Here is a 144,179-nt window from a genome sequence, read left to right on the forward strand (position 1 = left end):
CGGCAACCCTGCTCCTTTGGCAAATAGAGGACTAAAGCACAACTTCCTTTGGGGTCTGTGTTGCATTCTTTGTTGACCCTGGGGGAAAATGGTGCTGAAATTAAAACCAACCAGACTACTAACCAGAGGGTGCCCTGGAGACAGGGTACAGAGTGCAACATCCGTCTGAACTCCTAACACTCTAGTGAGACAGGGACAGGCGCTAAGGCATCTTCTTCGCTACCTTCTGTGTATGAGCCTTTCCTTGAGCCGAGAGAATGAGGAGTCTCTTGGCTATCAAGATCCTGGGAAGCACTCACCCTATTTACTTGATGTAGCCAGGGTTACACACTCAGAGCCATCTTGGGTATTCCAGACAAGTCCACACCTCATGTGTTAGGCACTGGTGCAAGCTTTGTGATTGCATGGTACACCAGCCTGCACCAGCTTGGTGATTGCATGGTACACCAGCCTGTACCCGCTTGGTGATTGCATGGTACACCAGCCTGCACCAGCTTTGTGATTGCATGGTACACCAGCCTGCACCAGCTTTGTGACTGTATGTTATACCAGCCTGCACCAGCTTGGTGACTGTATGTTATACCAGCCTGCACAGCTTTGTGATTGCATGGTACACCAGCCTGCACCATGATTCGACTTTCACTTTGACGAGTACATCTCATGTCTGTCATGTTGTTGCCATCACAAAGCCTGGCTGTGAACGCTCCTGGGATTACCAGACCCCTCCTTGAGTCCCCTGCCCTTACCTAAAGGCTTGAGGCTCATTTCATCTGCAGGTGGGGATCCCAACATGCATGGTCAAATGAGTGGTGTGTCCATTTTCCACTTGGATTTTACCTTAAACAAACCTTAGGTGATCCTAGAAAAGTTTGTCTTATGAAACTGTTGAATGAAGGGGTGGTTTCCATCACAACCATTGTTGTGTTCATATAACTTTCCAGACCTGATTCATATGTACTAGTGTACATAGTCACATTGTATGGGTGTGCAGGCATGTGTGTGTGCATGAATGTGTAGGCCAGGGGTCAACTTCAAGTGTTCCTCAGGACTCACTCATTTTTGAGACAATGCCTCTTTGGGGATCTGGAGCTCACCAATAGGCTGGATCTTCCTCTGTATGCCTCCCCATTGCCAAGATAATAAGTGCCCAGCTTTTTATGTGGGACTGGGTATTGAAACCAGGTCCCCAGGCTTGTGGAGCAACCACCTTTACCACTGAGCCATCTGCCCAGCCCCCAAGAGTGATGGTCATCATCATTTTCTTTTCTTTTTAGTTTTTTTTTTTTTTTTTTTTTTTTTGAGACAGGGTTTCTCTGTGTAGCTTTGCGCCTTTCCTGGAACTCACTCTGTATACCAGGCTGGCCTCGAACTCACAGAGAACCGCCTGGCTCTGCCTCCCGAGTGCTGGGATTAAAGGCGTGTGCCACCACCGCCCGGCTGACACCATCATTTTCATGAAGGCATTCTTTTCTTTTCTTTTCTTTTTTTTTTTTTTTTTTTTTTTTTTTTTTTTTTTTTTTTTTTGGTTTTTCGAGGCAGGGTTTCTCTGTGTAGCTTTGCGCCTTTCCTGGAACTCACTTGGTAGTCCAGGCTGGCCTCGAACTCACAAAGATCCGCCTGCCTCTGCCTCCCAGTGCTGGGATTAAAGGCGTGTGCCACCACCGCCCGGCTCTTTTTTTTTTTTTATTAAGAGATTTTTCTATTCATTCTACTTGTCAACCACAGATTCCCCCATCCTCCCTCCTCCCACCTGCCTCATGTAGGCATTCTAAAAGTAAAAAGGAGAAATGTCAATGATTGTGCTGGGACAGCACATGCAGGCTGGGTCCATCCAGGGCAAATGGGGACATACAGTCATTCTACTTATGAAAGAAGTAAAGAAGAATAAGACACACAAAGCAGAGTCCCAGCTAATATGAAACATGAACAAAAAATGACTTTTGTTGTGAAGATTTGATACCACAGCACGACCTAGAAAGGCCGGTTAATACAGTCCCTTATAGCTGTGTGACCTCTGTCACTCCCCGGAGTCACAGTACCTACTTCACTGGGTCATCACTAAGGTTAAGTGAGTGAACTAAGTACAGCACTTAGAATAGTGCCTGGCACACAGTAAGAGATGGCTAAGTACTGTGTACTATCACTAATTGTAACAGCATGGAAGAAAGCAATGCTCTACAGCAACACAGCAAGTCAAACCACAAGCAGAACACCGTTTCCAGGAACGGCACGCCATCTGACCACACAGCAAGTGCTGCCCTTCGGAGGGAGTCTTACCGCCCTCCACACGAGCTGAATTCCAGCTGCACTGCCCTCCCACCTTAGCCCACAGACCATCACTGTCACTGACTTCTGCTGACTCCTCGTCAGTCTTGACCTTCTGCCCTTGCATTTCACCTACCTTGACTCAACAGCACTTTCCATATTTGCTCCTGGGCCTGGGTTACTAGACAAAACCCTCCAGGATTTCTTGAAAACTCTTTGGTAGACTACCCCCCAACTCTCTCATTTCCCACAGAACATTTCAATCTGTATGATCTCTCTAGCTCTGTAGCCTACCCTCTTCCTTCTCATTCACAGACAGTACAGCCAAGTGTCGAGGCCCAGGCCTGGAGTCCTAGCCCTAGGGAGGCAGAAGCAGAAGAGTCACAAGTGGTAAGAACAGCAAGACCCTATCTTAACAACAACAAAAGAAAGTAGAGCTAGAGGCCACTGGACAGAGACCACATACATTAGTTCATGTCCATAACCAAGGTCAAGACCTTTGTAGCCCGGGACCCTGGCCCCTCTGAGTATCCTGTGCCCTCTGCCTTATCTCAACCTTTTAAATGCAAACATACAGCATACCTGCACAGTTTATATCCTCCAAACTCCCTCCCTCTACCTTCTCTCTCCTCTCTACTGCTCAGTAGCCTGTCCTCCAGGCTCTTTCTCACATCCGCTTATTCCTGGAGCCACTGGACTTCACTACCTGCCACTTGGCAAGTCTGCCCCGAGAGAGGTTCTCAGTGAATGTGCTGGTACTCAAACTGAAGGATGTTTCTCCATCATCAGTTATTTCATATCTCCACCACATCTGGCTTGGTTCCGGTCTCCTCAAGAGTCTCTCCTGCCATGGCTTCCCCTCCTCTCAGGCTTCTTCCCATGCTCTACAGGCTCCTCTTCTGCTCCCCCCAAACTCACTATCTCCCCCAGTTCTGTCCTTGATCTTCTTCTCTTTCCTGGACACTATGTGCTGACAACTCCAAAGCCCATGTCTCTAGCAGATATCCCCTTATTTATTCCATTGATTTTTCTATGTTCTACAAGCTCCTTAAGCCAGAGAGGACCACGGTCAAGCTCATTAGCCTGCTCCTTGGGTGTCTTATCTGAATGGCTGCTATCATTATTTACAACGTATTCAAGCCAGAAGCCCGGCTTTATGTTCGACTTTCCCAAGTCCCTCAAGCTGCCAACCAGCCTACCAGCTGTTCTCCTCACCACACTTCAAGTTGTTTCTCAGGCTATTTACAGCTCCAACTACTTTCTCTGTGATGTTCAGAATCAAATTCACATTCAAACACTGAAACCTTAACCCCAATTAGCCCATTATCTCTTAGGACACAATTCCTGTCTCCCACTCCGACCTTTTCATCTCTCATCGGGTCCCAAATATCTATAAACCAGACTTTCAATTCCCAGATTCTTGGGTTTCATGACACCTCTGGGGTTTTGATCTGATGTTCTCCTGCTGACATGCTCTGTCTCTGAAGTAAACTACTCAAAGAATGACTTCTTCAGAACTTATGAACTATTAAGTCAGTAAGTCCCGTGTTACCTGTTTTAAACTGTCCACTAGAAACACCCTCACCCCCACCAGGCTGAGTCAACTGCTTCCCATGTGCAATATTTAGTCCCTGAATGTGTGGTTGCTGATGGACTTGCAAGTCTCCCTCACTAAACTGTGTCTTTGATTAATTAGAATCCAATCCATCTTCATACTCAGCAAATGCTTTTACCCACTGAGCCACCTCCCCAGCCTAGAAAGTAATTCTCATGAGAGGACCACTGTAAAAGAGGGGAGCAAGCCTGACCCCCCTCCCAGCCTCTGCGACTGCTCCACCACGTGCTCCTGTCTGGCTAGCTGCACCTTGGCAAGGTACATGCAAGAGTGGCCCTCGCTCAGCGTACACAGTGTTGCCTGGACCTTGACATCTCTAACTGTGAGCTAAATGAACCTCTTTCTTATGGAGTCAGTCCATTTCAGGTACTCCATTCTGGTAACAACAGACTGAATACACTCAGTACTCAGGACAATATTCCCATGACAGATATTCTGAATAGGTGAGGACTCTAAAGAGCACAAAAGGAATTGCCATTTCCAGTTTTCATTCAGTCTTCCTTTCTCTGGATTCAATTATCTCACCTCCTTTAGCTGTTCCATAAATGGCAACATGCTGGATGAGCACATTTCAATTTTACACGGAGCTATTAGACTCTCAGATGAGATCTGTAATTGGCATTCAGGAGAAATCAATTGTTAGTGGTTATTCCAGTTGCTCTGCTCCTTGTCCAGCAGCGTCTATGCTGCTCTAAGAAGCAGCCAGCACCCCACTGTTGTCCACGTCCAGGCTGGGGCTGTTCTGCCCCACAAGAGCTTTCTATGCCAAATCTTAGGGTGTTATGATCAATCTTCATTTTCTGTTTAATTAATTTCAAGGTAACATTGGCCTAGTTGTGGAAAATAAGCAATAATACACTTAGCGTTAAAGTATTTTACAGTTCCTTTTAAATAATCAATTTGTCATTCTATAATTTATGTTTTAAATTGGCCATCTCTACAAAACAAAATACCTTGAAACAATTATGGCATAAGGCACTAAATATGGAAATAATAAACTAAAGTGTGAAATTAATTAGGACAAGCAATTTTCAAACTATCCTTTCAATTAGAAATTAAGTCTTTACAGTCGTCTTAAAAGAAGAACAAAGAAATTAAGTCTTTGGAGCGTTTAATTTTCATCTATCACCATCATTGTGATGTAGTCCCTGTAATTGATGGAATTTGAGTCAGGATCAATTGCAGCAGACAACATTTCTTCCATTTCCTCTTGAGAAAAAGGCTCACCTGGAGAGACAAGAAGAGAGATCATCATTTATAGTCAGGAGGTTTTTCTCTCTCCACTAGCCAGCTTCATCACCATGGAGCCCACAGGCCCCAGCTGTTGTAGTTTTTTCTCCACTGGAGCTGTACAGCCAACACAGGAGAATCCAGAGGTTCAAAAGGCATGCTGCCACACACCCTGCAAGGTTGCAGATTTACTACCCTGCTGGTACCTATAGGATACATTATTTCAGTCAAAACAGCAGGAGTACATAAAACACCATGAACAAAGTTGTTTATTCACTTAAATTAAAATTATTGAAATTGCAAAAGTATTTGCTTGAAGCTAAAGTCTTATAAGTCAATCTACTTATTGTGTTTAGTGAAACTATGGAGAGATGGTTAAATGCTAGCTATTGCTGAAGAGAGGGACCAGACACTCACCCACTACTACATCAGGTCTGTTTCAATCACACTGGGTTAACCCCACCAGAGATGCCACTCATCATTCAGCCTAAAACTCCCCCGTGTTGGGCTGGTGTTGATGTCAGATGAAATCAAAAGTTGGAGAGAAAATCTGGGCTTTAATTACACTCAGGTAACAACTGAAAGCAATCTTAGAAACTGGCTTCACCAGGGCAGGACAGAAACTCCAAAAGAATGTAGAAAAAGCTGCAGACTATTTAAGACAGAACTATGTCCCAATGTTAATTTAAATACAGGGTATCCAGGCCATCACGCTTGACCTTTAGGGGAAAAGTCTTATGCAAACCAAGGCTTGAGGAGGATTACTGTCTTAGTTAAAGTTTCTATCACTGTGAAGAGACATCATGACCACAGCAACTCTTATAAAGGAAATAACATTTAATTGGGTGGCTTACAATTCAGAGGTTCAGTCCATTATCATTATGGTGGGATATGATGTCATACAGACAGACATGGCGCTAGAGAAGGAGCTGAGAATTCTACACCTTTGATCCACAGGCAACAGGAAATGACCTGAGACACTGGGTGTGGCTTGAACATATGAGACCTCAAAGCCCACCCCCACAGTGACATACTTCCTCCAACAAGCCACACCTCCTAATAGTACCACTCCCTATGAGCTTATGAGGACCAACTACATTCAAACTACCATAATCCACTCCCTGAACTCCATAAGCTTGTAACAATATCATAATGCAAAATACATTTAGTCCAACTTCAAAAATTCTCATAGTCTATCACAGTCTCAAACAATGCTTCAAAGTTCAAAGTCTCTTTTGAGATTCATGAAATCTCTTAATTGTAATCCCCTATAAAATCAAAGTGAAAAAAACAGATCACATACTTCCAACATATAATGGCACAGGATACGTTACCATTCCAAAACATAGGGGAGGAAGCACGGTGAGGAAATACTGGACCAAAGCAAGTCTGAAAACCAGCCAGGCAAACTCCAAACTCTGCATGCCCATATCTGATGTCAAAATGCTTTTCAGCTCTCCAATTCCTTTCAGCTTTGTTGACTGCAACACACTTCTCTCTCTTGGGCTGGTTCCAGTCCCTGTTAGCAGCTTTCCTCAGCAGGTAGCCCACAACTCTGACATCTCTAACAGCTTGGGTTCTCCAAGGTAATCCAGGCTTCAGCCTCACAGCTTCAGTCAATGGCTTCTCTAGGCTTCCAATCAGTGAAGCCTGGCCTCAGTGGCTTTCCTTAGTTGCAGAGGCGAAGTCCAGAGTTCCTTTCTTCTATCCTTAACTCCAGAACCAAGTGGCCGAAGCTACCAAGTTCTGCTGCTTTCTGGGGCTGGAACATGCCCCCCGCGTTCAATTATATCTTTACCAACTTTCTGTTTTCCATGGTTTCCTTCATGGCCCAAGCCTGGCTTACCTAGAATGGATCTGTGGACCAGGCTGGTCTCAAACTCAGAGATCTGCCTTCCTCTGCCTTCCCAGTGCTGCGATTAAAGACGTACACCAACACACCCTGCTTTGAGCTTTGCTTTTATTCCTTTTCATAAATTGGAAACTTAGCTGGGTGGGATCTTGCCCTGAGGTTACGACTCCCTTTATTCCATTTCTTAATCTATTTATCTCCTTGACCACAGGATTTAGCTCCATTCTACTTTCTGGTGCTCCTTTTCTCCTCAAGTTGTACATTTTGTATTTTTCCTTTCTCAGCTCGCTCCTTTTCACTATAAATCTTTATAAGCATGAACATTAGTAACCACTCAACAGAGTCTATATTAGGCTGTTTTGAGATTTTATTTCTGCCACCAGAATTAATCCAAAACTCTTCACTTTACCCTCAGGCAGACTCTTTGAACAAGAGGAAAAAGCAGCCACATTCTTTACCAAAATATCAAAAGAACATATTAATATTTTCTCCTCTGAAGCCTCTTGATCCAGGCCCCCACAGCTCATCAAATCACACTCAGCACCACTGTCTTTGATGTTCCTATTAATATGGCCCATTAAGCAGCACTTAAAGCATTCAACTGCTTCTATAATCCACAGTTCCAAGTTCCTTCAAACAAAAGTATGGTCAGGTACTGTGGGATGTCTTTCTGTACATTATGAATATGTGTTGCTGTGATTGGTTGATAAATAAAGCTGTTTGGCCAATGGCAAGGCAGAATAAGGTTAAGCAGTACATTTGAACTGGACAGACAGGAAGAGGACAGGCAGAGGCAGGGGAAACCGCTGCAAGCCGCTGCCAGGAGAAGCAAGACGTGAAAGTACCGGTAAGCCAAGAAGCCATGTGGCAATGCATAGGTTAATAGGAATGGGTTGATTTAAGATGAAAGAGCTAGCTAGTGAGAAGCTGAAGCTATAGGCCATACAGTTTGTAATTAATATAAGCCTCTGAGTAATTATTTTATAAGCGGCTGTGGGACCATGGGTGGGAGAGATGCACCTGGACTGCTGGACAAGGCAGGGCTAGAGAAATTTCTGACTACAGTCAGGCCTATCACAACAATACCCCAGTGCCTGGTACTAACTTCTGTCTTCAATTAGGGTTTCTATTGCTGTGAAGAGACACGGTGACCACAGCAACTCTTATAAAAGAAAACATTTAATTGAGGTGGCTCACTTACAGTTCAGAGGTTCAGTTCATTATCATCATGGTGGGACATGGCAGCATGCAGACAGATATGGTGCTAGAGAAGGAGCTGAGAATTCTACACCTTTGATCCACAGGCAACAGGAAATGAACTGAGACACTGGGTGTGGCTTGAGCATATATGAGACTTCAAAGTCCACCCCCACAGTGACATTCTTCCTCCAACAAGCCACACCCCCTAATGGTGCCACTCTTCTATGAGCTTATGGGGGCCAATTACATTCAAATTACCACATTACCTACTTTATTAACCTAAGACACTTCTCATCGTCCACAGTGCTTTCTATGTTGGAATTCAACTACCAGTACAGAACTTAGGCAGATAGGTAAGGGCTTTGTGATTTTCATTTTTAATTTTTGTTTTGTTTTGCTGTTGCTTGAGACAGAGTCCTATGAAGTCCAGGGGTCTGACTTCAAACTCACGTTTTTCTTACCTTGGCCTTCTGAGTGCTAGATTCATATACATGCATCATCACACCCACTTCCTAAGAAAGAATTCCTGAAACGCTGAAGTGACAAATTCCGATTTTTGTTATCTAAATCCGCTGCCAAGTAAACTTGGATGTAAGTCTCAAAAGCACACTAATAATGGGTGGCAGGTGTAGTGGTGCATACCTACAATCCCAGCACTCAGGCTGCAGAAGTGAGCTTGAGGCTAGACTTAGCTTTGACTTAAAAAAAAAAAAAACAGACAGACAACTAGGTAGTGATGGTGTACCCCTTTAATTCTAGTGCTTGGGAGGCAGAGGGCAGGTCAAAGTTAGCCTGGTCTACAGAGTGAGTTCCAGGGCAGCCAGGGCTACACAGAGAAACCCTATCTTGAAAAACAAAAAGCAAACAAAAAACCCAAACAAAAAATAACCAAGGTCTGAGAAACAGATTAGTGACAGAATGATTATCTACCATGTGCAAGGTCTTGGGGATTCCCAGCATGGAAGAAACAGAGGGAGGGAAGAAGGAAGGAAGGAAGGAAGGAAGGAAGGAAGGAAGGAAGGAAGGAAGGAAGGAAGGAAGGGAGAGAAGCACCCAGCAGCCAGCACTCACTGACTACTGCTGTGAGAGCCTGGCACTGATTTAAGTATTTCACACATACTAACTAAGTTAATCTCCCAACACCTCCCAAGAGGGGAGAACTACCATCTCCATTTACAGCACACAAGCAATGCAGCATGCCCTGCAAGTGAGTGGGGACTGAGTCTGAGGCCGGAAGGCCAGAGTACCAACATCGGCCGAAGCACTCCACTGTACTGCTTAGACTAAGCCGTGCTCACAGCAGTCACCGCCACACTGGGCAAGGAAAGAGCTGTACAGTACTTGATTTAAGATAGCAGGAAAAGCACAAGCTTGAAGGACAAGCTTCACAGATTCAAACTCTCACCCTCTTACTAGCTTTATGACCTTGGGCAGGTTGCTTAACCTCTCTTCCCACTCTACACAATACAGATGATGGTAATACTCTCCACCCATGGGCTTGGGATAAGGATTAAATGTGTTATTATTCAAATAGTGCTTGCACGAACATCTGACACATAGCAACATGTATTTGTTTTAAAAAAGACTTCAGATCTTCCCTGATGCTAAATACCATCTGATGCAATATACATCCTGGACACATGGACTCTGTCTTGTAGGTACTTGATGCAGTATGGTTTACAGTGTTTATCTTACAATCTCCTGGGCATGTAGAATGTACATTCTTAAACTTAAAGGTGTGTTGGCTGCTCTGTGGATACCATGAAAAGATTGTGGAAGTAACTTTATAGTTCCCAAACTCGGATATACTTCAAAACAATTTGGAATTTTCAGAACCAAAATATCACTTCTTAACCAGGCCTGGTGGTGCAGGTCTTGAATCCAGGCACTCGGAAAGCAGAGGCAGGTGCATCTGTGAGTTCAAGGCCAGCCTGGTCTACAGAGTGAGCTCCAGGACAGCCAGGAGCTCTAAAAGAATCACCTCTTAAGCAACCATTGTACTGGACTAGGCAGGTGCAACTGCACTTAGAAGGAGGATATATTACATCCAATAATAATGACACATTAAGACGACATGGTGCATCTTATATGTACCTATCAAATATACTGACTCATACAACATGGAATAAATAACTAAAACCATTTATATTCTTCTCTGAAAAGAACTAAGGCAGACTCTGTCTATTAGGATATCCAACAGTTGTCCTGGAAGTACAAGAACTCTCTAAATATACCTTCCTGGAAATTCTCATAAGCACCTTTCTGTGACCCTCACGGCCATGTTGTCCCTACACACAGTGCAGCCAGCCCCTGACTTCACTGTTTCAGTCAGCAGCATTACTACCATTGACTCCGTGGTCCAGGGCAAAGTCTTGGTGTTACTTTATACTCCTCTCCCATTTTGCTCCTGCTCTCTGTTAGTCACCACGGCCCAAGGTCCTGTGATAGAGTCCTGCTGCGACAATTCCCTTTCTCTATTCCCTACGCCAGGCCAGGCCGATATAGGGAATCTGAAGGGGACTCCCAGCTCATCTCACTAGCTGATCCTTTCTTACTCACCTACAAACCGACCAGCACCAGAATCTCTTTCCCACAGCAGGGCTGAACTGGGTGACTCAGTCCAACTCTCCACCGCCCAGGGGATGACCCAAACTCAAGAGCAGGCCTCTACAATTTAGCCCCAATCCACCTCCATCCCTTTCCTGTTGTTGGCCAATAGGGCTTGCAGACTGGCTGAGCTCACCTTCCTCCATGTGCCTGGCTGCCTTTCTTCCAGATTTTGTTCCTATTGCTTTATCCATTTCCCACAAACCGACTTACCTGTCTTCACTCTGCTACTGGTTTGTTCATTCATAGCTCATTTGTTGGAATTCATACCTATGATATGTGAGGGACTATAACATAAGATCTTCTTATGCCTGCCCTCAATGGCTCACCCTATCTTCTGAAGCAAGGCATGGTGGTTCCCATCTGTAATCCCATCTAGGAGGCAGCAGCAGGAGAATTGCCTTGAGTTTAATGCCAGCCTGGGATACACAGATTCACCTGGGTTATGGAACGCAACCCTGTCTTAAAACAAAAGCAAACAAATAAATCTACCTTCTCAAGGAAGCTATTTTCTCTGTCAGCCTCCCTGGGCCAAGCTTTCCAGGCTAGTTTGAGCTTGCATTGATCTTCTGATAGTTATTTTTCTAATGTCTCCTATTGATCTATCTCACAGGTTAGCTTTGCTTCCCCAGTAAGACTATAATATGCTCAAGAAAGGAATCAGATTCCAGTATCATGACCTCCCATTGTGCTTTACCAACAAACATACAACAGGCACACAGTAGGAGTCACTGGACCTCTGTGGCTGTTTTTAGTCATTTCCTGTGGCCCAACACACTTTAGGGTTTACTTCTTTTCATCTTTGGTTAATTAATAAAGTTAACCACTCAGATGATTTTAACATGGTGGGCGGTCCTGGATGGCAGCTATGACTTTCACACTATTCCTTCTCTCACTTCCTGTTTCCTGATGTGACCTGAGTTAAAAGGCCAAACCAGGTATGCACAGAGCTTCCAATACTGGTCTCCTTGCTCAAAATGATACCCATGTCCGTGCTCTCAACTGGTGTGTGACTGCTGCATCACACAGGACTTGCTCTGTGCATCTGGGAGCTGAGCTGAGGAAGGAGAGCGCCTCCCTTAGTATATTAGTATAGGGTGTGTGTGTGTGTGTGTGTGTGTGTGTGTGTGTGTGCAGCATTAACGACTGTCCATCCAGCTGCTTACAGTCAGGGAAAACACATGTATACACGAATGTAAAAAGAGAATGTTTGAAGGGAATATATAGGTATTTGTGGGAGGAGGTCCCATTATCATAAGAAAATATAGTTTTATGTGAATTCACATTCAATTTAGGCTATTTTACCACCTAAGAAGGTCTTTTAAAGGAAATTTTTATATACTATAATTCAAGTCTTCTGTCTTAAAAGACATTGGTTTATGACAGTTTGTGTTCTTTAAGTGGCATGTCTTTTATTCAGGAAGTATTTTAAGTGAAAGAGGCAAACACAATTTATACAAGCAATCATTACACTTCTATTACACAAAGTCAAATACCAAACCAAACCAAAATTATTAACCAAATAATTGCTTTTAAAGTATCATCTCCTATAACTTTTGCATAACTGTTTAAAACATATTCACTGGGGCTGCAGAGATGGCTCAGCAGGTAAGAGCATGCACTGTTCTTGCCGAGAACCTGAGTTCAGTTCCCAGTATCCATGTCAGGTGGCAACCACCTGTAACTCCAGCTACAGGGGGACACAATGCTTCTAGCCTCTATGGGTAACACACACACACACACACACACACACACACACACACACACACTTAAAAAATAAAATAAACATCTTTAAACCTATTAATCTTTGCATAAATTACTCTTAAAAGAAATAAAGCACTCTGACCTTCCTCAGTCATGAACTTGACCAGTTCGTCTTTAGTCAGAAACCCTCGTCTAGCTGGATCCAAAACCTGGGGAAAGTAGATTTATTTTCTTTGTTGAATAAATTCTATATGATGAATTAATTTTTCACATATACATGAATAACCTGGAGCTCACCTACCTCAAAAGCTCTAAGAAGGACATCTTCAGCAATTGGTCTGTATCTGTAATTTTATAATAAAGTGAATTAATGCCAGCATATTTATCTCAGTCTCTACATGATAAATGACTGCATTAAACAAAATAAAAGCCACTAATATACGAAGCTAATGGCATTTCCCTTGATGAAATTACTTTGGATTTCTGGATCTGAAAATCAACAGTACCTACCCCTCAGGAATGTTTATTATTACCTATTAGCATCTCTCGTTGATATGAAAATAAACTTATCTAGGACCAAAACCTCTACAATCACTCAAATGCAGAATGCTAATGCTGTACTTATGCTAGGAGAGTAACTAGTGTTAATTTTTCCCTTAAAATGATAATTCACAATTAAACATAACTACAACATTGTTCTTTTTTGTAGCTCCTTCACCTTTTCATTTACCTTGCTTAGATTAATAAATACTAGCATGGTTGATATTTATAAGCACACCCCTAAACCAGCCTGAAGAACCCTGAAAGGCTAGAGGAAACTACCCTAAGACATATACTGGGTAAACAAAATATAAAAAGCCAAGTGGTTTGGTTTGGTTTTGTTTTGAGGCCAAACTATGTAGCTCAGGATGGCTTGAAACTATGTAACTAAGGTTAGCCTCAAATTTGTGACAATCCTCCTGCCTCAGCCCCCTCAAATGCTGGAATCACAGGCATAAGGCATCACACCTGGCCAAGTCAAATGTTTTGAAATTAATGTAATTCTAGCTATCCTGCCTTAAAATTGGGTTTACTTCCTTACTTTCTCTCCAGAAGTACTCTGGTCATCACTGGAAGGAATTTTTCATATCGAATGTATCCAGTGGGTTCTTCTTCCTCTACCTAAACAATTAAAAACAGCCATTTATTCATTCAACACATATATGGAGCAACTACTTTTTTCCAACCCTGAACCAAGTGTTGGAACTTGATGAGAATATGGGCATAAATGCAGCTCGTGGAGCCTGTTTTCTGCAGGAGAGACACATGTAATTCAAACCACCACACCACCAGTAGCTGAGGAGATGCCTGTCAGTAAAACGCTTGTCATGCAACCATGAGGACCTGAATTCAATTCCCAGCACTTACATCAGAAGCAAGGTGTGTAAATGCATCACAGTGGACTGGCACTCAAAGTTAACCTCTGGCATGTGCGCTCACACACACGCCCAACATAGTACCAAGTATCCAATTTGTTTTCACTATATAGGGTAACCTCAATTATGCAATGATCCCCCTGCCTCAGCCTCCCATATGGTGGCATGTCAGACATGAACCACCATGCCTGGCTCGAATGTCTAATTCTAGATCTATGCAGACACCGTGAGTAAAGGAGAGTGGGTCTAGAGATCAGAGTCAAGAAACAGCTCTGATGGGGGGGTCAGGAAGTCACTGGCAAACAGTGGTGTCCGGGCTGCTTTCTCAAGGGCAAGAAGAGGCTGTGAGGCTGGAGCACAGATCCCAGCAAGGGCAGTTCTTCAAGGTGAGGCTGGAGAGAGACCTTATCATCCACAGGCTAGCCGTTCCCTGTGCTAAGAACAGTGTGAAGCCAATGATGCTCTCACGGGTGTGTGTTTTGAAAGGTCACTCTGTTGTGGGGGAGGTGGCTTCTTCAGACAAAGGGTGATGGTGCAGACTGGAGTGGTGGCCATGAGGAGAGTGGGTGTGTGACCAGGAGACCTTTAAGATCTGACAGAGTGACTGCATGCACCTGTGACAGATAAGGAACAGGGTCTAAGATGACTCCCAGATTCTGACTTGCACAAATGCACTGTCTTTCCCTGACATGAAGAATACTAAATGAGATCAGTCAACATTTCAAATCAGTCTTGTACTTATGAAATGCCTTCCTGAGTAATAGAACTCCGTCCGCTCTGCCACCCTAAGTTAAGAGAATACTATTCTAAAAAACGAGGCTTCTGGCACCTAGCACTGCAGGAGGAGGATGAAACAGGTCTTTTTGCTTCTGGGTTCAACTATGACAGACTGACTGAACAAAGCTCTACTAACCTTAACTTCCCTGTCAGGCAATTTATATGGAGCTATAAATTTTGCACCCTCTTTCAAAAACCCTATTAAAAGGCTCATAGATCCCAATTCAACAGATGAGTTTTTAAGAGATTTATTGCTTTAACAAAAAATAAATCTATAGGTGGCTATTAAGTAGAATGCACTGTCATCCAAATGACAACTATTCTTAATGTTCATATGAGATTCATACCTAGTGTGAGTAGAGTCTTCAGACTCCATTATCAGAGAAACTCAAACCCATCTAGGGACACATGTTCCAGGGCTTCTGTACCCATCAGCATGTGAACAATTTCTTCAGCTTCCTCTAAGTTCTGAGCTGAGCATTTTGACAATTCACGTTACTATAGCTCTGTTGTACATGGGCAGCAGTCTGAAACTCCCAGACACAAGACTTAGAAGTTAAATATCTGGACGCAGGGGCAGCTCAAGGGTAGAGTGTTCATGGACTCTGGGGTTTAAAGCCCAGAGCAGACTTTTAAAGTCAATCTCTTGTGTCTCCTAGACACTTCAGAGAATCTATGCCCAGAAGTCTCACCAACATGGCTGCCTAAACATGACCTGAATAAGGACAACAGCAATAGACATGCTAATACAGAATGGGCAAGTCTCAGGAAGCCTCAATCCTAGGCCAAGACCTACAGGCATCTAATGACATTCAGCTATACTCGGAGATCAGTACCTTGCTCCGCCATCATCAGCGAAGCGCCCTCCTGTAGTAGATGGGAACGAACATGGAGAACCACAACTAGACAATGTGCAGAAAGTGAGAGACCTTGGAATATACAGTCCTAAATGGGATGTCTCCATCCAATCCCTCCCCTCAGGGCTCAGGGAACCCTGCTGAAGAGGAGACAGAAAGACTTTAAGAGCCACAAGGGATTCAGGACACCAAGAAAATAAGGCCCTCTAAATGCAGCAGGATTAACACAAATATGAACTCACCAAGACCGTGGCAGCATACACAGGGCCTGCATGGGTCTGGGCCAGATGGGGTCTTGTGCTGAGAGGGGAAGTGGACACAAGCCCCCATCCCTAACCCTGACACTATCTGCAATTGATAGCCACTCACAAATGAACAGTTAGTTGTCTCCAATAGAGTCTCACTGGAGATACAAACCATTCTCAAGGGCAGACACCAAGTCAAGCAGTAGAAGGCCAACACAAAACAAACTCAATGACATTTTTGGAGGCTCTTTTTTTTAACCTTACAGGTCTTTTGCATATATTATGGTTTCCAATTTAGTGTTTTTATTATTATTTTAGATACCAATTTGTTTTCTAAGGAGAAAAAGAAAGAGTGTGGATTCAGGTGAGAGAGGAGGTGGGGAGGATCTGGGAGGAATTGGAGAAAGGGAAACCATAGTCAAAATATATGAAAAAAATCTAGGGATATCCACTGCTCAGGTACAGGCCACACCAATCAAAAGAACAGCTAAGAGGCCCACCCGCCCTGGGAACCCTCCTACACCCTCAGCTTGGATCCCAAAGATCCAATCTGCCGCCACCCCTCCCCACCCCACCACCCACCCCTGCCGCCACCCCTCCCCACCCCACCACCCACCCCTGCCGCCACCCCTCCCCACCCCACCACCCACCCCTGCCGCCACCCCTCCCCACCCCACCATCCACCCCTGCCGCCACCCCTCCCCACCCCACCACCCACTCTTGCTGCCCCCCACCCCAGGATACCTGCTGCTCAGGTACAGGCCACACCAGTTAGAAGAACTGGTGCAGGTCATGCCAGTCAGAAAAATAGATAGGCAACTCAGGCAGACACTGCTGAACCACACCAGCCATAGGCAGCCCATCCACAGACCTCTCTTTTGGTGCACAACCCCCCAACACTATCCCCAATCCCCAATCCCCACTCCCGTCTTCATCATCATGTCCCATCCCCAACTTTTGTCCCCTGCTGGACCAAAGGCCAAGCTAGCCACCAGAAGTCCAGCCCCCAACTTGGACAGAGACTCCCTGCCGGACCAGAGGTCACACTGGCAGCCAGAAATCCAGACAACAAAAACCAAAAGACCAAAGGGGAAACAGAAATGAAGGAACAAAACACCCATCAAACAAAGACAAACTCAGAAATCAGCACCTGGACCTATAATCATGCCTAACCCAAATGCCTAAACAAGTGTAAGAACACAATCAACAACAGCCAGGGCAATACGGTTCCACCAGAACCCTGCTATCCTACTCCAGAACCCTGCTATCCTACTCCAGAACCCTGCTATCCTACTCCAGAACCCTGCTATCCTACAACAGCAGGCCCTGAACATCCCAACACAGCTGCAGCACAAGAAAACGATCTTGAAACCAACTTTATGAAGATGATAGAGGTCCTTAAAGAGGAAATGAATAAATCCCTTAAAGAAATTCAGGAAAACACAAACAACTGAAGGAAATGAATAAATCCCTTAAAACCAAGAAAAAACAGACAAACGGGTAAAGAAAACAAATAAAACTGTTCAAGATCTGAAAATGGAAAAAGAAGCAATAAAGAAAACACAAACTGAGGAAATTCTGGAAATGAAAAATTTAGGTAAACAAATGGGAACTACAGACGCAAGCATCACCAACAGAATGCAAGAGATGGAAGAGAGAATCTCAGGCATTGAAGATAAAATAGAAGAAATATATACAACAGTCAAAGAAAATGTTACATCTTTAAAAAAAAAAAAAAACTCTGGACAAAAAACATCCAGGAAATCTGGAACACTATGAAAAGACCAAACCTAAGAATAATAAGAAGAGAAGAAGGAGAAGACTCCCAGCTCAAAGGCCCAGAAAAGATTTTTAACAAAATCATAGAAGAAAATTTTTCTAACCTAAAGGACATGCCTATAAAGATACAAGAAGCTTACAGAACACTAGATTAGACCAGAAAAGAAAGTCCCCACACCACACAATAATCAAAATACTAAAATAAAGAATCAAGAAAGAATATTAAAAGCTGCAAGGGGAAAAGGCCAATAACATATAAAGGCAGACCTATTAGAATTACACCTGACTTCTCAAGGGAGACTCTAAAAGGCAGAGAGGCCTGAACTGGTGGTGTCCTGCAGACTCTAAGAGACCACAGATGATAGCAAAACTTTCAATCACCACAAGATGAAGAAAACAAGATATTCCATGACAAAATCAAATTTAAACAATATCTATCCACAAATCCAGCCCTACAAAAGGTACTAGAAAGAAAATTCCAACCCAAGAAAGTTAACTACACCCATGAAAACACAGGAAATAACCTCACATCAGAAATACCAAAAGAAGGGAAGCACAACCCATACACAAAACCATCATCAACAACAACAAAATAACAAGAATTAACAATCATTAGTCATTAATATCTCTCAATATCACTGGACTCAATTCCCCAACAAAAAGACATAGGCTAAGCCAGGTGGTGATGGCGCACACCTTTAATCCCAGCACTGGGGAGGCAGAGCCAGGCAGATCTCTGTGAGTTCGAGGCCAGCCTGGTCTACAGAGCAAAATCCAGGACAGGTACCAAAACTACACAGAGAAACCCTGTCTCAAAAAAACAAAAACTAAAAACGAAAGACATAGGCTAACAGAATGGATCAAAAACAGGATTCATCCCTCTGCTGCATACAAGAAACAAACTTCAACATCAAAGATAGACATTACCTCAGATTAAAGGGTTGGAAAAAGGTTTTCCATGCAAATGGACCTGAGAAGCAAGCTGGTGTATCTATTTTAATATCTTACAAAATAGACATCAATCTAAAATTAATCAAAAGAGATAGGGAAGGACATTTCATACTCATCAAAGGAAAAATTCACCAAGATGATGTTTTAATTCTTAACATCTATGCCCCAAATGCAAAGGCACCCACATTTGTAAAAGAAACATTACTAAAGCTTAAATCATATATCAAGCCTCACACATTAATAGTAGGAGACTTCAATACCCCACTCTCACCAATGGACAGGTCATCCAGACAAAAGCTAAACAGAAATAATGGAGTTAACATTATTATAAACCAAATATCTATAGAATAACAAATATCTATAGAACATTTCACCCAAACAGAAAAGAATATACCTTCTTCTCAGAACCTCATGGAACTTTCTCCAAACTTGATCATATACTAGGTCACACAGCAAGTCAACAGATACAATAAAACTGAGTTAACCCCCTGTATCCTATCAGACTACCCATGGATTAAAGCTGTATTTCAACAACAGAAATGCAAAAAGCCTACAAACTCATGAAAACTGGGTCAAGACAGAACTAAAGAAAAAAACTAAAGACCTCCTAGAATTCAGTGAAATGAATGAACAACATACCCAAACCTATGGGACACAATGAAAGTGAAGCTAAGAGGAAAGTTCATAGCACTAAGTGCCTTCATAAAGAAACTGTGGAGATCTCATACTAGCAACTAACAGCACACTTGAAAGCTCTAGAACAAAAAGAAGCAAACACCCAAGAGGAATAGAAGGCAGAAAATAATGAAACTGAGGGCTGAAATCAATAAAATATAAACAAAGAGATCAATACAAAGAATCAATGAAACAAAGAGTTGATCTTGAGAAAATCAAAAAGATAGAGAAACTCTTACCCAAACTAACTAAAAGGCAAAAAGAGAATATCCAAACTAACAAAATCAGAAATGAAAAGGGGACAGAACAATAGACAGTGAGGAAAGCCAAAGAATCATTAGGTCATACTTCAAAAACCTGTACTCCATACAATTGGAAAATCTAAAAGAAATGGACAATTTTCTTGATAGATACCTCTTACCAAAGTTAAATGAAGACCAGATAAACAATTTAAACAGACCTATAACCCCTAGGGAAATAGACACTGTCATTAAAGACCTCCCAACCCCCTAAAAAAAGCACAGGGTCAGACGTTTTTAGTACAGAATTCTACCGATACTCCTCAACTCATTCCACAAAATAGAAACAGAAGGAACATTACCCAGTTCATTTTGTGAGGCCACAGTCACCTGATACCCAAACCACACAAAGATTCAACAAAGAAAGAGAACTACAGACCAATTTCCCTTCTGAACATTGACGCAAAAATACTTGATAAAATACTTGCAAACTCAATCCAAGAACACATCAAAAAGATCATTCACCATGATCAAGTAGGCTTCATCCCAGAAATGCAGGGATGGTGCATCATACAAAAATCTGTCAACATAATCCATATAAACAAACTGAAAGAAAAAAACTTCATGATCATCTCATCAGACACTGAAAAAGCCTTTTACAAAATCCAACATCCCTTCATAATAAAAGTCTTAGACCAGGGATACAAAGGACATACCTAAACATAATAAAGGCAATTTATAGCAAGCCTATAGCCACCATCAAATTAAATGGAGAGAAACTCAAAGCAATTCCACTAAAATCAGGAACAAGACAAGGCTGTCCACTCTCCCCATACCTATTCAATATAGTACCCGAAGTTCTAGCTAGAGCAGTAAGACAACTAAAGGACATCAAAGGGATACAAACTGGAAAGAAGAAGTCAAAGTACCTCTATTCCCAGATGACAAGACAGTATACATAACTGATCCCAAAAATTCTACCAGGGAACTCCTACAGCCGATAAACACTTTTAGTAAAGTGGCTGGACACAAGATTAACTAAAAAAATCAGAAGCCCTCATATATACAAATGACAAACAGGCTAAGAAAGAAATCAGGGAAACAACACCCTTCACAATAACCATAAATAATAGAAAGTATCTTAAGGTAACTCTAGCCAAGTAAGTGAAGATCTGTATGACAAGAACTTCAAGTCTTTGAAGAAAGAAATTGAAGAAGATATCAGAAGATGGAAAGATCTCCCATACTCATGGATTGGTAGGATTAACATAGTAAAAATAGCCATCTTACCAAAACCTACAAACTCAACGAAATTCCCATCAAAATTCCAACACAATTATTTACAGACCTTGAAAGAACAATATTCAACTTCATATGGAAAAAAACAGGAGCTAAAACAATTCTGTACAATAAAAGAACTTCTGGAGTTATCACCATCCCTGATTTTAAGCTGTACTACAGAGCAATAGTAATTTTAAAAAATGGCATTGGCATAAAAACAGACAAGTCAATTAATGGAATTGAATTGAAAACCCAGACACAAATCCACATGCCTATGGACACCTGTTTTTTTTTTATGCCAAAATTATACAATAGAAAAAAGAAAGCATCTTCAAAAATAGTGCTGGTCTAACTGAATGTATGAATAAATGTAAAGACTGCAAATAGATCCATGTCTATCACCCTGCACAATACTCAAGTTCAACTGGATCAAAGACCTCAACATAAAATTAGATACACTGAACCTGACAGGAGAGAAAGTGGGGGATAGCCTTGAACACATTGGCACAGGAGACAACTTCATGAACAGAATAACAATGGTGCAGGCATTAAGATCGACAATTAATAAACGGGACCTCATAAAACTGAAAAGCTTCTGTAAGGCAAAGGACACTGTCAACAGGACAAAACAGCAGCCTACAGAATGGGAAAAGAGTTTCACCAACTCCAAATGTGACAGAGGGCTAATATCTAAAATAATATAATAATATCTAAAATATATAAAGAACTCAAGAAACTAGACATCAACAAACCAAAGAATCTAATCAAAAAATGGGGTACAGATCTAAACAGAGAATTCTCAACAGGGGAATCTCAAATAGCTGAGAAACACTTAAAGAACTGTTCAACATTCTTAGCCATCAGGGAAATTCAAATCAAAATGACTCTGAGATTCCATCTTACATATGTCAGAATGGCTAAGATCAAAAACACAACTGACAGTTTATGCTGGTGAGGATGTGGAGCAAGGGGAACACTCCTCCCCTGCTGATAGGAGTGCAAACTAGTATAGCCACTTTGGAAAACAATATGGTGGTTTCTCAGAAAATTGGGAATCAATCTACCTCAAGACCCAGCTATATCACTCCTGGGCATATACCCAAAGGACATTCCATCCTACCACAAGGACACATACTCAACTACTTTCATAGCAGCTTTATTCATAATAGCCTGAAACTGGAAACAATGAGTTGTCCCTAAACTGAATAATGGATAAAGAAAATGTGGTATATTTACACAATGGAGTTTTACTCAGTTGTTTAAAAAAAAAAAATGACAGCCGGGCGGTGGTGGCACACACCTTTAATCCCAGCACTCGGGAGGCAGAGGCAGGCGGATCTCTGTGAGTCTGAGGCCAGCCTGGGCTACCAAGTGAGTTCCAGGAAAGGTGAAAAGCTACACAAGGAAACCCTGTCTCCAAAAACAAAAACAAAAACAAAAAAAGACATCATGAAATTCACAGGCAAATGGATAGAACTAGAAAAAAATCACCCCAACTGAGGTAACCCAGACCAAGAAGACAAACATGGTATGTACTCATTCATAAGTGGATATTAGCTGTAAAGTAAAAGATAATCACACTACAGTCCACAGACCTTGAAAGGCTAAGTAATAAGGAGGGCTCAAGGGGGTGGGGGTGAAGGGGTATAAATCTCCCTGGGAAGGAAAAATAGAATAGATTTTGTGTGTGGACTGGGGGCAGGTAGCAATGAGAACAGGAGAGACCAGGTTGGGGAAGTCCTGGGAGAGATGACTGGAATTGGGGGAGGTAGAAACCTAATGCAATGGAAACTCCCTGGAATCCTACAAGGGTGGCCCTAGCAAAGACTCCTTGTAATGGAGGATACAGTGCCTGAACTAACCATCTTCTGTAACCAGGCAAGGCTTCCAGTGGAGGGATGGGGACATCAACCCAAACCTAGCCACAAAACCTTCAACCTACAATTTGTCCTGCCTACAAGATGTCTTGGGGTAAAGGTGGAGCAGAACTTGTGGGAGCAGCCAACCAATGATTGATCCAACTTGAGACCCACACCACAAGAGGGAGCCCACACCTGACACTGCCTGGAGGGCTAAGAACCAGAGACTGGATAGCCAAGAGACCTAGGATACAACCAAACATGACTGGCAAAAAAAGGTCAATAAAATGATTCTTAATGATATTCTGCTATACTCATAGAACAGAGCCTTAGCATAATCATCATCAGAGACTTCATTCGGCAACTGATGCAGAAACCCACAGTCAAACATTAGGCAGAGCTCAGGGAATCCAGCAGAAGAGGGGAAGGAAGGATTGCAGGAGCTGGAGGACACCAAGACATCCTAAGAACACAGCCCACAGAATCACTAACCAGGGCTCATAGGGGCTCACAGAGACTGAACCAACAATTAGGAAGCCTGCATAGGTCTGACCTAGATCCTCTGCATATATGTTATGGTTGTGTAGCTTGGTGTTCTTGTGGGACTCCTAACAGTGAGAGTGGGGGCTGTCCCTGACTCTTTTTCATGTTTTAGGGATCCTCTTCCTCCTACTAGGTTGCCTCATCCAGCCTTACTATGAGGTGCCTAGTCTTACTGTAACTTGATATGCCATGTTTGGTTGATACTCCTGGGAGGCTAGCTCTTTTCTGAAGGGAAATGAGGGAGCAATGGATCTGGGGGAGAAGGGAGGTGTGGACGGAGGTGTTGGAGCTGGGAGGAGAAGAGGGAGGAGAAACTGTGGTTGAGATGTAATATATGAGAGAATAAATAAAAAGGCTTTTGAAATCTCAAAGTCCACCCCAGTGTCACATTTCCTCCAACAAGACCAAACCTCCTAATCCTTCTAATCCTTTCAAACAGTCCCACTCCCCAGTGACTAAGCAATCACATATATGAACCTATGGGGGCCATTCTTACTCAAACCACCACATTAATGTATGTTAAAGAAGAGCTCCAACCAAACAAAGAAACAAAAAAGGTATAAAGAAAAGGTATAAAGTTTTTCTTTTTTGCTTGTTGTTGTTGTTTTTGAGACGGAGTCTTTTTTTTAAAATAAGTTTTTTTTTATTTATTATGTATACAGTGTTCTGCCTGCATGTACGCCTGCAGGCCAGAAGAGGGCACCAGATCTCATTACAGATGGTTGTGAGCCACCATGTGGTTGCTGGGAATTGAACTCAGGACCTCTGGAAGAGCAGCCAGTGCTCCTAACAGCTGAGCCATCTTTCCAGCCCCAAGAGACGGAGTCTTGCTATGTTATCTGGGTTGGCCTTAAACTCTTAACCTTCCTGCCCCAGCATCCCCAGTGTTAGCATTACAAGTGCTTGTCTTCATGCCTAACATTCATTTTCTTCAGTTTAAAAACAGAGAAAGGATAATGAACGTAAACAGGAGCCTTATGATTTAAAAGGAGGAAACAGATGGTGAGATGACTCCACAGGTGAGGGCCTTGATGCACAAACCTGGTGACCTGCCTTCAGTCCAGAACCCAAGGAAGGTAAAAGGAGAAAACAGATTCCACAAAGCTGTCCTCTGACCTGCACAAGTCCACACACATCACACATGCATGCACATGTACACACACGCACGCACGCACGCACGCACGCACACACAATTTTTTAAGTCCATTTTAAATGCTTTTTAGAGTCCATTTTGAAACTGTAAAATTCTTTCCATGACCCAACACTGCCCTCTAGAGGCCACATCTACTATGGTCTCTAAACATGTATAAGCAATGGCATTTAAAACATGACTACTCTAAACATGACATTTGTGGAATATTTAATAGGTGACAAGCACTATTTTATTATAAATGTTTTATATTCAAACAATTAGTTTCTTTTTTTTCCCCCTTCGGTTTTTTGAGACAAGATTTCTCCATGTAGTTTTGGTGCCTGTCCTGGATCTCACTCTGTTGGCCAGGTTGGCCTCGAACTCACAGAGATCCATCTGCCTCTGCCTCCCAAGTGCTGGGATTAAAGGCATGTACCACAGCTGCCCAGCAATTAGTTTCTTTTTAGGACAGATTTTAACAGAAAGTTGCAAAGATAATAAAAGAATTCTCACCTGCATTTCTATCGTTTTAAATTCTTTAGATGTTTTATTGAGGCAAGATCGACAAATTAAAATTGTATATATTTAAAGAATAGAACAAGATGCTTTGATATACATACATAGTGAACTTATTACAACTAAGGTAATTAACGCATCTATCGCCTCATTAATTTCCTGTTTGTAGATAATAGGAACATTTAACATCTACCTTAAGTTCATTGTGGGTTGTTTCTATGGGGGCAGGTGATTCAGAATTTTTGCTTTAAGTTTTCATTTTCAGAAATAATGCTAATGGTTTTTCACAGTATATATAACTGGTACTCACTATTATGGTCTGGTAAACAAAGATAAATAAGCCATGATGTCCCCACAAAAGGGGGGAAACTGCCAGGAATGGTGGTTCATATTTGCAATCCCAGCACTTGGGAGGCTGAGGCAGATGGCTCAATGGATAAAGCACTGGCCCAGCAAGCATGAGGACCAGAGTTCAGATCCCCAGAGCCCACAGAATAGCTAGACTGGCCAACAGGCAAGTTCTGTGTTCAAGTGAGAGACTGACCTCAATATATAAGGAGGAAAGCAATCAAGGAAGACACCAGGGCTAGCCTCTGGCTTCCACATGCATGCACCTGCGCACACAGGTGTCCCCACACGTGGACAACAAACACACGGGAAAACAGGAAATTTGGATGCAAACATGTTACTTGGGAGCATGACACTGAACGCAAAGATGGCTATCCAGATTTAAACAGAGACAGAACAGGGGGAGGTAGCAGAACTCACTGGTAGAGCACTTACCTGGTGTTCTCAAGGCCCACTCTGCCTTCAACCCTCACCTTGGGAAGAGATGGAAGGAGAATGGGAGAGAACATAAGCCTCAAACAGAGCTCTGCTACCAGCCCTCAGAACAATGAACTGCTAAAGTTGAAGGTCCTCAGGCTAACGGTTCAGAACCTCTAGTAGACACACGGAAGGCTTGTTTATATATGTTAAATACCTATGGCATATTTTAATCCAAAGGAGTTGAATTACTACTCAAGCACAAATGCCAATATGTACCATCTGGCAATGTACCAACTGGCAATTTGCAAAACGTATTCACAATTCAGAAGAGTTACTTTACAGAGTTAATATAGAAAAACCAGGACGGGGCTGGAGAGATGGCTCCATGGGTAACAGCACTGGCTGTTCTTGCGGAGGACTCGGTTTAGTTCCCAGCTCCCACACAGCAGCTCACGACCATTTGTAATTGTAACTTAAACCTTCTTCTGACCCCTAAGGACACTGCATGCATATAGTACATGTATATTACAGGCAAAACAGGCATACACATACATTTTTCAAATTAATTTAATAAAAAAGAAAACGCAACTTCTTTAAAAAAAAAAAAAGGGGGGGAGACAATTGAGATGTATTATACTTTCCAGGAAAAAGCTCAACTGTTACCAAGATAGAATGAAATCAGTTCAAGAGCCTCATATTGGGAATATCCCCTGGCTTCTTCCTATATTGGTTAGGGTCTTTTTAAAAACAGACACTGCCTTTTTCATTAAATCATAACCAGGGCTATAGATGTAGCTCAATGATAGAGTGTTTGTCTAGCATGAGCTCTGGGTTCAACTTTTAGCACATTCAAATAAATAAACAATATATTTATCATGTTTGACCAAGGATGAACATAGTCTTATTAAAAGAATATCCTCAAAGCAGGATGTGGTGGCATAGACCTTTAATCCAGCACTTGGGAGGCAGAGGCAGGGGGAGCTCTGATTTCAAGGCCAGCCTAGTCTACAAAGTGAGTTCCAGGCCAGCCAGGGCTAACAGAGAAACTCTGTCTCAAAAAAAAAAAAAAAATACAAAACAAACATCCATTCTCTAATCAAGGGATGTAGTCCAGTGGCAAAGTGCTTGCCTGGCATGTTGCAAGGCCATGGGTCCAGCTCCTAGCACTGCAAAAGAAAACAAGCCCTTCTAGATTCTGTGTGTCATGTATGACAAGGAGAACACTAATGTCTACCTGATGGGGTTGTGTGACAGTTTTAGGAGGTAGAATATGAGTGCTTTGGGAACCCCAAGAGTTGACAACAGTGATATCACCCATGGTGGAGACCCTCTGCTTCTACATGGTGCAGTGATACCGTTTCTTAAAAGACTCCATGCAGACACTCCAGGCATAGGCTCCCCTCACTAACGACATGGACATGTTTCTTCAGAAGTTTGGCCTTGCCTCTTATCTGTTGGCTGTTGTTTTGTTTTTATGGTGCTGGATATTGAACCTAGGGCCTCACAAATGTTAGGCAAGCACTCTCCTACTGGGTTGTATACTCAGTACCCTGCCTCCTGTCTATAAAATGCCATGTGAAATGTAGCAACTAATAATATAAGGCACTAAGATGCTAGGTATAAGCCAGGCAGCAGTAGAGCATGCCTTTAATTCCAGCACTCAGAAGGCAGAAGCAGGCAGATCTCTGTGAGTTTGAGGTCAGCCTGGTCTACAAAGCAAATTCCAGAACAGCCAGGACTGTTACACAGAGAAACCCTATCTCGAGAAAAAAAAAAGATGCTAAGTATATTGAATACTTTGTCGCTTGCCCTAGAGGACAGGGTATATGTACTGGAGTGACCTGACCGCACTGCCACACACACATATACATTAATTCCTCCTAAGTGTCTTTGGACTGCATGAAGAGACAGGCTAACACAAAGCCTAGGAGTGGGCAGCACCAGCTCAGCTGTCAGCATTTGCCTGCAATGCATGAAGCCCGGGGACAGATCTCCAGCACAGCATAGAGCAGACATAATGGTTCACGTCTGTAATCCCAGCACTGGGAGGTAGAGGTGTGAGAACAGGAGGCAAGGTCATCCTCAGTTGTATAGAAGTTTGCGGCCAATCTGGAATATATGAGACCCTGAATCCAAAGCAAAACAACAACAAAAATAAACAAATAAATAAAACACAGCTGTCCTATTATTGTAAATGTGATAGTCTAGTTGGTTTCATCTATGAGGAGGGTCCACAGGCTGTAACCCAAACAGTAAAGGTAACAAAATCTCTTATGAAAAGTCTCAAGCCCACTAGCAAGTGCCATTTATCTGAATAGTGTGTTGGCAGATATGATGGAAGTAGCCTTCTGCCACCAAAGGTTCCCTATATAGTGATATTTTATTTGTACTGAAATGTAATTTTGTTTGTATGTTAATAAATAAAGTTGCCTGGGGTCAGAGCTATTAGCAAGGCATAGCGAAGGCCGGGCATTGGTGGTGCACGCCTTTAATCCCAGCACTTGGTAGGCAGAGCTAGGTAGATCTCTGTGTGTTCAAGGATACATCCAGCATTGGAGACACAAGCCTTTAATCTCAATACCAACCATAGAAGACCTGGAGGTCTGTACAGACAGGCAGTGACAAGGCGGTCATGTGGTTGGGTTTACAACCAATGAGAAGGCAGAACAGAAAGTCTTTATAAAGACAGACACACAGGAAGTAGGTCTCTTTCAGAGAGGTAGGACCACTGCGACAGTTAAGGATAAGGTTTTTAGCTCTTAGCTATTGCTCTGATCTCTTGGCTTTCATCTCTGTATTGGCTCTGTGTTTCTTATTTAATAAGATGGCTGGTTACATCTACACCCTTCTCTAGCTGTCATGGGGTCCTCAGATGCTCCAGGGGCCCTGTAACATGGAACTGACTCAAAAGATATAGAAACACTATAGTGCTTTCTAAAATGCCAGTGCTTAAGTACAATGCGTGCAGAAAACATCACTTTTCCTTCTACTTTAGAGATGAGTCCATTTTCTTGACCTATTTTGCATCTGAGGACACATGGGCATTGGGAGGCTAAGTGCCTATCAGAGGGCCTCAACGTGTCAGGTGTTTTGATGGGAACAAGTCTAGACTTCTTTACTCACATCTGCACTGTGAAATCGTAAGGCCATATCTTCTCATTACAGCATTATTTATTTTCATTCCAAACTCAATGAACTAGAACAACAAAATACAAAGTGAAAATTCATCTCTACCTAGTGGCATAACAATGAGCCAAAAAGATGAACCATTTCATGCTTCACAAAAACGCAAGACAATATCAGTAGTTAAAATGGTTTATAAAGCACAGCTTCGGGTCAACAAACAAGAAATACATATGGATTTTTCAAACTTTTTATAGCAAAAAGTGAGATATTTCAAGTTAGACTCTAAATACCATCTAACATATACATTTTATATAAACCATTCTTTAAAACAACAGAAACATAGAAATATTTTAACCTTGGATTGAATAAAATAATAACAAAAATTGACCAATATTTACCAGAAGTGTTCCCTTTGCATTTGACTTTTAAATACTTACTTACTTACTTACTTATCAAATGCCAGATCCTGCATATAATATAAGTGCTCTGCCACTAAGCTACATCTCTACCCCATAAATAACAAAACTTTAAGCCACTGCCTTTAAAAATTATTAACTCTAAGTGGGAAAATGGCTCCATGGGTAAAGGTACTTGTCAAGCCTCAACCTGAGACAATCCCTGGGAAATGAAAGAGAGAACCAACTCCTGCAAGTTGTCCTCTGACCTCCATATATGACCCATGCACGCACGTGTGTGCACACGCATGCACACATACACACACACACACACACACACAAATAAATGTAATGAGTTTACATTTTTATTTATTCTAAAGATTCTATAGGCTGTTTGACAAAAATTAGGAATTCTAGGCTGTTAGTTCTTTTTCTATTACTGAAAGAATTTAAAAAATAGACTGAACTACCCTTTTGTTGAATAACTGTTAATTTTTGAAATCAGGTAGTAGCTAAATCACATCAGTGAGCAAGAAACCTTCCAACTCTGGATGTCTACCATTTGAAGTCATAGAGCAAAGGTTGAACAGGTGCCTAAGAAGCCACTGGTTTCCCCACAAGTCCTTCTTAGGGCAGGTTCAAGTACAGCAACTGCACTAAATGTTCATCCTCCTTGGCTCCTTCCCACCTAGGGGTAACTGCCCCTCCAGGCCCTAATGGAATTGTTTTATATTTAACTGCCAGCTAGGTGCTTTTAGCTCCTAGGCAGAAGACCAGAGGACTTCTGCAAAGAGGAAATTCTCACAGACTTTGGTGCTACGGACTCCAAAATTACCTAAGGTGAGATTTAAAGTTGACTAGCTCTGCTAGTGCACTAGTGGCACAGGTTTGTGGGGTAACCAACCACTCTCTGATTGGATGGAAGGCCACTCCATGAGATGGAGCCCATTCCAGACATGGAACCCATTCCAGACAGTGCTTGGGTGGCCAAGCACCTGAGAGTAGATAGGTCAAGGACCCAGGAGAAAACCAACTACTCCTGTTCTTAAAGTAACAAAATAACTCTTAGGATATTCTGCTGTACTTATAGATCAATGTCTTGTTTAGCCATCACCAGAGAGGCTTTCTCCTGCAGCAGATGGGAACTGACAGAGAGACCCACACTGGACAGTGTGCAGAGATTGAAGGACCTCTGAACACTCAGTCCTAAATAGGATGTCTCCATCAATCCTTCCCCTCAGGGCTCAAAGAACTCTGCTGTAAAGGAAACAAAGATTGTAAGAGCCACAGGGATGGAGGACACCAAGAAGACAAGGCCCTCTAAACACAGCAGGACCATCACACATACGAACTATGGCAGAAAGACCATGGCAGCACACACAGGGCCTGTGTGGGTCTGGGCCAGATGGGGTCCAGTGCTGACAGGGGAAGTGGACACAATCCCTAGTCCCTAACCTGGACACTATCTCCAATTGATATATAACCACTCACAAATAAAATATTAGTTTCTCCAAGGGAGTCTAGGGAAACAAACCACTCTTAAGGCCAGGCCCCATGCCCAGCAGTAAAACACAAAACGAATTCAATGGTATCTTTGGACATTCTTTGTCTCAGAATGCTTTGTTAGGACCTTCTCTTTCCTTCTTCATTCCTTTCTTCCTTCCTTCCTTCCTTCCTTCCTTCCTTCCTTCCTTTCTTTCTTCCTTCCTTCCTTTCTCTCTCTCTCTCTCTCTCTCTCTCTCTCTCTCTCTCTCTCTCTCTCTCTCTCTCTCTCCTTCCTTCCTTCCTTGTTTTGTTTGTGTTTTTAAAGACAAGGTTTGTCTATGTAGCTCTGGCTGTCCTGGAACTCACTTTGTAGACCAGGCTGGCCTCAAACTCAGAGGTTCGCCTGCTTCTGCCCCACCACCACCCCCACCTCCCAAGTGCTGGGATTAAAGGCTTGCACCACCACTGCCCGGCTTCTTTCTTTTTTTACCTTATGGATTCTTTGTGTATATATTATGGCCATCAGTTTTGTGTTTTGTGGATTCCTGTGTGTGCTACAGGTGTTTCTTGTGCTTTTTCTTTGGCTCTTTTTCTTCTTTTTGTTTGTTTTATCCTATCTTGGTTTGTTTGTTTTATCTTATCTTTATTTACCTTTTTTTAGGTGCCTGTTTTTTAGGTCTCCTGTTTTCTAAGGAAAAAGAGAAAGGGTGTGGATTTTGGGTGGGAGGGGAGTTGGGGAGGGATCTAGGAGTTGGGAGAGGGGAAACCATAATCAGAATATATTGTATGAAAAAAATCTATTTTCAATTTAAAAAAATTGACTAGCTCTGGGCATGGCTAGGGGCTCACTAGTTCATTAGCATTCAAGGAAATCTACTTAACAGATGAACAACCAGGACAGATGCAGAGATCAACATCAAACAGAACTTCAGGAGACAGGGAAGAAGAACATGAATGCTAGTTGCAAAGGAACATTCCAGAACACAACAGGCTACTGGAAACCAGTGACATCAGAAACAGGAAGCTCAGTAAAAACATTCAAAAGTAAGTTCAAGAAGTCTCCAGAGAGCAGAAGACAGAGATGGAGCAGTCTGGAAAGAGGTAATAAGACGGGAAGTGTGGAGACAGAATCAACAATGACTCCAAGGACTTTCTCTGCAGCAGAGGCTGCAAGTCACTGGTTTGAAGGTCACCAGGTCCCTACTACACATGAAAATAGATCCAGACAAACCATTATGAAATCTCAAACTCTAGAGACAAAAGAAAAGCAGTCCTCCAAAAAAGAAATTTTAAATAAGAAGTCACATACAAAGCCAGGCAGTGATGGCATACACCTTTGGTCCCAGCATTCAGGAGGTAGAGGCAGGAGGATTTCTGTGAGTTTGAGGCCAGCCTGATCTACAAAGTTAAGTTCCAGGACAGCCAAGACTACACAGAGAAACCTTGTCTTCGAAAAAACAAAACAAACAAAAAAACGAAGAAACAAAGTCACTATATAAAAAGGATGGGTCCAGACTATCTGAACAGCATCACCAGAAGGTGTAACAACAAAGAACTCTTGCTTCCAAATTGACTTTTGTCTGTTTTGCAGTACTAAGGATAAAACCTGAAGCATCAGACATTCTAGGTGAGCGATTCACACTAGACTACACCCTCAGCCCTTTTTGATTTTAGTTTTTATATTTTTGAGACTCTAAATTCACTTTGTGATCCATACAACCTTGAACTTGAAATCCTTCTGCATCAGCCTCCTGATTAGCTAGGATTACAGGCCCATACCACCAAGTCTAACTTAAAACTGTTAATGAAGCCGGGGGCGGTGGTGGCACACGCCTTTAATCTCAGCACTCGGGAGGCAGAGCCAGGCGGATCTCTGTGAGTTCGAGGCCAGCCTGGGCTACCAAGTGAGTCCCAGGAAAGGCGCAAAGCTACACAGAGAAACTTTGTCTTGAAAAACCAAAAAAATAAAAAAATAAAAATAAAAAACTGTTAATGAAAACCTAAATGTTGATTTCTATTCCAAGCCATAAAAAAAAGTCACAAAAATATTACTTCAGGAGGTTATCAAATATAGGCCAAAAGTGGTAGAAAAGAGAAGTAATATGGGGTATAAAGGGGAGAAAGAGCAATTCCTGGGAATATCCTAAGGACACTGTGCACCAGATGCAGGGGTAACCACCACACTGAAGGTGTTCCCTAAGGATCTGACTTACTGAGGACCATCAATATTACCAAGCCCTGTCATGATGCCATTGTTTTATCCACGAGCAGGATTCTGGAACAAGCCTGGCCTAGTTCATCACTGACCCATCTTCAACACATGCTGAAGAGCTTCTGCTCATTCCTCCTTGTTTCTATCGCAGCCTTCGGTGGGTCCCTAAGTAGTTGTACTTTAAACTAATCCCAAAATCTAGAGAGTGGCCATCTGAGCTTAGGAACAAAAACTGAGCATGGCTAACCCCTGATCTTGTTGTTCTGTACACTCAACACCCAGCTCCCATCATAGCTCTTCTGTGTGACAGAAACGGTGTCATAGCTACTGCGCCATTGCTGTGAGGAGACCCCTTGACCAAGGTGAACTTCAGAAGGAAGCATTTAACTGGGGATTGTTTAGAGTTTCAGAGCGTTAGTCCATGATCAGCACAGTGGCAGGCAGGTGTGCAGCTGAAGCACTAGCTGAGAGCTCACATCTGATCCCCAAGTTCCAGGCAGAGAGAGAAACGGGACCTAGTGGGGGCTTTGAAGAGTCAAAGCTCACCTCCACATTCCATAACACACCTCCTTCTCTAACAAGGCCACACCTCCTAATCCTTCCCAAACAGTCCACCAACTTCAAACCAGACATTCAAATAAATGAGCCAATGGGGGCCATTCTCACTCAAACCACAACAACTGGCTCCTATGGAAATGTCCCTCCTTTCAACCTCTACTTGTAGCTGGAGTTTTTCTGTGTCCCGCTCTCCTCACATCTGTTTCTAAGAAATAACCCAATGATATTCCCAGCCATCACGTCTGAGCCACAGCCACATTTTCCATGGCTTCTCTAGCCACTAAGAATGTAGCACAGTCATCAAAATAAGTCCCATGCCAGCAAGGGGAGCCTCCTCAAATGAGCAAATTAGGACTGAGGGCTTGTCATCGGCCAGATGGCAAAGGTCCTCTTTCATAATGTTCCTTTTTTCTATCTCTCCTCCTCACGTGTCAAACCTGCACTGTATTCTGACACTCTCCTACCTCCTCTGGCTCTGACATTCCCCAAGTCTCTTAAATGTCTACGGCTCAGTGTTAGCTTCTTAGAGTGTCCACAGGACCACATGTGTCATCAGAAGTGACATAGGAACACAGGCAGTGAGATGGACTTCTCAGTCAGGCTGGCTCATTGCTTTGTAGGCCAAAATGGTGATGGAGTGCTGTGGACACAGACTATCTGTTTCTGGAAGTCTAGTGATAAAGGTTTTATGAAAGGTAACTGAGAAGATACAAGAGAAGAGAATCATCCTTGCAGGGACCTAACCAGAGCAACCCTAGCAACAACAAGAGAAGAACAATGACTATAAAGCAGAGCAGTAGCTGTAAGCAGTACTGAGGCCTGTGGGAAAGCAAGATATGAGAGTTTTGTTAAGCCGTTGCTAGATCTCAAGGCCACATGGCTCTCTGGCAGCCTATAAAGAAGTACTTGTCTCCTACAGTGAAAGGCAGGCTCAGTTACACATCAATTAAACAGAAGTGGTACAATTCCATGAAAGAGAGACTAATAAATATTTTAGGTACTGCTGGATACATAAGATTTTTGATGCTGATTTTTCTTTATGTTTTATGATATTTAAAAATTTTTAAACCATCACTGATGTTCGATCTTCATTGTTTATTTGACTGTGTTAAGATCGCCTTTGAAGACTAAGGAGCTATCTCGGCCGATAATAGCTCAGAACCAAATATCAAGAATCATCGTGGAAATCCAGCTGTGGGCATATCTGTCAGAGTGTGTCCAGAAAAGGTTAATTGAAGAAGGAAGACCACCTTAAGTGTGGGCAGCATCCTCCCATAGGTTGGAGTCCTGGGCTGAATCAAAGGGAGAGAGGGAGCTGAGCACCAGCGTTCATCTGTTTCCTAACAGCAGATGCAGTGTGACAACTGTCTCATGTCCCTGCCACATCCAGTCCCTACCAGGACGGACTCAAACTGTGCCAAAGTGCACATCTCTGTCCCTCCTCGGGTTGTGTTTGCAGGTATTTGTCACACCAGTAAGAAAAGTAACATATATGCTATCCTTAGATCAGGCTTCAGATAACAGGCTGCTGGGAGGTGGGGACACATACACTCTAGTGTGACATCCCTGAAATAGAAATGCAACAGTTAAAGACATCAAAAGGTGTTGACATACTTAAGGCCAGAGTCCTGGTTGCAAAGGCCTGGCGTGCTGGATGGAGAAATCAAACCACAGGTTCCTCTAAGGACACTGGCTAGGCAAATCCCCTGGAGGCACTAGGCTTGCAACCACCCCTTTCTAACACGAGGTGGCAGTGTTGTGCTGCAGCAGACTCTCACCTCAGGCAACAGGCACCCCTCAGGAACTGCCTGCCACATCGCTCCTACAGGGTAGACTGGTAAATGAGGTAAATCCCGGCATAACCCAGCTGGGGAGGCCTTGGGCCTACTAGGAGAGGAAAGAAAGAGCATCCTGAAGGACTAGCGTGACTAGGAGGCGAGCCTTGTGGGATCAGAGGACTAAAACACAAGATGGGAAAGCAAGGACTGCTCGGGTACTTCCCATGACACAGGGCCCACACACCCCATCCCCTACCCCCGTCCCCCCCCCCAGGAGGTAAGGAGGACTTGCTGCCAGGGTGGCTCTTGGGGGTCTGGAATAAATAAATGATAACTAAACAGCAAGTGAAGCAGAAAGGCCAGTTTTCGCCTTCGCATGAACTGACTGGAGCAGATACAGTGTTCATGAGCCAGAAAGCCCACCAGAAGATGATGTTCCATGGAAGATGGAGGAAGGAACAATTCGTGGCTCACTGAGGGCATCGGGGACATGCTGCTGAACACAGCCTAAGCAGCACCAGGCCCAAGATGGTCAGACCTGGGTTCACTGGGTCACTGGGTCACTGGGTCCACAAACCTGGGCTGGTGGGTAATGTGCCAGTCCCTCTAGCCCGAGGAATGGCAATCATGCAAAGCTGTTTAACCACAGAAGCTATGAGGCCTCACAACACTGACTACTAAGGCTAAACACAGAACCAAGGTGTGCTAGCAATTCTGGCCATCAACTTGACTACATCTGGAATTAACTAAAACCCAAATGGCTGGGCACACCTGTGTGAAGGATTTTTTTCTTAATTAAATCATTTGAAGCGGGAAAATACACTTCTAATCCAATCTTTGCAGTAGGAAGATATAACACTTGAGTCCAGATCTTTGGAGTTGGGAAGATCCACCTTTAATCTGGACCACATGTTCTACTAGCAGCCTATATAAAGGACAAGGAAGAAGGAAGCGCTCTCTCTCTCTCTCTCTCTCTCTCTCTCTCTCTCTCTCTCTCTCTCTCTGCTTGCTTGCTCGCTCTCGACCTCAACAGCAAGTCCATTCCCTCACTGGCATTAGAACCCACTTCTTCAGGATTCTGGCACATACTGAAGACCAGCTGAGACATCCAGACTCATGGCCTGACAACTATTGGATTCTTGACCTTCCATTCATAGGCAGACGTGGTTGGATTAGCTAGACCTGTCAGTCATTCTAATAAATCCCCTTTCTATACACAGAGAGAGGGATTCATTCTACAAATTCTGTTACTCTAGAGACCCTGGCTAGTACACACGGAGATCCCAAGATATGTTCTCGGGAGCACAGTACATTAATAGCAAACAAAGGAGTCCACAGGGACACCGCTTACCATCCACAGCAGGCAAGTGTGCGGGAGCAGGGGGCTGAAATGTCCCCCAATAAAAAGGCACAATCCTAGCTTAGTTCTGAAACCTAAATCAAACCCTATCAACATGGGTCTTTTTCTTTTTTTATTTTTTGAAACATCTTTTAGCTTTCCTGTGTAATATAATTCTCTTTAATTCTAAGAATGTTTAAATTTCAAAGGACATAGACCTTTAAATAGTCTTTCTCTCCTCCCAGCTCCCACGCACTGAAGCTCCTAGATAGCTCTGACTTAGTGTCAAAGGCAGGGCTGCTGGGTAACCTGCGTGCAGGAAGATTTGCACTAGCCTTTCCTTCTCACAGCTGCTGGCTTTCATAACACCCTGTACAGACAGGATCACTCGGAGCAAGGTGCTACTTTTAGAATATTAAACAGATGAATCAATGTTGAGGAATTTAAAAACTGATCTATTTCAAGAGATTTCTGATCTTCAGGAAGCAAAGAGCTGAGAATTTAAAGTTCTGTTAGAGCTGTCTCTGTCCTAAAATTCAAGCACATGATAGCTAGAGAATTCAATTTCCAGATAAAAGTTTCCCAATTTTTACAGAATAATTGTGTGTGTGTGTGTGTGTGTGTGTGTGTGTGTGTGTGTGCATACAGTGTGTGTGTGGGGGGGGGGGATATGTAGAGGTCAGAGAACAGCTGTGGGAGTCAGTTTGCATCTTCCATCATGTGGGTTCCAGGAAGGAAACTGAGACCGTCAAGCACAGCAGTAAGGTCCCTTACCTGCTCAGCCATCTGCCAGGCCAGAAGGATTTTAAAGCACACATACATATAAATACATTTCAATTGTTTGCTCTCGGAAGTTATTATAAAACATTTAACAATATGATATTTACCCTTAGGCACTAACTGTTGTGGATTTTCAATGTCTTAAATGTATTTGATAAGTATAAATATGTGTGTTTTCTTCTCATTTATCTGATAAAATTCAAGAAGGGTAGTCAAAGCTGTTGTAACTCTATTGCTAGAACTTAGCTGGAATAAATTGTGTTAGCACACCAATAAACTTTTACAGAACTTATATAGGTTGGTGACCCAACTGAACCATAACTATTATATTTATTTTTTTTTCAATAATATTTACAATGGTTGTGGTCTGATTGAGGTCACTGGGCATGTGGTGCATGTCTCTAATGCCAGCCAGCACTAAGGAGACAGAGGCAAACTGATTTCTGTGAGTTCAGGCCATCCAGGGCTACACAGTGAAACTGTTTCCAAAAAAGAAGGAAAGCAAGCGAGCAGCTACAGATAATATATAAATAAGTGGGGTTTTGTGGTGTTTGGATGATCCAGGCAGGGTTTTTTCAGATTCCTAATATATATTAAAACACATACAAACCATTTTCCTTCCTGATCTTCAGTTCTTAATCCTGTTCTGCTTACTGAACACACACTGATTCTCTTTTGTTTTGGTTTTGTTTTTCTAGAGACAGGGTTTCTGTGTAGCCCTGGCTGTCCTGGAACTCACTCTGTAGACCAGGCTGGCCTCAAACTCAGAGATCTGTCTGCCTCTGTCTCCAAGTGCAGGTATTAAAGGCATGTGCTACACATGCCTGATTCTTATTTCACCACAAACTCATTTCCCAATCCCTACCTTCCCCACAGTGCCTCTTTGCCTCTCCCTGCACCAGTTCCGGCTTTGTGAATAAACGTTTTGAAGCAGACATCAAGAACATCTTTGGGGGAGGAGGGAGTGTGTGGGTGGGGACCAGCTCCCACATTTATTTGAGGAGTGAGGGATAAGAGATTTAGTTAGAAATGTAGAGGGGAGAGAAATAGATAGAAACACAGGATAGCCTTGGTGGGCCTGGATCCTTATCCACTGCCCAGAACTTTATTCAAAAGGGCTTTTTATAACAACGCCAAGAGGAGGGGCAAAAGACCTCCCCCTTGCTAGATACAGCCAAGTGTAGGACCTTCCAAACACCTGGTACCCAGGCCTATGGCCCAATCATCCTCTTATGCAGTCCTGCTGGGTAAAGCCACTAGGTAACTTAGGTGGGCTCTAACAGATGGGTTCACGGGAAAAACAAGCCCTTTTCCTAATTTTCATTCAAAATAACTTTTGAGATTCCAAAGCAGAAAAACAATGTATTCTTACAACTTAGAATAGTTTACTAAACATTTCAAAATAGCAATGAAAAAATGATGCTGCTGCTATGGTTTGTGTCTGAATATCCCTATGGACTCATGTTTTCAACACGTGTTCCCTAACTGGTGCCATACTGGGGAGCCCTGGAACCTTTAGAGAATGAAGTCTAGTAGCAGCAGGTAGCTGGAGTGGGCCTTTGAAGGTTACAGGCACCCCTGCTTCCAACTTCCCTGGTACACCATGAACTGAGAGGCTCCACCATGCCTTCCCAGCCACGATGGACTGAAGCCCTATAAAACACTGGTTCTCAACCTGTGGGTCATGACCCTTTGGGCAAACCTCTATCTCCATAAATATTTACATTGTGATTCATAACAGTAGCAAAATTAGTTATGAAGTAGCAATGAAAATATTTTTATGGTTGGGGGTCACCACACCATGAGGAACAAACTGTATTGAAGGGTCACAGCATTAGGAAGGCTGAGAACCACTGCTCTAAACCCATTCCCCCAAACAAGTCTTCGCTCCCTCAAGTTGTCTTTGTCGGGTATTGTGATCACAGCAATGTGAAAACAACCAAGAGCTGCCAAGGTGCTGATACTGCAGCAACAGTTATCCATCTGACTTGAAACTGCTTGACTTTCACAGCGTTTTTCCGTTGAAAACTGGCTTGTAATATATTACTGAATGTATCTTGGAGGAAAACTCTGACATAGCCATTATTATGGAGAAATTGATACTCAACAGAAATTAACGAGCTTGCCCTGTCCTCGAATTGCTATGCCTTCCTAGTGAGAAATCACTTCACACACTTAGAGACTGATAAAGGAAAAGCTCTTTAATGTAGCTAATTAGCTCTAGCTAATGCTCAAAGAGGAGCTGGCCTTGAATACAAGATTTGGGAACTTACACACACCACAGGCTTATGCATCTCACTGGTGCTGTCACCCTCAAACCTCTTCAGGTCCCAGCCCCAGGTTCCACTTTGAACAATTTAAACAGACTGCAAGTCTGGCCACTTGGACAGATGGGGATTTACACAGCAAAGATACTGCCAGAATTTTTTCTTAGTATTCCCTAAGTACACCAGTGTTGTTCTTTACAAAGTTGCTACCCAGGTCCATTTAGTCCACCCAGCAGAACTGTGCTTTTCCTGATGAGAGCATAGAGACTTAATGGCAGGGTGGTTATAATCCTGCTCTACCTCCTTGAACTGCCCTTTAGAGGCATGTTCTTTGATATGGGACAAGCCTAATGGCTGGTTGTAAGTTTCCTAATTGGAGGTCAATCTTAGTAAATAACATTGGCAGAAACTTTCTTAGCATCCCTAAATTTCAACTGTGGTACCAATTTTTCCTTCCTAAAGTTTCTGACAAGTCTGGTGAGCGCATTCCTTATCTCCCAGTCATAAGGGAAGCAGCACTCTTTTGGCTAAATTCCACTTGGTGTGACTTACTATTCCCTAATCTTGGTTACTAGTAAATCCTCTGTAGCATCAGTTTTACTACTTCAAGTTTCTCCTGCATCAGCCTGAAATCCCAAATTCCTTCTTTTTAACATATCGTAGAATATTGTGGAATAATCCTTTTGTACACTGTGAAGATGTGTCTTTGTCAAGGTGCCTTCTGATTGGCTTAATAAAGACCTGAATGGCCAATAGCTAGGCAGGAAGAAGGCAGGCAGAACTTCCTGGCAGAGAGAAAGAAGAGGAGATGAATCTAGGCATGGTAGAGACACCAGAGGACACAGAGAGGAAATAGAAGGTACAAGATGGAAGAGAGGTAAAAAGCCACGAGGCAAAACAGATTAAAATAAATGGACTAACTTCAGTGATAAGAGCTGGTGGAACAAGCCTAAGCTATAGGCCAACCTTTCTTAATTACTAACAGTCCATGTCATTTTTTTGTGAGCTGGCAGCCCAAAGAAAACTCTGTCTACAGTAGAATAAACAAGGACTCCACTAGTACAAGGAGTAAGGAGATGGGTCAAATGCTCCTCTGCTTTTCTCTCATCCCTTGTTAACCCTCTAACCAAACCCCCAAGGCAAAGAAGAGCAACTCTGTGGCCCAGCCCAGGCAGCTTCTTCCCTTTAAAGTCTCTCTTTGTTAAACTAAAACCTTCACTTAACCTTCAATCAGAGATCTTTCTGGAAAGCAAAATGGAGTATGAGGCTCCCTGGGCATGGGCTGCTTTCTCTCAGCCTCAGTTTACACTGCAAACAGTGATTACAAGTGACTTTTGTTTTGGATTCAGCTCCTACACTAGGTCCCAAAGAATAGATTTTAAACCAAAATGGAGTTGCCCAGGATAAAGCCAAACACTGCCAAACAGAATTCCCCAGGAAAGCCAGTTTCAATGGCCATGATAATAAAGTCCTTCTGTTTTACTCTTGGGGGGGGGGGGGGGGGAAGGTTGCCTGGAGTAATTTGATGTTAACTTGTGAATGATTCTCCCATTGTTCTGTCTCCCTGCCTTATAAGGAAAGTAGCTCCAAAACAGCCAATCAGATCTTTGTCCCTTGTTCCCTAGGGGGTGAGGAAAGCAGGAACACCAGTCTCCTCTGGTCAGCAATATTTACTCATTTCAAGGAATCTATTACCACAGAAGAAAGCCAATCAAGGTCTTTTAACTAATAATGGTTAACTTTTTGTTATTATTATGAATAGTAATTTTTAGAATTCTAGACTGGTTAATGTTCTCTATTTTAGTCTATTTATTACTGTATGTGTTCTGAAACTTAGTTTTATTTCCTTAAATAAATAAAATTGCAGTCTCTCTGCATTCCCTGTAAACCAACATTATTATTAAGTATATCTGCTATTGGTCTCTCTCCATGTGGGCAGACTTCCTTGTCTTCACTGGCCTATCTTCAACTAATTTAAAAACTATATATCAACAGTTGTCATTTCTTCAAGACTCAATCAAAATGCTTTCAAGTCCCACTGGCTGACTTACATGCACGGCTGTCCTAACACTCTCAAGGAGCACCCTCAGTAGTTTAGGGAATTTTGAGTTTTGTGGAAGATTTTTTTTTTAATTACAAAGAATTCTAGACTCAGCTGAGTGACACTTCCTCAGCCACTTGCTTACCTCTGCAATGAAATCATGTAGCTCTCCTTCAGTAGGACAGCATCCCAGTGACCTGATAATTGTCCCAATCTCTCTAGAGTAAAAAAAAAAAAAAAATTGTGAACAGTTTTAGAATATAAGTTCTGGAAAAGGAAGTGTAGTATAAATTATCAAATAATTACCTAAATTATTTCGGATCACAAGTAATATAGCATGTCACCTTGCTCAAGTATTGGCTCACAATTGTATGAGAAACTTTCTGGGAAAAGTAAAAGGCACACAAGTGAACCAGGACAGACCAACGTTTTCACTGACTAGCAAATGCAAGCCCTGACTAGTTCAAAATCTCAAAGCTCCAGAGAAGGGGTCAGGATGAGATGGCAGGAGGAAGAAGGGATGTCAGTCACCTTAACTAGTGGAGAAGGAAAGAAAATATCTGTTAAACCTTCAGTATGTGAATATGCGCCTAACACAATCTAACTCTAGCCTCAGAAGTTCTGCCTGGGGGCTAGTTACAGGACTAAGTAGAGACAGGCTGGGTTGAATTTGACTCCACTCTGCTTGCTGTACTCCTGCCTGTTTCAGTTGAATCCCATCCTCTTATCTTGAAAAAGCAAATGCTTGCAAAGCTATCTGTAGAAATAGTTGGCCATATTTGCTAAAGTAAGAATGTCCCAATGGCCACCCGCAACATCTGCTTCTCTAAACACACTTAAACTGCAACAGAAACATTCCTTCGGTGGTCATGAGCCCCAGAGACCACCCTCATATGGTCAATGCAGATAGGAATCCTCACACTGTTGCTCAAACTACATAAGTTGTAAGAAACTGCAGGACGGAACCAGACTTTGCAAAACACTAGCCTTGGTCCATGCCTACTGGACTTGAATAAAGCTTTGTTCTCCAACTCTCTGAATGCTGCTTGGTTTGAGAGCTGGATTTCCATAACACTAGAGCCTGGGGCTCCACATCTGTATAATGAGGATGCTGGTATCTACCCCAGAGGTTTGCCATAGAGGCTCCATTACTGGCAAAGAATTTAAAAGCATGGTCTTCAGCACCAAACTACACAGGGTCAAATCACAACTCCATAACTGGCTGGACTGGACAAGTTCCCTCCCTAAATACAAACAGCCAGTACCTTCCTCCAAACACATAAACGGATCTGGGGACACGGGAGAGTCAAATACTAATGTAATCTAAAACTCAGCTGAGGACAATATAGCCACTCAGTATTAGTTACTCTCTCCCTCCTTCCCCATAACAATGAAATTCAATCCAACAAATAATCTAAGAAAAGAATACATCCAACTCAACATTTTCTGCAAATAATGATGGGATTTTAGTAGATTATTATACATTTCCATTAAAATTTAAGCCACATTTGAATGTTAATTAAATTTCACATACATTCACTCAACACTTTAACTCCTTACCATTCTGGATAATTTTAGAAGAATTTTATTTGCTGTGAATTTTACTAGGAAAACCACTATCACTTTAAGTAAGAATGATTCAATTCTTTGCTTAGAGGCTGCGGTGAGTGCTGACCAGCAGCAGGGAGACAGGGAGACAGGGAGAGTGTGTTGCTCACACTTCCTCATGACAAGTGATCGCCACCACACCACACAAGATGTGCTGCTTGGTTCTTGTCAACTTGACCCAAACTGGAGTTATCCAGAGAGAGGGAGCCTCAACTGAGGAGCTGCCTCCTTCAGAGTCTGGGTGTTGTGTGGTATTGGTAATGGTCAGGAAAAAAGCTCAACAAAGGAGATTAGATTAGGGATCTCGTTCTAAAAAGAAAAACGGGGGTTATAGAAATGATAGGATAAAGGGTAGATTATTTAATCTACTTTTAAACTAAAAAAAGCAACTATGAGTCTTAAATATTTTACATTGGTATGAATTTTTGTATATTGATACAAATCTAAAGTTAATTTTCTTTTTTTTTTAAAGATTTATTTATTTATTATATATACAGCGTATGTGACTGCTGGCCAGAAGAGGGCACCAGATCTCATTACAGGTGGTTGTGAGCCACCATGTGGTTGCTGGGAATTGAACTCAGGACCTCTGGAAGAGTAGTCAGTGCTCTTAACCTCTGAGCCATCTCTCCAGCCCCAACAAATCTAAAGTTAATTTTCTTATACTGTATGTATGTTTCTAATCTTGTTTGGGGTATCATGTTTATGCAGCTCATTTAAAAATGTATAATTAAGAAATACAGATTAATAGTCATCTATAATAGTCAAACTTATAGTCAGGTATGTTTTCAAGGTCATACACAGATATATTTAGATAGATAGATAGATAGATAGATAGATAGATGGTCTTCAAACACTTCAAAGACCTACAGAATATGGCATGTTTAATAACCTAAGGCTTTTCATGACAGTGAGACACACCTGTTCCTGACAGCACCAATTTACTTCAAAAGAAGAAAATGGGCATCGAAGAACCTCCGTATGGAGTTTGCTTTCTTTATGGCAAAAGCTAGCCATTTGAGCAAAGAAACCATCCTCTGACTCAAAGCAAACTTTATTTTCAGAATGCAATCAAAATATCACACACCATCTGTGGGCATGTCTATGGGTCATTTTCTTGACTAACAACTGGTGTGGGAGAGCCCAGGCCACTGTGACTGGTGCCAACCCTGGACAGGTGGTCCTGGGTCATACAAGCAAACAAGCAGAGTAGACTTTGGAGAGCAAGCCAGTAAGCACTGTTCCTCCACAGTTCTGCTTCAGTTCCTACCTCCAGATTCTGACCTGAGTTCGAGCCCTGGCTTCCCTCCATGATGGACTTGACACCCAAGTACAAACCAAATAACCCTCCCTCCCCACACTGGTTTTAGTCATGGTTTCTACTACATCAACTGAAATCAAACTAATACAGATTCTTCCTGTGAGTACATTTACCCTTCCTTTGTTCTCTCTCATTTCAACCCTCTGTACTGTGGTGGTTTTATGTTTTGTTTTGTTTTGTTTTTTTTTTGGTTTTGTTTTTGTTTTTGTTTTTTGCCATGAGGTTATCTAGGCAAATCTGAACATGATGGCCACTAGAAATACTTTATAAGATTATACTTTCTCTTATGAAGCCTCCAGCAGTATCTCACAAAATCAGGTAACATCAATATAATAAACATGCCACTGAAACTACAGATTAGCTACTAACTGAGTACACGAGAACAAATATTTCATAAGGCAAGGATAACACTTAAGTCTTGATGAGTGTTCAGACTGTCCCCTCCACAACCCTACTGGGGTTTCCGGTTACAATGAGAACTGCTTAAACTCCAGCACGGAGGACGAACAGTTAGAGCCATGCTAACTCACACGACAAAAGGACAGCAGGAAGTAAGGAGACAAAAGCCTGATGGCTCTCCATAGGCAATGTGAAGAAATGTGAGGCTCCTATTGTCCAGTACCACAGTCACTGTATCTGGCTCTTAAATATTTGAAATGTAGCAGAGAATAAATACACACAGATTTCAAAATCAGTGTAAAGAGAATATAAAATATCTCACTTGTATTTAATATTAACCATAAGTTTAAGATATGTTAAATATTGAAACAGTTTAGACATATATGTGTAGTATATTACTGAAATTAACTTTAGGGGGCTGGAGACATGGCTCAGTGGTTAAGGACTCACACTGCTCTTACAGAGGACCTGAGCTCAGTTCCCAGCAGACCCACTTTGTGGATCACAAATGATGAGACCTCCGACTCCAGGGATCTAACACAGGGCCCTTACACTTACATGTATACAACTCCCTACACACAAAGACATGCGAATAACACATATTATATACAGCAAATCTTTAAAACTGGTTTTACTTACTTCAATGCGGCCAGTTACACACCGTATTTATGTATTAAAATACCACACTGGGTCCCGTAAATGAGTACATCTGTGCATTTTTAAAACTGCTTTTGTTTTTATTTTTGAGACAAGTCTCATGACAGCATTGCTCAGGCTGGTCCCAGATTCCTAAGACTCTGTCTGTCACGAAGAAGAAGAAGAAGAGGAAGAAGAAGAGGAGGAGGAGGAGGAGGGGAGGAGGAGGAGGAGAAGAGGAGGAGGAGGAGGAAGAGGAGGAGAAGAAAGAAAGAAAGAAAGAAAGAAAGAAAGAAAGAAAGAAAGAAAGAAAGAAGACAACAATGATGAAGACCACAAGAATGATGAAGATGAAGAAGTAGAAGGAGGAGGAGGAAGGAAGGAAGGCGGGAAAGGAGAGAGGGGAGGGGAGGGAATAACAAAGAAACAAATCTAGGACATAAGGAAACAAAGAGCTCATATTGAGTTTCCAGCATGAATATTCTTGCTGGTTATGTCAGGAATGCAAGATTCTGGCCTTTTCTTAGAGATGCATTTACAGTGGGCAACCTCGGGGGATGAGGTGGTCCTTCCTCCAGGACAAACAGCAGGCTTGTCCACTGCTGGCCATAAGAGCAGAACGCTCCCCAAGGCAATTCTGCTCTTCTGTGATGGCCCTGGCTGCTGTAAGGCAGTCACTAGATTGGGTGCTATAGAACCCAATAGGGTAAGAGTGACTGACACTACAAGTCACTGCTCACGCTGTCTGTGATGTAATGAAGGCCTTTGTCACTGACCAAGGAATCTCATGCCACCATCCATGAAACAAGAACAGGCTAACCTCTAAGCTTACAACTAGGGGAAAGTCAACCAGAGAGATGAAACTTTCCGAGCATTAAGTTACAAGATCTGAGCTGAAGATGGACATCAGGTATGGGAGCCAAAGGGCTCCTCTAAGAAGAGTGCCCCAGGGGCTGAAGAGATGGAGCAGTGGTTAGAGCATCTGCTGTTCTTCCAGAGGACCTAAGTTCAGTTCCCAGAACCCATACCAGGCAGCTCACAACCATCTATAACTGCAGATCCAGGATATATGAGACCCCTGGCCTTCTCAGAGAGCATCTGCACTCATGTGTACACACCCACATGCAGACACAAACATCCACACATTATAGTTAAAAATAACAAAAAATAAATAAATCTTAAAAAAAAACAAAAAGTATACTGGCTAAGTAGAGCACCCAATGAGGGAGAATGCCGAGAAGTTCTCCCCTCAAGAAATGATCTGAGGCACAGAAACCTTTATGGGAAGAGAGAGGACCTGGGGTGAGCAGACATCCAGGGGAGGGTGGTGAGGAGGAGCTAAGGAAAACAAAGGGAAAGTGTGGCCGTCTTTGGTGTCAAGGTGCTAGTGGAAGGAAGAGGTGGAGAGTTCCATAGACAGTCCTCAGAGACTGTGGAACTCTCCCCGGGAGCTGGGAAAGCAGGAGACAAGCAATGACTCTGACAATGGGGGTGTCTGCTGAAAGTAGGGAGAAGTTAGATGGCAAAGGATGGAGGGCAACAGACCTAAGAAGTGAAGAGGAAGAAGCTTCCAAGACTGATGCAGGGAAAGAGGGCTCCGGAGAAGATGCATTGGTAAAGCATAGCGCTTATTTATATTTGAGAGGGAGGGCGCACAGGGAAGCCAGGGCCTTGTGTATGCTAAAGATACCCTACTTCTGATCTCCACCTGACCCTGTCTGTTTAGGTGGGACATACATGCAAATCCCAAGTACTGTTATGTCCCACATTGTCATTACAGGATGATCCCCATATGAATCTGTGTTTATCCCTCCTTAAAAATGCCAGCTTTGGGGTTGGGGATTTAGCTCAGTGGTAGAGTGCTTGCCTAGCAAGCGCAAGGCCCTGGGTTTGGTCCTCAGCTCTAGGGAAAAAAAAAAAAAAAGCCAGCTTTGTGTTATTTAGAAACTTACATACAAGAAACAAAGACCTCTTAATGTGCTCTGATTTTCCTGTTATTTTGAAGAACACTGCAACGATCTATCTGGATAAGAGCCCATCAGCCTTTGGAACTATTGCTCCTCTCTGGATGGTGGGCTGGCATCTCCTCCGCCTCTGTTTGCATGTAATGGCACACAAGTAAAGCCACGGAACATGTGGTGACATATAGATAAATAGAAATGGGCTGAGTTTAGTTATAAGAGCTAGCTAGCAAAAAAATTGAGCCATAGGCCATGGCCATACAGTTCATAGATGGAAAATGTCTCCAAATAATCTTTCAAAGTCATTAAGAGTCCGTAATCAATCTCTCCTAATTTGCACCTTTTGGGGTCTAATTGTTTGTAGACCTATTTTATATCCTAAATAATTAATAGAATCTCCTCTTTGTATCTTTTCAGGAGCAATCTGTAATTCCCAACAAGGCAAAATTTTCTTTACTTCCTCAAACATTCTTTCTAAAGTATCTGCATTTGAATCAGTTAGTGAAATATCATCCATGTAATGATAAATTATAGATTCAGGAAATTGTTTACATATTACTTCCAATGGCTGTCATACAAAATATTGACACAGGGTTGGGCTATTTAACATTCCTTGTGGGAGAACCCTACATTGATGTCTCTTAATCGAATGAGAATTATTATAAGTAGGCACCGTGAAGGCAAATCTTTCTCTGTCTTTTTCTTGTAAGGGTACTGAGAAGAAACAGTCTTTAAATTGATAACTATAATAGGCCATCCTTTAGGTAACAGGATAGGCAATGGAATTCCAGACTGTAGAGACTCCATTGGCTAAATTACTTTGTTAATTGCTCTAAGGTCTGTTACCATTCTCCATTTACCAGATTTCTTTTTAATAACAAATACAGGAGAATTCCAAGGGCTGGTTGATTCTTCAATATGCTGAGCATTTAACTGCTCTTGTACCAACTCTTCTAAAGCTTGCAGTTTCTCTGTTGTTAAATGCCATTGCTGAACCCATACAGGTTTGTCTGTTAACCATTTTTTAAAGGTAGAGCTGTTGGTGTCTTTGAAAGATCAGCAGGTGTTGTGCCCTGTTCTTGTACAATCTGGATGGTTGGTGACTGTTCTTTACAATACCTCCTAATATTTCGCTCAGAAACATATTAGTTTATGGTTTGTTTCTGAGGCCTGGTTAGCTCAGCCTGTAGAGCATGGGACTCTTAATCCAAGGTTCATGGGTTCGAGCCCTACATTGGGTACCAAATGTAGTTGGAAGCTTTCCTGTATCCCACCTGGTCCTGCAGCCACTTAGACCCAAATAAACACACAGAGGCTTATATTAATTACAAACTGTATGGCCATGGCCTATGGCTCAATTTTCTTGCTAGCTAGCTCTTATAACTAAACTCAGCCCATTTCTATTAATCTATATGTTGCCATGTGTTTTATGGCTTTACCTGTGTGCCATTACACATTATAGATAAAGGGAGGACTCCACAAAGTTGTTCTTTGGGCTGGAGAGATGGCTTAGCAGTTAAGAGCACTGCCTGCTCTTCCAGAGGACCCAGGTTCAATTCCCTGCACCTACATGGCAGCTTACAACTGTCTGTAACTCCAGTTTCAGGGGACCTAACACCATGGCAAAACACCAATGCACATAAAATAAAAATAAATAAAAATTTTTAAAAAGTTGTCCTTTGGCCCCACACATGTATCATGGCTTACATAAACACAAGTCACTGGAGGTGTGCCTTTGAAGAGACTGTTGAGACCTTTGCCCCTCCTGTCACTCCTGTCTCTATGACATGAACAGACCGTCTTCATCTCCCCTTCCTGCCAAGATGCTCTGCCTGGCACTGCCTTGCCACAGGTGAAGAGCAATGGGACAAGTATGGGCTAAAACTCAGAAACCATGACACAAAAGACACCCTTCAGGCCAATGAAGGGCACACTCAGTGGGTAAAAGTGCTTGCCGAACAAGCTGACAGACTGAGCTCATTCCCCCAAACCCACATTGGAAGAAAGAAAAGCAACTCCCAAAGTGTGACCTCTCACCTCCATGTACATGTAAACACAGACTAATAATCAATATTTTTTAAAAAATTTAAATAATCATTCCCTCTTTTTAATTTGGTTAACTCACATGTCTTGTTATAGTGATAAAAAATAGACTAAAAAAAAAACACATACATGTACATAAAGCCAAGCATGGTGGCAGAAGCAGGAGGATCTCTTTGAGTTTGAGACCAGCCTGGTCTACATCATGAGTTCCAGGACAGCCAGGGACTATGCAGAAAGATTTTGTGTCAAAAACAACAACAACAACAACAAAATAAATAAATAAAATAAAATAAACATTATCTAAGACAATACTATGACAATCTGTACTTTCAGGCAAAAATTACAACATCTACAACCAGTTCTCCAACAATCAGCAAAAGGATGAGCATAATGAAATAGGTAAATGGCATATCCAAATGAAAGCACACAGTTCAACATACCTGCGTAGTTTTTTTCTTTTTCTTTCCTTTTTTTTTTTTTTTTTTTTTTTTTTTTTGGTTTTTCAAGACAGAGTTTCTCTGTGTAGCTTTGGAGCCTGTACTCACTCTGTAGACCAGACTGGCCTCAAAATCACAGAGATCCGCCTGCCTCTGCCTCCCAAGTGCTGGGATTAAAGGCGTGTGCCACTACCACCTGGCACCTGCGTAATTTATGTTTGACCTTTTTTAATTAAAAGACTTTAATTTAAAAAAAGCACACTTGATTCTTAGAAATCAAAACCAAATTAACAACAAATGAAAGCAGAACTCTTACCTCACACATAAAACAGTTTTCTCTTTTGTGTTATATAAACTGTATTACTTTGGCTTGAAAATCTGATTGTTTCAATTCATTCAATTATTCACTCAATTATCTATTTAATATATAATGAATATGTTAATTAAAACATTCCTACATTGTACCTCAGATGTGAAAACTTGGAAGCGCTGGATGGATCTACAATAGTGTTTCATCAAGTGAAAGTGGACATGAGGCTGGACACGAGGCTGTTTGTTACTCCCTGAAGAGAGGAGGAAAGTATATGGGAAGGATGGAGTCATTTGTTTTTCTTCCTCTAGACACACCAATGAAGGCAACAATGTGAACTCCTGCCTCTACTATGGTGAGAGCTGGGTGGAGCACTGGGCTTGTATCATGAGAAGCAGGAGGGTCTGGCTCTCTGAAGATGAGTAGCACTTCCCTGCTACATGGCAGTTGGACATATGGCCTGAGAAAGCAGCTCATGAGGAGCTGTGGCAATCCAGGGAAGACAATGCTGAGGAGACGAGAGAAGGGAAAATGAGGAAGGGACAGGAAGGTGGCATTTAAATGCCAGTATTTCTAAATATTTCTTTAGATGGTAATGAAGTGAGATGAAGCGATTCCAACAGGTCTCCATGTGTGAGGCCCTGGGTTCAATCCTGAACAGCAGCAGGGATGGAAAGTCCCCCAGGTCTGTGAGGTGGGAGGAAAGGCCAATCACAGCAGACGCCTGGATGACTCAGAGCTTCCCTGGTTTTCCGTGGCCTGAATAAAACCCAAGGCTGGAGACACAGAAGACTAAACAATCCTCTAAGCCCTGCTCACGAAGCACTGGTGCCAACAACACGGGAACACAGCAGAAGGGGCCAGGTGGGCACTGCAGAGCTCCAGATGGCTTCTAGATGAGCTGGGACGCTGGCCGCTGTGAGGGAATCAGGCTGCTGATGCTGCAGCCTTAGGAGCAGTGATGCTCCCGGGGGCGGGAGACAGAGAAAAGAGAACACAGGCAAGAAAAAGGCTAGGCCTTTGTGCTGTAAGAGAGGGAGCCTTAGCAAGGGAGAAAAAGGAAACAGAAACGTAGGAAAACACCAAAAGAGATGAAAAATGTCAGACATGGCGGTACACATTTGTAATCCCAGCATTTGGGAAATGAAGGCAAGAGAATCAGGAGCTCAGACCCTCTCCTACATAGCAAGTTCAAAGCCAGCCTCGGCTACATGAGACCCTATCTCAAAAACAGAACAACAAAAAAAAAATATGAAAATATAATTTCAGGATATACAAAACAGAAATGCCAACAACAAAGGAAAAAATTCAGAGGTGATAAAAAATGTATGAGTCAGGAACTAAAAATGAAACAAAAATATGAAATAAGCAAGCCATAGTGCCATAGTGCGAGTGTGTTCCCAGGAAGGAGAAATGGAATATAGTGCTATAAAGAGATAAAGAGGAAATTACAAGGATTACATGGGGTTGTGGAGGGGAGGGCAGAGTAGAGGAGGGAATAGGAAGTGGACAACTAACACTAAATGCCTTCTGAAAAGCCATAGGAAAATCTACTACTGCAGAGCATTCCTAAAATATGTACATGTATAAAGGAATTTAAATGAGTCACTACACAATGAGGGAGACAATACTCCAAGTAGACATTATATGTTGTCAAATAAACCCCCAGTAACATCTTTTGAGTCATTGGCCAAAGGGGACCCCATAAGCTCCCCCAAACACTTCAAGCTATTGCCAACTTGATGTAAGACCCTACTGCTGAAGATACCACATACTTGGGGCACAGAACATGGAGAAATCTAAGTGGTACTCAGGTTCACCCTACTAGCTAGTGTTCATCCTGTGATTCTATACACACTATCTGAAGAGAAAAATAATCAAGTCTTACCCAGTTACAAACCCTGTGAGTGTTAGTAATGATCTACCTGAAAGATATGCTCACCCATGTAATAGTGGCATGAATGTTAGGAAAGTAACCAATCAGTTTTTTCAATTAGGTGTAAGGCCCACTACATGAGATGGAACCCACATCTAAGACTAAATAAGTCATGGACCCTGGGGAAAACCTACTACCATTATTTTGCTAAATGATCATAGAACTAAAATTATTCCTAATGACATATTGCTATACCCATATATCTTAGTTAGGGTTTTATTGCTGTGAGGAGACATCATAACCATGGCAACTCTTATAAAGGAAAACACTTAATTGGGGCTGGCTACAGTTCAGGGGTTTAGTCCATTATCAGCATGGCAGCATGCAGTAGATATGGTGCTGGACAGGTAGCCGAGAGTTCTACATCCAGATCAGCAGGCAGCTGGAAACCCCCAAAGCCCACCTCCAGTGACAGGCTTCCTCTAACTAGGCCACACCTACTCCAATAAGGCCACACCTACTCCAATAAGGCCACACCTCCTAATAGTGCCACTCCCTATGAGCCTGAGGGAGGCATTTTCATTTAAACCACCACCCCACACGACAGTCACTGGTCAACCTGCAGCAGAGAAGCCCCTTGCAGCAGATGTTAACTAGCAGAGACACAGCTGGACAACATGCAGAGAGAGAGAGACTCTGAAATGCTCAGCCCTAAATGGGGTGTCTTTGTCACACCCCTCTGAGAAGGTTCAGGAATCTATGTGAAAAAGGCAGAAGAAAAATTCAGAGAGCCAGAGGTAGTGGACAATTTTAAGGAACGAGCATTTTCCAGACAACAGGGAAAGGGCACATATAAACTCACAGAGACTGTGACAGCATGTCCAAGCCTTGCAGAAGCTCAAGCCGACAAAATCCCATACAAAAGAGGGGAAGTGGGCGCAAGGTCCTGCTTCTAGCAAAGAAGCTTTTCAAAATTGATAGCTTCTGGGCGAAGGAAAATCAGTTTTCTTCAATGGAGTGCTACTGGGTATATCAGCCACACTGCAGGGCAGGCCCCATGCTCAGGAGCAGATAGATGGCTAGTACAATGAGACTCTGTGGTTTTTATTACTTTTTTCTCTTTCTTTTAAGAGAGAGAATACAAAGATGGGTGGGTAGGGAGCAGAGAAGAATCTGGGAGGAGTTGGGGAGTGGGAAATAATATGATAAAAATATACTGTAAAGGATAAATAGCAATTACAAGAAGAAAGCAATAGCTAGAATGATATAAAATGTTAAACTTGGTTAACCTATTTCTAGCAAGTGAGATTTTTAGATCAAGTGAACTGACTGAAAATTATTTTGTTTTTTATTTTAATTTTCATCACATTTGTTTGTTTGCTGTTTGTTTGGGGGTGTATCTGTGTATGACTATGTGTCTTTTTATGTGTAGCACACGCATCTGGGTACACAGGAGCCAGAAGAGAGGATCAGATCCCCTAGAGCTGGAGTTCCAGGTGGTTGTGAGCTGTCCAACATGAGAGCTGGAAACCAAATCCAGGTCCTCTGCAAGAGTGCTCTTAACTGCTGAGCCATCTCTACAGCCTGCACCTTAAAAAAAAAGTAACTAAACTGAGTTTAAGTACTTTTTAATATGAACTAGTTTTTAACAATGGTTCCAGAACACTTGAAAATCTAACAGCTCTTCTGAACTGGCTTCTGTACATCAGTCACTGATACTGTGGACCACCGCCATTTCAGACAACTGACACAGGCCTGTCTGTGCACAAGTCCATCTCCTCCATGACGGTAGTGATTAGGACCAACTCACTCAGTAATCTACTATGCATATGAAGCAGAAATCAACACGACTCTTGTTTAATTTTTTTAATTTTCTTTTAAAATATTATTTTATTCTTTATAAATACATTTAATGGGATTTTTTTTTCTCGAGGCAAGGTTTCTCTGTGTAGTTTTGGTGCCTGTCCTGGATCTCACTCTGTAGACCAGGCTGGCCTCGAACTCGCAGAGATCCTCCTGGCTCTGCCTCCCAAGTGCTGGGATTAAAGGTGTGTGCCACCACCACCCAGCTTTTATGGGATTTTTAATAAGCTGACAAAATGAAAATGTATTTTATATAAACATTTTAAAATATAGAAACTTCCGTTTATTTTATCAAAGTACAGAGATTGTCTTATATTGATAAATACAAGTCAGCTCCAAATCCTTCTAAATAGAAGAATTTGTTTCTGCATTTATACCATACAGAGAGCAATATCATTTAGGTAAACAAGTTATAATAAACACCCCAACAGAGGCATCAGATTGGTTCTGGACACGCTAACATTCAACGGGTGTAGTATCATATTGTGGACACAAGGTGGCACCAGTGTCATTGAGCTAGAGTAGGAGTCGTTCATTAAGGGCAGTCAAGGTCAAAAAACACCCCAGTGAAGACAGATTGAGGACATCTGATGCAATTCTAAGGGGCAAAAGGAGGCAAACCCACCTACCCCTCTATAATACAGATGGTATTGCACTAAGGACAAGAAAACCTAACACAATTTGGAAATCTCTAAGAACGTAGCAGAATTTTGGAAAATGGGTTCCATTCATTCCACAAACATTTACTGAAGATGGCTATGCTGGGAACTATTTACAGGAGAGAGGGGAACAAAACAAGGACCCTGCCTTCTTCCCCTAGGAGGGCATTTTTCATAGATCCACGTTATTTTGAAGCTAAACAATAAAATAAAGCTAAAAACAAGGGTAAAATCTCTAGGACTCAGAACTATTCTGTTCTAAAAAGGTGGCCCTCAGGGTCTTTCTTATCACCCAAAGAGCCTTTGGGAGAACAGAACAAAATGTTTCAGGTTCTTAAGTACTGCAGTGTTCTTTCTTCTTAGTCCCTGGGCTAGAGGTCACGGCCCCAAGAGAACGCTAAGCTCTGTGAAAAGCAGACATCACGGAGAAGAATCAGTAACTTCACGGCACAGCTGCTTTTGCTCAGTACTGTGACTACTGTGGGGAATGAGAAAGAGTCCCGGTTCTGGCCTTTGGAGCTTTCGACCAGGAGGGGCAGAGCATCATCATAAATAAGTCGGAGCTAATTTTAGCCCGTGATAAGCGCAGTGAGGAAATCGCACCATCACCGCTGCTTTTGTCCCCGTGTTAGCGTGCTGAAGCTACCACGTGATAAAGTATCACACCATGGGGGGAGCGGTGGGGCGCACCCAGTGTCAAGCAACTTTTCTCACCTCTCTCAAGGGGAGATCTGGGCTGTGGTTTCACTTAAAGCCTCCCTGCTTAACTTGCTGCGTTCTCACAGGGGTATCCTTCTGAACACAGGCTCCCTGGTGTCTGTTCTGGTATTAGCCAGGGGCAGCCACCTGCCTGGCATGCACAAGGTGAAAGAACCAGTGAGCCTGATTAGGCCTCATTTTCAATCCAATCACCTCTTTGAACACCTTGTGCACATAAGCTCATATTTTGAGCTATCAGAGATTACATTTCAAAACACAAGCAGAAACACTTTAAGACAGGTCTATAGGCAATGATTTGTTGTTGTTGGTGGTGGAGGTGGTGGTGGTGGAGGTAGTGGTGGTGGTGGTGGTGGTGGTGATGGTGGAGGTGGTGGTGATGGTGGTGGTGATGGTGGAGGTGGTGGTGGTGGTGGTTGTTAGGATCTCAAAAGTACAGCCAATAAAGCAGTGATAGACAAATTGTGTTATTTCAAGACAACAGAGAAAGTGACAACTATAGAATAGGGGAAATATTTGTAAACTATGTATCTGAAAAAGGATTAATATCTAGAAAAATATGATGAATTTGAACAACTAAAAAGTCTGAATGTTTTTTATTTTATTTATTTATTTATTTATTTATTTATTTACCTATTTTTTATTTTACATGAATTTTCTGCATGTTTACCTGCATGCCAGAAGAGGGCATCAGATCCTACCATAGACGGTTATGAGCCACCATGTGCTTGCTGGGAACTGAACTCAGGACCTCTGGAGAACAGCCAGTGCTCTTAACCTCTGAACCATCTCTCCAGCCTAAGTCTCTGAATTTTTAAAAAAGGCAATGATCTGAAGGAACATTTTTCAAGAGGAGATACACAAATAGTCCACAAACATGAAACTGTGTCTGATGTCACTACCCACCAGGGAACCACAATGAGATGTCATCTCACCCCTCAGGACGGCAATTACCAAAACATGAAAAGTATCAAATGCTGGGGAGGGTGGGGAGACTCTGAAAGACGACTGACGGGCATATAGATTAGTGTGACCATATAGAGAACACTATGAACACTCCTCACAAGACTAAAACTGGAGCTGCACAGCCCAAGAAATCCAATAAGCATGTCAAAGAGACTCCTGCACACTCCTGTTCACTCCAGCATGATACACAAGAGCCAAGCTAGGGAACCAACTGAGGTATGTCAGCAAGCGAATGGATAAAGGACGGACATAGGGACACACACACACACACATACATTTAAAAAAAAAAAGAAATTACATTTATCTTTACAACAAAGTAGATGTAACTGAGGGACATTAAACAAAACAAACCAGGCAAAGACATCGAATAAGGAGCTGAGAAGAGTAACTGCTGTAGGAGGGGAGGGGGAGGAGGCAATGTCAGGAGACCTGGAAATCTTACATACAGAGGACAGGAGGAGGGAGTTCTGAGCCTACAGCACAGAACAGAGACTCCAGCTTACGAGACCTCCACAGACTGTACGAAGATCTAGAGGAAAGGAACTGTAAAAACTCAAAGATAAGATAAATGTGTAAGATGGAAATGTTAATTACCCAAGTTGCTCAATACACAGTGTGTACATGTTTACAGTCATATATCATGTGTGCCCCATGAATACACAAATTATCACGTGTCAATTAAAAGAAAAAAACATTTCAAACCATGAACTTTGGGGACAGCAATGACCTGTTTCTCACAGCCTGCTGCCACTGCACTACTGGCTGCCATCCTCCTGCCTGGGCCACTACACCAAACTAAAATCCCATTGTGTCACTCCCCGCTTACTTAACACCCTCCACGCTGGGGTCGCTCCCTTTCACTACCAAAATGTTCTCCGTGGGCCTATCGACCTTCCCGTTGTACTGCACTCTGAAACACATGCCAACTACTTTCTCCTCCACTCTTCCCCAACATGCTAAGGCCGTCTCCCTTCACAGGACCTCCGTATTTGCTTCCCACTAATTCTTCATATAACGATTGCTAGTCTTTTCTTCCTCCTTTCCCTCCTCTTCCCCCCCCCCCACTTTCTGTGTGAGTGTACACGAGGGGCATGAGGGGCCTGGGGCACAGAAGGTGGTTGTGTCCCCTCCTCTCCAAGGGTCCTCCAGGAGAGCATCCAGGACTCTTAACCACTGAGCCATCTCTCCAGCTCCTGTAGTATCTTTGATATCCAATAAAGCTGCTCCCGCCTCCTTGTTCTTCTTTATTAGTCCCCCCCTTGGCTCTTCTGACTTACTTTTTCATATGTCCTTAAAATTCGCTTGTCAAGTCACAGAAAATGTTCATTTCCATTTGTGTGAATTTATGTCAATTTAGGATGATTTGACACCTTTATTATTTCAATTTTTCTATCCCTCAAACATGGTTTCTTTCCATTTGTTCAATTTTTATATCATGTGGGTTTTCCTGTGGTGTGATTTATATATTTCTTGTTGCATTTTTGTCTATAAACTCTATATTTTTTGCTGCTATTATAAGTGGGTCTTATCTTCCACTGAATCACCTAACTGGGCACTAGTTATAGACTATTAAGGCTCCTGACTTCTATATATTAATCTATTTTGAAATATTTATTTATTTCCCTTTGTGCTGGCTGTGGTGGTGAGTACTGAGGGAAGGTGGGGATCAGAGGACAACTTTCAGGAGGCTGGGCTCTTCTGCCACTCTGTGAGATGCAGGGATTTCTCTCAGGTTGTCAGGGCTGCACACAGAGCCTCTCCCTGCTTAACCATGTTAGCAGCTTTCTGTATATTAAGCTTATTTCTCACTACTTAACTCAATTTTCTTTTTCTTTGCAATTCTCCTAGATTTTCTAGCTATTTGGTCATATATCTGCAAAAGTTTTTCTTTCTCCTATCTTTTCTACCTTCTACCATTTCATGTCTAGTATTCATATCCATGCTAATACTTGCCCAACTGTGTTGGTTCATGCCTCAGATTAACATTAATTTACAATGGCAAATGTAAGTATCCTTATCCTGTTCCTAATTTTGACTGAAATGCCTCGCACACCTCCTCATTAAGTAAGAGCCTCAGTCTGGGGCTCAGGAAGCATTCCCTAATGCCTACTTTATGAAGGCTTTAAAATTATGAGCATGTGCTGAATCCTGTCAAATGCCTCCTAACTACCTACAGGGACGATCCATGGTTTTTCTTCTCAGGTATACTAATACGATGTGCTACACTAATAAATGTCTAATATAGTTAATACTTTTATATTCCTAGAAAAAACAGTCCACATTAATGTGCTACTAGATTTTGTTGCTACTACTCTTGTTTTGTTTTTGTTTTTTAAGACAAGGATTCTCTGGGTAGCCCTGGCTGTCCTGGAACTCATTCCCCAGGCTGGCCTCAAACTCAGAGAACCACCTGCCTCTGCCTCCCCAGTGCTAGGATTAAAGGCCTGCACCACCACCACCCGGCTTTGTTGCTACTATTTCATTTACAGTTTTGATCTTTATTAGGTTTTTGGTGTCTGGATTATATACACTTCAGAAAAATAATTCAGAAGTTTTCCTTCTTGTCCCTTCTCTTTTTTTTTAAAGATTTATTAATTTATTATGCATACAGTATTCTGTCTGCATGTGTCCCTGCAGGCCAGAAGAGGGCACCATATCTCATTACAGATGGTTCTGAGCCACCATGTGGTTGCTGGGAATTGAACTCAGGACCTCTGGAAGAGCAGTCGGTGCTCTTAACCACTGAGCCATCTCTCCAGCCCCTTGTCCCTTCTCTTGAAAGAGATTAAATTCCATAAGGATCACATTTTAAATTTTAATATGCAGCTATCTGGACTAAACTCTTTTAGTGGTGAATCCTTTGAAAACCTGGTGCTAAAGAAAGAAGTGTGTCTAGATTTTCTTTTTTTTTTTTTTTTTTTTTTGGTTTTTCGAGACAGGGTTTCTCTGTGTAACTTTGCGCCTTTCCTGGAACTCGCTTTGTAGACCAGGCTGGCCTCGAACTCACAGAGATCCGCGTGGCTCTGCCTCCCTAGTGCTTAAAGGCATGTGTCACCACCACTGCCGCCCAGCTGTTTCTAGATTTTCTACGGATAAATTTTCTAGGATCTGTCTGGCTTGTTTTTTTCTTCAATTGATTTTCTTAAATATTATTTTATTCTTTTATATGTACATGTCTATGTGAGTGGGTGCCTGATGGTGTTGGACCCCATGGAGCTAGAGTTACAGGTGGTTGTAAGTCACCTGAGGTGGGTGCTGGGAACTGAACTTGGGTCCTCTGCAAGGACAGTACAAGCTCCTAACCACTGAGCCATCTCTCCAGCCTTCTTCAGTTGACACTTTTTTGATATTATAATATAATTACATTATTTCTCCCTTCTGTGGCTCCCAGAACCCTCCCACATGCCCTCTTGTCCTCTTTCAAATTCCTGTTCTCTTTCTCTTTAATTATTCTTACACACACACACACACACACACACACACACACACACACACCTAATATATAAAAATACGACCTGCTCAATCCATATAATGTTGCTGGTATGTATGTTTTCAGGGCTGGGCTCCTCCCTGGAAAAGCCTATTTCTCCCACTCTCAGCAGTCCTTGGCTGTGGCTGTCCAGGCCGAGGCCTCATGAGCATTGCCCTTCCCGTGTTAACATGTCTATTGGTGGTGTCCTGGTTCAGGTCATGTTTAGGCAGCCATGTTGGTGAGACAGCATGGGCGTAGCTCTCTGACATTTCTAGGAGACACAATCTCATGACACACTTGCTGCTCTTCTTACTCTTACACTCCTTCTGTCCCCTTCCACGGTGACCCCTGAGCCTCAGGTGCAGGAGTTGAGTTGTAGCTGGAGCAGTTGGGACCGGGCTCCACCACTCTAGAATTTGGATCAATGGTTTTCTATGATGGTCTCCAAACGAGGAAAGTAAAAAGCTACCGATCATTGCTGCAGGTGGGCAGGGGGCAATACAGAATGGAACAGCAGGGTACAAGTGCTCTCATGTAGGAAATGGGGAAATGAGAGGGCTTTAATTAGGGAGGGAGGGAGAGGATAAACTCAGGAGGGAGGGAGGTAAAGTAACAACAGTAAGACATCAGAAAAAGTTATGAGAAATCATACTATTATCTACCTAAAAGTGCCTACAACACATGTAAGTGAGTTTACAAATATAAATATTTAGCTTAAATGAAATTTTCCCATCTGGTCTGATAATACTCCCCCAAAGAGCCATAGACTATTTAACAAAACCCCCAACACCACACATGAGGGTCCTCCTTTGAGCTGTAGGTCAGGGTGGTCCAAGGACTCCCAAACATTATAGGTTATTGCTATTGCCCCGGGCACCTCCCACCCACTAAGGAACTATCCAATCCAAAGTCACAAAATTTATATCAATGTTTTTTTCTAAGAGTTTTATAACTCTAGGTCTTATATGTGATTTTTTTTCTTTTGAGTTCGTTTTCATACATGGTATGTGGGAGGGATCCAACATCACATCAAGAAATGGATATTTAGTTGTCCTATCTCCACCTTTGCTGGAGATCAAATAAAGAACAGTCTCAGTCAGTGAATGTAGCTCTGAAGTAAACTTTGAAAACAGGAAGTAGGCATCCAGGCTTCTTTTCTTTTCTAAGACTGTTTAGGTTACAGTGGGTCCCTTACAGATAAGCATCAATTTCAGAAACAATTTGTCAGCTAGGGGAAAGGGTGGTAAGGACTGGGGCTGTAACTCAACGGTACAGTGTCTACCTACCACTCACAAGGCCTTCCATCAAACCCTAGTCTATAAAGAGATGCCGGGAGAAGATGGTAGGGAGGGATGGGGAGAGAGACAGAATGCAGGGGAGGGGATGAAGAGGAAAAGAAAGATTTGCTAATAACTCCACCCATCTTGATGTGTGCCTGAAGTGGCACATCACCTTGCCCCACAATCCACTGACAAAGACTCAACTACATGGCCCACTAGCCCACAATGCCACGTCCCCTTCTCTCTCTGCAGGAGTCTGAAAGTTAGAGCGGGGCTACAGCTCAGAAGAAGAGAAGACAGAAGATCAACCACAGTGCCCACTAGTCACCAAGCAACCAGAGAAGGGTCAGTAAGAAACCAGGGAGTTCACCATAGAGTTCCAACTGCTGCTCTAGAGATGCGGTCAGAATTCCCATTAGGATAACTACCTCACTGGGATTTTTGGAAGTCATTATATCACAAAGGCAGCAAGGTCCCTGCCAAATCCAGAGGCCCCTCTTTAAGGGTTTCTTCCTAAACAGATTGCCATGTTTTGTGCTGTTTGATCTGTCTCCCCAGGCACAACTGCTTCAACCAGAGGTGGCTACTTAACCCCAAAGTCACATCTCTCTTACAGCCTTCAGGAGAGGCCTCTGAAGTCTAGCATGAGCAATGCTCCACAAGGGCACCCTCTGCCGAATATTAATAAGTGATCAAAGTAGACCTTCCCTTTTCTTCCCTGGAAGTTCTGAAGCGACACATCCAGAGCGGTACCCTCGGAGGGGAGTAGCAGAGAAGGCCGTGAAGCAATACCCTAAGACGGCAGAAGCCTGAGGGAGGGGACACAGGACCAAGAAGCAGGCAGTAGAGAGCAGTCAGTCACAGGGAAGAACCTGGAAGAGTGGGACAGGAAGGAGCTGTCACCCACATGGTAGCTGAGCAGAGCTGATGTGCGGCTACCACAGTGACCGGAAATAGAGAGAGCCCCTGCAGCTCCTCAAAGGCAACAAACACCAACCCAGGTCCTGGGAAGCTCAAAGGCACCACAGTGGATTTCCCTTTTTTGTGTGGGGTGTGTGTGTGTGTGTGAGAGAGAGACAGACAGACAGACAGACAGACAGACAGACAGACAGACAAAGTGAATGCTACAGTGTAAATAGGCAATTTTGTAAGTAAAATAATTCATAAGATAACTTGGAGGAATACAAGAAATATTTTAAGTATTGATTTCCTTTTATAGCAAAAAGCTAAATGGTACCTTCTACGTTTGAAGTAGATTATTGAAAACACACACTCTCACCCACGCATACACATTCATGTGCCTACAGTCTCCTAAGATCTTTTCTGAACTTAAATGATGTTTTATATGACAAGCGATTGAGACTCCACAATTTCTTCAATGGAAATTAATTTTATTCGTTTGTTAATTCATTGTTTTTGGACAGGGTCTTATGCAGCCAGGCTAGCCTAGAATTTATGAGCTGAGGATGACTTTGAATTCCTGACCCTTCTGCCTTTACCTTTCAAGTGCTATGATCAAAGATATGAGCCACCATGTCATACTCAAGCAAATTGTTTTTATTTTTAAAAAGCATGCAATTATGATCATGTATCTCTAGCCCACTCCTCAGCCTGAGTCCCAGTGACAAACTAAGGTGCAGTTCTATCGAAGTTCACTTTGGGGACAAATGAGGTTACCAGACTTACGTACAGAGCAATGAGAGAGGGATGACAGACAGGCAGGAACATGGGTGACCCTAAAACAGCCACACTGGAAGGTCTACACCCGGCATGATGATGACTCCCACAGGACTCTGTAGACAGAGTCCCCTCCCCTAATACCCAGAGACCCTGAGGTCATGTGCAATTAGGGCAGAACCACATACAACTGGCTGGGAGGGGTCTCATGACCTGCTCCCTCCTTCCACGAAAGAACACCTCTTCTGTGAGAGCTGACGTGGGTCAGCTCTCACACCTGACGTGGGTCAGCCCTCACACCTGACGTGGGTCAGCTCTCACACCTGACGTGGGTCAGCTCTCACACCTGACGTGGGTCAGCCCTCACACCTGACGTGGGTCAGCCCTCACACCTGACGTGGGTCAGCTCTCACACCTGAGAGTGCAGCCAGGCCACTGCCAGGCACTGAAGCACAGGGCCAGGACAGCGGCTGTGGCCACACGGCAGGAGAGAGCAGCCCTTTCTCCCAGGGTGGGAGCCTGGTCTAGCTTAGCTCTCAAATGCCTGAGTATCAGCTCCTCTGAAACTGGTTTAACAAAGTATGTTTAAAATGTTGCAATCTAATACAATCTTATCATTCCTACCAAAATTCACTCCTGGTTTTTTTTTTTTACTAGACAGTAACGGTCTTGTTGTTTAAGTATGGCAGGAATCATTATTTCAACTTAATAGATAAGGAAAACAGATCAATCAAAAAGGTGCAATTCTGAAAATCAATGGCAGAGCCTGAAACTGACTCTACTGACTTTTACCCTATTAAATTAAAAAAGAACAAATTACAAAAAATTAGATTTCTTGGTAAGATTATAGTTTCTTTCAAATTGAATATGAAAACTAGCCATATAGAAAAAAAATACTTTCTTGACCTTTCAAGCATTCCTTAAAGAATATGTTTCAGGTATTTTATTATTTATTTTTAATAAATTAATTCTGTTCAGGGTAACCAAATTAATTCTATTGTGACAGCTCTCCAGATTGCTGGATGGCTCAATGTTGTTTGAATCTTAGATGGTCTTTTAATTAAAAAAACCCACAGGCAGATATCAGGGTGAAAGCTGAAAGATAAGAGAAGCAGAACAGCCAGTCACCAGAAACTTGTTACCTCTACGAAATCCTCAGCCTAAAGAGAATGAGTTCCTGTTTCCTCACACCTTATATACCTTTCTCTGCCCTGCCATATTACTTCCTGGGATTAAAGGCGTGTGACTTCCCAAGCAAAGGCATGAGATCTCAAGTGCTGGGATTAAAGGTGTGTGCCACCACTGCCTGACCTCTATGTCTAATCTAGTGGCTGGCTTTGTCCTCTGATCCTCAGGCAAGTTTACTAGGAAACACAATAGATCACCACAGCTCAGTGGTAAATAAAGTACCTATTTAACGTGGTAAAACATGGTGGAGGGCCCCTGGGCCTGGCAGAAAACAACAACAGCAAACAACCTAATGGAATGATTTTTTTTAAAGACAAGGTCTCACTATGTAACACTGGCTGGGCTGGGATTTACTATGTAGAGCAGGCTAGACTCAAACTCAGCCATCTACATGTTATGTCTCCAGAGTGCTGATATTAAAGGCATTTGCCACCACACCAAAGACAGCAATGATTTTTTTCTCCAAAAGTTAAATTCATACTCAAAAGGTTGGTAATCTGAATATTTTTTAAATTTCTGAATGCCAGCAAATAAAATCAAAGGAAGAAGCCAGATGGTATTAATCACACATTAAGATCTTAATTTATAGAACCAGGAATAACTGAATAAGAAAAATAAGCAAAGGTCATAAACTACCCTTGCAAATAAAAGGAGATAAAAATAATTTTTAGCACTAGAAAAGGTATTCATAGTCTGGCAAGATGAGTCAGTAGATAAAGATGATGCCATCAAGGCTGGAGGCCTAAGCTGGATCCCTGGAACCCACAGTGGAAGAAGAAGTGACTCCCAAAAGTTGTCCTGCCCTCCAAATGAATGCCATGGCAAATGTACCCACACACAGACAGACAGACAGACACACACACACACACACACACACACACACACACACACATAAACAAATGCAAAAATCAAAACAGAAAGCTGTTCACAATTCAGAAAATAAAAAGTAATAGTTTGACAAACTGTTTCAGAGAGAGTAAAAACAGGCAACATCACATGGCAAGATGGGAAACCATCTTCTCAGGGTAACAATATGTACCAAAAATATCCATGCATTTTGACCTATTTCTAAGAATTTATCCTACAGAAAAATTCTCACAGTTGCAAAATATCATATACACCAAGAGTTTCTGCAGTGTGGATTATTAAAGCAAAATCCTACAGCCAATTTAAATTATCAATTAATGGAAGTTTACCTCAGTATATTATGATACATGGACACAATGAAATGAAGAGCTGTAGACAATACAAAAGAGTAATCAGCAAAATATATTGATAAGTAGGGCAGGGCCTATTAATTCCAGTAGAGCCAGGCAGAGTTCTATGAATTTGAGACCAGCCCAGTCTATGGAGTGAGTTCCTGCCTAGAAGGCCACATAGTGAGACCCTGTCTCAAAAAAATTTTTTAATTAAAAAAATAATAAAAGACATATTGATAACTGATAAGCAAAAAAGCTGGACACAGATTGTTTATATAATACCTTATTTACTTGTGTTGAAAATGCATACACATTGCCAGTCGGTGGTGGCACACACCTTTAATTCCAGCACTTAGGAGGCAGATGCAGGCAGATCTCTGTGAGTTCGAGGCCAGCCTGGTCTACAGAGTTCCAGGACATCCAGGGCTATGCAGAGAAACCTTGTCTTGAAAAACCGGGAAAAAAAAAATACACATCATACAAACTACCAAGCCACCAAACTACCTCATTTAAAGGTAGGAAGAGAGCCAGTGAGATGGCTCAGCAGGTGAAGGTGCTTGCTGCTAAAGCCTGACCAAGCTAAATTCAATCCTTGGAGCCCATATGAACAGGCAGATGAGCTGATGCTCACCTGTAATCCTATTGCTCCTACAGGACAGGAGGATGGAGACAGAGAACCATGCAATTCAAGGGCAGCTGGCATAGGACGCAGCACCATAGACATAGTGAGGGACCCTGCCTCCAACAAGGAAGGAGGAAGAACCAACTCCCCAAAGCTGTCCTCTGCTCTCCACAGGGACATGTGGTGGATCACACACACCTGTACCTCCACACACAAATTACACACACACACACACACACTCACACACACACACCCCTGTACCTTCACACACACACACCTACACCTTCACACATACACACCTACACACACACACACACACACACCTGTACCTTCACACACACACACACATCTACACCTTCACACGTGCACACACACACACACACACCTACACCTTCACACACACACTTACACCTTGACACACAAATTACACACACACACACACACACATACACTCTAAAATACTCAGGGACACTGTACACTCAAGAGTTAGAGGTAGAGACAGACTTATGAAATAGTCTCTGTACCTTTAGAGTCCTCTCCATGTGCATATTTCATCTGTTCAAATATGTAACTTTCAATCTTATTAATTTCTAAACACAAAGAAACTACATATAAGTGATAATGAAAATGTATTATGCTCAATGTTTTATATTAAGCAAAATGAAAATGCCTCTGGTTAATGATATTAAAAACCTGCCCAGTATTCTTCAAGGAGCTAGGTTTCAAAATTTTAAAATGGAAAGGAAAATAAAATGCTTTATAACTCAAAGCACAAAACAACACAGAAATAAGTTAAATTTTCAGTTAAGATATTATTACATATACACAACATTGCTTATGCCATATTAAATAGGAGATAAAGTTTGAACTATTTACTTAGAGAATATAAAGTGGAACAAGGGCCTGGAGCAATGGCTCAGAGGTTAAGAGCACTGACTGCTCTTCCAGAGGTCCTGAGTTCAATTCCCAGCAACCACATGGTGGCTCAGAACCATCTGTGATGAGATCTGGTGCCCTCTTCTGGCCTGCAGTCATACATGCTGTGTACATAATAAATAAATAAATCTTTAAAAAAAAAAAAGTGGAACAACAGTAATAGCTAATATTATTCAGAGCTAATTGCTTCTGGTTAATAATTTTCTAAGAGCTATAAAAATGTCCACCGATGACTGGTGTGTGTGTGTGTGTGTGTGTGTGTGTGTGTGTGTGTGTCATGAGCAGGTCAAGGGACAACTTGTGGCAGTTGGTTCTCTTTCCATTTTGTGGATCCCAGGGATCAAACTTGGGTCATCAGGTAAACACATCTCACCAGCCCTATTAATTCATTTAGAAATAAATCTATTGTATGTTTATATAAATAAAAAACTATGGAAAATAATGTTGCACATCATGTAGTCTTTGAAAACCTCCTGACAAAACTAAGAGTGAAAATATTTAATACTGGAGGCTGGAAAGATGGCTCCACGGTTGAGAACATCAGCTGCTCTTACCGAGGGCCTGGGTTCAGATCCAAGCACCCACATAGAGGGAGAGGCTCACAATTACTTGTGACTTGCAGGGAATGTGACACCTTCTTTTAGTCTCTTCGGGGACCTGCACACATTTGTATATACATGATGCACAAGTGTGTATATACACTCAGCTACAGTCACACACACTAAACAAAATAAATCTTTAAAAATATACCTAATACTACCTTTGCTTTATTAAGGCAAATCGTTTTGACTTCTCAGTCGCATGTAGTGCATGGAGACGTACAAGGACGTCTCTAAACCACCTGGAGAACGTCTTATACTACAGCTCTGTATGGCAAAGTGAAAGGAGGACCACAGAGAACATAAGGTCCTCAGCATCACGACGCTGGGCCTAGGACCCGGAAAGTACGCTTATTCCCAGGTCTTAGGAAGCAGAGGAGACCATTTCATAATGTCTCAGATAGTAGCAAGCAACCTACTGCCTGCTTGGCACTCGGAATACCAGGCCTTTTTAATACCTATTATGATAAAAATTCAAGTGAAATCTTTCCATTTTTGCACAGCAGAAAGAAGGAGAAAGGAAAGAAGCCCCCCGTAAACTACTGAAGGCAGCCTGGGTCTGTACTGAGGAAAGCAACTCCATACTTCCTGAGGCCACCAATGCCCCGGCCTCCTCTTAGGGATCAGCTAGCTCTCATCCTGCCAGCGCAGGCCATTGGGTGTCCATCCCTCTGGTGCTCTTACTACACACAAAAACACTTTTTTGGGGTTTTGAGGGGTATTTTTTTAAAAAACAAGTTCTTACTTTGTTGCCCAGGCTGGCCTTGAACTTGTGGGTTATCCTCCTGCCTCAGCCTCCCAAATGCTGGGATTATAAGCATGAGCCAACATATCTGACTAAAAGACACTTCTCTACACTATTCAGTCAACATAGAATGCTGCCTTCAATCCTTAAATATTCCAAGAGTAATAAATTCTTTATCAGATGTTAAATGTTTTATAAATTGATACTTCTTAATGAGTATTGAACTTACTGAAGATAATGCAATAGATCCAAAGCCAGTTGAAACTGGATCCAATTGTACAAAAGGTAGCAAGTTATACAGTAGGCCTAACACTTCAAACAGCAAACATAAACTGTTTAGTAAGCTAAAAATAAATGTCTATTTCGACTTTCACTTTTAATCATAAACCCGTAATAAATTCCAGACAGATCAACTGCTTTTCTAAATGGAGAGAGTTGACCCTGTTCATCACAGATTCCCAGGGCCTCCCTTGGGGCTGGTATGCAGCCAACTTGGAAAATGCTGCCGAACAGAAAACAAACTAACTCGACTTCCAACTCTGCTGCTCACTATTGTGCAACCCTGGGCAAGAGTTTTTGTGTGTCTGTCCTTCACATCAAGTTTATAAAGGGCGAGTGATTCAAAATAACACCAAAACCATGAGCATAAAGTTCCGTACAATTCGGCACAAGGAGTCTGGCACAGGAATCTCCACCTGAGGTTCAGCACTTGGACGCTGAGGCAAGGGGATTGTCACAAGTTTGAGGCCAGCCTGGGCTACAGAGTAAGACTCTGTCTCAAAATGAAAACAAAACAAAAAAATAGCCTAAGTAATCAAGATTAGAAAGCTGCTGTCATCCACGATGCTCTTCTTCAGGTATGCTTAGCATTAATATTTTAGTGCTAAGAACAATACCATTTCTCTCAGTAACCATCTTTATTTAATAAAGTAGACTAAATTATAAGAGCATACATTTTCCCTTGGGGCCTCAGTAAAATTGTTTTACTTTGGTATGGGGAAAAGTTGCAGCCCATAAGCACATCTCTTTTTCCTGAATTGGCCCTTTTACCAAAAAAGGCCTGGCTGGCATCTCTGCCCTACAGGATATGGGAAATTTCCCTTTCACTGTTACTGTCAAGAAAACTAAGGGAAGAGACAAGGCCAGGATCCCCAGAGATCACAACAGACAGATGTGAAGTTTTACTTTCCCTGACTTTTCTAACAATACTTCTCTCCTGGCCCAGGAGGAGAACCATTCAGGTTCAAGGAGAGGTTAGAGGATAAGAACTTGTCCGTCATATATCTAGTCCATCTAATTGCAAGGTACATGATACATGCTCCATCTACTCAGCAAACCTGTAACTAGCACCATCCCTCTCCGCTCGTTTTCCTGCAAGGACACACAGACAAGGCTCAGTACTCTTTGAAGAGCCGTTCCCATAGAATGACCAGAGCTTCTGGGAGCTGCACAATGCTGCCATGCTACCCTTAAGTTCCCATCACACTTCCACTACAATGGTTGAACCTAGACTCACACTGCCAATGATGGTTAACCTAGATTATCATCTTGACAGGACCTAGACTCAACTAGGAGACAAGCCTCTGAGCATGCCTGTGGGATAAGACTGGGTCAGCTTCTGGGCATGCCTGTGAAGGCTAATAGAGGTGAAACGATCCTCTTAACTGTGGGCAGCACCCTTCTATAGGCTGGGTTCCAGGACTAAAAAAAAAGAAAGTGAGCTGAACTTCAATCTTCTCTCTGCTTCTGCCTATGGCCGTAGGTGAGCACCTATCTCAAGCTCTCACTGCCATGACAGCCTACCCTCTCAAACTGGGAGCCAAATAAGCCTGCCTGCCTGCCTGCCTTCCTTCCTTCCTTCCTTCCTTCCTTCCTTCCGTCCTTCCTTCCTTCCTTCAGCTGCTTTGGTCAGATCCTTTGCTTCAGCAAGACAAGTAACTAGTAGAGCCCACTAAAGTCAGGTACTGTGGGGACAAATTTAACTGTCTTCCACTTTGTCTATCACAACAGACTTACACACAAAACTAGAGTACAAACAAAACTTCCGAAGTGTTAATGTGAAGACATGAAGGAAGTGTTAATGTGAAGACATGAAGCTGCTCACACTTGTTAATCTTGGACTCTCGGGTATGAGGAACTAAATAATACATATGGTTACAATTTACAAATCAAGTCTCATACTGTTCATTGAGTTTGGCTCAAGGCTGAAGCATTTGGGGCCCTGGCTAGTATAGGAAGTGATGGATGGCCCTGGTTTATAAGCAGTTCCTTGTTGTACCACTTTAGATCCCTACTGCTTTGCTGCCTTCAGTACTAGAAGCTCTTAGACTATGAACTCATCAAATAATCCTCACTTCGCCTGGCCTCCTGGAAGAGTGGATTCATGGCTTTCCCTTGCTGTATGAGGTAGAGAGCCTACAGTTTCTATTAGACTCATGCGATTGTCTTCACTTTCCTCCTCTAAGACAGCTAAGGCTGGCTTCAAACTCATAATCTTCCTGACTCAGCTCCTAAATGCTGCAATTATAGGTGTGCACCACCACACCTGTATTCTACTCTAAATCTTCCCATATTCATGTCTTTCCATTTTTTCATGCTCTGTTTAGTCCATTTATTATTTTTACTTGGGGAATATATCATTCTGTAAACATTATTATTCTTTGTAATGATGGCTTGATAATACATATCTATGTATTTTTTAAAATCTTTTTTAAAAATTATACATATATATATATTACAGCAATTTCTCAACCTGTGGGTCATGACCCCATTGGGGTCAAATGACTCTTCACAGGGGTCGTCTAAGACAATTAGAAAACACAGATATTTACATTATGATACATAACAGTAGCAAAATTATAGTTATGAAGTAGCAACGAAAAGAATTTTATGGTTGGAGATCAGCACACCATGAGGAACTGTATTAAAGGGTCGCAGCATTAGGAAGGCTGAGAACCACTGCTATAGTATGTGTGCATGCACATTCAGAGGCCAGGAGGGGACATCAAGTGTCTTCTTCTATTGATTTCTTTATTCCCTTGAGACAGAGTCTCTCCCTGAACCTGAAGCTTGCTGTTCAGCTAGACTGACTGACCACTGAACTCCTGGGATCTGCTTGTCTCTGCCCTCCAATGCTGGGGTCAAAGGTATGTGTGGCCACACCTGGCTTTTACATCAGCACTACGGATCCAAACTTGGGTTCTCATACTTGCACAGGAAGCACTCTGACAAACTAAGCCATCTCCCCAGTCCATATTTGTACATTTTAAAATGCAAACTCCATCTGTTCACTAAACAGAGATGTACTGAACACCAAATATGTGCCATCACTAAAGCTATAATGAAGTTCATCTGTAGCGCAAATTCTAATTAGTCTTAATAATAAAAACCCAGAGTCAGATATCGGGGTGAATGCTGAAGATCAGAAAGACAAAGGAGCAAGCCACAGCCACCTCTTACCTTGCCAACTCCTCAGCCTGAAAGGGGGCTGAGCTCCTGTCTCAGCAGCCTTATGTTCCTCTCTCTGCCCAGCCATATCACTTCCTGTTTCCTCCTCCCCAGTGCTGGGATTAAAGGCATGTGCCTCCCAAGTACTGGGATCAAAGGCATGGGATCACAAGTGCTGGGATTAAAGGTATGTGCCACCACTGCCTGGCCTCTATGGCTAACTAGTGGCTAGCTCCACACTCTGATCTCCAGGCAAGTTTTACTTATTAGAGCACAAACAAAATATCACCACATTCATCTTACTCGGCTCACAATCTATACGTTGGAATAGACAATGATAATATAGTCTACAAAAAATAGGAAATAGAATTTACCTTGAAGTGGTAGTTAGCAAAAACACAAAGCACAAGAAAATAAAATACTTAAGTAGAAAAATAAACTCTAAGTACAGTTTTTTAAAAAAGGAGAAAACGGCCCCCTTCTATTTATGAACTATATCTATAATTTAGAATTATAACAACAAGGGGCTGGAGAGATGGCTCAGAGGTTAAGAGCACTGCTTGTTCTTCCAAAGGTCCTGAGTTCAATTCCCAGCAACCACATGGTGGCTCACAACCATCTGTAATGAGATCTGGTGCCCTCTTCTGGCTTGCAGGGATATGTGCAGACAGAACACTGTAGACATAATAAATAAGTAAATCTTTAAAAAAAAAAAAAAAAGAATTATAACAACAGTAAGTATTTCCAAACCTCACATCCACTGTATTATTGGTTTCATGGTCAAACACTTCAAAGGCCTCTTTGATCTTCTTATGGAATTCTGCCACTATTACCTCTGCAAAACACAAAGTCAACAAAATTACCTTAATTATTAGTTCAAAACAAAAATCCCAGTAACCTAACTAGAAATCCTTTTGGGTTTTTGTTTGTTTTGTCTGACCATCCATCTGTCCATCTGTCTGTTTTGAGACAGGGTCTCACTGTCAAGATATGTAGACCAAGCTGTCTTTCCATTTCCTCAATGCTGAGACTCCGGGCATGTGCCATTATGTCTGGCTAACATAGAGAGCTAAATAAGGAAGAACATAAAGAGCCATTCTTGGTCCCTGTATAAATCATATGCATGCTAACTCCCTCTGGAAATGTCCAAGAACAGAGCTGACAAAAGTGAGTTAAAGAAGGAATGGGCTATTCTGGTACAGTCCCTCACGCTGGGGAAGTCATGGCGCCAAACATTTTTTTCTGAGGTATAACAATAAACTTATTTGAATGTTCATCTTGTGTGTGTGTGTGTGTATGTGTGTGTGTGCACATATGTGCACATGTGTGTGTGCATGTGCACTCATGCTCACACCAAATGTGGAGCTTACAGCTTCAGATAGATTGGCTAGCTATACCCCAGAACCTGCCTGTCTCTGCCCTCCACTGCTGGAGTTACAGATGTGCCCTGCTGCCCCTGGCTTTTCTATGTTTGCTAGGGATTCAAATCCAGGTCCTCTTGTTTGTACCACCTCTTGCTGTTCAGTCACTGAGACATCTCCCCACTGAGCAATCCCCGCAGCCCCTAATTTTGGTTGTAAATACAATGTATGTACACTAAAAGCCACCACCCAGATCTCACCTGCCAGCCTACCCTCTAGCTAACGTAGTTTAGGTGCCATCCTAGCTCAACAAGAAAAGTAAACCCAAGACAACAAACACCATCTAGTTATTAGGCTGCTCATCACCTTTGTTCTGTTCCTGAGGAGGATTGAAGGTGGGTGAGAGGCATATAAGCCCTCCTGTGCATCCTTCACACACCTTTAAACAAGAGTGTGATTAAAACTCACTTACATGAAACAGTTAAGTAGTTAATAAACATTATTGAGAATGTACTACATTCCAGACACTAACAAGGTCATAGTAAGAAGTAAAAACAGACAAAAGTTCTTGCCTCACAGCTACATTTTTGCTGACATATACAGTAGGTTGTATGACCTTAAACACAGAAAAAAAGAAAATGTCTACATTTTTGCTGACATATACAGTAGGTTGCATGACCTTAAACACAGAAAAAAACAAAAAAGTAAGAGATATGAAGAGTCCCGGTGAGAATGCCCACCTTAGTGACAAGGTGACAGGGCACAGCTGCCAGACAGGAAGAACCCATCTGCAAATATCTCCAGAAAGTTTTCAGACAGAGGGAAAAGGGAATGCAGAAGAGCAGGCTAACTAATGATCAGACAGCTGTGAGCTGTTGGGTGGGAGCTGAATCCTTTAAGAATTTTGAACTTCCTCTGAATGCAATGAGAAACCACTGGAAGGTTCTGGGCACTATGGTGACCTGCTCTTCTTTTTGCCTGTCACTGTGTTGAGAAGACACTGGAAGGGGGAAGGTGGTCACAGAGACCAGTGCGGAGGCTGCTTCAGTATCTCTTTCAGACATGGTCAATGGTGTCTTAGTTAAGGTCTCTAGTGCTGTGAGGAGACACCATGACAAAAGTAACTCTTGTGAAGGAAAACATCTATTTGGGGCTGGCTTACAGTTTCAGAGGTTCAGTCCATATGAGAAGCATGGCAACATGTAGGCAGACGTGGTGCTGGAGAAGGAGCTGAGAGTCCTACATCTGATCCACCGGCAGCAGAAGGAGTCTGCCACATTAGGCCTAGCTTGAGCATATAAAACCTCAAAGCCCACCTCCACAATGACACGCCTACTCCAACAACTCCACACCTCTTAATAGTGCCATTCCCTATGGGCCAAGCCTTCAAATACGTGAATCTATGAGAGCCACTCCTATTCAAACCACCACAGGGGCTGAGACTAGAAGGGGAACCATGGACATAAAAAGAAATTCTGGTTAAGATCACTAAGGTGTGCTGACAGATTTGATGGGTAAAAATAAATTCTGGTTATGATCACTAAGGTGTGCTGACAGATTTGATGGGAGTGGGGGGCAAGACTGACTTCAAAGTGTTTCACTGAGTAAAAGAAGGAGAAACTAGAGATACAGTTTAGCGATGGGACACAGGTGGGAGGCTACAGTCCCCCCATCAAAGGGGGAGCATTATCAAGTCTCAAATTTTTACGCTGGCACAGCCATGTATTCAAGTCTCAAAGTTTATGAAGCAATACATACAACAGGATATCCAGAAAGGAAGAGAAAGATAAAGTGTGAGCATAGTTTATTACAAATATAAAACCACCAAATATGGAGCGAGACCTCATACCTGCCCCACCTTAGGTAGAGGCCACAGGAAGGAATAAAAATCTAAAAGTCAAAAGAAAAAAATGGGAAATTTTTCTACCCCTCATTCTCTTTACTCTAATGCAATCACTAATCATTATGTCCTGTCTCCTCCAATCCTTCTTTCTTTTTTTTTTTTTAAAGATTTGTTTATTTATCATGTATACAGAAGAGGGCACCAGAACTCATTACAGATGGTTGTCAGCCACCATGTGGGTGCTGGGAATTGAACCCAGGACCTCTGGAAGAGCAGTCGGTGCTCTTAACCTCTGAGCCATCTCTCCAGCCCCAATCCTTCTTTCTATGGACCCTGATACATGGTCTTTCATTCTCGACATTCATTCACTCAGGAAGTAGTTACTGGGTAAGTACGAGGTATCTGGTTCCAGGCCGGGCACTTTATAAACACATAGAGCCAAATACCTCCTTCTTAGAAGTGAAGAAACCAAGGCTCATTGTGGTTCAGCAACTCACCCAAGGTCAGAGTTTATTAAGGGGCAGAGCGGGATGGAACCCAGATATTTCCCACTGAATCCTGTTCCCCGATAAATCTCACTCCATCTGATTATTAGTATTCATAACATAAGAACTATAACCTGTAGTTCCTTCCTTTAAATGTTCTTTTCCAGACTGCAGCATAATCTTCCATCTTTAGCAACACCACAGGAATACAACAGGATTTATTGACATAATTAAATTTTACTATAACATGGCAATGAAAAGCTTGCTAATTTTATAAACAAAACATGAATGTTGCTCCATTACTTAAATTTACACTTCTCTGATTACACGTGAATCTCGATAATAGTCCATGTGTTTGTTTGCCAGCTGTTTTCAGTTATTAACTGTCAGCTTGTGTTCTCTACTCACTCAGTCCCGACCAGGATCTTCTTACTTCTTAACCATTTGTGTGAGCTCCCGGAAAGCAAGACTGAGCCCAGCAAAAGCACTGCCAACAAGTTCCAAGGTCACTTGTTGAATTAGGTTTTGTAAAATGAGAACAGATGCTCTTGCTAACTATCCAATACCAGTGGCAGGGCAAAGGATACAGGAGAGTTTAAATTAGCTAAAATCACCTAAAAATCTTTACCTTCTCCCCCCAGAATTAGTTACCCAGCATTGTTCTGTAATCTTTCACTCGAAGATAACTTGTAAGTAGTCTTTCTTCTCAGAAGATATTTCACTGTAAGTTACTCAGCATCGTTCTGTAATCTTTCACTCGAAGATAACTTGTAAGTAGTCTTTCTTCTCAGAAGATATTTCACTGTACATCTGTGTGATTGCTTGATAATCAATTGGAGGTCTTTATCAACTCTGTCATTGTGGATATTCAGAATATTTTCATTAGTGGGCAATTCCGTCCAGTTCATTCTTGTGCATTCATCATCTGCCTCACTGGAATTCAATGGTGGAGGAGGCTGGGGAGATGGCTGAGTCAGCAAAGTGCTCACTGAGAGAAGCATTGAGGACCTGAGTTCAATCCCCAGCACCCACATAAAAACTCACCACAGCAGCAATGCTTGTAATCTCAGTGCTCAGAGGCAGACACAAGAGGTCCCTAGGGCTTGCTCACCAGCACTCTAGCCATATCAGTGAGCTCCAAGCAACTGAGGAAGACACTTGATGTTGGCTTCTGGCCTTCTCTCTCTCTCTCTCTCTCTCTCTCTCTCTCTCTCTCTCTCTCTCTCTCTCTCTCTCTCACACACACACACACACACACACACAAACACACACACACACACACACACACACACACACACACACACACACACACGCTCATGCATTCACACACACACATTCCAGCATACACATACAGACAAATGTCTATGCACATGCACACAAAGAAGATGGAAGATTGGCCAGGCGGCGGTGGTGCACGCCTTTGATTCCAGCACTCAGGAGGCAGAGCCAGGCAGATCTCTGTGAGTTCGAGGCCAGCCTGGTCTACAGAGTAAGATCCAGGACAGGCACCAAAACTACACAGAGAAACCCTGTCTCAAAAAAACAAAACAAAAAAGAAGAAGAAAAGAAAAGAAAAAAAGAAATAAAGATGTTGTTGTTATTGAGAGGTTTCACATCCCCCAGGCTGACCTCAAACTGACTATACAGCAGAGGATGACCTTGAACTTCTGATCTTCTTTCCACCACCTCCTGAGTACTGGGAGTTCATGCAAGTGCCACCACACCTGATCTATATACAGTGTAGGTGTCAGGGATCTACCCACTACTTCACACATGCCCGGAAAGTACTCTACCAACCGACCTACATCCCTAACCCCAGGAAAGTCCACATGAGTCATAACCATCAGAACTCAGCTAGAGAGCCCACTGTTACCCACTCCGGAAAGGAATTCAGGGAACTACTGGAGAAATGGATTGATAGTCCAGAAACCCAAAGAGCTGGCATTCATCTTCAAGTGCAACCAGTTGGGACGGAGGGGCTGGTGGCTCTAAAGACTGTAACGCTCATGATCACACGTCAGCCACCTCTGCTCCTGTGCAGCTTTTAGCCTTTTAGCAGCAGCCAAGCTCACTGCATGGCTCTGACAGCATGCACTGTGCATAGATAAAATCTTTATCATGATTCTAATAGGCATTGTTTTTTCTGTTTGTTGTGAGACAAGCCCTCATTATGTAGCCCAAGTAGGTCTGTAACTCAAACTCCTCCTGCACCGATCCTCTGATTGCTGGGATTACAGGCATAAATTACCACACCCACTCTTGGAATTATTATGAAGTAATTAATATAAGAAAGCTCAGCGGGAGTGGGGGGATCCTCGGGTGGCTGAGGCAGACAGATCTCTGTGAGTTGTTTCAAACCCCCCCAAAAAAGAAAAGAAAGCTCAGCTGAATTAATAATTTATATTAGCAGAAATGTTTAAGTTATATTTGTCAGTTACAAACTTATAATTTTAATAATTGCAATTTTTTTACTAGTTTCAAAATGTTTTCACATTCTTTCTTTGTTTGTTTGTTTTCCAAGACAGGGTTTTTCTGTGTAGTTTTGGTGCCTGTCCTAGATCTCACTCTGTAGCCCACGCTGGCCTCGGACTCACAGAGATCCGCCTGGCTCTGCCTCCCGAGTGCTGGGATTAAAGGCGTGCGCCACCAACGCCCAGCTGTTTTCACATTTTTTGAGTGAAGTTTTTCATTGGTGGAATGCTATCAAAACTTGAGACTTATACAAAAATTTATATCAAGAATGGAATGTTGGGCTGGGCGGTGGTGGCCCAACACAGAACAAGATCCAGGACAGGCTCTAAAACTACACAGAGGAAACCCTGTCTCGAAAAACTAAAAAAAAAAAAAAAAAAAAAAATTGAATCTTGGGACAGGCATTGTGGCCCACCCCTTTAGCAGATCTCTGTGAGTTCGAGGCCATCCTGGTCTACAGAGTGAGTTCCAAGACAGCCAGGGCTACATAGTAAGACCGTGTCTCAAGGGAAATATATTGAACTTCAACCACGGGTAGTGGCACACATTTGTATCCCAGCACTCAGGAGGTAGAGGCAGAAGGATCAAGCATTCAAAGTCCTCCTCAGCTATACAGTGAGGCCTTAGCTTAAAAAAATAATAATGATTATCTTTTTATTAAGTGTGTGGGCATGTGTCTTTCTGAGTGCAGGTGACCACAGATCCAGAAGAGCGTCTCCAGTGCCCTGGATGGATTCACAGGCAGCTGTGTACTATCTGAGGGGTGCTGAGAGGCAAACTTGGGTCCTCTGAAAGAGCAGCAAATGCTCTAATCCCCGAGCCATCTTTCCAGCCCAGAAAGTAAATTGAAAAAAAGTAAAAAGAATGTAATATTTTAGATGTTGTAGCCAGTGGGGAGGATTTTGAATTCAAGGTCAGTCTCAGCTACATTGTGAGGCCCTGTTTCAAAAACTAAGGCGGGGCTGGCAAGGGAGTAAGGGTGCTTCCCATGCAAATCTGACCACCTGAGTTCAACCCTGGAACCTTGTTAAAGGTGGAAGGAGAGAAACGACTCCCCAGAGTTGTCCTCTAGTCTCTACACATACCCCACAGCACACACCTCCCCCACAATAATGATGATAATAATAATAAATTAAATTAAAAACAAGGAGATGTAGCTCAGGTAACAGGCTTGCCTAGCATATGCAAGGCAAGATAAACAAAAGTTTATCTCCAGCACTGCACAACAAAAGGTTATCAAGCCACTTATTAACATCCAAAAGCTCTTCTAGCTATTATTCCAGCATATTATACAATACTGTTTTCCATGCTTATGCTTTGAGTGATAAGTCATTCATGGCCCAAAGGTCATCACTTTAAACTTTGTCACTCTCCTACGGCTCGACTATCTCAGGGACTCGAGACTCACCTCTGACCTTTTTGCCTATGGTCACCTTTCCCATCCTACTCAAATAATCACTAGCTATATTCTGCTCCCCAATGCTACTCGGAACCTCCTACTCAGAGATGACTTTTCCAATTTCTTTAATTAAGAAACTTTCAAACATATGAAAAAGTTGAAAGCTTAGTAGCAGCCCTGTGCCCACCACCCAGATTGAAGTATTGTGAAGACTGCCATTTTTCCCTGCCCTCCCTCCATTTCTAAGTAATTGCAGGCACAGTGATACTTTACCCTGAACACTTCAACATGCATCTCCTAAAAATAAGGACAATCTCCTATATAATATCAATGCTATTTTAATATCCTTAAAAAATAACCAAATTCACTACAATCATCTAGTCTCTATTCCATATCCAAATGTCTCCATCTGTCCCCAAATGTCTTCGCTACTTCCTTCAACCTAAAATTTTATAAACGTTTATGTACGCCGTTTAATGTGTATTTTCAACAGTCCCTATTGTTCCCCAATCCCCTCCACACTTAGGAAATCAGTTTGTTGTTGAGACCGTGCTACACACTAAATAATCTGAACTTGACTGAAAGCTTCCCTTTCAGTTACTGATCCATTAAAGTCCATCCCTTCAGGGAATGCCACCTACCAGTTCTCATTGCCCTCAAGTGACTCCTAATCAAGATCTCTCTCTCTCTCTCTCTCTCTCTCTCTCTCTCTCTCTCTCTCTCTCTCTCTCTCTCTCTTTCCCCCTCCCTCTCTCCCTCCCTCCCTCTCTCCCACTCTCCCTCTCTCTCCCCCCTCTCCAAATTTACCATTCAGATTCACTCAGTTTACAAAGCATGTCCAAAGTTCTATTTACTAAACACTTCAGAAATACTTCCCCTTCCCCTTCCATCTGTACTGCACCATTTAGGTGTAGAGACTCAACGGAGTTTAATCCTGTGACCTCGTGCTCTCTAATCCTTCAGTGGTCCCCCATAGGCCATTCCAAGTAACAGCAAGCCTCCTTAGCTGGACACATGAAGACCTTTATGAACTAGATGGGCCCCAACCTGTCTCCAGCAGATATGTTTATTTTAATTTTTCAGGGTTTTTTTTTTTTTATTTAATTTTTGAGACAGAGTCTCTATGAAGCCCAGGCTGCCCTCAAAGTCATCATGTAGCCCAGGACAGCCTCCTACTTCAGCTTCCCACATGCTGGGAGTACAGGCATGTGCCACCATGCCTAAATTTCCCAATACATTTTTTTAAACTCTTACAATTAAACATGAAAACAGCCTGATTTTAAAATGGGCAATGGACTTGAATAAATATTCCTAAAAAAATAAATAAATAAATAACTACTCAGCACATGAGTAGGTGCTCTATACTGTTCGTCATTAGGAAAATGCTAATCAGAGGCACAATGAGATAGTATTTCACACACTAGGATGCCGACTATCAGAAAAACGGAAACTACCAGGTCACTATGTTTGAGTGACTGTCTCCTCTAAAACTCATGTTGGAATTTAACTGCTACTGGGTCTAAGAGTCAGGACCTTTAAGAGGGGATTAAGGCATGTGGCCTGTGCTCTCGACTGAGTTAAGGTTCTTGCTATAGAAACTGAGTGAATTCAGCCTCCGGACGGGCCAGATTTGTGTCAACTTGACACAAGCAGTCATTTGGGAAGAGGGAACTTCAGTAGAGAAAATGCTGCCACCTGTGGGCATTGACCTGTGGGCAGTACCACCCCTGGCCTGGTGGTCCTAGATGCTATAAGGAAGCAAGCTGAGCAAGCCATGAGGAACACACCGAATTTTTCTTTGGCTTCTGTTTCAGTTCCTGCCTTGAGTTCCTTCCCTGACTTCCCTTCATAATGGACTGTGATCAAGTCATGTAAGCTGAAATAAACCCTTTCCTCCCCAAGCCGCTTTTAGTGATGGTGTTTTATCACAGCACTAGAAACCCTAAGACAGAAATTAGTACCGGGGCATAGTCTTGTGGTACTGCTGTGGAAGGCCTGACCACCTGGTGTTCTGGAGAGCACTGTAGAGGCGTTTGGACTTTGGGCTGGAAAGCCATTGAGTCTTCAGAACTCTGTAGGCTATTCTGTGGGAATTTAGAGGATAATGCTGAGAGCAGTGCAGATAATGGAGGCCTGCCTTGCGAAGTTCCAGAGGGAAGTGCTGTTGCTGTTGTTGTTGTTTGCTTGCCTTTTTTTTAAGTTTATTTTGTTTTGTTTTTTGCAACATGGTTTCTCTGTGTAGCCCTGACTTGCCTGGAACTGGACCAGGCTAGCCTCTGCCTCCTGAGTGCTCGGATTAAAGGCATGTGCCACCACACACTCAGATCAGTGGGAAGTTTTAAGAATCACTTAAAAATGCTTTTGGGGGGGAAAAAAAGACACAGATGGCGCACACCTATAATCCCAGCACTCAGGAGACAAAGGCAGGCAGATGTCTGTGAGTTTGAGGCCAGCCTGGTCTACAATGAGCCTGTCTTGAAAAATAAAACAAAACAAAACAAAACCCATGTTTGAGCCATTCTATATTTTGAATTAAGAACCAGTAAAGTGAAACCTTTGCTTTTCTAGGACAACTGATGCTGGGTAACTAGGGATGGAAATTAGCAGTGATACAAAGAGACCATCATCACTGAGTCTTCTGAGAAGTGTTTCTACAGGGCCGGCACACAGAAACTGTGGTCCAGAGCAGGCCAAGGCTCTACCTCGTACTGGTGGTCAAACTTAACCAATGTGTAAGAGTCTCCCAAATGGTTTCTGGTTTTTACAGGCATGAAGGAGTTGTCAGGCAGTGGTGGCACATGCCTTTAATCTCAGCATTTGGGAGGCAGAGGCAGGAGGATCTGTGAGTTCGAGGCCAGCCTGGTCTATGGGTGAGTCATGAAGAGCAGCTGAGGCTTGGCACTGTGAGAGGCCAGGAGAGGCCACTGGTGAAGGTGCAGCCTCAATTGCAGTGCAGAGGTTTCTGCATGTTTTTAAAAACTTAATTTTTAAAGTATTTGATTGTTTTAAAGACTGTGGCACTTCTAAAAGTGGAGTGTTTTATGTTCTGATATTGATATTAATATTAATATGCCATCTTATGGACAAATAGGAATGAAAGATTGAATGGTGATGGGTTTTTGTGTCAGGTTACCAAGGGGTCAGTTGTATTGGCTAGTTTTATGTCAACTTAACACAAACTAAGTCATTTGTGAAGCAGGAACTTCAACTGAGAAAATGCTGCCCACCAGACTGGCCTGTGGGCAAGCTTGTGGGACATTTTCTTGATTGATAATTGAAGAAAGAGGGTTCAGACTATTGTAGGTGGGGCCATCCCTGGGCTGGTGGTCCTGAATTCTATAAGAAAGCTGGCTGAGCAAGTCATGAGGAGCAAGCCAGTAAGCAGCACCCCTCCATGGCCTCTGCATCAGCTCCCGCCTCCAGGTTCCTGCCCTGTTTGAGTTCCTGCCCTGATTTCCCTTCGTAATGGACTGTGACTGAGATATGTAAGGTGAAATAAATCCTTTCCTCTCCAAGCTGCTTTTGATCACGGTCTTTATCACAGCAGCAGTGACCCGAAGACCACCTCCTTCTCTGAGCTTCTCTCCTCTCCTCTTTCTCTCTTCTCTCTTCCCTCCTCCTCCCCTCCTGTTGTCTATCATGGACTGCACAGCAAGAAGGCTCTTGTCACATGCTGCTGATTTGATCTTAAACTTCCCAGTTCCTAGAACTTTCAGGAAATAAACTCCAGTTCTCTATAATATAGCCAATATTTTGTTATAGGAGCACAGACAAATAATGTAGACTATGTGAATGTAGAAAATTAAGAAACTCTTGTGAATTGCTTCTGGGAAGATAAAATGGTACAGATGATATTAAAAAAAAAAAAGGCAACTCCTCAAAAATTTAAACAATTCACTTTTATTGCTCCAATAATTCTGACTCAAAATCAGGGATTAGAATTTCCAGCAGTTAAAAGACAGACACAATCTAAGTACTCATAATCAAATGGATAGCAAACTGTGGTATACACACACAATGAAGTACTACTCAGTCTTAAAAAGAAGGGGACTTTGAACCTTGAAGACCATTACACTTAGTGATGATGTAAGTTAGACACAAAAGGACAAATACTGTATGACTTGACTTATATGAGGTCTATCAGACTCCCAAAGACAGAGGACATAGCAATGATTGCCATGAGCTGGAAGAGGAAGAATGGGGATTCAGTGTGGGATGAGGAAATAGTTCTGGAATGAACAGTGGTAATGACGCACAGTATTATGAATGCGTTTAAAATCACTGAACTGTACACTTAGAAATAGGTGAGACAGCTTGAAAAGGGCCTAATTTAAATAAACTTTATAAAGAATTAACCATTGTGGTTTTCTAAAGGTCCTACAGCTGTATATACTTGAAAATATACAAAAGAAAAAACAAAAAACCCTGAATTAAGCACTTCAAAAGGTGAAGTGAATGACAGATAGACTATACCTTAGTAAAACTGTCATTTAAAAGAGAGGAAGATGGCCGGGCGGTGGTGGCGCACGCCTTTAATCCCAGCGCTCGGGAGGCAGAGCCAGGTGGATCTCTGTGAGTACGAGGCCAGCCTGGACTACCAAGTGAGTTCCAGGAAAGGCGCAAAGCTACACAGAGAAACCCTGTCTCGAAAAACCAAAAAGAGAGAGAGAGAGAGAGAGAGAGAGAGAGAAAGAGAGGAAGATACCTTACAATTCTTTGATTCACAGAGAATACAAATATATAGGAAAGCATTTCTATTATTCTAATAAATAGAGTATGTTTTTACAGACAAAAAAAATTGAATGATTAAAAATAAAAATACCAAGCACTTAATGCAAATTTTCTTCTAGAAAAATCCCAGCAATACATTCAAATTTTAATGAAAGCAATCCATTTTATTGTGGCAATATACATACTGGCAAGCATTAAATTCATGTAGCCTTGGAAAAAACATTTTCTTTGGCAAAATCATAACAGCCCAAAGGTAAATTTCCAGACATTTATTTTCCCTCTAAGTGTTTCCAATATAAAATTGTTTGCTTAAAATCCTGAAGTGAAATGTTTACTTTAAAATATTAGTACTAGCCGGGCGGTGGTGGCGCACGCCTTTAATCCCAGCACTCGGGAGGCAGAGCCAGGCAGATCTCTGTGAGTTCGAGGCCAGCCTGGGCTACCAAGTGAGTCCCAGGAAAGGCGCAAAGCTACACAGAGAAACCCTGTCTCGAAAAACCAAAAAAAAAAAAAAAAAAAATATTAGTACTAGCCCAAAGTTTCCCAACTCTAGGATAAGTTCCTTTCTCCATGGTTATTTAATGATTGATCAGAAAATCTGTATGCACGACTAATTTAATGGTAGAATTCATTTTCAAAAGCATTAGTATAGTGCCAGAGCATTGGTTCATCAGGTAAAGGTACTTGTGGTCAAGCTTGACAACCTGTTCCCAGAACCCTCATGAAAGAACCAACTCTAGCAAGCTGTCCTCTAACCTCGATGTGCCCTACTCCCCCCAAAATAAATAAATGCAAAAAGCATTAGCATAGGATAGCACTAAATGCTCTAATTACTAGCCTAAACATGCTGCCATTATTTCATGCCCTTCTATCCTATGCTAGCAATTTCCATGAAGCTAAGAATATTAACTATAGGTAAAAAAAAATTTCCATAGAACAGCCTAACAAGGGCCTGGAGAGATGGCTCAGTGGTTAAGGTCACATACTGCTCTTCCAGCAAACCTGAGTTCAATTTCTAGCACCCACGTCAGATGGCTCACAACCACCTATAACTTCAGCTCCTCTGGCACCTGTGTGTGTGTGCGTGCGCGCGTGTGTGTGCGCGCGCGCGCACACACACACTAATTAGTTAATTAATTAAAATTAAGTAAGTAGGGGCTGGAGAGATAGCCAAGGAGTTTAGAATGCTTGCTGTTCTACCAGAGGACCTGAATTCAGTTCTCAGTACCCATGTCAGGCAGCTCACAACTTCCTGTAACTCCAGCTGGCTTTCAAAACCACCCACACAAGTGTGGCACATGCTTGAGAAGACATATACACAAAAACAAAAATAAATCACTTAAAAATAAGTCAGTGAGTATATAATTCAACAGCCTAAGAATGGGTCTTATCTACTCCATAATTAAGCAGTAGACTGAAAGAAATGATCTTTCTAACACAGAGGGAAGCCACATACCACACTGCAGCCACATCCCCACTGTATACTTATCATATGAATATGCTTTCGTCATATATCCAAAATATACAAACATATCCACACATAATGGTGCATGGACGTATCCCAGCTAGTCTATAAAGGAAGTGGAGACAGAAGAATTGCTCAGGCCCACGTGTTAGAAGCTAGCCTAGGCAACACGGCAAGACCTATTTCAGGGGGAAAATGCAAGCATATATGATGCAATATCCAAAGTGAATAGAGTAAAGGAGAAATCAATGCCAAATCTTCACAAACTCTTCCAAAATCTGAACCGAAGGCAACTCCTCCCCTCTTTCACTGAGTGTTAAATAAACTTAAGCATTTTTCTTTTTAATTCTTTCTCTTTTCTTAAGTGTGAATACTCTATATGGTCCAGGTTGGTCACAAACACCTAGACTCAACTGATGCTCCCATCTCATCCTCCAAGCACATGAGCATACAAGCCACACCACCACATCTAGCCTAAACATGATCAAAAAAACAGAAAGAAATCAGAAAAAGGAATGCTACAGACCAATATTTCTTAGAGTCACAAAATCCTTCAAAACCATTAACAAGGGACTGGAACGATGGCTCAGTAATTAAGAGCACTTGTTGCTCTTGAAGAAGAACTAGGTTTGGTTCCTAGAACCATCACAGCGCTCACAACCATTTGAAACTCCAATTCCAGGGAATCTATCTCCCTGCCTGGCCTCTGCAGACATCAGGACACGCGTGGCAGGTACACCAACACACATGCAGGTAAAACATCCATTCACATTAAGGAAATAAATAAATCTCTTAAAAATTATTTTTAATGAATTAATTATTTTATGTGCATTAGTGTTTTGCTTGCATGTATGTCTGTGTAAGTGTGTTGGATTCCCTGGAACTGGAGTTACAGACAGTTGTGAGCTGCCATGTGGGTGCTGGGAATTGACCACAGGACTCTGTAAGAGCAGCCAGGGTTCCTAACTGCAGAGCCAATCTCACCAGCTCCTAAAATTATTTGAAAAAATAAGAAGAAGAAGACACATGATCATCTCAACTGCATCAAAAACTACCTGACAATATTCAACATCTCTTCATGATTAAAAACAAAAATTCTGAGAACTAGGAATTTCTTAGCAGTGTCCAGCACAGTAGGGCCCTTATGAGAAACCTGGGACTGAAATCAGACTTTCCAGTGGAACGTATTGTGCACTCCGGAGACTAGCATGGACAGAACTCTCTGCTGTGTATCAAGCTGGCACACAGCTGTAGGCGAGCTTCCACTTCCTCTAAGGTTACTCAGACCCAAGTTTACAGCACTGAAGCCCAAAGCAAGCAGCTTGGGGACACTAAGGGAACAGCCTGAGGTCAGAGTGTCTTTTACTTTTTGTTTTATTTTCTCACTATATTCTGCAGGCTGCCATCAACTAGCTCCCAGCTCAGTGAACGCTCTTGCCTCAGCCTAAGTAGCTCAGCCTCACAGGCAACTGTCAGCATAGTGCTTTTCCAGTGCCCCGAACTTATTACTGACATTCTGGGCCAGTGTCCTCTTGTTGATATTCTTTTTGTTTCATAATTTGCCGGCTTTTTTTTTTTTTCTGTATACTTATCTAGTGATGTTCTGGGAAAGATTTAGGAGTAAGAATTTTAAGCTGGGCAGTGGTGGTGCATGCTTTAATCCCAGCACTTGGGAGATAGAGGCAGGAGGATCTCTGTAAGTTTGAGGCCAAGGTAGTTCCAGGTCAGCCAGAACAACACAAAAAAACCCTGTCTCAAAAAACAAAACAAAAATTGTAACGACTTAGTCTTATGAAAGAATATAACTCAATGTGTTATCACCAATTGTAAAAATGGGTAATCATCATGTTTCTCTTTGGCTAACGATGTAGATCATTGGTTAAATGCTTGTCTCATGTGTACCAGACCCTGGATTTGGTCCCTAGTACCACAGAGAAGGAGGAACACACACACACACACACACACACACACACACACACACACACACAGATGAAACAGTCCTTTTCAGGCTAAGAGGGTGCCTCAGTGGGTAAAAACACTTGTTTTAAAAAGCTTGAAAACCGGGCGATGGTGGTACACGCCTGTAATCCCAGCATTTGGGAGGCAGAGCCAGGTGGATCTCTGTGAATTCGAGGCCAGCCTGGTCTACAGAGTGAGATCCAGGAAAGGCACAAAGCTACACAGAGAAAGCCTGTCTCGAAAAACAAAAACAAAAAGCTTGAACACCTAAGTTCAAATCTCAACACCTACATCAAAAGTCAAGGATGGCTATGCTCACAGCTGTAACCCTAGCACTGTAAGGGACCGAGATAGGGGGATCACTGGGGTTTGCTGGTTGCCAGACTAGCTCCAAGTTCAGTGAAAGACCCTAAGAGAGTAAGGCAGAAGGTGATAAAACAGGACACCCATATCCTCCTTAGGCCTCCACATGCCCGTACACAGGTGTGAACATCCTCAAACATTTGTGCACACACACACACACACACACACACACACACACACACACACACACGTGGAGTCCAGACGGCAACCTCAGCTGTCATTCCTCAGACACAATCTTTTTTTTCTAGAATAGTCTCTGACTGTCCTGGGACTCAAGAAGCAGGCTAGGCTGGCTGGTCAGTGAGCCCCAGGGATCCGCCTCTCTTTGCCTCCCCCACAGTGCTAAGATTAAAGCTAACCCTGTGCTGAGATGCCTGGCTTTTTTAAAATGTGGATCCTGCGAATCACACTCTGGTCCCTTCAAGCATGTTACTGAAAGCTATCTCCCCAGCCCACAAAGTCTTATTTTAACTTGATTCATTAGTCATGTCAATAAACAATGCCATAATTCATAAGTTTGCTCTAGAAATAACCAACTTCTTGCTACAGAAAATATTTAAAGTGTAACTTTACCATATATGAGAACATGATTGGTTGATAATGGAAATATACCTATTTAAACACAATTATATCTAGTTTAATTAAGCCAGAGACATTAAATTAATTAAATAAAATTAAATAAAGTTAAAACCACAGTGCTTAAGTTTTTAATAAACTCTGTGCAGTGTTGCTGAGCTTGAAGGACAATATTAACAATTACTTATTTATTTTTGGACAAATGGCATGTTCAGCAAATGTTCTAGTAAGTGTTACTTTATGTAGAGTATCTATTTCCAAAATAAAAACACAGAGAGAGAGATGGAGCATATGTGAACATTGATGGTCAGATGCTAAAGCAATACCAGAACCACCAATTAACACAACCACTGCAACATATAGTTCATTTCAGGCTGTTTTATACATCTTAACATACTGTTTACTGCCAGAAGGCTTGTCTATTTTGATAAAATAAGAATCTCGGTATTTTTAAATGTTAGCAGACAGGAACATTGTTCCATTCCTGCTACTCTCCATTCCCTATGCATTCTTCTGGGTATTTAGTATACACTAATTCTTACATGTACATTTTAGAAAGATTATCCTTTGTATTAACTTAAACATCTTTTTCTCTTCCCAAAACAATTCAAAATATGTTTTAAAAGGATGATAGGCTAGGGAGGTAGCTCAGTGGTAGAGTGCTTGTCTAGTATAGCACAGGCTTTGGATTTATTCACCAACACCACCAAGAAAGGAAAAAGAAAGGGAGAGAGAAAAGGAATGAAAAAGCAAGAGAAGAATTAAAAGGAACGATAATACAATGCATTCTCAGAAAAGAACCAAAAGCATGAGGAATACTTTGGTGTTTTGCCCCTTAATGTCCCCATAATGAGATGCAGCTAGAAGAGAGAATCCAGCAGCATTCGGGCAGGCCTGAGATTTTAGTGAGCCACAGTAAAAGAGGCTGAGTTTATCTAAGAGCAACAAGACAGCTGCAGAGTTTGTAAGTGAGTACCTGTGGATCCCATATACGGGCACTAAATACAAAGATTCACTGAGGGGCTGGAGAGATGGTTCAGCAGCCAAGTGCATGGGACCCAAGTTCAGTTCCCAGCCCACAACAACCAGTGCACAACTGCCTATCACTCCAGCTCCAAGGGATCTGACACCTTCTTCTGTCCCTAAGGACACCTGCACGTGTATAACATACACACACACACACACACACACACACACACACACACTCATCATCATCAATTTTAATGTGAATATACATATTGTTTGGGGTGTGTGTTTGTTTGCTTACTTGGTTTTTGAGACAGAGTCTTACTATATAGCTCTGGCTGGCCTGGAATTCACTAGGTAGACCAAGCTGGACTTGAACTCATAGAGACCTGCCTGCCTCCGCCTCCCAAGTGCTAGGATTAAAGATGTGTGCCAACAGGCCTGGCATGTATATTTAAATTTTTGTTTTATTATTTTTATTTATGTGTGTATGTGTGTCTGTGGGAGCCAGGGGAGTTATAGTTCCCTGGAGTTGGAGTTATAGACAGTTGTGAGCTGCCCAACTTGGGTGCTAGGAATTAAACTCCTGTCCTCTGCAAGAGCAGTATGCACTTTTAACCACTGAGCCATCTCTCCAGCCCAATACAGATATAATTTAAAAAAAAAATAATTTTTGAGCTGGGGCTGGAGAAATGGCTCAGTGGTTAAGAGCACTGGTTGCTCTTCCAAAGGACCCATGTTCAATTCCCAGCACCACATGGCAGCTCACAACTGTTGTAACTCCAGTTCCAATCGATCCAACACTCTCACAGACAAAACCAATACACATAAAAAATAAAAACAATATTTATGCCGGGCAGTGGTGGCACACATCTTTAGTCCCAGCAATCTGGAGGTAGAGGCAGGTGGAGCTCTGTGAGTTCCAAGCCAGCTTGGTCTACAGAGCTAGTTCCAGGACAGCTAAGGCTACACAAAAGAAACCCTATCTCCAGAAAAAACAAATAAAAGCAAAAAAAACAAACCAAACAATATTTATTGAGCACCTAACTGCTCAAGATAAGCCCTGCTTCTACGAAGGAACTAAACTGGAAGGGGGCAAAGCTGGAAGCAGGGAGGGAAGAGGTGATCAGTGCATCCCAGTGTGCCCGGGATCCCCAGGTCACACTGCAACTGCCTGCCTGCCTCCCACTCCCTGCTCCCATTAGCTGCAAGGTCAGTTCGACTGGAAGCCTCACCAGCTCACCTCACTGCTGTTTCCCCGCCCCAGCACAAAGCACACACATGAAGGCTACTTAGAGCTCCATAAAGTTTACTGTATCAATGATTAAGCACGAAAAACTCAAAGATCCCAGGTATCTTCATCTTAAATCAAAATTTGAGAAAGGACTCTGCTTGCAAATAACTTCTAAAAAAATATTTATTGTGTGAAAGCTAGCCTTAAAGAAGACATAAGATAACTGTTATTTATTAAGCAGTGCTATTTACTGTGCGTACTGTATGTATGAGAGAAGCCACGAGGCACAACAAAATACTGTAAGAATTTTTTTTGTTGTTTTTTGTTTTTGTTCTTCGAGACAGGGTTTCTCTGTGTAGTTTTGGTGCCTGTCCTGGATCTTGATCTGTAGACCAGGCTGGCCTCGAACTCACAGAGATCTGCCTGGCTCTGCCTCCTGAGTGCTGGGATTAAAGGCCTGGGACACCACCACCTCCTGGCAAGAGTTTATTAAGGGAAAGAAGGGATGTGCATAGGCCTATGGAATGACTGTACAGGAAGAGAGAGAAGGGATAGACGGAACCCACTTTTATAAGTCACACACACACATGTGAATATGGGTTTATGTAGCTACACCACGCATGTGCACGGATCACGTGTAGGACGTAAGGCCCTAGGATGACTAAGCATCTTGCCTGGCTACTGGAAAGCACATGTGAGGTCATGTAGCTGGGGGAGTGGCAGAAAACTCTAACAATAATGGACCAGACTTCTGGTCTGATGAAAATGAAAAGTAGTATTTCTGGAGCTGATCGAAACCTGGAATTTGAGTGCAAGTGTTTCTCTACAGATTAGCTAGAAAAAGAACTCACACAGTCAAGGTTAACAAGAGAAGAAAAACCAGATGATTTAAGAACGTTTGAGACAAGAAGAAATCAGTTAATACAGCAGGTGAACATGTACAGTCCCATCCTTTCACCTCCATTGTTTGCTGCTAAGGAGCTGTACATAAAATATCCGTCTGATTACACCACTCTCCAGCCTTCAGAAACTCCCCAATGGCTACAGGCTAGAGTCGTGCTCTGCCTAGTGAGTATGCGCACCTTGCCATGCCACCATCTCCGAAGATTCTCAAGGACAGGGGAACCACTACTTGGCCAGTCATGTGAGCAACCCAGGAGCTAATTTCAGATATCTAGCAGCTCTGCTCCTGGAACAGAATTCTGGTTCAGTGGTGTGAGGGAGGTCCAGGAATCTCTTTCCACGGACTTCCTCAGAAGAATCTGCTGAGTGGCCAAGTTTGGGAACCACTCCATTAATATAACATTGCATTTACAAAGAACTCTAGACTGTGACCAGAAGGACCCCACAGTCAATCAGTGAGCTAACACTGGCTAAGGGGACTTGGGCAAGTTATTTTCCCCAAGGACTGCAGACATTTTGCCTTCTCCCCCATGTTGGGAGTCAGAGTCAGGGCCTTGTGCATGCTAGGTAAATGCTCTACCACTAACATTCAATCTCATCCTAAAAGTTTTCTCCTAAAATGCAAACTACTCCTTACTCACAGAAGTCTGCATTGATTCCCTCTCATTCTCCCCACCTGGGGGCTCCTAACACAATGAGTACACTCTCCAGCAAACCTCCACTTCCACCACACTCCCCTTCCCTTCCCTCATTCTCCAGGCTGTGCTAACCACCGTCCTCTGGAATCCATTAACTCAAGTGAGTACTTGCTGGGCACTAAACATGAAAGATAGCAGAGAACACAGTAGACAGACTTGTGTTGTCATTCTAATGGGAAAAAAGACACTAAACAAATTACACAAAGAACGGAATGTGATCGAATCCTTACACTGCAACCAATTATTTGCATTTTACCTCCCTTATACACTAGGCCCCTCAATGTAATTAAAAGTTCATCTTTATATCTCCTGTATTTTGTAGTATCCAACATAAGAGGAAGAATTAATAAATCATCTAAGGAAGAATGCTTATTTAATGAAGGAAGGTCCAGGAAAAGACAAGGTGGATGAATTCCTAAATTTGAATGGGGAAGTTAGCTTTGAACAACAGAAGGAACAGATCTTCTACCGAGATGGCTATGGGAGGACAGGGGTAGAGATATGGCTAGCTCTGTGCTACAGCACTGGCCTAGCACATTCAAGATTCTGGGCTCCATCCCTATGACAACAAAAACAAAAATAAATGGCCTTCCTACCTTAAGGAATGCAGGAAAGAAAAGCATTCATAAGGTAGGTTTTAAGGCAACAATGGAGTTTTCAGGCCTAATAGCTACCATAAAGCAACACCATCCATGGAGACTTAGAAAGCTGAAGTTGGAGCAGAAGGCTGAAAGGTAGATTTTTCTCCCATTCCCAAACCAAAAGAGGGCTAGAATGGATGCCTTCCAGGGCCGTGAACACCTCTCCCCCGTCCCTTTCCTCTTGTTTTTCCTCCTTCTCCTCCTTTTTCTTTTCTTCTTCATTCTTTTTGGACATCCAGGATCTGAATACTCCTTCTATTTGGAAGGAGTCCCTATTGTGTAAAACTCTGACACAAGATGGTAATTCTCTCTCACCATATAGGACAAAAAAGGTAGACATGCCTTCTCCCAGGTTTCTGGTGGCAATAGAGTAGGCATGTGATCTAGGCTGGGGGACCAGGTGTTTTTGTTCAGGATTCTGAATCTTAAGATAATTTTTAGCGGGGGGGGGGGGGGGGGGGGGGGGGGGGGGGGGGGGGGCTTTAATCCCAGCACTCGGGAGGCAGAGGCAGGCAGATCTCTGTGAGTTCGAGGCCAGCCTGCTCTACAGAGTGAGGTCCAGGAAAGGCGCAAAGCTACACAGAGAAACCCTGTTTCGGACAAAAAAAAAAAATGATAATTTTAGCCGGGTGTGGTGGCCCAGATCTTTTATCCCAGTACTTGGAAAGCAGAAGCAGGAGGATCTCTGAGTTCAGGACCAATCTCATCTACATAATGAGTTCCAGGCCAGCCAGGGCTAGAGTGAAATCTTGCCTCCAAATATATATATATATTACTGTTTCATATATATATATTACTGTTGCAATGTAGAGACAAGGTTATCGGTGGGGATGATGTGATGAAGGCAGCAGAGCCTGTCCTGGCAGTGCCATCAGCTGAGGTTCAGGTTGGGTCTCTTCTGTTCTCAGCCAATCTGGTTCTAGGGCTTTCTGTTGGTTTTATGAGCTCCTTGCTACCTTTTCTTTTTTTGTTGTTGTTGTTTTTTTTTTGTTTGTTTTGTTTTTCGAGACAGGGTTTCTCTGTGTAGCTTTGCGCCTTTCCTGGAACTCACTTGGTAGCCCAGGCTGGCCTCGAACTCACAGAGATCCGCCTGCCTCTGCCTCCCGAGTGCTGGCATTAAAGGCGTGCGCCACCACCGTCTGGCGAAAATTAAAAATTTTAAATGAAGGTACAAAAGAAAAATTTCTATGAGGATGAAGAGCAATAATTTTGAATTGAATTGTACCATGGTAGTACATAAATGTAATCCAAGAACTGGGGAGGCTTAGGCAGGAGCATTACAAGTTCCACATTAGCCTGTACTACCCAGTAAAAGCCTGGCTCAACCAGGTGGATCTCTGTGAGTTCGAGGCCAGCCTGGGCTACTAAGTGAGTCCCAGGAAAGGCGCAAAGCTACACAGAGAAACCCTGTCTCGAAAAACCAAAAAAAAAAAAAAAAAGCCTGGCTCAAAAACATCTAAAATGTTTTAATTAGAAGTAAAATAACTAACTTATGGTCTTGAATTAAAGGAGACAGAGGAGGATGAATACCTTTCTTCAAGATGCCCAAAAGTGTTAGCCCAGAAGAGAATGCTAGAGTAAAAGAAATGTGAGGCTGGAGAGATGGCTCAATGGTTAAGAGCACTGGCTGCTCTTCCAGAGGACCCGGGTTCAATTCCCAGCACCCATCCGGCAGCTCACAACTGTCTGTAACAGTTCCAGGGGATCCTACACCCTCACACAGACATACATGCAGGTGACATGCCAATGTGCATAAAATAAGTAAAACAAGTGTTTGTAAAGAAGTTTATTGGGGTTAGAAAAAAAATCTGAGGCTCCAAAGCTTCCATGAAAAGCGTTCAGGGTGGATGAGAAAACAGAGTGATAAAAGGCTAGCTATGTAAAGTGTGGAATATAAGAAAAGACAGTTGACCAGAGATAGCAAAAATAAAATGGAAGTTAAGCAGCTTGTTCTTTCCCTTTAAGCCTAGGCTTTCAAAAGTTCCCAACGTTTGCCCAGCCCCCTTTTACAACTATGGGCTCGTGGGTGTCTCTTCCCTTCCCCCTTTAGTTGGTGCGATGTGTCTAGGGTGTTCATCTTTGTCATCAAATACTGGGTGGTAAGGAATAAATAAGTGGTGTCTTAAGATTATAGGACCGCAGACTTAAGAAGAGCTGTTCTCAAGGGGCTGTAAGTAACCACTGCAAGAAACCTCTCCCCTGACTTGATCTGGATATGATATCTTGACGTCGGAGCAGATGCTCAACGGACTATAGGCCGTGAAACAGGTACTAGGAAGCTGTGTTTATGCAGTGCTAACACCTCATTTGGGCTCACCAGGTAACTGGAAGTACAACGAAAGCCTGGCATCTCTGCTTTCATCTTCTGTCTATCTCCTTCAAAGACAAAAAAAAAACAAAGAAAAGAGGGGAGGCCTGAGGCCTCCTGCCAACAGCCACAGGAGAGCTCCAGAGTTCTGTCAGAGCCTCAGCCAGAAACACTCAGCAAAAGCATGTCTAGAAGCTGTGTGAGGAAAATGGCTGTAGACTGCCTGTTGATGTGGAGTAACCAGTTGCCCATTAATAGGTAATTAATACAGGGGCTGTGTCTAATTTATTTGCTTCTGAAATATTTATTGCTTAAAGTTTTACTAAATTTGATTAGCTTTCATTTCCATTACCATTTTCATCTGAATTGTTCATGGGTAGTGCGAATTGTTAGAAGGTCTTATTAATAAAAACAAACCCGAGAGCCAGATATTGGGGTGAATGCTGAAAGATCAGAGAAACAGAGCAAGCCACAGCCAGCCTCACCTCGCCAGTTCCTCAGCTGATTCTGTTTCCTCAAACTGGAAGCCTCTGTGTCCTCATCCAAATGGATCTCAGCTGAACTGTGCTGCTAAAAGCCTAAAAGCTTACCCAGCTCTAGTTCCTGGTCCTCACGCCTTATATACCTTTCTGCCTCCTTCATGTTTTTAACTTTATAGTTTGAAGTTTAAAGATGATTTTGTAGGTAGTAATAAAAAGTGTGTCCTCACTCAAAACTACACTGTGTCCTACTGCTGCTGTTGTCCCCACCTGAAGAGAAACATGGTCCAAAGGAGCCTTAAGGTAAACAGGGCTGGATTCCATCTTGTCATAGTGGGATATTTTACTGTAAACAGCTTTTATCATTTTGAAAGACAAATTTTCATTTCTGAAAAAAATGTATCAAGCCTAAAAACAGTGCACAGCCACAGACATGTCTATAAAAAGATGTCTGTCAACTGTGTCTTCTACTTTAGAAGAAAGCATCTTGCAGTTTTCAGCTCACTGGCAGCTATTTCCAGGGGGATTTTTTTTTAGTGTGGTGTAAAAACCCAGTCATGAAATGTTAAAGGTCTTCTATAAACCAACTGATTTCTTCAATGATTCAATCATTGCAAAAGTCGGTTTAACAGCTTTCTTTACATCCTATACTATGGGATACAGCAAAACCTTCCTTGAAAGGCGAAAACTATATGGTAATAAGGAAAGGTATTGAATGTCAAGAAAAGGCATAGAGCCGGGCGGTGGTGGAGCATACCTTTGATCCCAGCACTCGGGAGGCAGAGGCAGGTGGATCTCTGTGAGCTCAAGGCCAGCCTGGTTTACAGAATGAGCTCCAGGACAACCAAGGCTACACAGAGAAACCCCATCTGGGGGAAAAAAAAAAAAAAGAAAGAAAGAAAGAAAGAAAGAAAGAAAGAAAGAAAGAAAGAAAGAAAGAAAGAGGAAAGGCATAGTTTCATCATGGATATTTGTTTACTAATTGAATAAATGTCAAGATCTTTATGAGTTTCCAAAAATTCTGTATCAATAATATAAAATTTGAAATAGCAAACAAAACCAGGCATAGTGGCACATGCCAGTAGTCAGCACTTGGGAGGCTGAAACAGGAGGATCATGAGTTTGAGGCAACCCAGGCCTTAAATTCCAGTCTAGCCCAACCTATTCAGGGAGAACTTGTTCCCCAAACAATAAAAATAGAACTGAATAAACAGGAAATAGTAAATGCTGCCAAACAAGCCCTTCCCCAATTAACTAATATCCACACACACATATTGGTCATTGAAACAAGGTCTTCTTCCTTTTTTTTTTTTTTTTAATTTTATCCTTGTGTGGTCACACACTGGACAGCCAGGTTCCTCTGGAACATCAGTTAGTGCTCTTAACTGCTGAGCCATCTCTCTCCTTGAAACAAGGTCTTGCTATGTAGGTCAGGCTGACCTAGAACTCTCTGAGAACTCTCTGTGTAGTCCAGGCTTGCCTCAAACTTAAGATCCTTCTGCCTTGGTTTCCCAAGTACTAGGAATACAAATTTGAACCACCATGCCTTGATAGGCAAGCTCTCTGCCACTGAGCTACTCCCCCAGTACTAACTATATATTTAATCAACCGAGTCCTTTAACTAGGCTACTTCTTCACCTGTAAAATAAAATAGCATCTCATACATCTGCAGTAAAGGTTAAATAAAGTACATAAAATAATTAACATAAGATTTGCTAATAGTAAACAAGTCCTTGGTGAATGTAACCAAAGTAATTACCAGAAAGACTAACACCCAAACAAAAAACTACTAAAAAGAAAATTCAGCTCCATCCCCTGATCTCCAACAAGAGATGAAGAGCTAGGGAAGAGAGCCAATCACAAATGAGCAATGATATAACCAACCACCGTAAAATAGAACCAATGGAACCATCATAAAAATGCTAAAAAAAGGGTTTTGGAAAGCTTCTAGACTGACAGGCACATCCACATATCAAGAAGATGGTGTACCACAATTCTACAGGGACTCCAGATCCTGGGGAAGAGCCTTAGGGGCCTCCTCTTTGTTTGTGTCCCTTATAACACCTTTCATACTAGTCTAGTAATCGGTGCTCCCATCAGGTCTGAGACTGATTAGAGCAAATTATCAAACTGAGAAGGGGGTGGTAGGACCACCCAACTTGTAGCCAAGTTAGCCACTACCTGCAACTGGCATGTTTTCATGGTAACAGTTTTGTGGAGCTATCACTCAGCTGGTGTAGTCTGCACTATTTCCAGTAGTGTCAGGAGTGAGTATATTGTAAACAACCACTGGTATCCACAAAGAACTAGAAGGCTATTTGATATCGAAAACCCACACACTTGGCCTCAATAGTGCTGGGGAATAGAAATTTGGGGGTAGGGGGAAATCGAAATGCTAGCAAGATTAAAGTGTGTGTGGTAATAGGTTAAAATCCAACCAGAGGGGGTATATGTTAAGTTTAATTTCAAAGACAGAAAGTAACGGTAGTCTACACAGAGAGCAGTCATAACCAAATAGAAGTCCAATCACCAAAAGGTACGGGAAAGATTCAAATAAGAATGTAGCTGAGGATTTTCTGATACTGACGTATCTGTGTACATATTCAAACACCTAACTAGGTGTTCAAAACCCTAGCCTGCAGAAATGAAGACAAGATAATAAGTCCCAAGAGAAGCATTTGCCATGAGAACTGTTTAAAGTATACAACAGAGAAGGTAAAGAAATGCCCTCAAGGTTAATTAACTGGAAAGTGTAAGTGTTACTGTCCTCCTTGACTCAAGTAATGCCAGCATCTATTCTAGACACACACTGTTTAAAAACAGCCAAGGAACCAATTCTTGTCTGTGTGGAGGAGGAAGTTCTTAGTGATTCATATTTTATGAATAACTTTATCCAAAGAGAATATATCAGCAAACACTCAGCCAAAAATATCATAAGTCAATCATCAGCTAGTTTTATACATTGTGCTTTTCTATGAAATGTTTATTGAGGGCTGGATATAGTTCAGTGGTGGAGCACTAGCCTAGCATGCATGAGGCCCTGAGTTCAGAGTATTAATCATCCACTTACAATAGATCCAATCTAATTTAAAAGATTGGCTACAATAAATCATTAGGGATCAATGCTAAAACTCAGCAGGGAGTAAATGATTCTGTAGAAACACCCAGCAGCCTCCACTTCAGCCCTGAGTGTATAGGTCCTTGAAACTCAGTCTGACTCACACTAGAGGGGTGTTAACCCCTAGCTCTCCTCCAAGTACTCAACGGCAATCCCAAGACATCTAGACTTCCTAGACTAAAATCTTCTCTGTCACTTCTGTTCCCACCTGTCCTAGCTTGGTTTCTGTTGTTGTGATAAAGACCATGACCAAAAGCAGCTCAGAGAGGAGAGGGTTTGTTTGGATTACAGATCTGGGGTCACAGTCCATCGAGAGAAGCCAAGGCAGGGCAGGACTGTGGAGGCAGGAAATGAATGAAGTACAAGCCATGGAGGACCACTGCTTACTGGCTTAGTCCTCATGGCTTGCTCAGCCTGCGTTCTTACAGCACCCAGGACCGCCTGGCCAGGAGCGCTCCGCCCACAGTGAGCTGGGCCCTCCCACATCAATCATCAACGAAGAAAGGGAACCACAGGGCAGTCTGCTGGGAGCATTTTCTCACTTGATATTCCCTCTTCCCAAATGATGCTAGCCTATGTCAAGTTGACATAAAAACTTGCCAGTCATAACATACTTAAAGGTATTTAGAAAAGACCTTGGTCTTTTCCAAAAATTTATATAATAAGAAGTTCAAGGGTTAAGAAAATTTGCATAAAACAGACAGATGGGTTATTTACTAATAATATTTGAACCCCAGATTCCTAAAACTCATCCCATACTTTGTGTTTCTCATCAAACTCACATTTAATTATACTGTGTGAGATAATAAAACTTCCTCAGAGAGAATGGGGAAGATCTGAGGAGGACTGACCAATGGACACTAGGCTACCATCACACCGGTACAAGCTCTGGCGTGCCACCACACAGGACAGTGACTACAGCTGAGGGGAAGGAGCTTGAGGTCATGGCAGGAACTGAACCAGGAGACAGATGTAACTGACTCTAGGCAGGAGCTGCACTGCGCTGTCCTCGTTTTAAACGCTCCAATGGCTTCCTCTGGATGGAGACAGCCGCTGCCCCAAGTGTGGCTGGTTTCAAGGAGAGCTGCCTGTGGCCGTGCTGGGCACCTCACTGCACAGGCTCTCACCCTCACCTTCCCAGTGCGGCCCCACTCGCCCGCCTGCTTAGCTCCCCTAAGGAGCCGTTTTCCTTTCTGGCTTTGGGCTTTTATGAATTTTGGTTTTTGTTTTGCTTCAAGCCTTTGAATTTCAGCCAACTGCTTTTCAGCAGAAGGAATACCACACTGAAAGCCCCTGAAGTAAGAAGTTACATCCGTGTTCCTCTGCTGCAGCCTGACGTTTTTGAACAATTTATTCCATATGTAATTAAAGAATTACATAACTCTGTAATGGTTCTCTCAACAGTAAGTAATCTCAAAGCGGATAAGGCCCATCTTTTATTCCTCACGAGCAGTGCTCATACAGTAAGCACACTTACAGAGTGCTCACTACACAGGAAGTTCCTGTTACATGTTCTGTCACTCACTGCATGAAGCAGCTCTGCAACACTCATTTGACATGTGAAAAATCAGAGCACCGGGGTTCCCAGCTCATAAATTATACCACAGAGTTCATGTTCTGAGCTACTAACAAGTATTATTTACAAGTGTAGGATGAATAAATACATGCCCAGGCTAAAATGTTGCTTATAAACTAACAAATAAACCAGGCGGTGGTGCCTCACACCTTTAATCCCAGCACTTGGGAGGCAGAGGCAGGTGGGTTTCTTGGGTTCAAGGCCAGCCTGGTCTAGAGTGAGTTCCAGGACAGCCAGGGCTACACAGAGAAACCCTGTCTTTAAAAAAATAATAATAACCTAACAAATAATTCACTCCCCAAAACAAAGCATACATAAACATGTAGCCAAGAGGAAAAAACAAACAAACAAACAAACTCTGGAAGAAAAAAGAGCACCTAGTTTGCTTTGCTAGAGAGTTCTGACTATTTTAAAACAATCAAGTAAGGGTTTTAGGTAAAGAATTCATACCCAGATAATCAGCTTTTCAGCATGATAAATGAAACAAGTAAATTAGTTTAAGATACAGATGAAGAGGAACATGTGTCAAGAGACCCTGGAGGGGCTAAGGATGTGACTCGGCAGACTACTTACTTGCCTTGAGCCCACGAAGTCCGGGTTGACCTCCCCAGCACTGCATAAACTAAAACTATGGGAAGTGGAATGTGCCTGAAATATCAGCACTTAGAGGATAGAGGCAGGAGGATGAGAATGTCAAGGTCATCCCTGGCTATATATCAAATTCAAGGCCAGCCCAGGCTATATACGACCCTGTTGAAGAGAAAGAGAGACAGACTGACTGACTGACTAACCAAGAAAGTCCACATGCTGTACTTTATGGCTTATCATTTCTCTGCCATATAAGAAGCTGGCTCCAGCCAGGTGTCCCAGCACTCAGGAGGCAGAGGTAGGCGGATCTGTCTAAAAAAAAAGCTGGCTCCAAGGAGAGGTGAGAACCTCAGAGATATAAGGAAACCATAAATTTCTAGTGATGGGAACCCTGTCTGAACCAATCAATGTTGACACTATAACAAAGAAACCCAAAGGGATTACTCAGATCAAATGAAACCAGAGGTCAGTCAACTATATGCGATGTGGGATTCTCGGCTGACACCTATACTGGAAGAAACGAAGTAACAGGCATTATTGACAACTGACGAAACTGAAGACAGAAATGTGCCATCTGCTGTATGAAAGATGATAATCATCCTCTGACACACCATCCCCTCCATCAGCTATGCCAGCAATCTCCTAGTTCTGTCTCTAAATAAAAGAGTTTGAAGGGTAAATTTTCTTTGTTTAGTGACCTAAAACAGGAAGAACAGGTATTGAATGGCCTCAGAAGTACGCACAAATGCTTTATGTATGATCAACAACTGCTTTGATCAACAACAGGACTTCGGCTTGTTTTTTTCCTACCCTCAGACTTCATGTCAAGCACATACAAGCACATACTAGTAATCACCAGGCCCTAAAACGCAAGGGGCTTCAGGCCACTTTCTCAGCATTCCCATGCCAACATTGTGGGTGCTGGAGACACGAGGACTCAGAAGAGTAGCAGGAATCTTAGAAGGTCTTATTAATAAAAACAAACCTGGAGCCAGGTATTGGGGTGAATGCTGGAAGATCAGAGAAGCAGAACAAGCCACAGCCATCTCACCTTGCCAATTCCTTAGCTGATCCTGTTTCCTCAGACTGGAAGCCTCTGAATCCTTATCCAGAATGAATCTCAGCTGAACTGCTGCTAGAAACCTAAAAGCTTAACCAGCTCTAGTTCCTGGTTTTCACGCCTTATATACCTTTCTGCTTCCTGCCTTCACTTCCTGGGATTAAAGACGTGAGTCACCATGCCTGGCTGTTTCCAGTGTGGCTTTGAACTCACAGAGATCCAGATCTCTGCCTCCAAAAGGCTAGGATTAAAGGTGTGAGGCCACCATTTTCTGGCCTCTGTCTGTCTAGTGACTGTTCTGTTCTCTGACCCCAGATAAGTTTATTAGTGTTCACAATATATTGGGGAACACAATATCATCACAAAGAACACACCCCTATCCACTAGGAGTGATGGTGCATACCTTTATTCCCTCGCTGGGGGGTGGGGTAGAGGCAGGCAGGCAGAGTTCTGTAAAGTTCTCAAGGCTAGCTTGGTCTACACAGTGAGCTCTAGCACAGGCGGGACTACACAGAGACCCAGTCTCAACAAGAAGACAGGAGGAGGAGTCACCATCCTCATCACAACATAAACAGGTGTAATTCTCTTTGCTTTATATTTGAGGAATCTGAGGCTCCTTAGGTTTCACACCTAGACTAAGATGAGATGGTTATAGCTTGAGAAAGATAACATACAAATCCAGGTCTCCCTCCAAGTCTCACCTTTGTTAACTGTACTATCCCACAGCCTTTAGCATATAATCAATAGTTCCTAAGAAAAAAAATATGTACACATACATATAAGTTCACTTTTAATTTCTCCATTTCCTCTATTTCAATTTTTCTTTTTTTTCCCTGTGTGTGTGTGTGTGTGTGTGTGTGTGTGTGTGTGTGTGTGTATTATATCTATGCAAGTATGTGCAGTGTGGAGACCAGAAGAGGACATTGGTGTCCTGTATCACACCCTGCCTTAATCTCTTTAGACAACTCAGGGTCTCATTGAACCTGGAACTACGCTGGCAGGCAGCAAGGCCCAGGGATCCTCCCGTCTCTGCCCCCGAGTTGTACACATACATGCAGCAGTGACCTGCTTTTCACATGGGCCCTGGAATGCAAACCCAGGCCCCCCTGCTTTTCTCTGCCTCCCAGTTGTACATGTACATGCAGCAGTGGCCTGCTGTTCACATGGGCCCTGGGGTGCAAACCCAGGGCCTCTCACTTGTTCAGCAAGAACTCTTACCCATGCAGTCACCTCTCTAGCATCTCAATCTAGATTTATAAATGTTTTGGTTTCAGAGTGGTACCATACAAAGAATGAAAAAAAAAAAACCGTAAAACCTCCTCCATAATTAAATTAGAGTCATTTTTCCGAGTAATGTTATCAAAGGGTACAAAATATCAAATAATAATTTAGTACAGCCAAGGAGGTGGTGGCGCGCACCTTTAATCCCAGCACTTGGGAGGCAGAGGCAGGAGGATCTCTGAGTTGGAGCCCAGCCTGGTCTACAGAGTCCCAGGACAGCCAGGGCTACACAGAGAAACCCTGTCTTGAAACCTCTTTCCCCAAAATAATAATTTAGTACAGACAAAAATAATTTATTTTAAAGGGAATGTGTTAGAAAAACTGATACTCCTTCCAAAGCTCACCGGTCTGCCAAAAGTCAGAATCCTATACCTAAGCAGTTGGTTTCCGGGACGTGGTTCTAATTACAGACAGAAGATCCTGCTGGTGCTGTGTACAATTCTCCAGGAGACATGAACAATGGGATTAAAGGGTCCAGCAAATTGACATCTGCATCAATTACCCATTTAAACAAACAGAACAAACCAAAGGAAAAGATTTTCAAACAAAACTGATCAGGAAACTTCAAAAAATGATAAAACTTCAAAGAGAATTTTTTCACATCACATTTCATTCTTTCAGTACAAAAAAAAAGAAAAAAAAAGATAAATGACTTAAGGCGAGTCTTAATTATCCACTTGACTGGGCAGATACTGCACACCTCTGGATGTGTCTCAGCTTTTCCAGGGACAACTGGATCTTGAGGGCACTAACCTAATCCATTTTAATCCAGGGACAGTTTCAAATATTTGAACAGAACTGTGAAGGGTGAGGTTTCACGGATGAAGTAGGATGCTAGGGGATGTGCCCTGGGGTCTTGTGTTGGCCCTGGCTCTTCCTATTGGCCCTCTTTGCATCTTGTTTTCCATGTGTGTTTCTTTCCCCCCCTTACCGATGTCACCTTTGGGAGGGCAAAGCCAATGCCTGTCTCATCTTCCTATTCACTATCGTTCTGACTTCATGTAAGGGCTAAAGCCCCACCTGCCCAAAACCAGAAAACTTCCTGGAATGCTGGGGGCTGTTGTTCTTGAAAAACAACAAGTCACATGTTTTCACTTCAATAAACAAGGTTGGTTGCCCCAACTGCACAGGATGTGCTTGATCAGACACAGGCTGGAGATACGTAGTTAGGAAGCACGTCAGGATGTATGCTTGCCCCCTTTGGACAAAGGTGGAAAGTACAGGGGCCTTGTGGGTTTGGCCTTTATAGGCACCTGACTTAATAATTCACCACCATTTCTCTGAGAATCCTGCATATGGATCTGGCTACTGTTCACCTTCCTGGTCAGGAGTTAATAAAGTTTGCTTCAGTTGGTCCATTGTGGATTAGGTCTTTCTTCTCAAAATTCTCAGGTTCAACACTCACCAGACTACTTTCCATCAAACAAGCTTTAAATATACAAGAACTTAAACATATGAAATATGAAATCCAGCTTTCAACAGCCATTACTTGTACAGTTACAGACAGAATTGTTTCTTCCTCTAAACTTCTTTTAAACAGAAAAATGATTTAACTAAAGAACCAGGAATTCTCTCCTCCCTCGCTCCCTCCCTTTCAAGCTCTCTCTCTCTCTCTGTAGGGATAAAAATTGTAAAAATCGGGGTTGGGGATTTAGCTCAGTGGTAGAGCGCTTACCTAGCAAGCACAAGGCCCTGGATTTGGTCCTCAGCTCCAGAAAAAAAAAAATTGTAAAAATCATGCTTGCTTGTCATGGTGGCATACTCCTTTAATCATAACTCTCTCTCAGATGCAGAGTCACATGGATCTCTGTGAATTCCAGGACCAATCAGAGCTACAAGGTGAGACCCTGTCTCAAAATAAATGTATTTTTTAAATTGTAAAACCAGCAGTATAGTGCAGTGCTACCCTAAACAAGTCTTTAAAAAAAAAAAAAAAAACCTGTAAATTTATCTCCTAATGATTTTTTCCTATTATGTTCTTTCTTTTAGGGGGTGGAAGGGTATTAAGAATCTAATTAAACAAAAATAAGCTTTCTGGTGGAGCTTTTTCTCTGAAACATTTTTTCTTACGGTATTATTTTGATCATATTCTTTCCCCTCCCCCCAAGCCTCCCTGATCCTCCCCCACCTTCCTACTTACCAACTTCATATTCTTTTTTTCTTTTAAAAAAAAAAAAAAAACAAAGGTGGATACTTTTCTTAGAACGTACCTTTCGCTCCTAAAGCAGCACCACAAAACCGTAATACCTTAGTAGAGGTAAAATCTATACTACAATCCCGGCTTCTGAGATTAATTTTGCCATGTATAAATCTCAATTTCCAGTTATCAATAAACAGATCTCTGGCACAGTCTCATGTTTCCCTGCTGATTTTCTGTGATCACCATGACGATGGATTAAACATCGCCTGTAAATATTAGTTAACTACTTTGTTCCAAGCTGAGAGAGGAGGGGCTAGGGGTCGACAGGGTGTGTTGTGAAAACTCAACAACTCTTAACAAAGATGGAGTATTGCTTTCACTTCTATGTTTGCCCTTTACTATTTTAGGACTTGCTTTATTTATTTGTTTGTTTGTCTGTTTAGCGGTGGTTTTGTCAATTATCATGTAACTGCTGTTGGATCACTAGATGCTAACCAGGGATCCGATTTTAAGTCATTCCGCTGGGTTAGACACAGCCCGAAAGGTCTTGCGGTTCAACGCGGATCATCGGTTTTGAGGGTCCCCCGAGGCCTCTCGCGGGTCACTGCAGCCTCGGTCCCCGGCACCCGCGGGGAACCGGGCCAATCTGGGCGGCCCCGAGGGGTCCCGGCTGGGTTTCCTTGCCGCCCTGATGAAAGCGGTTATCTGGGTTATCTCCAGCGGGAGCCAGGCGGGCGGGCGAGCACGGCCCAGCGTGACCTCGAGGCCAAGCTCTGCCGCCGGGCGGAGGAGGCAAGATGGAGGCGGCCAGCGCCTGGGGCCGCGCTGGGCGGGGTTACGGCGCGACCGACCGCAGGTGGATCCCGCCAGGCTCTAGCGCCAGCTCGCCTCCACCGGCAGGCCGCCCTCCCGGGTCCCCACAGCCCGGAGCGCGGCCGGCGCCCCCGGAGGGCGTGGAGGGACCGGGAACAAGGACGCCATTATGAACTTCCCCTGTGGGGGCCACGGCCGCGGCCCGCGCGGACCTCGGCGGGGAAAGGGAGGGAGGAGGCCGGCGGGCGGGGCGGCCCAGGGCGGAGGCGGCGGGGCGGAGCCGACGGCGGGGACGCGGGCTGGCGCCGCTCCACGACCCACCGTCTGCCCGCCGCGGAGCTCAAGATGGAGGCCCCGCAGCGCTGCCCCCCAGTCGCGGCTGCCGCCCCATCCGCGTCCCTACCTGTGCCTTCCCGGTCCTTCTCCTCCGCCATCTTGGTGCGGAGCCCGTCGCCCGGGAGATGCCCATCCCAAACCCGGCGGGCCGCGCGGCGGGGCTCCCCCTTCCGCCCGCGGCCCGCTCCGCGTTCCCCCCCGGAACCGAGGCCGGAGTGCTTTAGGCCTAGGGGAGTCCTGGATGAATTAAGGTTCCGGAGCCCGCCCCGGCCCGTGTGTGACTGTCCCGAGAGCTAAAGCACACCGCGCTCCCCCCGGGAGGTCGGCCTGCCTCGTTTGTTTGTTTGTTTACTTATTTGCTTTATAAGATGTTGTTGTTGCTGTTGCGCAGAGCTCGGGTGCAGAGCGCGCAGCTCCCCCGTCCCATTCGCAGCCGAAAGGCCGCGCGCCCGCCCGCCCGCCCCGCAGGTCCTGTGGGTCCCCTAGGTCGCCCTCCAAGCGGAGCCACGGCGCAGCCCGGGGAACTGGAGCGAAAACGGACGTGGGCGGCTGCCGGAGGAAGCCAGGCCTCTCTCCAGGATCGCGGGAGAGGACTCGCTGTAGAAAAACATGTGCAGAATAGGCACAAAACACTGCGTCGTCAAGGCTGCAATTTCTGATACAAAATAGTGTTCTCATAGCAACTAATAAATTGCCGGTCCGGTCTCGGTATGACACAACGTTGATATGTTGATAGAGCAATTTGGCGTGACCTCCCAATGAGAATTTTGAATCCTAGGTTCCTGAGAATCTTGGCTATGATGTTTTGTTGTTGCATGGATAAGGTCAACAAACTTGGATATTTTCTTTTTTAAAAACACTTTTAAAACGCCTGACAACGTGGCTCAACTGAATATCTAGTTTTAATCCTTAATGATATATCAGGGCATGTGTGTATTTATTTTAAAATGTATTATAAAAGTAACAACTAAGTGTTGAGGCCTTTGCCAGGTGGTGATGGTGCACACCTTTAGTCCCAGCATTCGGAAGGCAGAGGCAGGCTGAACTCTGAGTTCGAGGCCAGCCTGGCCTACAGAGCGAGCTCCACGACAGGCACCAAAACTACACAGAAACCCTGTCTCAAAACAAAACAAATGTTGAGGCCTTTAAAATGCAAGGTATTAATATTTAAATTTTTAATACTGGTTTTTCTTAACTGAATTTCTGCAATCACAGTGAATGAACCTTCAAAGCAGGCCGACTGTATTCTTCATTAAAATATTTTTTTCTATACAAGATAACTATTTGATGCAGTGTCTGGCATTACACCTAAAATAATTACAAACTTGAATAATCACGAAATGGTTACTAGGAAATACTTGTGGGATGAACTAAAGTATGCACAATAAATTTAACACCCCAAAATATAGAAGAGTAATCAGTACTCATATTAATATTTACATTTCATGTGTTCCCCTTTCTCTCCCTGGAGATGAGCAAGTGTGAGGAGGAAGAGAACTGACCATTCCTGATTGCAGAGGATCCTAAATATTGCCTGCTCCCTAGTCTGTCTCTACCTCTTCCTCAGTGGTCCCATAGTCCCAGAGCTTCTTAAAATGGTCTATAGTGCTTCGATTTACTTGTTTCTACCACATACATTTCCAGCTAGTAAAGTTGTGCTACACTGGGACATTCTGTCTGGAAATGTGTATGTGTGTGTGTGTGTGTGTGTGTGTGTGTGTGTGTGTGTGTGTGTGAGAGAGAGAGAGAGAGAGAGAGAGAGGCTTGTGTCTTTGTTTTAGTGTTTTGTAATAGAAAGATTCTAGGTGCCCAGGCTGGTCTTAAATTCCTGGACTCCAGTGATACTCCTGTTTCAGGCTTGATAAATACTTAGAACTCCAGACGTGCACATGCCCACATCTAATTTGAAATAATACAGGTCTTAAAAGTGAAGACAAGTTACTGTTCTCAATGACTTTTCCAAGAGGTTCAAATTCAGTAAAATTACTATAAGACAGGTTTTCCTTTTACGTATTTTTATAACAGTAAAAGTATTAGCAGCACATGGTAAACAAAATGGAACTCTTATATAAGCATTTGTACATATACCCAGTTAACATTTTAAAAGTTGAACAGAGGGCTATCACTCAGCCCTTAAAGGCTAGGCTCACAACCAAAAATTGAGCAGACTTCTCTACAACCCCCCTCCCAATATTTTGTACAGTCTACTAAACTATTCAATAAAGTATTTCATTTCAGTTATTTGAAATCATATCAATCTGTACTTCTTTGAATTCCTCTCAACTATTTAAAATACCATCAAATCAGCTGTGGAAGATCACATTTGTAGTCTCAGGAGACAGAAGCAGAGAGATCAAGAGTTCAAGGTCATCCTCATCTAGCAGTGAGTTGAAGGTCAAAATATGCTTGGAAAGTTTACTCAGCAGTAAAAGGCACATGCTTACCATTCATAAGGCCCTGGGTTCAATCCCCAACACCAGTAAAAAGAGACCATAATAAAAAAAATGCTTGAATGAGCTACATGAGACCCTGTCAAAAACCCTTAAATGATTAACTAAAAAACTGTTGAGCTAGGTTTGGCAATTCACACCTATCACAGCACTTGGGAAGCTGAGACAAGAAGACTCCTGCCAGTTTAAGATCAGCGTGAGCTATATACTAAGACCCTATATCAAAAAGCCAAATTTAAAAAAAAAGTGGCTGGGCAGTGATGGCACACACCTTTAATCCCAGCACTCGGGAGGCAGAGGCAGGTGGATCTCTGTGAGTTCGAGGCCAGCCTGAAAAGTTCCAGGAAAGGCGCAAAACTACACAGAGAAACCCTGTCTCGGGGAAAAAAAAAAAAAAAAAAAAAAAAAGTAAGCTAGCCTCTGAGTTTAAAGACAAAAGACAGATCTTACCCATATCCACAGTACCTAGCCTTGTTGGAGCATATTTTAGGTACTTAGTATAATTTTTCAACTGGCTAATTAACAATTTGACATAATGTCAAATTATTCTGGAAAACGTCCCACAGTGATTATTTTCCATAAAAATAAAGGTTTGTTTCCTGAGGACTAGCTTTCATGGTACCAGAAGGGGCAGTACCAGCTTCCAAAGGAGGGGGGCAACCAACAGTCCTACCCAGCTATGATGTCTATGAACCATAACGGACCAGCATGGCATAGTAACCCTAAGAGTAAAGGGTGACATGCACACCGTGGTGGCAATCAACTGCTCTCTAGTTGGACTTAAGTAAGACCCACTGAACAAGAAGGAAATCATGCTTGGTACTGGAATCCTAGCCAACCACCCAGAGCTAGTGAAGTCATGGTCCTGGAGAACTGTGGTGGTTTGAATAGGAATGCCCCCGTAGGCTCATATATTTAGATGCTTAGTCATTAGGGAGCGGTGCTGCTAGACAGGATTAGGAGGTGTGGTGTTTTCCATAGGTACTGGCCCTCATAGACTCCTGTGTCTGAATGCTTGGCCCATAGGGAATGCCACTATTAGGAGGTGTGGCCTTGTTGGAGGAAATGTGTCACTGTGGAGGCGGGCTTTGAGGTCTCATAGATGCTCAAGCCATGCCCAGTGTGACAGTTCACTTTCTGTTGCCTGGGGATCAAGATGTAGAACTCTCAATTCCCTCTCCAGTACCGTGTCTGCCTGTATGTCGCCTTGCTTCCTGCCGTGGTGATAATGGACTAAACATCTGAAACTGTAAGCAAGCCCCCAGTTAAATGCTTTCTTTTATGAGAGTTGCCTTGGGCATGGTGTCTCTTCCCAGTAATAGAAACCCCTAACTAAGACAGGAGCTTTGAACCGGGCGGTGGTGGCACACGCCCTTAATCCCAGCACTCGGGAGGCAGAGCCAGGTGGATCTCTGTGAGTTCGAGGCCAGCCTGGTCTACAGAGCGAGATCTAGGACAGGCACCAAAACTACACAGAGAAACCCTGTCTCAAAAAAACAAACAAACAAAAAAGACAGGCCCTGTGGCCTTTTTGGAGTAGTGTGGCCTTTTGGAGGAAGTGTGTCACTGGGGGTGGGCTTGGGGGTTTCAAATGCTCAAGCCAGGCTCAGTGTGTCTCTCTTGCTGCCTGCCAATCCAGATGTAGAACTCTCAGCTACCTCTCCAGCACCATGTCTGCCTGCATGTCACCATGCTTCCTGCCATGACAATAATGGACTAAACCTCTAAACCTGTAAGCCAGCCTCGATTAAATATTTCCCTTTTTAAGAGTTGTCATAGCGTCTCTTCACGGTAGTAGAACATTGACAAAAGCAGGAACTTGTGAAAAGTTTTAAAGAACTTGCAAGGAAATCCACTGCTTTTGTTGTTGTTGTTTGTTTGTTTGTTTGTTTGCTGTTTCTTGTTTTTTTTTTCAAGACAGGGTTTCTCTGTGTAAACAGCTCTAGCTGTCCTGGAACTCGCTCTGTAGACCTGGCTGGCCTTAAACTCACACAGATCCGCCTGCCTCTGCCTCCCAAGTGCTGGGATTAAGGGCGTGTACCACCACTGCCCGAGTACAGGAAATCCACTGTTGTAAGTGGATTTCATATAAGAAGAAACACAGCAAGATAAACCCCATCTCTGTCCTGAGATTCATCTTCTACTCGGATAGTCTGCTTTTCCAATGTTTCGCATGCACACAGTGCTAACCCCACAGTGCTCATCACTGCTACAACCTGCTGCGTGCATGGTAAGCAGCCTATTTTACTTGATGCAGCTGACCATCTTTCAGCTCGCCCTTCTTGGTTCCCACCTTGCCATTATTAAGCCTTGCTAAGCAGATTCGACCTTCACAAATTGCTGAAGCTCCAAACACAGGACAGTGAGAAAGGAGCACCTACTACTCTGGTCTAATTCCAGCTTCCAAAGTGTGGGCACGTCCCTTCGCTTGATGATTAACATCAAGAATGTCCATGTCACCCCTACCAATAGGTCAGTAGTCTGACCCTGGGATCTGAGAAGAAAAGTCTTACCAGACGACAGCAGAGAAGGTTATGTGCATCACTCAGGAGTATATCAAGTGCTAAACATGCAGGAACACTGGTGTACACCCAGAACCATATACTCAAATCAACACACCAAGGGCTGGATCCGTGACAGAGCTAGAAGTTAAAAATAGTTCTTTTCCGGCTGGAGATGTCCCAGAGCTGGTAGAATGCCTACCTAGCATGGACAAAGCTCTGAATTCAATCCCTAACATCCGATAAAGCAGGTATGGTAGTGTATGGGCACTAGGAAAGTAGAGGCAGGGGGATCAGGAGTCCAAAGTCAATTGAAGGCCAGCCAGGGCTATAAGAGATCCTGTCAAGATTCATTATTAAGCTATGTGAAATACTTTGCATACACTATGTCTTTTCATCTTTATGAGGTTGTTCACACTCCTGTTTTACAGGTGAAAGATATCTTTGTATAAATGGTATGCTTGTGATATTGTAGGTAGTTAGGTGTCTAGTCTAGATTATAGCTCATGTGGGCTCTATTTCTCTTTTATAACTGTGCCATTGGGAGGCCCTACTTAGTAGCCAGAATACTTAGAGAAAATGTTAAAGGCAAAGATTCTCCACAGAATTAGTCACCTCTCCTTGTGGGTTTTTTTTTTCCTTTCTTTTTTTAAATGTGCTTCAAAACATGAAGCAAAGCATCTGGCAGAATCTCTTAGAGACATTGAAGGAAGCAGACAGGGGTGTGCTCCTTGTCCTGCCTGGACCGATGATGATTTAAACGAAAGGCCTGGCCAGACGCTGGCTCCGCTCCGCTCCCCATCTTGCTGCTGACTGAGATTTCAGGCCTCTGTCATGTCACGGAGGAGGACTGAAAGTTGTAACCCTGGACAAGAATATTTTCAGAGCCAGAGGTAGCTTCAGTGTTTGGAGACGGTGGACACAGGAAGCCAGGCTGTGGGCAGCTTGACAGCAAGCCTTGTAGGAACCGCAGTCTACAGGAGCAGCCACACCCCTAGCCTTTCTCCCAAAGCAAGGCTCCTTCTGCTTCTCTTTAAAACACATGTTGACGCAGAAAATGGCTGGTTAAGTCACGGCTCCACGGCTCCAGTCCCTAAGCAACAACTTTCGAGGACTCTTACCTAAGTCTCTGTCCTTTATGCGCTGACAATGAGACCATCTGATCTGAGAGCCCGCTGCTCTGCTTGCCCGGCTCTGGCAGGCGAAGCTCAGACAGAAGCGGGCGGAGGTGGATGTGCCAAGGAGTTCAACATCCATGGGACTCTGCTGATCCTTTCCTCCCTCAAACTCCCCATAGCTTCCCACTCCCTTCCATACAAACACCAGGACACTCTAAAATAGTAACAATGGGGCTGGCGAGATGGGTCAGGAGGTAGAGGAGTACGCTCCCGAGCCTGATGGCCTGAGTTCGATCTTTATAATTTAGGCAGTGGAAGGAAAGAAACGATTACTGCAAGTAGTTCTCTGACCTTCACAGGAGGACACTGTGGGGCACATGCACACACACCACCCCCCTCATACAATAAAAAAAGTACAATTTTTAAATAGTAACAATAAGTCTGGGGTGTGACTCAGTAGTAGAGGACTTGCCTAGCATTTTATGACGCTTTGGGTTTGATCCTCAGCATGGGGAGAAAAAAAAAAAAAAGGATGAAAGGAAGAGGAGGAGGAAGAAGAAAAGGGAAAGAAGAAAGAAAGAAAAGGTAAGAGAGGAAGAAGGGGAGGAAGAAGAGCACCTCTGGGCTGGAGAGATGGCTCTTCCAGAGGACCTAAGTTTGATCCCCGACAGCCACATCAGGCAGCTTACATCCACCTGGAACTCCAGCTCTAAGTAATCAGATGCCCACTTTCGGCTTCCGTAGTTAGCAGACCTTGAATGAAGAGTGGCAGCGGACCCAAAGATTGAAGAAATGTCTATGGCTGCCTACACAGTAGCTTCCCCCTCTAATGTGAAAGTGGAAAGAAAGTAAAATCACACTGCTGATTGCCTGGGGATTGTTTTGTTGACTGCAGCTCTGTAAACAAGAATGGTGTAAACAAGAATGGCTCCATAGGCTCATATATTTGAATGCTTGGTCCCTGGTTGGTGGAACTGTTTAGGAAGAATTGAGAGGTGTGGCCTGGTTGAAGGAGGTATGTCACTGGGGGTGGGCTTTGAAGTTTCAAAAGCCCAGTCCAGGCCCATTCTCAATCTCTCTCTCTCTCCCTCTCTCTCTCTCTCTCTCTCTCTGCCTCCAACTTGTGGATCATATGTAAGCTCTCAGCTACTGCTCCAGCACCATGCCTGCCTGCCTGCTACCTGACATGATGGTCATGAACTTACCCTGATACTGTAAGGAAGCTCCCCGTTAAATGCTTTTTTTCTTTTTTTTGGTTTTTCGAGACAAGGTTTCTCTGTGTAGCTTTGCGCCTTTCCTGGAACTCACTTGGTAGCCCAGGCTGGCCTCGAACTCACAGAGATCCACCTGGCTCTGCCAGTGCTGGGATTAAAGGCGTGCACCACCACCGCCCGGCGAAATGCTTTTCTTCTATAAACCTTGGTCATGGTATTTCCTCAGAGTAATAGAACAGGTAACTAAGACAAGCTCCAAATAGATATTTGAAATAAAGTTTCATTTATGTTAACATTTATAATAAGAGATAGCAAACACTCCAAGGAAAACTAAAAGATTTGTCTTGTGGGGCAAAGAAATCCAGGAGTGAATCCCAATACACTGTTTATTAGTTCCATCACTTTGCTTTGGTTTTATTTGCTTGCTTGTTTGTTCTGTAGTGATAGCAATCCAACTCAGGGCTTGGAGAATGCTAGGCAAGTGCTTTATCCCTAAGCTATGCCCCCAGCCTGGCTATAAACACTTGGATATATAACTTTTTCTGATGTATGACTTCAGTTTCAGATATGGACACAATCTACAGTTCTCCCTTGACATATTGCTGGGTTTAATTTCTTTGGACTCTGTCCACATGACCCTCACATGACTCCAGGGCCAGTAATCCTAATATGAGGAGCATCTGCTAGTGTTCTAGGCAGAGGAACCATGCCAGCGCTTCACATGGGTGGCCTTGCTTCATCATCGCAATAGTCTGATGAGGCATTCCTCACATTAAGGTGACTCCTAAGTTAAAGATGAGGAAACCAAGCAAGAGAACACAAGACAACTTCTTCAAGAAGAAAATCAGCTTTATTTACCACTCAGTGCCCCCACACACACACACACACACACCAGCCTCTCCTGAAATTCTGCTCAGAATCTCACCCTGGGATTTTCTTTTCCCTCTGCTGTTTCAAGCCTAGGGACTCGGCTTGCTTCCCTCTCAAGGAGGAAGCATTATTCATCCCACAGGGCAAGGAGAGATGCTATGAAGGGGCTAGGGGTCTAAGCTACCTAGCTTCCACTCTCCTAGCTGCCCTTAACTACAGCTAAATATCTTGTTTTTTGTTTTTTGTTTTTTTGGTTTTTTTTGTTTTGTTTTGTTTTGTTTCGAGACAGGGTTTCTCTGTGTAGCTTTGCGCCTTTCCTGGATCTCGCTCTATAGACCAGGCTGGCCTTGAACTCACAGAGATCCGCCTGCCTCTGCCTCCCGAGTGCTGGGATTAAAGGCGTGCGCCACCACCGCCCGGCTAAATATCTTGTTTTTAACATCTGAAGGTGTTGAAACTGCTGGTCTACAGGGAAGGGGCTGGTGTGATAAGATTTGCAGATGTTTTTAAAGTTCGGGGGTGGGGGTTGGGGGGAGCCTGGTGTGGTTGCACACAACTTTAATCTCAGCACTTGGGAGGCAGAGGCAGGCAGATCTCTGTGAGTTCAAGTCCAGCCAGGTCTACAAAGCGAGTTCCAGGACAGCCAAGGCTATTACACAAAGAAACCCTGTCTCGAAAAAAAAAAAAAAAGTTCTGGAATCTTAAAAAAATTTCCCAGGTATGGCACCTGACTCAGAAAGTTCTTGACTCTCTGAGATGGTAAGGAAGGTGTCCTGGGCCCATGTGCATACAGCTCTTCACTCTGCTATCTCAGGGTTGACAAGACTATGGTTAATTTTTCTACTCTAAGTTTGTGAAATAAATAATGAGACTCTTGAAGGACAAAGGGGAAATACTTTAGATTATGTAGCTGGATCCTTTTCTCTGTCCCTTTTGGTCCAGCAAAAGCTTATAAAATAATCACTCAGAGGCTTAATTAATATTAATTACAAACTATTTGGCCTATGGCTCAGGCTTATTACTAACTAGTTCTTACATCTTAAATTAACTCATTTCTATTAATCTATGTATCGCCACGTGGCCAGTGGCTTACTGGTCCTTTCACATCTTGCTTCTTGGGTGGTTCACTGGTGTCTCTCTTGACTCCGCCCTCTTCTCCCTGAATGTCTGCTTGGATTTCCCACCTGGCTCTATCCTGCCTTGCCATAGGCCAAAGCAGCTTCTTTATTAACCAATGGATAAAACATATTCATAGCGTAGAGAATGACATCCCACAGCAGAACAGTGATATATAAATATAAGCAAAATAAACCCTTTCCTCCCTAAGGTGCTTTGGTGTACATTGTATAATGACAGAGCCCATATATTGTGGTGATCCCATAAGATTATAGTGGAGTTTGGTATGGTTTGGATATGAAATGTCCCCCAAAAGGCTTATGTGTTAGAGGCTTGGTCACAGCAGTAAGAAGTCTGACTAACACAGAGCTGAAAGTTTCCTGTCACCTAGTAATGTGTAGCATGATACAACACACCATGAGTATGATGACAGGGTGATACTGATGTAAATAAATCTACAGCATGCAAACAGTACAAAGGTACATCGATACAATTATATACAGTGCATAATCCTTGATGATAACATCACTGGTTTGTGTATTTACTGTTCTTTTACATTGTATTCCAACTTATAAACAAGTTCACTGTGAAACAGTATGGGTTATGTGCTGTGGGATGTTCTGTATGCTGTGAATATGTGTTGCTCTGATTGGTTGATAAATAAAATGCTGATTGCCCAGTAGCCAGGCAGGAAGTATAGGCGGGGCAAGCAGACGAGGAGAATTCTGGGAAGAGGAAGACTGAGTCAGGAGTCACCAGCCAGACACAGAGGAAGCAAGATGTGAAGGCAGAACTGAGAAAAGGTACCAAGTCACATGGCTAAACATAAATAAGAATTATGGATTAATTTAAGTGTAAGAGCTAGTCAATAATAAGCCTGAGCTAATGGCCAAGCATTTATAAATAATATTAAGCCTCTAAGTGATTATTTTATAAGTGGCTGCAGGACCTCAGTGCTGGGCAGGACAGAAGAAAACTTCCAATTACAGTTATGTGGTATTTGGAATAAAAAAAATGTCTTCCATAGGCTCATGCATTTGGTTCCCAGATAGTAGTGCTGTTTGGGGAGATTATGGAACCTTCATGAGGTAGAGCCTTGCTGAAGAAAGTGGGAACACTTTTAAGCCTGGTCCCACATCTTCTTATCTCTACTTCCTGTGTGAGAATGAAAATAGAACCCACCAGCTTCCAGCTGCCACTGCCACCTAGCTTTGTCTGTTGCCATGATTTTCCTGTCATAGACTCTGTCCCTCTGCAACTGCAAGCTAAAATAAACTCTCTCTTCCTGAAGTTGCTTTTGGTCATGGTTGTCTTAGGGTTTCTACTGCTGTGAAGAGACACCACGACCACGACAACTCTTATAAAGAAAAGCATCTAATTGAGGTGGTGGCTTACAGTTTCAGAGGTTCAGTCCATTATCATGGTGGGACATTGGCAGCATGCAGGCAGATGTGCTAGAGAAGGAGCTGAGAGTTCTACATCTTGCAGGCAACAGGAAGTGAACTTTGTGTCACACTGAGCAAAGCTTGAGCAAAAGAGACCTCAAAGCCTGCCCCCACAGTGACACACTTCCTCCAACAAGGCCACACCTCCTAATAGTGCCCCTCCCTTTGGGGGCCATTTGCTTTCAAACCACCACAATGCTGTTTATCGAAACGATAGAAATGTAACCAATTCAGGTTCTAGCAATAGAAGCAGCATACATCTTGAGTTTACTGACTCTCCTCCTCTGGCATCTTCCTTCTCCACCACGGAAAAGCAATACACCAACGTCATAACAAGGTCTGAAGAAGGTACATTCCACACAATGCGATGAAAGCCCAGGCATCACACTTTACCAGATTTCTTGGTTGCATCAAGATGCTCTGTGGATGGATTGTGTCCCGTTCATTAAGTAATTTGTGTGTAGCACTAGACAGATACATGAATAATGTTGTAGTGCTGGGGATGGATTCAAGGTCTGCCCCAAGCATTGTATTTCTGAGCCCCTCACCCCTCTACCCAAGGACACATGAATTTTTGTTGTTGCTATTTTTTAGACACAGGTTTCATATAGCCCAGACTGGCCTTCAATTTGATATAAATCCTTTGGCCTCCACATCCCAGATGCTGAGATTACAGGAGTATTCTACCTCACATACACGAAATTATTTATTTGCTATGTATAATAAACAATCAGGTACTAAAAAGGGAATTTCTGTCAGACATCTTGGCACTCACCTACTATAATCCCACATGGTGAATGAGGGGCAGGGTGGCAAGGTGGATATAAAGGGCGGGAAGATCATAAATCATTTGCTTATTCATTTGTTTGAGACAAAGTCTTACTATGTAGCCCAGGCTGGCCTGGAACCCACCATGTTGACCAATCAGAGATCTGCGTGCCTCTATCTTCAGAGTTCCGGGACTAGAAACGTGTAATACCACATAGGCCAGATCATAAATTTGAGGGCAGCTTGGATTGCATACTGAGACTGTCTCACATGCAACAAAGTGGTTTGCTACAAAGACAACCCAGTATCATTTTTTGATTTAAACTTGGGCCAAAAATAAAGATTGAATGCTGTACTTTACCTTGACTGCACAAGCCCAACCTATGATCATGGTCACTTAGCAAATAGAAATCAGTTGAGGCTAACATGCCGCCCTCTGTGGGTGGGTCTTCCTACCTCTATTAAGCAATCAAGTAAACCCCCACAGACACACCCACAGGCCTAGACTTAACCACAGTGAGACTCTCTTCCCCCTAGGTTGTGCCAAGTTAACAAAATTAACCATCACAGAGCTCAGCCTGTGTTCAGTTCACAACACCTACATGGCAGCTCACAACTGGCTATAGCTCTAGTTCCAGGGGATCTCACCTTCTTCTGGCCGCTGCCAACATCACACACACACACTATACAGACATACATACATGCAGGCAAAACACCCGTATACATAAAATAAAATTTTTAAATACATATGGAAAGCAAGACGCCCACTGTCCTCCTCACTCAGCTCTCAGGGAGTGAACCAAAGACACCTCAGGCAAGCAACTGTTCCTGTGGCACACATCCAAGACATTGCTACTCCAGCCAATGCTCTGGTGTGAGTTTAAAATGGTCCTGGCTGAGTGCTTCCCGTTTTGAAGCCATTTTCCCTTTCAAGTCCATATCCCATATTAGTTACTTTCCTTGTCCCTATAACAAAATATCCAACAGACACCTTAAGGAGCAAATATTTCTTTGCGTGCACGGTTTCAGAGGGTTCGGTCTGTTCAGATGGGGATGGTGTAGCCGAGAAAGCAGTCCACATCACTGTGGGCCAGAGGCAGAGAAGGAATGCTCACCCTTGGCCGCCTCTTCCCCTTTATTCTTTACCTCAAGTAGTCAATAATACTTACAGCCTATTACTTTCAGAAGGCTATAAGAACTAATATTAAGGGTCCTGTGTGCTCAGTCCATATGTAACATATAGGAAGGACTCACAACTTACTCTGGTTAGTCCCCCTCAACTTATCATTCTAGAAAATTGTGCCAAAAAGTGGGGTCCCTCCTCTGAAGACCAGTTTGTATTGACCAAACGCAGCTAACTGGACTCCAAATTTTACGCTAGTAACCATTCCACATTCCAGTGTTTGCAGCCCCAATTGTCTTAATTTCCACAGCATTTTACAAGTGTAAGCCTCTTTCAAACTCTTTTTTAGGAGGAAATAACGCTTATAAATTTGTAAATCAGTTTTGCCCTAGTCCTTCTGTAGGACTTTGTTTCTTTTTAAATATGGAATGCTTCATGAATTTGCTTGTCAGCTTTGCACAGGGCCAGGCTAATCTCTGTATTGTTCTAATTTTAGAATATGTGCTATCAAAGAGAGCACTCTAGGGTTTTTTTTTCTTATTCTTTTTATGGCACCCAACAAATTCATTCCTTAAATGTATCTGCTTTTATCTGTATTTTTATGGGAGAATTTTTTTTTTTTTTTTTTTAGACAGGGTCTCACTGTGTAGCTCTGGCTGTCTTAGAACTTACTATGTAGATCAGGCTGGCCTCCAATTCATACAGATCTGCCTGCCTGCCACCATGCTTAGCTCAGAACAATTTTTTTTTATGTTGCTATTACTTTTAAGTTATAATACACATCCATCTGCCATATTCTGCAGTGTGGGGGGCATGTTTTAAGATAGGATCTCTGTGAGTTCAAGGCCAGCCCAGTCTACAGAGTGAGTTCCAGGACAGGTTCCAAAGCTACACAGAGAAACTGTCTTGAAAAACCAAAAAAAAAAAAAAAAAAAAAGGATCTCACTCTATAGACCAAGCTGGCCCTGAATACACAGCAACTCTCCCTCAAGTTCCCAAGTGATGGAATTACAGGCATGTGCCACCATATCTGGCTTTGTCATTGTCATTGTCATACCTCCCTCCCCCCTCCCCCCCTCCCCCCTCTCCCCCCCCCCTCCAGACAGGGTTTCTCTGTGTAGTTTTGGTGCCTGTCCTGGATCTTGCTCTGTAGACCAGGCTGGCCTCAAACTCACAGAGATCTGCCTGGCTCTGCCTCCCAAGTGCTGGGATTAAAGGCTTGCACCACAGCCGCCCCGCCCACCATTGTCATCTTGATGGCCATAGGATAAGATAATATGGTCTAAGGGTATACATTTGATGGCTCTCTCATTTAATAATTATGTCCACAGCTGAAGTACCCTAAAGACAGAGAAAAAGAACCAAGCGCTCCAAAGAACAATTTAAAGGGAAGAGAGTGAGTGAGAACTTGAGCTCCAGTTTTTGTTGTGTGTAGCCCTGGCTGTCCTGGAACTCACTGGATAGACCAGGCTGGCCTCTCTCACACAGAGATCTGCTTGCCTCTGCCTCCTGAGTGCTGGGATTAAAGGTGTGAGTCAGCAGCATTTTTTGAGAGGCCGCTGAGGTTCTCGGAAGTGAGTACCTGGCACAATGAACAGAGTTCTTATCTGCCATGCCAGTCAGTTCTCAGGGTTTCAAGTGACAGAACAGCAGTGTTAACACAACTCTCCAATCCACCACTGCGAACTGAGCTCAAGGTAATGGTTATCCTCCTCGTCCAGCTATTAACCAACCTAGCCATGTGGGCACCTGCATCTCAAATGCTTGAAACATTAATTATTCCTGTTGTTGGGTATGTCAGCACACATCTATAATCCTATCACTTGGAAGGCTGAGGCAGGAGCATTGTTGTGAGTTTGAAGCCAGCCTGGTGTGCATATCAAGTTCCAGGCCAAACGGGCACCACATAAGGAGACCTAGTCCTTTTTTTCTTTTCTAATTACGTAAGTAAATAAATCCTTTCTCCTCCACTTAAAGATTTTTCAAAGACCTGAATATTGCTGTACCGTATCTATGTTAGTATCAACCCCCAACATTAAGAAATTTGTGCATAGTACTGCAGATAAGTAGTAATTTATTATCGCAGTCTGTTGATTTGCATATGTATGCATATGCATGTTCTTTCTGCCGTGGAAAAGGGACAGACTGAAACTCAACCAGAGATGGGTTCATTTCATGCAAATGCATAGTCAGTTCGCTCGGCTCTTTTTCAGTGGCAGCCGCCACCACTGCTTCCCATGACTTGATATGGAAGATTGGATTTCTGTTCTTGCTCTGTTTGGAGTCTATTTTTAGCTTGGCCAACTGACTTAGTAGGGGAGCCATGTGAGAGCTACTATTTTTAAGTAAATAATAATTGTCCCTGAAACCCACTAACAGAAAAGCATTGTCCTCCCCTCAAAAAAAAAAATAAAAATAAATAATATAAAAAATAAAATAAAAAATAAAAAAAGGAAAAGCATTGTCCCACCCTACTGCACATGTTGCAGGGTGTAAACTACTTGTTTGTTTGTTTGTTTGTTTTTGAGACAGGGACTCTTGTATCCCCAGCTGTCCTTGAACTTGCTATCTAGCTAAAGATATGCTTGAACTTCTGATCCTCACACCTCCATTTCCCCGCTCCCCAAGCCAGGAATTTGCTACCACACCCAGTTTTGTAAGCTAATGGTTATAAAAAATAAGTACTAGGCAAGCAAGGTGGCTCACGCCTTTAACCCCAGCAGTCAGGAGACAGGAAAGTGGGACTCCATGAGTTCTGGGCAAGCCTGAGTTTCAGGCCAGATAGGACTACATAATGAGACCATCTCAAAAATAAAAAAAGAATGCTTACCGAACCCCCACTGTATGCCTGGACTGTGTACGTGCATACATTTTCTCCGTTAATCTTCACAAATGATTCTGTGTTGGCATAGACTTCTTGCCTTACATACACATTCAAACCCAGCAAAAGAAAAAAAAAAAATTACAACACAGTGGGCATGAGTTCAAATCCTATCCTTGCCGCTTGCTGGCTAGATGAACTCGGGCAAACCACCTGAGCCTTTGAATCTCACTCAGCTCTTTCAGCTGTTCAATAAGGGCCTACTTCCTTGCGGGTTGTGATGTTCACTGGGTTCCTAATAAGTCAAGCACTTTCACACAGAGTCTGGTGCGAGCAGCCACACAGTGAAAGCAGTTACTGTGTGAGACGACTCAGGAGGTAAAAGCATTTGCAGCCAAGCCTGATGACCTGAGTTCACTCCCAGTCCCAGCAACCCACAAGGAATGGAAAGAAGTGACTTCTGAAAGCTGTACTCTGACCTCCAAAAATGTGCCAAATGGACAAACAAACAAACAAATGTATGTTTTGGTTCAGTTTTTTGGGACAAAGCCTCACTATGTATCCTCTATCTGACCTAGAACTTACTATGTAGACCAGGCTGGCCTCAGACTCACAGAAATCCACCTGCCTTGGTCTCCTAATTACCGGAACTAAAGGTGTGTTCCACTAAGCCTTACCCATGTATTTTTGTTTTTTAACTTTCTGGTGGATTAGCTCTACTGCGCTGCCCAGGTAAGGATTAGGGCCCAATTTAGGTATTTTGGAGATAAGGTCATTCTAAGTATCCCACCACACCCAGCAAATGTAATTTTTAAAAAAGTAATTTTGAAGGCGGGCAAGATGGTTCAGTGGTAAAGAGCACTTACTGGATTCAGTTCCCAGCACCCACATGGTGGCTAACGACTGCCTATAACTCCAGTTCCAGAGGATCTGACACCCTCTTCTGGCCTCTGTGTGGGCTAACGGTGTGGTGGCACATACCTTTAATCCCAGCCTTCAGAAGCAGTAGCAGGCAGATCTCTGGTCTGAGGCCATCCTGGTCTGCAGATAAAGTGCCAGACCAGCCAGAATTGAGACCTTGTCTCAAAATTAAAGAAAAAAAGAAAGGAAGGAAGGAAGGAAGGAAGGAAGGAAGGAAGAAAGAAAGAAAGAAAGAAAGAAAGAAAGAAAGAAAGAAGAAAGAAAAATATGTCTTTTTTTTTTTTTTTTTTTTTTTTTTTTTACATCCTGGAAAAAATTTCAAAGACTTTGGGAGACAAATGCAAGAAAAAGGTTCACTTTGTAGCCCCTTGAACTCCAACCTGGGTATTTTCAGTTTGAGTGGCAGGAGGTTGCTCCAATAACCCAGTGTGGCATTTGAACAATTGTCAGGTCCTCTAGTGGGTCCATTTGCTCCAGAGGGCCCTCTGACAGCTGCCAGAGTGTCAGGAGTGAAGGCTGGTAGTCATTTCACAGAACAGGTGTGGCTTCTCCTGCTGGCCTGGACACAGCTTATGAAGCAGCAACCCAGAGCTGACCTCTGAGGAAATCTCTCCTGGCTCCATTTGTCTGTGTCCGGTTAACCCAAGAGGGATTACATCCAGCCTGCTACATTCTCTGAGAGACTAGTTGGCTGCTTTCTGCATCTAGAGCCCAGAGCTCTGCTGGGCAGCCTAGAGCTTTACCTGGTGACTCCCAAGTTTACCCCTCAATACCCACAGAGGAAACAGATTCAGTCCACCTTTCTTGTGCTCAATCAGCACCTTACATATAACCTTCTTAACTATTTGCTATTGGACAGCCGTTTTAGATGTTGGTAGGGTTTCTTCCTTCAAGGCAGAAGTTAAGAAATTTTGACTGCTTAGGCTTCTAGGTGGAGTTTTTCTGTCCCACCAGTCAGGTCTGTCCTGCCAGCCAGCTCCCAAATAACCACACTGAGACTTATTATTAATTATAAATGCTCAGCCAATAGCTTAGGCTTGTTACTAAGTAGCGCTTACATCTTATTCATCCATATTTCTTTTCTTTTTTTGTTTTGTCCCCTTTATTGTTTGTTTTTTGTTTTGTTTTGTTTTGTTTTGTTTTGTTTTTCAAGGCGGTTTCTCTGTGTGACAGCCCTGGCTGACCTGGAACTTACTCTATAGACCAGGCTGAACTCACAGAGATCCACTTGTCTCTGCCTCCCAAGTACTGACTATTGGCCAGTCAGCCTTTTATTAAATCAATTAGAAGGTACATTGGCAAAGACATGTCTTCACAGTGTACAAAAAAGATTATTCTATAACATAGGCTGGTGAGGAAGGAGGCAAAGAGTCTTACATATACTGAGAACTACTTTATGTCAGAAACTTCACAAGGGAGAGACTGCATTGCCCCAGGTAGACTGGGGAGAAGTTTCTTCCCCTCCCACTGGGGTTGTTTCCCAGAAAACATGGTTTGCAGTCTAAAAGCTAATCAAATGCCAGGCATGGCCGTGCGTGCCTACAACCCCAGAAGTAGGGTGAAGAGTCAGGTGTATCCTGGGAGCTGGCTGGCCACACAGCCTAGCCTCAGGTGAATTTCCAGTTCAGTAAGAGATCATGTCTTAAAAGAAATAAGGCATGGAGAGATACAGGAAGACATCTGACATCCTCCTCTGGCCTCCACATGCATTTGCTGGGGTGCATGTACCTGTACCCCCAACTCCCCACAAAAAACATAAAACAAATAATTTTATACAATTAAATAAGTAATTTTCTTTTGATTAGCCAAACACACTTAAAAATGTATGAGTCAGCTTCCATCGGGTACCAACATAATCCATGCCTTTACTATACAATACACTTAGTAAGAAATATTTGCAGAATATAGTTCAGATTTTTGGCCCTGTTGCTCTCAGATGCTAATGGGCTTTCTCAAGCAGTTACCATATTGCTGAGTGTTAATTCATTCCTCAAAGCAAGGATTTGGGCTTTTGGATTTCACTTCTGGTACAGGAGATGGAACCAGGGCCTCCTCCCTGAGGGGCAAATGCTCTACCACTGGGCTAACCCAGCTTAGGCTGCCATCCTCTGGCATTTTGCAAATCACCTCACACAGTCTCTGTCATAACGAATACTTCAGAGCAGTAGCTGGGGCAACAAAAATCACAGCAATGTTGTCTAACATGTCAAAACTGGAACTGCTCCCCAGGTAAGTATTTGCATAAAATTTTACAAACTGGAGAACTTGTGATTTGCAGCATAAACTAAGTGATCTAAGAGATGTTCAGATACGACCAATATCTTTTATCCCTTCCTCTTGTGTATAATCCCAGCAAGAAGATCAGAAGTTCAAGGTCATTCTCAGCTACATAGCAACTTTGAGGTCAGCCTAGGCTACAAGAGATCCCATCTCAGAATAAAACTAACAAACAAATACAAAAAAAAGGGATAGGGTTGTAGCTCTGTGATGGAGCACTTGCCTAGCAGCACTCACAGGGCCCCAAGTTCAATTCTTAGCACTGAAGAAATAAAAGAGAGAAAAAAGTTAGAGATCTTAAACATTTGGACCAGCAAAATGGTTCAATAGGGAAAGGCACTTGCCATGCAGAACTGACAATCTGATTCTTATCCTGGAACACACATAAAGGTAGAAGAAGAGAAAAATGCATTCCACAAAGCTGTGTTCCAACCTCCACATACAAGCTGTGGTGTGCATGCCCATACACACACACACACACACACACACACACACACACACACACACACACAAATAAATAAACTTTTAATTTTTTATTTATTTATTTATTTATTTATTTATTTATTTATTTATTTATTCATTCATTTAATGGTTTTTTCAAGACAGGGTTTCTCTGTGTAGCTTTGCGCCTTTCCTGGAACTCACTCTGTAGCCCAGGCTGGCCTCAAACTCACAGAGATCCGCCTGCCTCTGCCTCCTGAGTGCTGGGATTAAAGGCGTGTGCCACCACCGCCTGGCTTAAATGAATTTTAAAAACAAACAAGAAAACTCCGGTCTGGAGCTGGGTATGGTGTGTCAGGCTTATACTAAGAGCTCTCAGGAGGCTGAGGCAGGAATCACTAGTCAAAGGTCAAGCTGGGTTACATAGTGTGTTCTTGTCTAACAAAAAACCCCACCTTCCTCTGATTGGTGGCATACCCATTAATCCCAGCACTCAGTAGGCAGAGGCAAGTAGATGCCTGCCAGTCCAAGGTCAGTCTGGCCTACATATCAAGTTCCAGTCGTGAGAGCCTAAGATCTTTTTTTACAGTGTCGGGGAGGGGATAGTTTTGAGACAGGGTTTCTCTGTGTCACCCTGGCTGTCCTAGAATTCACTTCATAGACCAGGCTGGCCTCGAACTCACAGAGATCTGCCTGCCTCTGTCTCCCAAGTGCTGGAGTTAAAGGCATGTGCCACCACCACTCTAGAGCCTAAAGTCTTGACTGCCTTGTGTATCAAGTTACCTTTCTGTTGTTGTGATAAAATACCACACAAACGTGACTTATGGAAGGAAGAACAGAACGTTGGTGTTTTGTTTGGGATTGTGGTTTTGGCTTACAGTTCTAGAGAAGTAGGAGTCCATTATGGCAAGAAGGTATAGCAGCGGACAGCAGAAGCAAGAAGCTAAGAGATCACATCCCCAACCAGAGGCATGAAGCAGAAAGAGCAAACGGAAAGTGGGGTGAGACCATGAACTCTCCAAGGCCACCCTCAGTGACATACTTACTCCAGCAGAGCTGCACCATCTCCCCCAACCGTCCCACCAGCTGGGGGTCCAGTTTTCAAATAGAGCTAGTGGAGGACATTTCTCATTCAAACTACCGCACCTTATATTTGGAAACCTACCTCTCCTTGATGCCTATTCACATCTTTTCAACTGGTCCAACCAATAATCTAACTCAGCCTGAGCAACTGCTATTTGTCCAAGGTTCGGCCTACGCAACACTCCAATTCCTTTCTGCCAGGATTCACCATCCCTTTAATGAGTCTCAAGGTGAGACCAAGTGTCCCACTATGATGCCAAAATGTCCACATGCTGTAGTTTAGGTGCTGAATGTCCCCCAGAGGCCAGGGCTCAAACTCAGGCTGTGAGGCTTGGCAGCAGGCACCTTATCCACCGAGCCATTTTGGGGGCTCACTTTTAATTGAAAGGTGGTTAAGTGAACTCATTCTGTCCTGTGGAAGTTTTAAAGTCACCTCTCCTGTTTGTCACCATTTTCTGATCATTTTCTCTCTGGCATTTCAATGTCTATTACTATATGGAGATAGTCGCCACGACTTCATGACTTTGATATTTTGTTCATTTCATATTTTCCTTCCTGGAGCTGAGTGTGGTGGCGCACCCCTTTAATCCCAGCACTCAGGAGGCAGAGGCAGGTGGATCTTTGTGAGTTCAAGGCCAGCCTGGGCTATACAGTAAGACCTGTCTCAAAAACAAACAAGTGAAACTAAAAGTAAATTAAACTTAAAAATGAAATAAAAAGAAAAACGAAACATCTTTCCTTGTACATTTTGTCAACACTTTGTTTTATAGTTTTCTTACAGTTAACTAATTATCTCTTGCTTTTTTTTTAAGATTTTATTTTATTGTTTGTGTGTGTGTGTGTGTGTGTGTGTGTGTGTGTGTGTGTGTGTGTTTGGGTGCCCTCAGAGGCTGGAAGAATGAGTCAGATCTCCTGGAAAACTATATTCACAGACAGTTGTGAGTCACCAGATGTAGGTGCTAGGAACTGAACTCTGTCCTCTACAAGAGCTAAAAACTTAGTCTTAGCTCCTGAGCCACCTCTTCAGGACCCCTCACTCTGATATTATTAGTTAGTTGCATATGCAGATGTTATGCTCAGATCGAGGGGACTCCCAAAAGACCACCACAGAGACCGAATCTGGTACGTAAAAGCAAAGAGCCTTTATTACCTTCAAGCTCATGGGCTTGGTCTCTCTGTCCATCCGACACAGTGGTGAGAGCAGAGAGCCCTAAGCCCAGGCGGGGTACAATTTTTATCATAGCAGAGGTTGGGGTGAGGGGTTTTCCAAGGTTCAGGGCCCTGATTGGTTGACATTTGTCTAGGGGTATCTGTAAAACAAAAATAGGTGTGCGTTAGACTCAGGGACATCTGACCATCTTATCTAACCTTATCTAATGGTTGGAATGTTTGGGATGTCAGATACTTCCCCTTAGATGCAGGCCCTCCCTGGGTGGGGTCAGCTTATGGCTTTTCCTGGGTCTGGGTGTTGCCTGCCAGTAAGCCTATCACAGAAGCTGTGTCTGGGCCTCTAAGCCTGTCATGGCAGCTGTATGGTCAAGTTGTTTTGGGAGCCCTCTACACAGAATCTATCTTTATCATGATTGCTTTCTAAGATTTAAAAATGTTTTTACCCATTAAAGTTTATGCTGTAATAGCAAATGGGATTCATAAAGACATCAGATCCAACATATTTCTTGTTGGAAGAGCGTGGTGGTCCGGGCATGGTGGATAGCACTCAGGAAGGTGGATGTCTGTGACTCTGATTAACATAATGATTCCCAGCACCAAATCTAAAACAAAGCAAAACGAAACATGTCAGAATCAACTAGCCCCACACATTATCTTCTTTGATTTTATTTTTTTAACATATTTATTTTAGGAGGTGGGGACTGGTGGCTACACACACTTGCCACGGAGTTCCTAGTCAGAGAATCAGTTCTCACTTTCCACCACATGGGACTCAGGGATGGAACTCAGGTCACCAGGCTTGGCAGCAAGCCCCTTTACCATTGAGCCATCCCACTGGCCCCTTATATATTTTCTAACCCGGTGTAGAGATAGCTTCCCAGCTTCCTGTCCAGTGATACTTCGGTCCTGCTTCAACCCTTTCTCTCCTGAAGCTAGTTTAGAGGAAATCCTAAATGCTTCTACACTGCATGGCTTTTCTCAGACTGTCCCTTCAACCCCACAGCCCCCTTCTGGGCAACATGAAATCGCGGCCATTTGTGGTAGGCATAGCCATTCAGAAAGGCTTTCTTGTGAACTGTCACTTACTTGACAGGCTTTCTATCTGTGGTTAAAACCTGTAGCCAGGCTGGGCGGTGGTGGCACACGCCTTTAATCCCAGCACTTGGGAGGCAGAGGCAGGTGGATCTCTGTGAGTTCGAGGGCAGCCTGGGCTACAGAGCGAGTTCCAGGAAAGGTGCAAAGCTACACAGAGAAATCCTGTCTCAAAAACAAACAAACAAACAAACAAAAACCTGTAGCCAGGCTCCTGGGTTCCGGTTTGCCACTTAATTTGCTATGGAGCCCTGGACAATTAATTTAATCTCTCCTACAGGATCCTTATCTTTGAAATGAGAGTGATGACAGCATCTTATTTCCCAGGGTTATTTTTGAGATTTACAGCTTTTAGGTTATTGGCAGACACACACATGCTATTTCACACGAAGCTTATTTCTGTTGTTTCCGGGACACGCCCACCGTCAAGCAACAAACAGGGTCTGAAGTCAGGCTTTAGATCTTGACGCTGAGGTTCTGAGGTAATACCTTCCACCATAAGACGCTGTTATTCCACCTGCCGAAATGCTGTTCTTTAGAGGCACTCAAGCAACTCCTACGTGCTGGGCTGGGTGTGCAGGCCCCTCATCTCTGCTACTTGAGAGGCTGAGGCAGGGAGATGCACATTCAAAACCAGCCTGGGCTACAGAGTGAGTTCAGTCTCGGCGATTTGGTGAGACACTATTGCAAAATTAAAAGGAAAGGCTGGGGGTGTAGCTCAGTGGTCGGGCCCTGCTCAGTATGGACTAGGCTCTGGCTTCAACCCTTAAGGCCATTTTTAAAAGGTGGGGGAGGATCCCCCTCTCTAACATCTTTCCTCAACCTTGTAGGACATTAGTTGACTTTCAGTGTATTTCATTAATTACAAGAGGCATCATTAGGCCTGGGGAGATGGCTCCATCAGCAAAATGCTTGCTGAGCGAGCGTAAGATCCCCAGCACTCATCTAAAAATCTAGGCTCCCACTGGAAAAATCAGGACAGGCAGATCCCTGGAACTCACTGGCCAGTCAGCGCCTAATCAGTGAGATACAGGCCCAATGAGAGACCCCAACTTAAAATAAAGTGGAGAGCAACTCAAGAAGACACTCAATGTCAGTCTCTCTCTCTCTCTCTCTCTCTCTCTCTCTCTCTCTCTCTCTCTCTCTCTCTCTCTCTTTCTCTCTCTCTCTCTCTCTCTCAGCAGAAGATCAGAGTTCAGATCCTAGAACCCACGTCAGGAGGCTTATAACCTATAACTCCAGCTCTGGGGACCCGATGGCCTCCTCTGGCCTCCTCTGGCCTCCACACACAAAAGGCGTACACTCAAGCAGACATACATACCTACACATAAATAAAATAAAAATAAATACGTTAAAGCCTCAAATAATATGGAGAAGTTGCTTCTGGAATCTACTGTTGATCTTAAATGGGAACGGAACAAGCCAGAGGGGTGGGGTGGGGTGGGGAGGCGGGGTCTGTAGAACAAACCAGCTTGCCCAAGAAGCGAGCTATAAAAGAGGTCCATGAGGTAGTCTGGGGTAAGAACCACACAGAGCAGGAAAAATCCAGAGTGAACGGTGAGGAGCTGCTGAGTCATCTTTCAATTACTAAAATAAACAACTGAAAGTATCACCTCCTGAAACCAAAAGGGTGCCAGGCATGACACCACGTACCCGTGGTCCCAGCACCATCCTCCTCCCAACAGGAGGACAGAGTTCAAGCTGGCCTGGGCTATGCAGAGAGACACTCTCTTTCAGATAGGGAAAGAATTATTGCTGCTCACAAGGTCTAGGAGATGCTGGCCAAGGACCTGTTGTAATCATTGCTTGTGGGCCTGTGACAGTATGGGGTGGGGGTGGGGGCAGGCGGCAATATCCCTTACCTCAAAACAGAGAAGAGTGAGCTGAAACACACTTGCTCGGGTGAGTCACCCTCATATCATTGGTGAAGTCCTCTTGGTTGTCGTCCAAGAATTGCTATATGGGGGCTAGAAAGTGGGTTCAGTGTGTTAAGAATGCTTGTTGCTGTAGTCGAGGTCCTGGGTTTGGTTCCCAGCACCCACATGCTGGCTCACTGCCATCATGGCTGCAGTTTCTGGGGATCTGATGCTCACATCTGGCCTCTTCCAGCACCAGGCACACATGTGGTGCACTTACAACTTAACATGCATACAGGCAAAACGTTGATACACATAAACTAAATGTTAAAAAAAAAAAAAATAAAAGAATTGCTTTCTGCTATTGTCTGTCCTCCTGAAAGGCAATGGTAAAAGACACACATAGTAATTTTGATTGCATTTACTCAGTGCAGCACTGAGCACTGATATCAGACCTAAGCTTGCATCGGTTTATGTCTCGGGCTATCCTTTGACGCTGTCCTTGAACTCTGCTCCTGGGAGGGGCTTGCCAATTTGGAGTGAAAATGGAATTCGGAAGAGGAGCAAGTCTTTTAAAAACTTAACAGGCCAGCTGGGCCAGCATTACCCAATCCTAATTTCAGGGCTTGAATAGAGGCAGGAAGACCAGGAGTTCAAGGTCATCCTTGGCTACATAGCAAGTTCAAGGCCGGCTTGTCGATATGAGACCCTGTCACAGTAAGTTAATTCATGTACAGGGATCAGGGAGATAGCACACTCAATAAAATACCCTACATGCTTATAATCCCAGTGTTAGGAAGCAGAGCCAGGTAGACTTCAGGCTTCCTCACTAGTCAAATTCGATGAGCCCTAAATCTCAATGAGGTTTTGTCTCAAAAACCAAGGTGGATGTGCTGGCTATTTTTATGTCAACTTGACACAAACTATAGTCATCTGAGAGGAGGGACCCTCAGTTGAGAAAATGTCTTTAGGCGATCTGGCTGTAAGCAGACAAGCCTGTAAGACATCGGCTTAATTAGTGATTGATGGGGAGGGTGTTGGAATTCCTGGACACTCCCCCAGCTACATGACCCACATGCGCTGTCCAGTAGCCAGGCAAGATGTTTATTCATTCCAGGGCTTTACATCCTACGTGATCTGTGCACTGTGCGATCACGTAATCTATGCGCATGTGTGGCGTAGCTACATAAGCCCATATGCCCATGTGTGGGGGAATCCATAAAAAGCAGGACACAGGCTCCTCCCCCCTCTTCTTCTTCTCCCTCCCTGCACCATTTCTCATAGGCCTAAGCTCTGCCCCCTGTTCTCTTTCCCCTAATAAACTCTTACAGTGGGTTTTGTTGTGCTTCGTGGCTTTTCTCGCACAGTAAACAGCACCAATTAATGAATAACACAGCGCCACATAATAATAACTAACAGACGATCAGCCTATTGTGGGTGGTGCCATCTCTGGGCTGGTGGTGGTCCTGGGTTCTATAAAAAGCAGGCATGATGCCCAAACCAGTGAGCCACACCCCTCCATGGCCTCTGCATCAGCTCCTGCCTCCAGGTTCCAGCTCTGCTTCAGTTCCTATTCTGACTTCCTTCAATGATGAGATGGAAGTGTAAGCCAAATCAATCTTTTCCCTTCCAGGTTGTTTTTGGTTATGGTGCTTCATCACAGCAACTGCAACCCTAACTAAGACTGTCGAAGAGCGTGAAATAGCTCAGCAGGCAAAGGTCTGCCAAGCAAGATGGTCTGAATTCAGTCCCTGGAACCCACAGGGTAGAAGGAGAGAACTGACTCCTGCAAGTTGTCCTCTGACCTCCACCTACACAGAATGTCAAGCACACACACCCACACATACACACACACACACAAAATAGACTTTGATTAAAGAAAAACATGTTTAATAACTCTAAAATACCAAAGTTGTAGGACGCACCGCCTAGAGTGAGCACTGGGGAAACCAGAATTGTTAAGCATGAAAACCTGCTTTCTTCCAAGGAAGCAAGAATGACACCTGGTCACACCGAGCGCCGGAGGGAAAGTTGGTGATCCTTTGCTGCTCTACTAGGAGCCAGCCTCCACCTGAATTCCCCAAATCCTGGGACTTGCTTAGGCCCTTAGTCTTTGTCTCTCAGTGAATAAAACCCATCCTTATGCGAATCGTGGTGGCACGCCTTTAATCCCAGCACTCTGGAGGCAGAGACAGGTGGATCCCTGTGAGTTCAAAGCCAGCCTAGTCTACAACTCAAGTTCCAGGACAGCCAGGGCTACACCGAGAAAACCCCCGTCTCCAAAAACAAAAACAAACAGACAAACAAAAACCTCATCCTTACAAAAGAAGCCCTGTGCTTTGCATCCTCCATCAGTAGAACCCATCCTCTGCTCTTTACCAATTCTTCCTCTCTAGGTCGCTGCCCAGAGCACGGTTTACCAGTCAATAGAACTCATTACCATGATGAAGGTCTCAGGTACTTTGCAAGGGAATTGGGATGCAGCCATCCCTGAAGCTTTGTTATGAGAATTGTCATGGGGAGACTTTCCTTGCAAAGTTTTACTGTGTTTAGATATGTAAGAAAATTAAACCACAGGGATCAGACCCTCTAGAAATTTTGATCCAGTCTGACTGACCTCGTCTGGCTGTACCAAATTTTCATTCTCACCTCTTCACAGGCTGTTACCCTTCTGGCAGTGATTCTTTGTTGTTGTTGTTGTTGTTTTTCGAGACAGGGTTTCTCTGTAGTTTTGATGCCTGTCCTGGATCTCGCTATGTAGACCAGACTGGCCTTGAACTCACAGAGATCCACCTGGCTCTGCCTCCCGAGTGCTGAGATTAAAGGCGTGCACCACCACCACCCAGCTGGCTGTGATTCTTGCAGGGATGTTCCAGCACAAAGTGACAGCAACTGAGGAAGGCCACACATGTACGCATACTCTCACACATACATACATGTGCCTCAACACATATCCAACACATTCACATTAATTAAATAAAATGAAATAAAGTCCATCCAACTAAAGCGTTAGCAGAGAAGTGGGATCCTGGCCACACTAGACATCTTCTTTAGTTTACCTTTATTGAGACCCTAGAAGACAGCATGCCTCATTCCAGGGACTCAGATGTAATTAAGGGTCCTTGATCTCAGGCAAATTACAGATCTACAAAAACACTCACCAGAGGCAAAGAATGCAAGGCCACTTCTCAGGTCTCAGGGCTCTGGGCTGGATTTCCCAGAGATGGTATCTGAGCAGAGGCTCTCAAGGTAAGTTAATACTTTTCTAGGCGCAAAGAGAAGGAAGAAAGCCTTCCAGAGAAAGGGAAAGGTACTGTAACACGGGACATGGGGAACATGGGGAACAGGGAGAGGTCACACTTTTGTCAGAGGGAGACTGTATGGGTCTTATTGGAAATGTTCATTCTTGATAAGCCACGTGTCTCGAACTGGACTTTTTCTTCTGTCCCTATTGCCCATAGGTCATATGCTGTCCAGTATGGAGGCTGCTAGCCACACCTGGCTGTGGAATTCTTGAGATGGATTTAACTGGGCTAGAGAGATGACTCTCTGGTTAAGAGCCACTGAATCGCCGGGCGGTGGTGGCGCACGCCTTTAATCCCAGCACTCGGTAGGCAGAGCCAGGCGGATCTCTGTGAGTTCGAGGCCAGCCTGGACTACCAAGTGAGTCCCAGGAAAGGCGCAAAGCTACACAGAGAAACCCTGTCTCGAAAAACCAAAAAACAAAAAAATAAATAAATAAATAAATAAATAAATAAAAAGAGCCACTGAATCATTTCTCTAGCCCCGAAAGGGAAAAATCAGTAGCCCTCTTGAGAGACACCCCCCTCTTCTAAAGGTAATTGCTGACCAGCAGTTTTAGAACTGACCAGAAGTTGAACTCATTGGAAGATGAGGCTGGAACAATAAATCTATATATCCTGGACTTGGTAAACCAGGATATGGGGAGTAATGAACTCAACTGACCAGAAGTTGAACTCAGGGGAGAGCAGGACTGCAACAATAAATCTGAATGTACATATCCTAGGACATAGGGAGTAAAAAATTTATGTCTCTGTAGATACCCTGCATCCTGTTAGCCACTAGTAATTTGGTGCTATAGTTCAGCCAGTAACTTCAAAGAACTACCTCACCCTGAGCCCCCTCGTACAATCCTGAGATATGTAACCCTCTACGAGTAAACCTTTACTATATAAACCTCTTAAAGTGAGTGCTCAGGGGCCATCTTGCTTCCACCCACTGTTTTTTTGTCGAGTGTTGCACATGGACAAAGCCCTGGGCTTGTTTTGTTATTAATAAACCCCTGTGTGCTTGCATAGGATATTGGCTCTGTGGTGGCCTTGCTGGGGGGAGGGGGGGTCTTGTGATGCAGGCACAACAGTCCCAAATGTATTTCTAACATTTGTTTCACCTGTGTATTTTCCGCTTTTTAAAATGTGACACACACAACCAAGCCAGGTACTGGTGTCACGCTTCTAATCTCAGCACTTGGGAGGCAGAGGTAAGTGGGTCCATATGAGTTCAGGACTAGCCTGGTCTACAGAGCAAGTTCCAGGACAGCCAGGGCTACACAGAGAAACCCTGTCTGGAACCCTCACCCCCAAAGAAAAGTGACAACCAGACCATTCAAAAGGACCCCATTGCAGCTCATCTCACAGTTCTGAATACTTAGCAGTAGTAGAGTATTTTAAGGTGTGTTACTGCGCCTGTCTGAAACACCTGATGGTTTGATAAAGAACTGGCCAAAGCAAGGCAGGAGAAAGGACAGACAGGGTTGGCAGGCAGAGAGTATATACAGAAGGAGAAAACTGGGAGGACAGAGCTAAGACCTAGGAGCCAGAGAAGGAGGAAGACTCAAGGGGCCAGCCACCCAGCTACACAACCAACAAGCCATGGAGTAAGAGTAAGATTTAAAGAAGTTAGAGAAAAGGAGAATCCCAGAGGCAAAAGGTAAATGGGATAAATTTGAGTTAAGGAGAGCTGGCTAGAAACTAAGCCAAGCTAAGGCTAGGCATTCCTAAGCCCGTGTGAAAAACCCCCAACAATACTTACCACTTCATGCCCTGGGCCTGGGATGGCTCCCTGGCTCCCTTCTTGTCCCAGGTGTCTTTCTTTGGTCAATCCATCCACCACAAGGTTAGTCCTTTCAAAATGCTAGCTTTACCAAACTAGAATGCAAGCTCCCAAGTCACTCCCCCAGTCCTAGAACAGCATCACCTCCTGCATTTCCCTCAGCTCCACCTTCTTAGGTCTCCTCCACTTTCTCCAGCTCTCCCTTTCAGCCTGCAGAGATGAGCATTCATTCCCTTCTCCCAGGCCAAAATCTCAATTCCATCTTAGATTTTTTTATATGAAAATTCACATTTATTATAAAAAAGGTCTAATTTGCAAAATGGTAATACATTTTATGAGAGTGCATACATAATATTTATTAACTCCCTTTTCCCCTATAACACAACTTTTCTTTTAATCTGGGCAGCAAGGATCCTGCTGTGGGATGTTCTGTATGGCAAATGTGTTGCTCTGATTGGTCAATAAATAAATCACTGATTGGCCAGTGGCTAGGCAGGAAGTGTAGGCGGGACAGGGAGGAGAATAAAGCTGGGAAGTGGAAGGCTGAGTCAGAGAGACACTGCCAGCCGCCACGATGACAAACAGCATGTGAAGATGCCGGTAAGCCACGAGCCACATGGCAAGGTATAGATTAATGGAAATGGATTAATTTAAGCTGTAAGAACAGTTAGCAAGAAGCCTGCCACGGCCATACAGTTTGTAACCAATATAAGTCTCTGTGTTTACTTGGTTGGGTCTGACGGCTGTGGGACTGGCAGGTGAGAGAGATTTGTCCTGACTGTGGGCCAGGCAGGAAAACTCTAGCTACAGGATCCCAAATAAAAGAATATATTTTCAGCTTCCCTTGTACCTGGGGTGGATAATAAAATATAAGGGAAGGAAGTTGTATGCAATGCTGTGCTGGTTTGAATGAGAATGGCACCCATAGGCTCCTATATTTGAATGCTCAGTCACCAGTGGTGGAACTGTTTGGGAAGGATTAGGAGGTGTGGCTCTGTTGGAGAAAGTATGTTACTGGGATTGGGCTTTGAGGTGCCAAAAGCCCACGTCAGGACTAGTTAGCTCTCTGTTCTCTGCCTCCAGCTTGCAGGTAAGATGTGAGCTCTCCTTTACTGCTGCAGCACCGTGGCTTCCTGCCTGCTGCCACACTCCTCAACATGATGGTCACAGACTCACTGTCTGAAACTGTAAGCAAGCCCCCAATTAAATGCTTTCTTCTGTAAGCCTTGGTCATAGCATCTCCTCAAAGCAATAGAACAGTAACTAAGGTGGATGTCTTGGGAGAACCAGATTTAAAGTTAGTGTTAAGCCTCAGCAGTCAATAGAACTCACCTGCTTTCAACAAGTCCCTTCTCATCGCTTCCTGGTCTGTTTACCAACTTAATTAGCTGAGGCTTTGCCCTAGTCAATATCCCTAACATTACATCTTTTTTTTTTTTTTTCAGTCTTAGAAGAAGATAACTGCCATAGAAGTATACAGAGAGCTGGTGAGATGGACGAGCAGGTAAGGCTTGGTGTCAAGAGTTTGATATTCAGGACCCACATGATGGACAGAGAGAACCAATTCCCTCAAGCTGTCCTCTGACCTCCACATGCACACAGTACACACACACACACACACACACACACACACACACACAGAGTGCACACACACATAAAATAAGTAAATAGATGTAAATTTTATATATGAAGAATACACCATAGAATGCTATAAAGTGCTGCTATTGAGGGTTGGTTTTTTTTTTCTGTTTATAAAATATGGGGTCTTACTGTTGTCCAAGCTGGATCTGAACTCTTAAATTTTTTTAAAAATATTGTGTGCATGTGTGTGCGTGTGTGTTGCATGCACAAGAGAATGTGTGCCTTCCTGTGGAGGTCAGAGGTCAGTTCTCTCCTTCTCCGTGTGGTTCCCAGGAATCAAACTCAGGTTATTAGGCTCTTTGGCAAGCTCCGTTTTCTGATGATCCACTTTGCCAGGGCATGAGCCCAAACTCTTGAAATCAAGAGATCCTGCAGCCTCAGCCTCCTGACTGGCTAAGGGACAGGTGCGCACCAGTGTACCACACGGAGGTTGCCATGTGATGATTACTGTTTGAAAGTTCCCTTTCACTGAACCTGGTGGGTCATGCCTGTAGCTCTGTCTACCCCAGAAGCTGAGGCAGTTGAAGTGCCAAGTCACGGCCAGCCTGGAAAGTTTGAGTCTTCATTGTATAAAACTTAAATTTAAAAATGATCATAGCTTGGGGCCAATGGGACAGATGGTTCAGTGGGTAAAGGCTCTTGCTTCGAAAGCCTAGCACCCAAGTTCAATCTCCAGAACCCACAGAGGGAGAATCAACTACCAAAAGTGTCCTCTGACCTCTACACCTTTGCCAAGGCATATGTGAGTGCATACACACACACACACACACACACACACACACACACACATGCACACATATGCACATAACACACACACGTGCACATACACACATATGCACACATTAAAATAAAGCAAAACCATTTTAAATTAACATAACTTATGTAAACTAAACCACGTCTTGACTTTTCCAGTTACCAAATGTATCAAGTAAAATTCTTCAGGGTGACCATCAAGTTTCCCCACAATCTCTTTCCACCCTTCCCATCAAATTTGTCGCTGTTCCTCCATCACAGCGCTGGTGATAAGCCCAGGGTGTTGGCGCGTGTGCCAGGCAAGCCCCTGACAGATGCTGAGCGACATTCACGCTCTCTTCCTTTTTTTTTTTCTTTTTTTAGAAAAGATCTTTGTTGTGGAGTTCTGCCTGGTCTGGTACTTGATACATACTCCAGGCTGGCCTCAAACTCACACCAATCCTCCTGTCTCAGCCTTCTCTGTGCTGGGATTACAAGTGTAAGATACTATATCCAACCTTTCCATATGATCTTTGATTTGTTTCTATCTGTAATCTTGGTCCCAGTTAAGAACCATTTCAAGGCCAAGGAGGTGGCTCAGTGGTTAAGAGCACTGGCTGCCCCTTCAGAGGATTGGGATCCAATGCCCTCTTCTGGCCTCTTTGGGCACCTGGCACAAATGAGGTGCACAGACATACTTGCAGGCAAACAAACAAAAAAAATCCTCATACGCATTAAAAATTTTAACAAATAGATTCCAGAGAAGGGGGCTCTGGGAGTGGAGGCAGAGTTGTTGAGTTAAATGACTCCAACAGGAGAGAAAGGATTCTAGAGCAGGATGAGCATTTTGTCCCAGGGCAAAGCCTCCTGGCCACAGCGATGAAGTTCATGTTGCAGAGTGGTGTGATCCACAGGCAAATGCAGAGCTGGGGACTCAGGATTCAGCAGAGCCTTTGTGGGTGTTAGTCTGCGCTCTTTCTGATTGAGGTTTAACAATGAGGCAGGCTGGGCCTGAGTTTATCTCCTCATCTCCTATCAGCTCCTTGGAGATTTCCCAGCTGGAAGCCTTAAGTTAATGAAAGGAGGACTAAACAGTCTCCATCATCACCATATCCCAGATCTCAACAGGTTATGTCTCCTTCAAGTGCTCAACACAAGCTCAACAGGGCCAGGGTGAGGCTCAGAGTCTGAGCACCTGCTTAGCATGCGCAAAACTCTGGGTTCCATCCCCAGCACCAATTAAGCACACACACTACACATACACACACACACATACACCAAACACACACACACACACACATCAAACACACACACATACACCAAACACAGACACACCCATACACCAAATACACATGCACACACACACACACACACCAAACACATACATTCACCAAACACACACACACACACACACACACACACACACACACACACACACACACGGATGTAGTCATGTAGACAGTTGTCAGTGTGGCTGAATGGCCAATAGTGGGAGAGGCCACAGAATAGATGGAGTCCAAGCCTCCTTCCCTTTAAAAAAAAAAAAATTTTAATATTTTATGTGTGAGTGCTTGGGTGTATGTATGCACACACGTGTGTAGGTGCCCTTGGAGGCTAGAAGAGGGTATTAGATCCCCTGGAACTGGAATTACATGCAATTGGTTTTGTTTTTTTTTTTTATTATGTATACAGTATTCTGCCTGCATGTGTCCCTGCAGGCCAGAAGGGGGCACCAGATCTCATTACAGATGGTTGTGAGCCACCATGTGGGTGCTGGGAATTGAACTCAGGACCTCTGGAAGAGCAGTCAGTGCTCTTAACCTCTGAGCCATCTCTCCAGCCCCCTGGAATTACATGCAATTGTGAGCTTGTTAATGTGGGCACTAAAAATCAAACTCTGGTCCTCTGCAGGAGCAGCAAGTGCTCTTAACTGCTGAGCCATCTCCTCTCCAGCCCCCAGTCACCCCCACGCCCTGCCCTTCGAAGTCCCGACTCTGCAACGTGCTAACTGTATCATCTTGAAGCCGTTTCCTATCTCAATGTTCTCATCTGTGAGATGGTACTCATGGGAGTATCCTCCTTACAAGATAGCTGTGGCAAATATTGAGTGGACAGACCGTTCTATCATCTGTTAAGATACGTTTATGCTGCTGTTATCAAGGATAGAAATTCTGTGCGTGGGGCTACAGCTCAACAGTAGAACCCTTGTCTAGTTTCTGGGAGGTCCTGGCAGTGATCCTCAGGGTACTTGAGCATACCTGTGTGCAGCACACATATGTGCTTGAGTACACACACACACACACACACACACACACACACACACACACACAAAATGGAAAAAAAAACTGTATAGGGACTCCAGAGCCAACTCTATTTGTTTGAGGCAAAACTCTGCTGTTTGTCAGGTGAGCTCAGTCCTCCCACTTGTAAAGTGGGAGTTCTAATGACAGCCCCAGTTCCACGGGCTATTGAAAGAATCAAGTGTGCTGACTGGGTGAAAAGCCCCCAGCACAGGCTGTGATGAGCCTGACAATATAAAATCAGACTGTGCCGTTCGCTTAGTCACGGGGCTCTTCCTCTAACTCTTCTGCTGCAGCTGGCAGGTGGCTAACACACTTCTGAATTAGGCAAGACTATATTTATGGACTTGGTGTAGTTCTGCCACAGTCAGTTCCTCTCTGGCTTCCTTCTAAGGCGCTCTGCACTTTAAAATAAATGTTATACACTTTGGCAATTTTCAAGCAATATAAAATCAGAGAAATGATCCTAGTGCCTCCCTTCCCCAGAGCTCATCACGCTGCTTCAATAATGGTCAGTTTGAAGCAGATGGGACTCCAGCATGCCGTGCCTGTTCTGTGCTCCCACCCTAACCAGGTTATTTTGAAAAGAACTCAGATATAATTTCATCTATGATATTTCAGCTTTTATCTTAACTTATCAGAAACGTATAGCCTGGTAGGGTGGAGAGTGCCAGTAATCCCAACACTCGGGAGCTGATAGCAGGAAGATCAGGACTTCAAGGCATTCCTCTGCTGTATAACGAGTTCAAGGCCACCCTGGGGTACATTTTGTCCTTTAAAACACAAAACAACTTGCATGCATCTGTATCATTGGTGGTCCCATGCGGTGTGATAGGCCCCTCCTACTGAGCTGCAAACCCTAACCTCAAAGGTTTGCAGATAAACAAGTTTCCTTATTTATTTCTGGAGATGTCTTTATTTTGTGAGTGGTTTTTTTTTTTTTTTTCCTGACTATATGTATGTGCACCACATTTGTGTCTGGTGCCCTCAGAGGTCAGAAGAGGGTATTGGATCCCCTAGGACTGGAGTTACAGATGGTTGTGAGCTGCCATATGGGTGCTGGAATCAAACCTGGGTCCTTTGGAAGAGCAGCCAGTGCTCTAAACAGCTGAGCCATCTCTCCAGCCCTAGGAATATTTTTTTTAATATTATCACATCATATTAACATCTATAGAATAAGATTGTGGCTATTGTTTAATATCATTAACAAGATAGCAATTGTCCAATTTCCTTGATCTTTCTCATGTTAGTTTTTATTACATTTTATTTATTTTTTTGTGTGTGGGGGCATGTATTGGCATGGTGCATGCATGTAGAGGTCAGGAGACAACTTTTGGGAGTTAGTTTTTCTCCTTTTACCATGGGATCAGGTGATGTAATTCAAATTGACAGGTTTGTGCAGTAATTGCTTTTATCGTCTGAGCCATCTTGTTGGCCCATGCAGTGTGAGTGTGTGTGTGTGTGTGTGTGTGTGTGTATGTGTGTGGGGGTATGTTATGAGTGTGTGTGTGTGTATGTATGTGTGTATGAGTGTGTGGGGGTGTATGTGTGTATGTATGTGTGTATGTGTGTGTGTGTATGTGTGTATGTATGTGTATGTATGTGTGTGTATGTGTATATGTATGTGTGTGTAGTGTGTGTATGTGTGTGTGTCTGGGTGTGTATGTGTGTGTATGTATGTGTGTGAGTGTGAGTGTGTATGTGTGTGAGTATGTATGTGTGTGAGTGTGAGTGTGTGTGTGAGTGTGTGTATGTGTGAGTATGTATGTGTGTGTGTGAGTGTGTGTGTGAGTGTGTGTATGTGGGGGGGAGGTTGGGGCCCAGATCAGTGGCATAGGACTTGCCTAACATATGTGAAGTCCCATCACCAAAAAAATAAATACATAAATCCATTAACTAATACAAAGTAAAAGCATGATCAGGGTCCAAACAGTCACATGATGTCTCTCTGGTTTCTTATACTCTGTAGATTCATGACTTTTTCCGCTTTGAACCTTACTACCAAAGAACCCAAGTAGTTTTTGTTTTGTTGTTTTTCTGTCAAGTTTACTACATCTTAAATTTTGTTGAGCCCTGAAATATCGTATTGTCAAGACTTCCGGGGCTGTGTCTGAAGGACACAGGAGTTATGGCTGAAGGGAGAGCATCTTGGGCATCAAATAAATGAATAAAGTAACAACTGCTGCATGTTGAGATGCATCGAATATGGTGACTCTCATAAGCCTTCAGAAATAAATCCCTTGGTCACCTCTAGAGAATGCTGAGGATACAACTCTTCATTCCAAAAATAAAGCATGGAGCATCTATTCAATGTGTCCTGGATGCTCCATAACTCAGGGTAACCAAACAATCGATCAGGAAAGATCCTGCTCATTAAAGAGGAGGAAATGATAAAACTACAGTTTTGCCATTCAACATCTAATGAAATAAATTCTCAAGCAAAGCCGGGCAGTGGTGGCTCATGCCTTTAGTCCCAGCACTCGGGAGGCAGAGCCAGGAGGATCTCTGTGAGTTTGAGGCCAGCCTGATCTACAGAGCAAGATCCAGGACAGGCACCAAAACTACACAGAGAAACCCTGTCTCAAAAAACAAAACAAAACAAAACAAAACAAAATCCTAAGCAATGATTGTCAATGACTGCTACATCCACGGGTGAGAAGATGATGGACAACCTCATAAAGAACTATGCAGGTGGACAGCGCCTGAACCCATCTTGGTATCTTAGGAGGAAAAAGCAGCAATACAGCTGCTTCCTTTGATGCTTTAGAAGTCTGCAGCGTGGGAAATAGCTGAACTATTTATTCAGACCCTGAGCGGTGAGATGCCTCAGCCAGTAAAAGCTCCTGCCACCAAGTAAGACAATCTGAGTTCAATTCCTGAGTCCCAAGAGATGGACAGAGTGAACAGACTTCTGCACGCTGTCCTCTGACAACGTGTACACCCACAGCCTATAAGAAAACGTAACAAAAACTTTAAGTCCTAACTCAGAATCTAAGCTTCTGTGATAAATACCAGCTGCAAAGTAGTGTGTACTTCTCCCTCAAATGATTAAATAAAAAGGCCATTAAAAACCAACGGGCATTTGTCAAACCAGCCACTTCTTAATGGTGAGTATGGCACACAAGCCCATTAAGTAAATTCAAGCCTTCACCTTCACTGTGCTAAATCATGGAGCCTCGAGGGGAGAGAAGCCCTCCGTGTGTAAGAAGCAGCAACTGCAGTGCGGAGTGGTCTGTGGACTTTGGGATGTGCCCGGGTCATCTCCCCTCCAGACCTTCTATCCTGTCCTTCCGGGTGCAGGGCACTGACCCCAGGCATAATAACATGCTTAGGCAAGCTCTCTACCACTGAGCTGCACGCCCCCCACCCCCAGCCCTGTATTAACTGTTCTTATGCCTCACTCACAGTTCCTGACACTTATCTTTTTTTTTTTCCTTCATTCATCCCTCCACTGTGCTGCTGGGGATTCCTGAGCTAGCTAAATACCCTCAGCCCCGGATGGGTGTAGCTCTTTTCCTATCCTCATCTGGAAGGTGAACCTGTCTTCCACACATGACCTGGCTTTCCAAGGCGGCAAGCATCTGTCCCGGAAGCAGGCGTCACGAGTCCCTCCGGTGAGGCAAGCCGGGTGGAGGTGGCTGTGCCAGGCCCCCGCGCGCACGTGACGCGGCGTGGACGCGCGCCCGGAGCAGCAGCACGCTGGGCCCCAACACAGTTGTCAAGTGGGCTGGTGCCTGGCCCCGCCTGCCGCCCTGGGCTTGCGATTCCCAGGAAGTGCAAGGCGCGCACCCGCCAACCTCACGATTCCCTGGAGCCCATGCTTATTTATAGTCTTATCCCTGAACGCCTAGGCCTCCTAGGCTTGCTCCTGTCTTCCCTCCAGGATCCAGTTCCGTGTCCCCATAAAAGGGCATGCAGAT

General features: G+C 43.3%; 1 protein-coding gene, 1 long non-coding RNA gene and 1 other non-coding gene across 6 annotated transcripts; 1 reads left to right on the plus strand and 2 right to left on the minus strand.

The window, feature by feature from the left end:
• Positions 1-4,974: 4,974 nt before the first annotated feature.
• Efcab2 (EF-hand calcium binding domain 2) lies at positions 4,975-106,523 on the minus strand. Of its 4 annotated transcripts, none has more exons than XM_059280272.1 (7): positions 106,315-106,523; positions 72,203-72,287; positions 41,637-41,709; positions 13,555-13,634; positions 12,775-12,817; positions 12,616-12,682; positions 4,975-5,107 (listed from the first exon to the last, which is right to left on the minus strand). In XM_059280272.1, the coding sequence occupies exons 1-7, from the start codon at positions 106,343-106,345 to the stop codon at positions 4,992-4,994; spliced, it is 495 nt and encodes a 164-aa protein (XP_059136255.1). In that variant the 5' UTR covers positions 106,346-106,523; the 3' UTR covers positions 4,975-4,991. The 4 variants fall into 4 exon arrangements, with proteins under 4 accessions (XP_059136255.1, XP_059136253.1, XP_059136254.1 ...); XM_059280270.1 differs by having other exon boundaries at positions 72,208-72,287; positions 106,315-106,349; XM_059280271.1 differs by lacking the exon at positions 106,315-106,523 and adding an exon at positions 75,550-75,655 and having other exon boundaries at positions 72,208-72,287.
• A 6,220-nt stretch (positions 106,524-112,743) lies between these two features.
• LOC131925638 (uncharacterized) lies at positions 112,744-113,545 on the plus strand. The gene is made up of 3 exons (XR_009383315.1): positions 112,744-112,901; positions 113,212-113,331; positions 113,456-113,545. It is a non-coding gene; the product is annotated as an uncharacterized LOC131925638 (long non-coding RNA).
• A 5,724-nt stretch (positions 113,546-119,269) lies between these two features.
• LOC131925924 (U6 spliceosomal RNA) lies at positions 119,270-119,372 on the minus strand. The gene has a single exon (XR_009383416.1). It is a non-coding gene; the product is annotated as a U6 spliceosomal RNA (small nuclear RNA).
• Between the last annotated feature and the right edge of the window lie 24,807 nt (positions 119,373-144,179).

Source organism: Peromyscus eremicus, chromosome 15 (assembly GCF_949786415.1).
Source record: "Peromyscus eremicus chromosome 15, PerEre_H2_v1, whole genome shotgun sequence".
Classification (NCBI taxonomy): domain Eukaryota; kingdom Metazoa; phylum Chordata; class Mammalia; order Rodentia; family Cricetidae; genus Peromyscus; species Peromyscus eremicus.

Coding starts and splice junctions, on each gene's coding strand:
- Efcab2 (XM_059280272.1), bottom strand. CDS start 106,345: ATGGCGGAGGAGAAGGACCGGGAAGGCACAG. Junction 72,288..106,314: donor GAAGGACCGGGAAGGCACAG/GTAGGGACGCGG, acceptor TGTGTTTTGCAG/AGGTAATAGTGGCAGAATTC. Junction 5,108..12,615: donor CAAGTTCATGACTGAGGAAG/GTCAGAGTGCTT, acceptor TTGTCTCTCCAG/GTGAGCCTTTTTCTCAAGAG.